Consider the following 144,179-nt stretch of genomic DNA (forward strand, 5'->3'; position numbering starts at 1 on the left):
AACGCAGCTGACTCTCTAGAAGCATGCGGTGCAACAGTGAAAGACTCAGCAGTTGAAAAAGTGAAGAACTCTCTCACCATATTCAAAATATATGCATACATGGCTGATGAATGCACCAATGCAAATAGGCATTAAGTTTTAAGTCATTGTGTATGTTATCTTGATGTCCATGGTAGGCCAGTAGATGCATTCTCGATGTTCAGGTTATAGAAGACACATCAGCTGCATCTGTGACATCTTAGAAGAATTAAATGTTTGTAAACTGAACCCTAAACAGATGGCTGCTTGTGCATTTGATGGAGCTACAAACTTCTCTGGAAGATGTAGTTGAGTACAAGTTTTGCTCAGAGAAAAGTCTAACCCTAATCTCTCCTATACACACTGTAGAGGCCATCTACTCCAGCTAGCGCTAGTACAAGCTGCAGAATCTTCAAAAGACATTGAAAAGCCTTACATTTTCAGCAAGAGTCCAAAAGGACTGAACATCTTGGAAACAAATAAAAGATACGCTGGAACTGAAGTTCAAACCTGGGAAAACCTGCTGGCTTTCTCATGAGCAATTCTTGTCTGTTGTCTTAAAATTACTGCAACCATTGTTACGGACTTTGGAAAGTATCCAAGATAGAACAGATCTAAGTAAGGAGACTTTTTTTACTAAGTTCAGAGAAGACTAACGCCATTCTCTCTAAGTCTATTGTTGAAACCACTTGGGTCATTAAACAACGTCATCCAGGCATCTGCTACAACAGTAGTAGATCTTTGTCCAGCAACAGAAGCTACCCTTGGATCAATCAGAGATATCCATTGAAAATGTACTAGAAGAAACAAAAACTTCAGTCCAGAAGTTGACTAATGAAGGTCTTAAGTGAAGAAGATAAGAAGTGTTTGTTAAACCAGCTGAAAAAGTACACAGACTTGATTCTTACAAATCTACAGTAGCTATTTCTGGATTCTACTCAACCTCTACATAGCTTTTAAAGATGCCTGTCCTATAAAACACCTACAGTTGAGTGGAGTTAGGCACTACCAGCAATAGGATCAGGACAGAATAGAAAATTTTGAACAGAGGGTGAAATATCAGATGACAAATAAATGAAAACTTAACTTCAACTTCTTTATCATCACTAATAGTTTGACCCAATTTTTGTGCTATGTTTCCTGGGATGAAAGAAGTAGAAATTCATCTCTTGCTACTCCCAGTCACAACAGCTACAGCTGAGTATTCTTGTCGCCTTCTGCCTGATCATGAGCATATCATGAAGGACTGGAAGTAGGACACACAAGAAGACACCAAAGGGTTGTGCAAAATTACACCAAGAAACCAAGAAGGAGGCAGATGTAGTGCTTCACAGTAAGCTTGAGTAGCCAACTTTAATTTTTGTGATGATTTTAAAACACGAGTTAAACCTAAAAAAGGGGTGGTGAAACATTTTTCAGTTCTTACTAAGGTGCCATACAGCCGACCTTCGCCCCCACGGTCTCAACCCTGGTCGCCCCGCCCATACTCCAACATCCTCCCTCCCCCCGTTCCAATTTCAGTTCCTGGGGGAAACACGGCGGCCGGGCCCAGGCTCGGCTGCAGCTCCGGGGCTGGATTACGTCACGTTTCCCACCTGCGGGCTGGGAGCTCCCGCTGCCTCGCCCAGCCAGCAGCTGAGGAGCAAAGGGCAGGGGGCGGCTCCCTGCCGGCGCATGCGCCCCAGGCCTGTCCAGGGTGGTGCGCTGCGCTGCGCCCTGGATAGCGGAGGCGGGAGGCGGCGGGTTACCGGCTTTGCTTTCTGCAGGCACCGCCCTCTCCCCCATGCTTGTGACGCGTGGCACCGCCCCCCGCTCCTCCTATAAGTGCCGGGCTGCGGCGCTCCCTCCTCTTCTTTCCTGCCTGCTCGGCGTCGTTGCGCGTGTCCCTGCCTGGCCGCCCGCCGCTACCACCACCCCGCTCTGCCCGGCTCGCTCCCCTCGCGTTCCCGGCCTGCCCGTCTCTCCGCGCCCGTGCCCCGCCGTCCCAGCGCTGCCCTGCGCTCCCCCTGCCGGCCGCCCCCGCAGCCTATGGCCCTGGAGGGCGCCGCTGCCGCCGCCTGTATTTCTGCTGTAGGTTCCCACATCCCTCTTTAAAAATTCCGCCTAAAAAGCGAAGACGATTTACCAAATCTTTCGGGCCGTTGTCCCACGTGAGTACCCGGGCTGGGGGCAGGGCGGAGGGAGACCCCCCACCCCCGGGGACACTGGGCGTGGGGTGGGGGCAGGCCGACCCCCTGCCCTCCGGCACTGCGTATTGCCGCGCAGGGGCCGGTGGAGGAGGCGGGGGGAGACCCCCCCAAATGCTGGCACATCCCTTTTCAGTATGGCCGGGGAGGGGGGTGGGGTGGAAAGCGAAAGCCCCAAATCCCTGGGGGCTGGGGCGAGGCAGAGACCCCCCCCCCCACGCCTCCAACGCTGGCAGCTGCGAAGCAGACGCCCTCCCAAGCCTGGGGCTTGTTGGCGGGAGGTACGGGCACAGCTGGGCTCTGCGGGCTTTTGGCCCCAGACCTCCCGGCTGGTGGAGGGCAAGTTCCTAGGGCTTGGCAGGCTCCGGCCCCCCGGAAAGAGCGGAGGATGTTTGTCCCCTTCCCCACATGACGAGGGGGCGGGGGATCCAAGCACCGCTTCCATCCTCGGGAGGGATCTGCAGACCTTCGGCCACCCCTGCCCCGAGCAGCGGCTGTGGGAGGCGTGAGCTGTAGGTCCTTGGCAGCCGTGGCGGGCTGGGGGAGCCGCGGGCAGCACCCCCCTTTCCAGCAGCGGTCGCTGGGAAGAAGAGGATGAGTCACAGATTTGCGCCCTCCCCTAGTACGCATTGCTGCGGATCTCTGCCGCTTAATGCGGGGCTGGCGTGTCCTCACTGAGCGGGGCAGAAGTGAGGTGCTGTTGCACATTTAGCAACGGAATGTGTGTGTGGAGGGTGCTCAGCAGCTGCTCCTCAAACATGGCGGACACCCGTGTGTGTGTGTGTGTGAGAGAGAGAGAGCGGGGATCTGGGGGCTGCTGTGCCGTGGCTGATGTATCCGCTCAGTGGGGGGAGGAGAGGAGACGAGCCACAGACCCAAATGTGCCTATGTAAGGGGGGGCTCAGCAGCTGCTCTAACATGGCGGATTCCCGTGGAGGGGGTTGGGTGGCTATGTGTGATGTGTCTCAGTCTGAAGTGGGTCAGTTAGCAGTAATAGCAGACTCCTCCTCCAGCTGCTTCTGCATTGCTCGATGCCCTTTTTTTGGGGCTGGGGGAGGAGAGGGGAGTCTCTTGACTTGGCTACTTAATAACAGTGAAAGGAGACTCCCCTCTCCCCCAGGAATAGTCTTTGTAGCAGGAGCTGTTTCATCATCACTTCTGAGTCAGGGCAGCTCTGACAAGGGGTAGTGTTGTTTCCCTCCCATATGGATCTTTGCTGATTCTCTTTCTCTCTAGTAAACTGACACTCAGAATGCCATTTTCGGGGGTGTAGGGAAATAGGTTTGTAACTAGATGTTTTGATCAGTAAAGAAGGCCTGACTAGACAGGGGAGGAGGGCAAGGGAGCAGAAGAGGGGTTTGTAGCATGGCAGAGACTCCTCTCGCTTCTCAGAGGCCATGTTGTGTGACTGTGACTATCCATCCGGGTTCTGTTGTGGTGTCACACACCTCTTTCCTTATCCCCACCACTTGAGCCATGTTGTGGGTGCTGGCAGGTGGTAACCCCCAATGATATCTTCATGCTCTGCCTTTGTTACTGGGGTTCGTGACAGGGGCATGTGTGAAGCTCATGTGGCAGTAGTGGGAGGTGTAGGGGTTGAGGATACTGCACAAGTGGCTTACTGTAGCCCTCTCCCAGGGGTCTTAATGTCTTGGGCACATTAACTTAATGCTGATATGCCAATGGGTAAGGAATGCTCTTCTGTACCCCCTCTATCCTGCTTAGCAATCACCCTCAACCTCAGACACAATCTCTCCTTCTCTTGTTGCCTCAAGGACGGACACACACACAAATATTCTCCCCTCCCCACCACCAGTCTGTCAGGCTAACAGTAACTGGGTTGCTGCTGCCCACCAGTTCTTTTGGAATTGTCTCAATTAAGCCCATTTTCACTGTTTTGGCTGCCTTGGGAGTCCTTTTGGTCTGATTATTTATGTCCTTCTCAGTCACAGTGGTGGCCTGTGGAAAGTGTATGAAGGAGGATTGAGTCACTACTCAGCTTCTGGTAGAATGTGTACAAAGCTGGTCTGGCTGTCAGTGTATTCTCAGAGTGGTGTCAGCTGGGTATGTTTGTGTCATGGTCCCAACACCTGCTTCATTGGAAGGGGGTGCTAGGAGAAAGAAGAGCCAGGTATATTTGGTGGGGGGGTGAGTATACAAAGGGGAGCTTGTGAGGGAACTGTAGGGCTTTTTATACATCCATATAGACGCAACAAGGTGGGGACTGTAGTATGTTTTCAAGTGTGTATGCACATGTGTATGAGGTGATAGGGTTTGGAAGACTCATGTTCTCACACTTAGCACGATGCCATCCATATAAAATATAAGCTTGGAGTCAGAACAAATGTGTAACTGCAATAAGGGTGGATCCAAATTGTGGGTATCAGAGGAAAGCAAGACTAAATCTCTTTCAGTCCTTTTTGGTATATATCTTCTTGGTTGTGCAGGATGTTGCATAGTGACAGTACACAGGAGCAAAAGTACTGTTACTGCAATTCTCTGCTTGCTGCAATTCAGACCCTGTCTACAGCAGTCTCTGGTGGCTCAGCATAGCTTGTTTGGGTAGCCCCAGTGGAATACAGCTGCATTGTGTCAGTCGCTGTGGGAAGCGGCTGTATAACAATTACAAAATGGATTAGCTCTGGCTTTCCTTTCTCTGGGCCCCTACTCAGAACTCTGAGTTGTTCTTTTACACTCATGCTTATGTGTGAGTGAGCTGAAGTGTTGCCCCAATTCTTCTTCCTCCCCGAGTTTGTGAGGGTTGCCAGCTTTAGAGATAATGCACTTGCTTGCTGTTCTTCCCTTGGTGAATGTGAAAGACAACAGCATTTCAGCCTGAATAATGGTGGTGGAAGGGGAGGAGGGGTTTGTTCCAGTCTGGACTGGTCCAGTCTGGTTCTTTCCTTCCTGTCACCATGTGAACAATGCTGCTGCCGTTGCCGTCGCGGCTGCTTGCGACACTGCATCCCCCCACCCCATGTGTCTGACTGCAGTGAGTGCAAGAGTGGATGGCCCCCTCCCTGCTCTGCCTCAAATACACTGAACAGCAATTCTCCCCAAAGCAGCTCCAGCAGGCACGCTCTTCTGCCTGCCTTCTCTCTCTATTCCCTAGCCAGGTGGCAGACAGGCAGCACTGAATTCCAAGTCTGTGGGGAGGAGGGGATTGTGGCTGCTTCTGAGGCTAGGATAGGGTTTGGTAGTAACATAGTAATGTAAATATTTCTCTCGGGGGGAGGGGTGGGGGAAATCCTTCTGTGTTAGAGAAACTGAGCTACAGTGAGCTGTACCTCTGGCTGCCCCAGCCTATGCTGTAAAATTGAAAGGGGACTGTGTACCTTGTCTAGTTTTGAGTCTCAAGTATTTTCCTTAGTGGGCTTGATGCTGATGTGAATATTCTGTGTAATAAATTGTACCATTCTTACCATAGAGGGGAATTAGGAGTCTCACCTTCGTGGTGGTGGTGGTGGGGAATTAGGGACATTTAGTCACATAAACACTTAATGAAAATAATGTAATGAGCTAATTTACATAAACCATAAGCTTCAGTTTAAAAGTAATTATAGATTTAGTGCTGGTGAAAGGGGTCAGATGGATACTCTGGCAACAGAAGCCATTGTGATCTGCAGGGCGGCAGGGAAGGCAAGCTTCCCACACATACTGTCCTACCCGCATGCCTCGACAGTGATCTTGAAGGGAGCTAGGGACCATATTGGGATAGTTCAGTTTCCATGACCCATGCACTTCATGCTGCCTCTAAGTGTGCCAACCAGTGTAAACCTGTGAGTCATGCGATTCTGGATTGTAGGCGTTTGGGCCCTGGATACTTTAGTTTAGTGCCTTGAGTTTTTCCTGTTTTGTAAAATGGTATGGACAATGAATGATTTTATAAGTGTTGTAAGGCAAAGTACAGCTACTAGGCATTTAGTTTAAAAAAAAATCCTCATCTGAAAACTTCTCTTGGTAAAGAACAATTTTTATTTCCACCTTTGAGACTTTCAGTCAAAATAGGGAAAAATCAAGCATTTCAGTCTGGACATGAGGCAATTCCTTTAAAATCTGTGCTGCCAGATGAATTAGGGACATGTGGCAACCCTGTGTGAAATGTTAGCATGTAGTACTTTACATTTTAGCACTGTCCTGTTTTGATCTGGAAACTGAACGTTTTCATTAGTTAAATTCTTTACCTCTTAGAATAAAATTCTTTCCTCAGACGTTCTTGTCAACTGCTGGAAATGACCCACCTTGATTATCACTACAAAAGGTCCGTCCGTCCCCCGTGTCGTGCCTCCCCCCCCCCCCCCCCCCCGCTGGTAATAGCTGACCTTAAGTGATTACTCTCCTTACAGTGTGTATGGTAACACCCATTGTTTCATGTTCTCTATGTATATAATTCTCCCCACTGTATTTTCCACTGAATGCATCTGATGAAGTGAGCTATAGCTCACGAAAGTTTATGCTCAAATAAATTGGTTAGTCTCTAAGGTGCCACAAGTACTCCTTTTCTTTTTTCAAAAGTCAGACTTCATTAATGCTGTTCTATCCTTTATGGATATTTGAGAGTTAAATATTCATGCATGAGACGTGAATTATACTTTCTATACATTAGTAGAGATCACTAATAAGGGGAGAGTGTGGGGGGAAATCCTGAGTTTAGGACTTAAAATGCTAAGTGTGTTTAAGTAAAATTCCAGTGCATTCCTCTAAAACACAACACAACGAAGTTATCACTAGGGAAAATTGTCAATTTTTATTCCAACTCCAAGGAAACTTGCTCGCGCGCGCTCTCTCTCTCTCCTTGCGGCATGTGGCAAAATTTATTTTGACTGTAGTGCAGATCATATTTGCTTGTAGTGTGGCCTTTTATGTACTCTAGTAAAGGTAATCTTTTCTGCTTGCAACACCTGTTTTTAAGAGACTTATCTTGCTGTAAAAGTGCTCTCAGTTTGAAAGCCGCATACAGATGTTCATTTTTTGAACAGCATCCAAAAATAGTGTAGATATTTAAACATTTTGCTTTTGTGATATTAACACTTGATTTTAAAACATATTTCTTATGCCAATATGTTATTGGCTTAGCTTTAATTTAAAGAATTCCAGTGGAAAAATTAAAGTTAACTGAACATGAAAAGTAACTTCGTCAGCTAGAAGTAAAGAATCCCAATTCATTTTTAACAAGTGTAGTTCAGTTTTAATAGTCATAACTGTATTAGTAAATGTTCTATAGTTTTGTATTGTAAAAATGACATTTTATTAATGAGATTCCACTACAGCACTGCTATTATGCCTTTGTTGGGATGGAAAGAAAGAGGATACGTTTGGAGCGCAAATTATGGAATGTGAACTAGCATAATTCTCCTGTGTTTGCTCACTTATCCTTGCCAATACATACATAAGCAACTGCTATGGCTGAAAAGATAAAGATGTGATAAAGGATCTGTAACAGACTAGTTTAGATTTTTAAGTTTAATGTAGATTTACTTTTATTAAATATTGGTGGTAGTCTGTTTTTTATACCATGGATTATCACACACTTTTTAATCTCAGCATGTCCCAGGTTTCAAGATGACCAGTTTGCTTACACTGGTTATTTCAATTATTTTAAAATGTGACAGACACGGAGTTTGTACCTGTGAAGAATTCAGTTTGTGTAAGCAGGGTTGGTTTAAACTCCACTGTGACCTATTATGGTACTTTTTGAACTCAGGTGTATAAACCTCATATTTTAACACCTAAGGGGCTGTCTACATAGGGACAGCTAAGAAAATTAGAGGTGTGAATTTGAAGTGTATTAGAAAAACTGCATTAAATTCCTGTGTGGACGCTGTTACTCAGAATGGAAGTGGCCTTAGTTTGGTTTATTTCAGTTCACTTTGGAACTAAACAGGATTAAATTAACTTCCAGAGTGAATTGAAATAAACCAAATTAAGGCCACTTTAATTCAGAATGAATGTTTTCATGTAGTGATTTAATGCAATTTAACTATGCCACTTTGAATTCACACCTTTAATTAATTTGAATTAATTTTCTTTGCTGTCCCTCTATAGACAAGACTTTAGTTTGACTTTTGCATCTGTATTTAATAGCTTGGCCCTTAAGGGCCCATTAAACTGCCAGTTTCTTGATGCACAGACTCTGGCCTCCCCATAGCTCAAGGCCCCTGACTTTTCCCCTAGAATACATTCCCAACCACTCTCTGTTAAGGGGGTGGGTGGGGAGGAAGTAGGAGCACTGTAGGAGGTCCTAGAAGATATGTACCCACTTGGGGGTGGGGGCTAATTAGAGCTGGGTAGGAATTGGGGAAATATGTTTTTGACTCTGAGGGGACTCGTGGTGCATGTAGCATCTTGACTTGGATTAATTAAATGTGGTCCTTGAGAGAGGGACTGCAGGCCCATGAACTATGGGAAGTTCTTCAAAGAGGATCTGTTCTAACAAACCTGTAGTTCATCATTGGTGGGCCATCAGAACAGTGGTGCTCTTTGCACCACTTCTGACTCTGTTAATCCCCTCAAAGATGACAATTAAATTCCATGTGTACCACCTGATGACAATTAGTCCCATACCCCCTGATGTCACTCCATACTCAAGCTTAATTCTCCTGTGTACTTCCCACTGTCTCCCTCACCCGCGGATTGTTATATTTTGTCCTTGTATCCACTGCCTGTAGTCCCATTTTCAATCGTTGCACATAGCTTTGACCTCCTGTGCTCCTATATAGGCACCTGTTAACCCCCACCCGCTGTCCTGAATTTTCATAGTTGCTACCTGAGACAATAAGGGGAGGAGGTTCTAGGAGGGCATAAATATCAAGAGGCCATAAGGTGGATAACATCTATTGATAGTTAAACATGTCACTGATGACAGTTTGTCTTGCTTATGCTCATTTGTGTGTGCACTCACCTTTGAAAAACAGGCTTTGTAAGTTGTAAATTACTATAAAAGGAGACAGCAGTCCATATTAAAAGTGCAGTTAAGAACAGAAGTTGCATATTTGAAGGTAAAGTGGTGTTTACTCCTAAGTTTTATAAATTTTATTTATCTATGTATTTTTCCTACAGGGCAAACTCTCTGATCAGGTTTACAACTATCCAGAAGGCCTAGGAGAAGTGCTTTATAGAGAACAGTTCGACTTCAACGCCGAGCCACCTTGGGAACCTAGCTGATGATAGTAGGGTTCCATCTCCTAACTTGTCCATGTAAGTCTTTTTTTTTTTTTTTATGGCTACGCAAGCAAGGAAACAACTTAAAGAAATGTGTAGGACACATCTATTCTCTTTTATAGATCCAGACATCTTGATAAATATTTATTTACTTTGTTACAAGAGTTCTTAATAGGTGGGGAAATGTGTGGAATCTTGGGCTACAAATCAGGAATGCACTTAAATTTGTGCTGAAGTCTCTCCCTATTCAGGAAGGGTGCTTAAGCATGTGTTTAAGTCCCATTGAAGTCAGATGTTGAAATGCTTTCCTGAATCACAGCTACAGGCTACAGAAATTTTTGAAATAAAATGCTATATTTATTTCTAATCTGTTTGACAATTGTAGTTCCATTATGCTAAGTTGAAGATCATGGCTATTTAGACTATTGAATCATGTTTGGCACAGCACTATATGTTTTTAATGTTTTATATCTAAATAGTTAAATCTGCTCTTGTAAACAGTCAGTATGAATACTGCTCTAGAAGGGTGAGCCTCCCCAAAAGCCTGTCTGCATTATTTGCTAATTACCTTGCTACTTCCACAAATAGTTATAGTTCAATTAGAGTAGAATCTTGAATTCTGTGCTGGACTGACATTATGTACAAATTATAAACAGACTTAAAATTACAGTGGCAGGCTACGAAAGAAAGCAACGACTTTGCTCTCTGATAACGAATATCCATACCAGATCTTCCAATACCATAACACTTGCACTTCTGATGACTTAAGTGTATTAGTGACTAAATGTTCAGGTATTAGTTATTGTAATTTTCTTAAAGTTGAAAAACCTAATTTCTTGGAAATCCAGAACTCATGCCAGTCATTTTTGAATCAATTTATTGTTGATTTTTTTTTCAATGGCCTCTTTTAACTTGCAAGATCTTGCTCTGTATTTTGCACTTGCGTAGTCTCCTTTTGTATAATATTGTAAAACAATTGCTTAAGATGGCTATCATAAGTCTTACTGTTTAAGTGTAACCCTAAAAGTTAAGATGGCTTGATATTCTATACATGGTACCTTTTTTCTCAGTTTGGCTCAAAGTAATATGCTGTGTCGGTTTATTTGCTAATTGCTGTATAATTCTTACTTTAAAACTTCGGGGTGAGATTTCCAGGAACACTCATGTGCTTTTGAAATGACCCTTCAGAGTTAAATGAGATGCCAAAGTGACTGGTATTTATAAGGTATCTAATACAGATGGAATCCTATATTAGAAAACACTTTGGTGGGAGAGGTTGGGGAACAACTTGGCTGATCATGACTTGTAGCTTCGTTTTGTTGGGGTTATTTTTCTTCAAGCTTATGAGAAAATAGTTTTGAATTAATCTAAATATGCTTGCTTTTATGCTTACCTTCTGAGAGAATGTTTCTCAAATTGAAAACTGCCTGAAAATCTCTTGCTTGCTGTTTTGCAAATAACACCTATGATTACTGTAATAGATGTTTCTTTTTCAGGTGTTTTTTTTTCCTTTTTCCCACTTTGAGTTTCACTGCACTTTTTACATGGTCAGTTCTACTTGACAGATGGGTCTTTCACAGAAATAGGGGATAAAGGAAATACATTTAAAATGATAGGAAAATGTCACTGCAGAATCAGAAGAATTGTCAGAGGCGGGTGTAGTGTACAATCGAAAACAATTTTAAATTCGTTTTGAAAACTGGCTAGATACAAATCTCTAAGTTGATTAGTTACAAAAGCTACTAGACAAAATGTTCTAATGTTAAAGCCTCCTAATTCATTTTTTTTTCCTGGTGAATTAGCAGACATGCCATAGGAAATAGTGAAAATTGGTTTATCGTAGAGCTGGATATATTGTTTGTAACGATGTCTTAAGACATTCTGGTTTTCTGTTTTGTGGTAGGAACTGTTACTCCTCAAATAGTGTGATATGAGTTTAAGGAGATTAAATCTTAATTTTCTAGTGATGTATAAAGCCACAGCACACACTGTTAATCAGCCAATATACGCACATATTGGGTGTGCTGAAGCACAGCAGTCCCTCAAACACAGCCAAGATGTGCTTAAATTAGCTGATTAATGTGCACCTAGGGAGTTTGTTCCACTTATAAAATGGTTTGAGGAAAAAGTCAATTAAGCATTTAAGCATAATTATTAATCTGTTTCATACAGACACTCATAAAAATCTGCTTATGTCTGAGGATGTGTTTATATTCCCATTAAATCTGCTTCCCTCCCATTTTTCTTCCTTCTCTTCCAGCTGATGGTGGCAAAGGAGGAACTGCTTGAGCTGTTTTCCTTTGATCTACTATGAAACTACTATGATCCCATTCTCTTGCTTAGCTCTGCCTTGCTCTTTCAAGCCCTGCTCCTGCTGATCAGCATATCTGGGCTTGCAAATGTGGTTTGATCTACTTTAGAAAATCTGCTTTGTTTGCTGCCAGATCCCACTGAATGGAGAGATGAAGGGAAGTAGTAGGCAGTGGGGAAGCCATTTAACTTTTAGCCAGACCCATCTCTGTCAGGTGAAAGAAGTAGTGGTTCAGAGCTGTCTGAATTTTACAGCTCTTGCCTTCTCTAATCCCATCATCCACTTTTTTATAAGATAATTTAAAATTAAAGATTATTCAGATGAAAATTTAAGATTTAAATTGAATAATTTTTAAAAGTGCTTGGCTATTACAGCAATCTTGTTGAAGAAACTTTGTAGTCCTGATGTGAATTCATTGGGAGAAAATTACATGTTTGAAGTCGCTTCTCCCACTCAGACTGCAGCTTTCATCCAAGCCATTTTTGTAATCTTTTAAAAAAAGCAACCTTAGAATTGCATTTTTAACCCTAGACTAAAGGCTTTCAATGGATACTACTTAGGCTAAATAACACATGTTGTAGTAATGCGTAATAACTGAGTGCACTTGGTTAAATTTAAAAGGTCTATCTCATGTACATATATATCTCATGTACCCATTACTGTAGTATCCAAGCACCTCACAATCTTCAGTAAATTTAGTGGCCAAAGAACTATGGGAGAAACTTGGGCAAAACATAAACAATTGATTTATCCTAAGCTTTGCATATTTGAAAGTCTTGGATTCTTCAGTTACTGTTCAGAAGTCCCTGTGCAGATATTGACTTTAAATCCTGATTATAGTTTTGCCTAGTGAGCCGAGCTGAAGCCGCTTAACGAGTTTATTCCTTTAAGTTCTTGCGGTCAACTTTTTTCTCATATAATGATGCCTAATGGATGTATTCACTTATGATTTATTAGGTGAGTATAAGTTTTACTATATGTACGGTCCATAAGAACTGATCAGTAGTAACATTATTTTCGGCTCCACTCCTCACATATCTAGTTGTAGAGCTACAGTTCAACTGCAAAACCAGAAAACGAGCTGAGCTAAACATAAACACATCAGCTCAGTGTTCCCACTGATTAGACTACTGACGAAAGGGCAGTCAGGGAGCAACTTTGTCAGTAGATGTTGTAAGGAGGGGTGGATCACAGACTTTCATAACTTTCCATAAACCAGTGGGACCAGTGGTTTCTATTAAGCTCTGATTTTTGATATTGGTGATATCCCAGAGTGGTGTATTCCTATAGACCAGAAGTGACCATCATGATTATCTAACCTGACCTGCACATCACAGGCCACAGAACCTCACCCATCCACTCCAGTTTGTCACATCTTGATTTAAAGACGTCAAGTTACAGAAAATCCACTATTTAATCTAGTTCAAACCAGCAAGTGACCTGTGCCCCATGCTGCAGAGGAAGGAAACCCCTCCACCCCCATCAGACACATACCCAACCCCCAGGTCTCTGCTAGTCTGACTAGGGATATGGGGGATTCCTTCCTGTCCCTGAATATGGTGATCATAAGATCCTGAGCATGTGTGTGAGACCCCCCAGCCAGATACCTAGGAAAGAATTCTCTTGTAATTCAGAGCCGTTGCCATCTAATGTCCCATCTCCGGCCAGTGGAGATATTTGCTACTAGCAGTCTTGGATGGGCCAAGTGCCATTGTGGGGCAGCTTCATCTTACCATTCCCTTCATAAACTTAGCAAGCTTAGTATTGAAATAAGTTAGGTTTTTTGCCCCCACTGCTCCTCTTGGAAAGCTGTTCTGGAACTGCAGTCCTCTGCTCATTGGAAATCTTGGTCTAATTTCAATCCTAAACTTGTTGATGGCCAATTTATATCTATCTGTTCTTGTGTCAACATTGGGCCTTAACTTAAATAACTCTTCTCCCTTGCTGATGTTTATCCCTCTGATGTATTTATAGAAAGCAATCATATCTCATCTCAGCCTTCATTTTGTTAAGGAGCATAGCTTGTTTAGCCTAAGTCTCCTATTATGAAGTAGATTCTTCATTCCCGTGGTCATCCTAGTAGTCCTTTTCTGTATCTGTTCCAGTTTGAATTAATCTTTCTTAAACATGGGAGACCAGATTTGCACACAGTATTTCAGATTAGGTCTCATCAGTGCCTTGTATAAGAACACTTTCCTGACTCCTCTGGAAATACCTCTCCTAATGCATCCTAGGAGCATATTAGTTTTTTTCACAGCTACATCACACTGGTGGCTCATAGTCATCCTGTGACTGACCGATACTGTGATTCTCCTCGTCCTCCTGTCTCTTCTGACTGATATGTACCCATCTTATAGCAAAAATTCTTGTTGTTAGCCATAAGTGCATGACTCTGCACTATTAAATATCACCCCTTTTCTATTACTCCAGTTTTCAAGATTATCCAAATCATCCTGTATGATATTCCAGTTTTCCTCTATGTTGGCAATACCTCCCAACTGTGGCATCCGCAAATTTTATTCGCGCACTCCCACTATTTGTTGCAAGGACATTAATTAAAATGTTATAGGATTAGTCCCAAAACAGTTCCTTGAGGAACTCCACTAGTAACCTCCCTCCAGCTTGACATTTCACTTTTCCGCATGATCCATTGTAGTCTCCCATTTAACCAGTTCCCTAGCCACCTTTTGATTCTTGTGTTAATCTGTCTTCTTCAATATAACTAATTTCCCAGGTGGAACTGTATCTAATCCTTTACTGAAATCTAGATAGATTAGATCTACTGCATTTCCTTTGTCTAGAAAATCTTATTTTAAAGAGAGAATTTTGTCTGGCATGATTTACCTTTTTAAACCATGTTGTATTTCATCCCAATTACTATTTGTTTCTGTCTTTAATTACTCTTTCAAAAATGTTCTAAGACCTTACGGGCCTATTACTTTAACTCCAATTGTATGCAGTTTCCCAGATCACTTTTTTCCCTTTCTTAAATGTAGGCATTGTATTTGCAGTTCTTCCAGTCATAGGGTACAAGTTTATGGATTCATTAAAAATCCTTGCTATTAGGCTTGCAATTTCATGTGCCACTTCTTCTAATAGCATTGGATGGAGATTATCTGGCCTGCCCAATTTTGTCCCATTAAACTGTTTCAGTTTGGCTTCTATCTGTGGTAATTTCTACATCTGTATCCTCATTCCCATTAACCACTCTGCCACTGTCCCCAGGTGCCTCATTATTATTCTTAAAAACAGAAGCAAAATATTTAAGTGGTTGACCATACCTACATTACTTTTGATCTCCACCCCATCCCTCAGTGCTTACTGGTCCTACTTTTTTCATTGTTTTCTTTATATGGCTAAAATAACCTTTTACTACTGGTTTTAATACTTTTTGCAAAGTCCAACTTTGCTTGACTTTTGGCAGTTCTCACTTTTTTCTCTACACTTTCTGACCTCCAAGAGGTAGCTTTCCTTGCTGATCCATCCCTTTTTCCATTCTGTAGGCTTTTTGCTTTCTCAGTAATCTGGTGCTTGTTCATCCAGTTTGGTCTGCAACCCTGCCTTATGAATTTTTCCCCTTGCTTGGGATGCAGGCTCCAGATACTATCTTCAACTTTGCTTAAGTAATTCGAAAGCTCTTCCACATTCAAATCCTTGATTTCTTCAGTTCAGTCCACTTCCCTAACTAATTGCCTTCATTGTTTTTTTTTTTGTCAAGGGCCCTAGTTGCACACCTGTTTATCCTTCCTTTTTGTTTAAACTGAATTAACTCATGAATCACTCAAACCAAGGTTGTCCTCTACAACCATCTCTTCTATGAGGTCCTTGCTGCTTACTAAATTTAAAATGGCATCACCTTTTCTTAGTTCAGTGACTATTTGGTAGAAAAAAAATGTCCACTATCACATCCAGGAATATTGGTGAAAAATACTAGGTCTCTGTCCATATCCAGATCAGATCCTGGAGTCTGTAGCAAACCTCAAGTGTTAGCGGAGTCGTCTTTCTTCCCCAAAGTGACTTGGACCTGAACAGATTGTTTTGTTTTTTATCTGTTCCATCACTTATGTATAATCCACCTCATCATTAATCCATGCCACGCCATCACCTTTACTTTTTTCTGTCTTTCCTTAACTGTACATATACTTCATACCTGTAATCCAGTCACGACTATTATTCCACCATGGTTTCCATTATCCATATAATAACTTCCTCATCAGTAGTTCTAGCTCCTCCATTTTGTTACCCAGGCTCCTTGCATTGGTGTACAGATATGTTAATTGTTTGTTTTTGGCATAACCCAGATTTCTAACCTGATTTAGTAGTAGTTTTACTGCCAGTATCGCCTACCTGCCTGTTACTGTCATTGGTACTGGCACTATCTTTTTATTTTGTTGTCCATTCTCCTATCCTCTGTTTCTTTCTCAATTGCTGTGTTTTTTACTTGATTTTCCTCACTCAGTATTTTAATCAGGTGTAGTGATTACATGACCATCTCCAATTATCTCTTCTGAATTCCTGGTTTAAAGCTCGGTTGTCAACCTCCATCCCAGAAGTCTATTTCCTGCCCTGCTCCGGTGGAGTGCTTCCCATGCGAACAGTCTTCTGTCCATGAATGCCTCTGTGGTTGAAGACCCAAAATCCCTCCTTTTAGCACCATTGCCTGAGCCACTGTTGATCTTCATAACCTTGTCTCTCCCTTTCTGACCTCCTTTAGCAACATGTAGAATCCCAATGACTATCACCTGAGCCTTTGTTTCTTTAAGCATTTTCCCCAGCCTGGCATAGTCTCCTTTGATGTGTCCCAACAAGAATCTTGCTCTATCTGTCCTTCCCATGTGAAGGACAATCAGTGGATTCTTTCCTGCTCCCACTAGCACCTCCTTCAGCCTCAGTCCACATCGCATATCTTAGCCCTTGGCAGAGAGCACACCCTTCTAGTCTCCAGATCCGCTCTGGTGACTGGAGTGTCTGTTCTTAGTAGGGAATCCCCAAACAGATCTGCCTCTTACTGGTGTTGGTGTGGTTCTCTGGACTTCCTCCATTTCTTTCCGGCTGCAAGTTGTCTTGTCCTCTGTTCTCACTTGCAATCTTCTGAGTAATCATCTGGTCTCCTGGGACGCTGAACTCTGTATCTCATTGTCTCTTCCCTACTTCTTGTAGGACTTGCTCTGCTATTCTTCCTTGCTCTCTAATCTTCTGTTACTGCCTGCCTCTCCCCTTCATTTTCCAACTCTGCAAACCTTTTCTCAGCTCTGTTTCTCCTTTGCTAGCCAGTCCCTTCCTCTTCCTTGTAGTGCTGTGCTTCCACTGGCCACCCTTCTCATCCAGCAGTCTATCCTCACAGTTCTCTGATCCAGTATGCATCTGCAAGTCTTCAGCCTCATCTCTCCTTCCTCCACTATCTGCTCAAATTCCCATAGAACCTCAACCATAGTTTCTATCTGCAGCTCCAAACCTTGGATCTTCTCTTCCATCAGATCAGTCAGGTGCTACTTCATACATACAAAGCATCTTTCAGGTATTCTCTCTGCAGCTTCCACATCCATTCATCTTTAAATCACTACCTCTGCTGCTTCTGTAGCTGTCACAGCCTTCCCTCCTAAGCTCCTATCAAGAAGAAGGAAAAAATAATCCATACACCCTCCCTCAAACTCATGTTTTCAGGTCTGTTTGCTGCCTCCTGTGACACGACTCCTGTAGCAAGATGACCTGGCAAACTTGAGGGAAGCTGAAAGGATTTTAAGTTCTTTAAAACTGAAATACCTTGTGCCTAAATGTTTACCTTTCTCTGTAAGAGGAAATCTAGCACCACCAGTCTTCATGTGGGAAAGGGTTTATTTTTGAGTTTGTCTTCTCTTCTCCCTTTCTGAACTTCCTTCATCCTCAAAAGAAACCAAGAATTATTTTCCTCTAACACTTTTTTCTTTTTAACATTTTCACAAAGTTTAGCTGCTTAATTCCCTCCAGCCTCTGCAGAGGTAACTTTTTCACTCTTTTCTCTTTGTAATTATGCTTGGAGGTGCTGTACATAGGACCTTCTCCCCCTTCACCTGCTGTAATGGCTGCTACCTGTTTAGAGGCAAAGCCCAATTTTTGTCTCAGATTCTTAATTAGTGATTCACGACGACTATGATTTGCAGGTGCTCTGCCCTGCTTCAAGGTTAATTTCTTTACCATACCTTGGAGCACATGATTCTCTCTTTCAATTTTCTCAGAGGCTTTAGCTTGGTCTGCCAGGAATCTTTCTCTTTGCATTCCTGGAGTGCCTCTTTTACTATTTTCAGCTGACTTTGGGTATTTGTAGCCAGCACCTTCCAATTGTCTGCTCCCTTTTCCGTTTGTGCCTTTTCCTCTTTACATGAAGACAAGCGGAGGTAAGAATCCTTACATGCTTCCCACAACAGCCAAATTGCTGCTGCATCTCTTTTGGCAGCACTAGAAGGTTTGTATATGAGGATATACTGAGCCAATCTATCCTCTAGGTCCGAAATAGTGCAGACATCAGCTAGGGCTTGTTTAGTCCAAGGACTGTGCCCAAATTTTTGAAGGATTTGTTTAAAAGGTAATTTTTTAAACAAAAGGTGAGGTTGGAGTTCCTTCTCACTCCATTCCTCCCTCTGGTACTGGCTTACCCAGTTTTCTTTTAAACGTCTTAACACAGGTATTTCAATCTTTGTCACTCCTGGTATTACTTAGTGAGTAACACAGCCTAGATTCTGAAATCGTAACTTATCAGATTTCCTCGTCATACCTGGCACAGGTCATCAAGTGACACAGCCTAGATTCTCTGATCCTGCTGCTCCTTGTTCCAGCGAGCAGCACTGCCTGGCCCTTAGGCCTTCTTGTTGCCCCTGATACTTCAGTGAACAATAGGAATTGGATTCTGTAATCTTAGCTTAATTTATACACTTTCCCCTGCTACCTTCCTGGAGGCCAGCAGGTCTGGTTAACCTAATAAAAATGCCTAGCTCAGTAGGGCTGGCGCTGTGCACACCAATATTTACAACAACTGAGGTTTTTTACCAATATTCCCCCTTTCGTAATTCTCCTCCAAAATGTTATACCAATAAAATAAAAACCAGCAGGATCTTATTAAAGGGGAAAAGGCAAAATACCACATTTATTGTGAATACAGAAAGAATCCTAGTAAGCAGTTATAGCTATAACATTCCATTCAATCTCATATTTATTCACATTCTCTCACACACACACATTCTGCCAGGTTATCATAGTTACCAGCCTGAGTTGCTCATGTTTGCCCACTGGCCAGGTAGCCTGGACATGAGGGAACAGGGCCTTGTCAGATGCACATCTGATGCTCCTGGAAGTTGGTTTGCAGAATCAGACCCCAAAGTTCTCACTTTCTAGAGTCCATTTTATAGGAATTTCTTCCTATGCCAGGCTATGGGAATTGCTTCATCATGCTGTTGCTGAATCAATCAGCAGATGGCACATTCCTGACAGCTCCATGCTGCCAGATGTTATCTTGTTCTTTGGTTCTCCCATTCTTGAGGCTGTTGGGTAGATTCCAGTCTGCCCTCCGGGGGTCCTCTGGTTGTTTCCACTTGACGCCTTCTTCAGCCAATGGACACTAGATTGTTAGGCTGGCACCTCAGGCTGATCATTCAGTTCAGCTGATCATTCAATTATTATCCACACCAAGCATACATCCTCTATCTCTATTTTAATCACAATTGTTAACAAAGCGAGATGAATACAACAAAAGGGCGGAGAGTCTCTGGGTGCTATTTCTGTTAGAGTATTGCTTTGAGTCTCTCTCTGTGTGAGTAGTTACAAAGAATTGCTTTGAGAACAGACTGTCTTAGAATGTACTAACGCAATTAGCAGCTTGCAAGTTTCACACAGAGGGAGAGAAACAGTACCAAAAACCAAGAGACCTCTTAATTAGTAATACCCTGGAATTTAAACTATGGGGAATCAAACTCATTTGTGATTTTAATACAGAACTTCTTTAATATGATCCAATATGGGTGCCCGATCCCCTTTGCCAAGCTGCTTTCTCTTGGTATCCTCCTTCCTCCCCCACAAACCTTCCCCTCTCAAGATGTTGGCACCCTTGGGGGTAAGACACACATTGAAAGGTAAGTATGTTTGTTGTAGTGGCAGACTGAGAGAAAATGTAGATTGGTTCACAGAGTCATCATACACTCTGAGATTTCATTAAATAAATTACCCAAACCGGTCTGCAGAGGCTGTATAGAGACTTGAAGGCTCTATAAGGCATTTGGCTTTAGAACAATTCTTGCAGAATTCTATAAATTTTGTATCTGTGCGGCTGATTTGTAAGTGCCGTAAGAACTGAAGCCAAAAATAGTACTCGTGAACATGCCAAAGTAAAGCAGATTTCTTGGGACTGCATATCGAGCTAATGTGGTGTTCCCCCCCCTTCTCTTGTACCAGTTTGGGAGTGGGAAGGTGGTGCTGTCTTGGCAATTAGCAGTTCTACATCCATTCAGAGTTTGCCCTATTGCCTTTTTGAATAAGATCCTCTGAGTAACCTCCTCCAACCGAGGACAGTCTGCATGTGCAATTACTAATCTGTCCCCTACCCACCTGAAAGCCTATAGCCTCTCATACCCATCTTACAGCCCTGCAGCCACCCCAATACCAGCTTTTGCACAGAAGGCCCTTTCTATGTAGCAATAACTTGGAAAAGTCAAAGGGCACTTCCGAGGGGGAAGAGAAGGGAATGCCATTTCCAGATTGTGGGGAAAGAAACATTTTTAGAGGTGGAGATTAGGTGTGCAATAATTACTTGTGATTTTTTGCTTTAGATTTAGAGAGAGCTCCCACCAGAGTGCCCTGAAGGCAGAGGGGTGGCTTCTGGAGGATTGTCCAAAGATCAAAATGGAGCATATAGTCCTGCAATGGGATATGATATAGAGACGAACAGCTGCTAGAGTCCTTTTTCTTAGAGAGGTCAAATATTGCACCCTAACCTTCCAGTGGTCCTGCAAAATACAGAACACCTTACTGGACCTACCCTTTCATTTACAGGACATTTGCACACTTTTCTTCCATATCAAGTGAATTAGCTACAGGAGTGTTTGAGCACACCTTAGGTTGGCTGTGCCTCAAGTCTATTCATCTTAAGTTTGTACTATAGTCTTGGTTAATTGTTTTTGGTTTCATTAAAGAAGCAATGTCGGAGTGATGGCTTTGTTAATTTAGTACCTTCATTTTGGTACAGCTTGGCTGAAAAATCTTAGTGAGGTACAGCACAGTCCATAAATGGCATAATATTCCTCCCTGTCACCTCTTAATAAAATGAAACACTCCTTGGTTTGTTTCTTGGTTACAGTGACTTATTACCCCTAACAGCTTCTGGCCTTGAAGTAGGAGCATAGTGCATGCCTCACCTTGTTTCCTTGTCCACTTGGGGCATGTTCAGCAGCACCCTTTCTGCCTGGTTCAAAAGTCTCTCCACAGCCTGCTCCCACCCATCCTCCAGGCTCTCCTTTGTTCTTACAGATGTACAAAATATAGCAGGTGCTTATGATGAGGCACTTAATGATAAACTTCCAGCCTCTTCATAAGACACCACCCACCTATCTTTCCTTCCAGACTCACACTCCATTGGCATTCTGTACCTACTCCTGCCAAAATCAAACTGCTCCTTTTTCTTAGCCAAGTGTACAGCAAAAGGCTTTGAGCCACAGAAGTAGAGGATAAGCTTGGTCTCCCGGAATGACAGGAGGAGTCATAACTCCGTGAATGTCTGTAGTGGTTGTGGAGCAAATATTACATTGCCTATTCCTGCAAGGAGGCCTGAATTTCTAAATATCCTGGCATTATGGACCTCCAACCCACTGCACATGAATATTGATGAATCTTCCATGGTGACCAACCATGTCTTGCAGCAGCATGGAGAAATGCCTCTTCCTGTTAATAGTCTTTGTTTCAGTGTGGGGGGGCAAAAAATAGGCAGGTGGATCCCATTTATAGCCCATATGCAATTCAGGAGCTCCATCCATGAAAAGTCATCAAACTCCTGTGCCTTGCCAAGATTCATTACATAGCACAGCAGCACCCTCACAGCATTGGAAACCTGATCAGAATAGCCCCAACAGTTGATCTGCCAACATCAAACTGGTTAACTACTGACCTGTTAGCAATCAGGGGTGGTGAGCTTCCAGAAGGTGATGGCCACATGCTTCTTCACAGTGAGGGGAGCTCTTAATATTGGTGTTCTGCTGCTCTCGCAGCTCTGAAGCAAGCTCTGCACAGATCTTTAGGAAAGTGGCCTTTCTCACTGTGAAGTTCTGCAGCCACTGCTGGTCATCTGAGTTCTGCACCAATATTTCATCCCACCAAGTGAGAGTTGGCTGAAACTAGAAGCAGCACTCCACCAAATAAAGCTGCTCTGTATAAATGCTGTGCAGAAGTAACTGCTTGATTTAGTCATCGTCCTCCTCTTTTAGCTGTATTTCCGCTTCATCCAAAGCTCTATGAATCTGCAGAGCTGAATCCATCTGTCTGCACAACTCCAAGTGCATGTGTTTCATCCTGTTTATATTAATGACTGTCATAGTACAGGGGTTCATCTGTTCTGCCTGACAGATTGGAAAATGGCACTGGCAAAATTAATGGATGCTGGGTAGGAGTCATGAGTCTGTTAGTTCAAACCCCAGTTCCAGAATTCTTGTAATTTTCAGTAGGCATCACACACTGCACTGCAAGAAAAATCAGAGCAGAGTGGTGGAACATTGTGCCATGAGAGATCTGCCCAGAATACTTACAAGTTAATATGGACAAGTGCAGAGAGAACTGTGTGGATGCAATGATTAACAATAGAGATGCCTTAAACCAGTGTAACAAAGCAGTGTAGATGCTTTGGTTCAGTAATTAAATTGCTGCACTTTACATGGTGATCTAGTTTATTTATGCAGACCTGGCCTAAGTGGAGTGTGACTCCCCATGTTCCCATGGCCTTGTTAATGGGGAAATTCAGTTAACTGAAGTACCAAAATCTTTTTTTGTATACGGAAGATGCACAGAATGGCAGAGTAGTGGTGGTTTGGAGTATCTTAAACAGGGATTTTTATATATAATATATTTCAATGTTTGGAGTTTCTTGTATAATCTTGTAGTCTGGGTTTTACTATGTAAAACCAGGGTCTAATGGCACTTCCTGACTCAACAGAATAGCTCCTCAGATATATTCAGTCATATATGCTGGCTTTAGTGATAATACTTTTGCTGGTTTTTACTTGTTAGCTCTGCAGAATTAACACAGCTAGTGATGTAAGATGAATTCTCTTCCTCTTTGTGCATCAACAGACTTGTTTGCTAAATTTCCAATCTGTTACCTCTGTAATTCCACTGAAGCCAATGGAGTTGAAAGTTGTTACTGAGAACCTAGCTTAACCTGCAAAGCCCCTGATACTGACTACAGCGCATCAGAAAAATTACAGCAGAATGCTTTTGTGACAAAAAATGTCCTGTTTGCCAAACTGAAATTTTCTGTGGGAAGTTTCAACTTTTCTGAAAAGTTTCAGGGTTTTCTGTCAGGAAAATCAAAATGACGGTTCCCTGGCTTTAGGCCTCAAAGGCTTTTGTCAATTTAAATTTCTGTGAGTGAAATTGATAAAAGGTTTCCAGAACAGGTGCCAAGGCTGAGCACCCTGACTTGGTCTCTCAGACTCCCCCCTCTCTCACAGCTGTGGCAGAGACTGACCTTTGCCTCTCTAGCCCTGGAGCTAGAGGGGAGGCTCTGTGCCCCGGCTCTCTGCATCTTTGGCAGCCTGGCTGTAAGCGCTTTGCAATTTCATTTGTTAGGAAGCTGAAAAATTCCAGTTTGGTTCTCCCCAAATGGATTCTTTTTCTTGAAACATCTTCCTGTGAATTTTTTTTGCATTTTTGACCATTTCGTTGTGGTTCAAGATGATCTGACACCCCCCCCCCCAAAAAAAAACCCAAACAAACAAAACCCACCAAAACCCACAAACAGACAAAAAACCAACCCCATGGGCTTGGTGGGGGGGGGGGTTTGGTGGGAAGTGATTTCTATTTTCTAGCTAGCTTTCAGGCGATATATATCAAAGAAGGAAACCCCCTTAACTTGTTTCAGAGCATAGGCTGCGTATCCAGTGCTGTCAGTTTAAATAAATAACAAATGTCTTAGTTTACAGTTTTTATGGACACTCAGATACAATAAACAGATATTTGGTTTGAATTGCTTTTCAAAGTAAAACTGAATTTTAACTTTTTTTGGCTTTCAGATATTTGTATTTTAACAGCAGTATTTAAGTATTTTACATTAAGATAAATTTTTAATGTATCAATAATTGAAAGTTTTTAATCTAGGGATCCACTCTCTTACATCCCCAGGCTCTTCATCATTTAACACCTACATCAAAGGTAGCAATTACATGGCTGTGGCTGTCTTTTTTTATAGTGCTCAGTTGATGGTAGTTGGGTCTGCCTTAAACGATATTGTCTGAAGAGTTTCAGAGTAACAGCCGTGTTAGTCTGTATTCGCAAAAAGAAAAGGAGTACTTGTGGCACCTTAGAGACTAACCAATTTATTTGAGCATAAGCTTTCGTGAGCTACAGCTCACTTCACGAAAGCTTATGCTCAAATAAATTGGTTAGTTTCTAAGGTGCCACAAGTACTCCTTTTCTTATTGTCTGAAGAGTGACACTTGTGGGGTAAAGAGGGTATTGTTACTGCCAACACATTACATTTATGTGACTTTTATGGTAATTCAACATTCCAAGCAAAACTTTCACTTCATAGGTTGGAATGGTGGTTTCTGCCCAAGTTGTTCAGAGTGAGGTGCAGAAAAAGATTAAAATTAAGAGCTGAACCCCTGTTTCCTCCTTCTGTTTGTCATTTTTGCCATCCTTCCTCCCTCCCAGCTATCTTGTCATCTTTGATTCCATCTAATTGTGTTGGCGGGGGGGAGGAGAAGGGAATTTGAAGAAATCTCTCCACTGAGCTTAGTTTGTACTACTAAACAGCGCCACCACCTTGATTAAATTTAAAAATCCCAGCCTGTATTGTCAAAGTATGAAGCAGTTAGCCTAACTCTGCTCTCCCAATGGTTGACTTCAGTGAGAGCAGAGTTGGACCAAGACTGAGAGCTTTAGAAAACACACATGAACAATAACTCTTGACAAAATCTCTGAGCTTTTTTCCCTAAAAGCTAATTAAGGGATAAATCCTAAAATGAAGAGCCAGCTTGAGTGTTGGACAGATCTGTTCTTCCGAGGCTACTGAAACCCAATAGTTGAAGCTGTGTTCTTGCTAACAGTCATCCACAGAAGGATCAGTGCAGCAGAGAATCCACTCGACTGTCTGCTGTGTAGGAGCTGCTGCAAAGCCAGATGCAAAATAAGTAGTGAGCAGCTCCTGGAAACTTGCCCCTTTTCCAAACAAATCTACATCTGTTCTGCTGCCTGGGGAGCCTCTGCACCTGTGAAGGAGGAGAGATGGATTTGCTGTTCAGTGATTTAATTTTTTCTTTAAATACACTTTAAATGCCTATTGTATATAAAATGTTAACTGTTCATTCCTCCAAGTCCCTTTATTTTTTGCCTCCTGACTTTACAGTAATTGGTTGATACACTATAACCTTCAGCATATCAGATGTTCTTAATTGAAAGAAAAAAATACATAGTGTCTTATAAAACCTGGCCTGCATTTCTTTTTTAAACTAGCCCATTTTGTAGTATTAGACAGCTAATTTAGAAAAACTATGGGTAATTTGAGCAATTAATGTACTAACCTGAGAATGAATAAAAGCCCTCTTTCTCCTATTTGTGCTCAACTTCATCAGTTGTTTAAACATGCAGCTTCTTTTTCAAGTAGTGTCCCTGTGGGTGCTCCATTATAGGTATATCTGCACCTCTTATGGGAGATTTTAGGTTACAGTGTCAGTTCAGCCCCCACATGCGCTCTCCCTCCCTCATGGTCTGCCTCAAGGTTACCTAGCACTGCCTCGATGACCCCCGCGGCCCCCCCCTTCCTTCTTGACTGTCTTTGGCCTCAGTGAACAGTTATCCCTTTCTTATCTGTGTTAGCATAAGTAGTAGTTGATTTTGTTCTTAATAGTTAGTGTTTCCTTTTTTATTCCCTTGGGATTTAAAAAAAAAAAAAGGGGGGGGGGGAAGGAAAAAGAACTTTAGTTTGTTTCCCTGCCCTGTCTGGGACTATTTCTCTCTCTACCCACCCTCCCTTTGGGTATTTAGAAGACCCTCTCTAAGTTCTTCCACTTTAAAAGGAAGGTGCGGGGAGACAACTTTCTTCTGCATTCCTCGATGTGAGAGTAGGATCGTTTCCCCTCTCCTATCCTTGGCTGCAAGAGGTGCCTCTCCTGCAAGGAGTTGATTCCTGTAACGGACACTCTCACTGTGTCTGGTGACTGGGAGAGTCCTATATCTCTCAGAAGTGCTCCCTCTGCCCTCAGCTAAAGTTGTGGTCTTGCAAGAACCAGGTGCTGAAGTTAGAACTCTTCCTTATGGAGAAGGCACTTCACCCTCCAGAGGGCTCTGGTGCTGACCACGGATCATCTCTGGAGCTTTCAACTTCAGAGGCGGTAGAATTGTGGGGGGGGGGGAAAACAGCAGATTCCCCCCAAAAGGTTTGTGGAAAAAAGGGCTGCAAATCTGTAAACTGAGTTGGCCAGCCAGCAGGGTTCCCCAGTGTGATCAACCACCCCGGTACCAGTGGCTCCAAAGCACAGTATCCAAAAACATCAGGGTGCCTCTGCTGTGAGCTCTGCCACACCACCTAGAGTCTCTGAGGCAGCGTTACCCCCCTCTAAGGACAAAAAAAAAATAAAAAATACCATACTGCCTCTAAAGGAGCAGCACTGAGAAAACCTTTGGTCTAGGGAGCGCTATGCACCTTCCAAACAATTGGTACTGACAACATACTGTGGACACTCCTCTGTGGTACTGAGTGAGCCAACGGTACCACAAGAGTTCCGGTACCCTAGAGACCTGACAGTTGGGGAGGAACAACAATCCCCATTACTTGTTACTAGTCTCTGGTACTGAGCACATCCCACTGCCTGGAATCTCCCTCAGCACTGGGCTGTGTACCACCATTACCACAGTCAGCACCATCCTTACCCAGTAAGGAGTCAGACAGTGACCAGGAGGATATAATTTCCCTGGCTTCCCATCACAATTCAAGGATCCTCTTCAATTTAATTGAGCTGACCTGTGTTCTTGGTTTGGGCCCCCTTGGGCCCTCCCACCACCTATGCCCTTTCCCCAACCCATGGCCGTATTGGGATCCTTAAGCGATGTACAGATCCCATACTCTGCAGGTGACTAGTGTCTCAGAGAGAGTCTGCCAGATGGTCTCCTACAGTGTCACTGTCCAGAACCCCTGAACCAGAGGAGGAGGAACCTTTTGAGGAACAGGAAGAAGGGCTCGAAGGGGAAGCTACTTCTCCTAGTCCTCAACAGATGAGGCTGTGATGTGCCTCCCCCCCATCATTAGCTCATGATTTCATGAACTTCCACAGACCTTACTAAGAGGGTGGCGGATGAGCTGCAGATTCCTCTACAGTAGGTGCCAGATACACATCACAAGCTGGTAGATATTCAGCACACCACCTCCTCATCCAAAATTGCCCTCCCAATTAATGAAGCAATTCTAGTTCCTGCCAAAGTCATCTGGTGGACACTAATCTCCATTGCATTAACCTACAAGAGCTGACAAAAATACTACATCCCTCCCAAAGAGGCAGAGTTTCTGTTTCAGCATCCATAACCCAGCTCCATCATAGTGGCTGCGGTTAACGCACGAGGCAAGCAACAGCATACCAAGTAGACCCCATACAGTGAGGATCAGAAAAAGCTAGATCTCTTTGGGAGGAAGGCATATTCATTGGCAACATGGCAGTTTAGAGTCGCAAACTACTGAGCTATCATGGCTAAATGTTATCGTATTAATTATGGGAAACTCAGTGTTTCTGACAGGTTTCAGAGTAGCAGCCGTGTTAGTCTGTATTCGCAGAAAGAAAAGGAGTACTAGTGGCACCTAACAAATTTATTTGAGCATAAGCTTTCGTGAGCGGTAAATAAATTTGTTAGTCTTTGTTAGTACTCCTTTTCTTTCAGTGTTTCTGGACATTTTACCAGACACACACAAGGAGCAGGCTCAGGACATTGTCAGAGATGGTCAGTTAGTAGCCAGAACAGCACTACAGATGGCGCCGGATGCAGCTGATTCAGTGGCCCACTTGGTCTCCATGGCAGTGAGACCCACCCGCTCCAACCTGGGATCGTAACCTAGTTCTCAGAGCTTTGACCAGACCTCCGTTTGAGCCCATGGCAACTTGCTCTCTCAACACCTGTACATGAAGACTGCATTTCTAATGGCCATCACCACCTCAGCTAGGTGCATAGAAAAAATAGCAGCCCTAATAGCACACTTACCACACATGGTCTTTTTTTTAAAAGACAAAGTAACTTTAAGTCCGCATCCCAAGTTTCTCCCTAAAGTTGCCTTGACTTTCCATATGAATCAACAGATCTGTCTTCCTGTTTTTTCCCTAAAACCACATTATGACAACTAGGAGGCCATTCTGAATATGCTAGATTTTAGAAGAGCACTAGCATTCTACTTTGACAGAATTAAGGACTTCAGGACGTCCTTTAAACTCTTCTTTTCGCTTGCGGAAAGATCCAAAGGCTCTGCAATACCATAAGAGCGGCCATACTGGGTCAGACCAAATGTTCATCTCGCCCGGGATCCTCTCTTCTGACAGTGGCCAATGCCAGGTGCCCCAGAGGGAATGAACAGAATAGGTAATCATCAAGTGATCCGTCCCCTGTTACCCATTCCCAGCTTCTGGGAACAGAGGCTAAGGACACTATCCCTGCCCATCCTGGCTAATAGCCATTGATGGACCTATCCTCCATGAACATATCTAGTTCTTTTTTGAACACTTTTCAGAGTAACAGCCGTGTTAGTCTGTATTCGCAAAAAGAAAAGGAGTACTTGTGGCACCTTAGAGACTAACCAATTTATTTGAGCATGAGCTTTTGTGAGCTACAGCTCACTTCAGCCGATGAAGTGAGCTGTAGCTCACGAAAGCTCATGCTCAAATAAATTGGTTAGTCTCTAAGGTGCCACAAGTACTCCTTTTCTTTTTTTGAACACTGTTATAGTCTTGGCCTGCACAACATCCTCTGGCAAGGAGTTCCACAGGTTGACTGTGAGTTGTATGAAAAAATACTTCCTTTTGTTTGTTTTAAACCTGCTGCCTATTAATTTCATTTGGTAACCCTTAGTTCTTGTGTTATGAGTAAATAACACTTCCTTATTTACTTCTCTACAGCAGTCATGATTTTATAGACTTCAATCATATTCCCCCCCCCCTTAGTTGTCTGTTTTCCAAGCTGAAAACAGTCTTAATCTCTTCTCCAGTCTTAATTTCCCAGTCTTAATCTCTCCTCCATATGGAAGCTGTTCCATACCCCTAATAATTTTTGTTGCCATTTTCTGAACCTTTTCCAATTCCAGTATACCTTTTTTAAGATGGGGGCGACCACATCTGCACGCAGTATTCAAGATATGGGCATACCATAGGAATCATGGACCTGGAAGGGACCTCGAGAGGTCGTCTACACCCTACACTCAAGGCGGGACTAAGTATTGTCTAGACCATCCCTGACAAGTGTTTGTCCAGCCTGCTCTTAAAATACCCAATGATGGAGATTCCACCACCTCCCTAGGCAATTTATTCTAGTGCTTAACCGCTCTGATAGTTAAGACGTTTTTCCTAATGTCCAACCTAAACTGCCCTTGCTGCAATTTAAGCCCATTGCTTCTTGTCCTATCCTCCGAGGTTAAGAACAACAGTTTTTCTCCCTCCACCTTATAACAACCTTTTATGTACTTGAAAACTGTTATCATGTCCCCCCTCAGTCTTCTCTTCTCCAGGCGAAACAAACCCAATTTTTTCAGTCTTCCCTCATAGGTCATGTTTTCTAGACCTTTAATCATTTTTCTTGCTCTTCTCTGGACTTTCTCCAATTTGTCCACATCTTTCCTGAAATGTGGTGCCCAGAAGTGGACACAGTGCTCCAGTCGAGGCCTAATCAGAGTGGAGTAGAGCGGAAGAATTACTTCTTGTGTTTTGTTTACAATACTCCTGCTAATATATCCCAGAATGACGTTTGGTTTTTTTGCAACAGCGTTACACTGTTGACTCATATTTAGCTTGTGATCCACTATGACCCCCAGATCCCTTTCCGCAGTATTCCTTCCTAGGCAGTCATTTCCCATTTTGTATGTGTGCAACTGATTGTTCCTTCCTAAGTGGAGTACTTTTGCATATGTCCTTATTGAATTTCATCCAAATTACTTCAGACCATTTCTCCAGTTTGTCCAGATCATTTTGAATTTTAATCCTATTCTCCAAAGCACTTGCAACCCCTCCCAGCTTGTTATCAGCCACAAGCTTCATAAGTATACTCTCTATGCCATTATCTAAATCACTGATGAAGGTATTGAACAGAACCAGACCCAGAACCAATCCCTGCGGGACCCCACTTGGTATGCCCTTCCAGCATGACTGTGAACCACTGATAACTACTCTCTGGGAACGATTTTCCAACCAGTTATGCACCCACCTTATAGTAGATCCATCTAGGTTGTATTTCTCTAGTTTGTTTATGAGAAGATCGTGCGAGACAGTATCAAAAGCCTTACTAAAGTCAAGATATACCACCTCTGCCGCTTCCCCCGTATCCACAAGGCTTGTTACCCTGTCAAAGAGAGCTATCAGATTGGTTTGACACAATTTGTTCTTGACAAATCCATGCTGACTGTTACGTATCACCTTATTATCTTCTAGGTGTTTGCAAATTGATTGCTTAATTATTTGCTCCATTATCTTTCCGGGTACAGAAGTTAAGCTGACTGGTCTGTAATTCCCCGGGTTGTCCTTATTTCCCCTTTTTATAGATGGGCACTATATTTGCCCTTTTCCAGTCTTCTGGAATGTCATCCGTCTTCCATGGTTTTTCAAAGATAATTGCTAATGGCTCAGATATCTTCTCAATCAGCTCCTTGGGTATTCTAGGATTTATGTCATCAGGCCCTGGTGATTTGAAGACCTCTAACTTGTCTAAGTAATTTTTGACTTGTTCTTTCCCTATTTTAGACTCTGATCCTACCTTATTTTCACTGGCATTCACTATTTTAGACTTCCAGTCGCTACCAACCATCTTGGATTTGTATAGAGGCAATATGATATTTTCTGTCTTATCTATCCCTTTCTTAATGATTCCCAACATTCTGTTCTCTTTTTTGACTGGCGCTGTACATTGAGTGGATGTTTTCAGAGAACTATTCACAATGACTCCGAGCTCTCTCTCTTGAGTGGTAATGTTATAGAGACAAAACTGCACAGGATCGTTTCAGGGGATAAGACAAGATGTCACGTTTATTATAATAACACAGTTTGAGTTATGATCAATAACTAATATCTAATACCTATGTACACACACACACATATCAAATGTTCTGCAGCTGCTAGATAGTTACCAGTCCTGAATGTAGCTTGAGTTTGTGGCTTGGGTTTGTAGCTTGTGGCGGCTAACTGGCCAGGAAAGCCGGGCACAAGGAAGGGCTGGGTCTCTGTTGGGCATGCACCGATGCCCTTCCATTTTGGCAGCAGAATGTTACCCTCCAAAGTCTTCCATCTCACCCATCCTTTTTGTAGGCTTCAGTTTGAATCCAGAGGCTGTAGGTCTTGCTGTGTCAGGCTGCCTCTGGGTTCAGTGTGATTGATCACCCGTCAGTTGTAGACATGACTTTCAGCCTGGGACCTGGCTTTGATGTTTCTTCAGTTGTACTTTTGTTCTTTTCTTTTTAGGGTGGACTCTTCTTGCTTTGCCAGGGCTGTTGTCTAGATTTTCAGCCGTTGGTGTTTACACTTTATTTCATCAGGACAGTCTGGGGCTGGAGGTTGATTCCCTCATCCATCCATACCTCATTCACACATCTAAACTAATAAGATTACAGCAGGGTTTTGCAAAAATGAAGTGAGCATTTTAAAATGGAGTTTGAGTTACAGTATGGACAAGTGTAAGGAATGACAAACAGTGAGCAGAAGTTACAATGTTGAAACAGTGCAAGTTTCATTGGATTGAAAATGAAACTCAATTAGTTATTGGGGTACCTGGTTTATGAATGAATGTTTCATTCATAAAACTTTGCTTATGAAGTTATATTAATAAAGTGAACAATTAAAAACTATTTCATTGATCAGTTCTACAGTAACAGCTAATTTAGATCCCATCATTTTATGTGTATAGTTTCTAATGTGCATATTGGCTCAAAGACTATCCAAATGGGTCTCGTGTTACATTAATCGCTGTTATTGGGTGCAAACTGTTGCCTCTGTCTGGAATCTTTATGCACTCCACAATTTCTACCTTGGTTGCATTCCTTAAAGATGTCCCCTATCTTGGAAATCTGCAGAGCTGGGACTTAGATCTCTGTCCACACTTTCACAGAACAGTATGCAATCACTGGAGATTTGGCCTTCAATGCCATCTTCGACTCCACAGTACTCTGTAGTAACAGACTCCACTCCAAAGTCCCAGCCATCCATGAGGGATACTGCTGTGAAGTTACTTACAGAGGGACACATCTCAAAGAACAGTCAAATACTAGTTTTGCCTTAAATTGTAGTGTTGAGAAATGGCAAAGGAAGTGATTTTAACTCCTTTTATAGCTTTTCCTCTCTCCATCAGTCCTTGAATAGATTCCAGAACTTAACCAAATTTAATAAAATGAAGATTTGAGCTAGAGTCTTCCCAGTGTTGTTTTCTTGTAACTTCTGCCTGTGGTCTGAAAATGGGTTCATGGGCTCCTGCCTAGGACACTGGCTAGCTGTCAAGACCACAATATTGCTGGGGTGTTTAAAATGCTACTGCATTGTGCATAGTAGCTATGTAAACAGTACTCTGGTGTTCCATATTGGTGTCATTGATTCCAAATCAAATGTGCTGAAGTTAAAAGTAAATTTTTAATTGCCAAACTCAACCTGATCTGATAGACATTTCTTCTATCTTTCTGGCTCACATTACCTGTAGTGAGGTTTCTACAGCTGAGAACTTAGTAAATAATTCTGTTGATGCTAATCAGGGGATCCATCTCACTCTCCTGTAGTTGTTTTGGCCCTGCAGGGCTCACAAAAGTAGAAATCTCAGATAAGCTATACGTACCAGGGCAGGTATGCCAGATAAGAAGGTACAGGTTTTTTTTTCAAGGCACTTTTCTGACCATATAGTTTTAAAATGAGTCCAAATAGAAAGCATGTAAATCAAGGCCCCATGATTTGTTTCCATACACCAGATTAAAATGCTAAGAAGTTGAACTGCATATAGAAGTTGTCCTTCTCAAAGATGGCCTGAGATACTAGCAGTGTTGTTTTCATAACCTTACTAAGCAGGATTAGCGAAATTGGTTTTACATTTCATTTCACAGTATCCTTTTTGGGGAAAGGGTGAAGGGGCTAGTACAGTGTACTCCTGATATAATTCTGTGCCCCCCCCCCCAAAAAAATTTCTGCACCCAGTATTTTAAAATTCTGCAAACTTTATTTGTCAATAAATAAATGTGATGGCTCCAACATGGTAGTAGCCTATGCTCCCCAATGCAAGCACGGAGATGGGAGATCACCCTGCAGCCCTGTCCCCTCCTCCCTGGGACATGGACTCAGTGGTGAGGCTGCACCCATCCCTGAAATGGCACAAGGGCTAGGCCTGCCCCAGAAACACCCCGGGGCCCTGCACCTCCATGCCATGTACACTAGGAATAGGAAGGAAGGCTCAGCCCAGCTGGGTGCAAGTGGGAGGGGATCCAGGTGTGGGGTGAGAGGTTCTGTATGGGGAAATCTGGGTGCAGGTGGCTTGGTGGGGGGTCTGGGTGCCAGGGGCAGTCTGGATGGAGATCTGGGGTGGAGTTTGTCAGAGTGGGGGTTTGAGAGCAGGGACAGTTTGGGTGCAGGGGTGAGGGTCCAGATGCTGGGAGGGTGGGGCTTGGGTGCAGGGGGTTCTGTGTGGGGGATCTGTATATGAGGGGAGGTCCCAGATGTGTGAGGGTTGGGCAGATGGGGGAGCAGCTCCTTATACAGTGACTCCTCACCCCCCTTGACTGAGGCGCAATGTGGGCAGGAAGCAGGGGGAGGGAAGGTTTCTGGGGATGGGTCTGACCCAGCCGTGGCTGCTCCTTGCAGGAGAAGAGGAAGGCCCAGCCCAGCCAGGATTAACAGCTGAGCCTGGCACAGGGTAGGAGCCACTGGCTGGAGCATCCCCAGCCCCGCCCTGCCCCCTCCCCCCGATTTACCTCTCAGATGGCTGCTCTGGGCACCCAAAACAACGCACCCGCGCTGCTGGGGAGTGGCACATGACGACTTTTGCAGATTCCCTTTGCTTCCCCATCAGAGAGTCATTTTTCAGCGGGGAAGCAAAGAAATCTGTGGGGAAATTAATTCTGCTCATGTGCAGTGGTGAAGAATTCCCCCAGGAATAGTACAGTGGTCTTCAAGCCATCTGAAGTCATAGTTATCTTACTAACTTTTGGAAACAGATCAACCATGTTTTGTGGTGGTTTTGGTTTTTTGGTTTTTTTTTAACCCTTTGGTAGAAATATAGCTTTTGGTGCTTTACTTAGGACCCCAAATATAGGAAAATGCTGACATTTGATACAATGGGTTCTTTTCATTTGGTTATTGCAGCTTCTGTACAATTGTTCCCAGAACCGTTATTAAAATCTACAAAGCTTTTATTTCAAAGCAAAGTAGCATATCTTTCCAGAAAGCTCTCAGCTTTTTCCTAATCAGTTTTCAGAGTAGTAGCCATGTTAGTCTGTATCCGCAAAAAGAAAAGGAGTACTTGTGGTACCTTACAGACTAACAGATTTATTTGAGCATAAGCTTTTGTGAGTTACAGCTCACTTCATCAGATGCATTCAGCGGAAAATACAGTGGGGAGATTTGTATATACAGAGAACATGAAACAAGGGGAGTTACCATACACACTGTAACGAGAGTTATCAGGTAAGGTGAGCTATTACTAGCAGGAGAGCCGGGGTGTGTGTGGGGGGGACTTTTGTAGTGATAATCAAGGTGGGCCATTTCCAGCAGTTGACAAGAACATTTGAGGAACGGGGTGGGGGGGAATAAACATGGGGAAATAGTTTTACTTTGTGTAATGACCCATCCACTCCCAGTCTTTATTCAAGCCTAAGTTAATTGTATCCAGTTTGCAAATTAATTCCAATTCAGCAGTCTCTCGTTGGAATCTGTTTTTGAAGATTTTTGTTGAAGAATTGCCACTTTTAGGTCTGTAATCGAGTGACCAAAGAGATTGAAGTGTTCTCCGACTGGTTTATGAATGTTATAATTCTTGATGTCTGATTTGTGTCCATTTGTTCTTTTACATAGAGACTGTCCAGTTTGACCAATGTACGTGGCAGAGAGGCATTGCTGGCACATGGTGGCATATATCACATTGGTAGATGTGCAGGTGAACGAGCTTCTGATAGTGTGGCTGATGTGATTAGGTCCTCTGATGGTGTCCCCTGAATAGATATGTGGACACAGTTGGCAACGGGCTTTGTTGCAAGGATAGGTTCCTGGGTTAGTGGTTCTGTTGTGTGGTTGCTGGTGAGTATTTGCTTCAGGTTGGGGGGCTGTGTGTAAGCAAGGACTGGCCTGTCTCCCAAGATCTGTGAGAGTGTTGGGTCGTCCTTCAGGATAGGTTGTATATGCTTGATGATGCATTGGAGAGGTTTTAGTTGGGGGCTGAAGCTGACGGCTAGTGGCGTTCTGTTATTTTCTTCGTTGGGCCGTTCCTGTAGTAGGTAACTTCTGGGTACTCTTCTGGCTCTGTTAGTCTGTTTCTTCACTTCAGCAGGTGGGTATTGTAGTTGTAAGAATGCTTGTAATAGCTTACCTTACCTGATCACTCTCGTTACAGTGTGTATGGTAACACCCATTGTTTCATGTTCTCTGTGTATATAAATCTCCCCACTGTATTTTCCACTAAATGCATCCGATGAAGTGAGCTGTAGCTCACAAAAGCTTATGCTCAAATAAATTGGTTAGTCTCTAAGGTGCCACAAGTACTCCCTTTCTTTTTCCTAATCAGTGTGACATTTTCAACCAGAGATTTTGGAGAATATCCACAATGTTCACATAAAAGTGGTAGCCAGACAATTTTTATAAGCTCCAGTCCGGGATCTGAAAAAATGGAAAGCTGGACAGTTAATCTTTAAAATCTCAAAGGGTTCTAACAGACTGTTTTAAGCAGGATTAAACTAGTTCAGCCTATTAAGCAAGTAAGACTGATGGGATGATCCAGTGAGCAATTGGTAGTTCTCAGCCATGTGCACATTTTTACATGAAATTGCTTGGCCTTATCTCACATACCCCCATATTAATACATTGCATATATTTAATAAAAAAATATTTTTTAGTTATTCAGGGCCCTTCTTGACCCAAATTGTCACTTTGTTAAATTGAATTGATGCACTTTGTTCAGAAAAATTTTTTAACTGTCAATACAGACTTTATTATTAAACAAAAGACAAAACGAATGCATGTTTCTTACATCAGTGATTTTATTTTGAAGTCTGTCATTATTAATAGCAACATAGCAAACACAACAAATGAGTTTTAAAACAACATGCAGTTATAGTTCTTATACAATTTCAAGGCTTCTTAAATAACTGCTTTTCACTGATCTTATTTCCATTCTATTGATATCTTTAGCTCTTCTGAAATAGAGATGTCAAAGACCGTAGATAAAGTTAGAATGGCACAAAGTCAAGTTTTTTTTCCCATCCTGGATTTAATATCCACATAAAATGGGTATGCATTTGTATTTTCTAAATTCAAAACAAAACTGTGAACGGAAAATATAGGAACAGCCTAACAAATCTCAGTGCGAGCATGTTTCCAGTAGACTCCAGGGTTCCTTGCGGATAGGGCCTCCATGAATATGGGTTGTCTACACTTAAACCACGGCAGTGGCACTGCTGTAGCACTTCAGAGAGGACACTACCTAGGCTGATGGGAGGAGTTCTTCTGTCAGCGTAGGTACTGCCCCAAGAGGCAGCTGCCAGGATTCTCCCATCGACCTAGCGTTTTCTACACGGGTGGTTAGGTCGGTTTAACTGCATTGCTCAGGAGTGTGGATTTTTCACACCCGTGAGCTATGTAGTTATACCAACATGATTTTCTCGTGTAGACCAGGCCTCAGCAAGAAGCATATTATTGAAAGCCTTGTATACACATCCGTCTCCAAACGTAAGGAATAACACAGAAGGGGTTGCAGCTGTTAAGATGATAAAGCACATCCAGTGCTGATGACACTCTGGACATTGAACTATGCTTCCACACACAAGGTGGATGAGGTAATATATTTTATTGGACCAACTTCTGTTGATGAAAGAGACATACTATCAAGCTACACACAGCTTTGTACAGATCAAAAGCTTGTCTTTTTCACCATCAGAAGTTGGCCCAATAAAAGAGATTACCTTACCCAACTTGACTCTAATATCCTGGGACCAACACTGAAAACAAGCTTCCACCCACCCATGTTTTGGTTTTACGGTTTATCTACGAGTATTTTTAATAATTTGTTTATAATCCAGAGCAGTACATTTTGAATTCCTGTCGCGAAACACAAATAAATGTGTGTCCAGCCTGAGACCCTTCCAAGAACAGGACTTTCATAGGAACTATTTCAGCCATTTGAACAGAGGTAAGAATAGTGCCTTTCGAGTAGAAAATATGAAAGCTGACTCATCTCAAAGTTTAGCATCAGTTTAAGGCAGTTTTATTTTATTTTACACAATTTTACTAATTCTCAGAGTATCTTTGTGCAGGACCCACGTTCTCTTGATCCATGGTAAGTGAAGGGAGCAGAGCAGAAAGTTTCATTTAATAAGTGTCTTATCATTTGCAGCACACCAAAAATGGAAGGTCCGTTGTAAATTTAAATAGAAGCCTTGGGGGCTGATGTGTGCTGTTTGCTATCAGCTGGTTTATTTTACCTTTTTTTTCCTTTTCTTTTTCTGTTGTGCAGTTTGTTGCATAATTTAAGGACCCGGATCTAAGGCTTGGCGGCCTGTCCCTTGTGTTTCTTGGTTTATGACTGTCGGCTTTGCGGAATACGGCTGAGATGAAAGGATTTCTTGAGGATGCAAACTATTCTATTGGCTTGCTGGATGAAGGAGCAACTCTTGGAGATGTTATTGACAACTATGTTTATGAACATACACTTGTAAGTATTTGATACCCATGCCTTCTAATTTAACTGAATTAATTTTCATGTATAATTTTCTAGTACTTAAATTTTTCAGTTCCTAGTTTCAAATTGTTTGACTAGCAAGTGTATTGTAGGCAAGATGGCAATGACACATACAGTTAAGTTTGCCTAACCTGTTTAATTATAAACCCCTTTCCAATTGCTTATAACTTTGCTGAATTTTAACCATTTGGGCTGAAATTTTCCATGTTTGCTCTCTGCCTTAGGCTGAATTTTGTTGGCAAAGTTTGAGCAAAACCTGGTCAGCCACTTCCAAGAATGAGGTTGTGGGGAAAATAGCTTTGCCAGTGTTAAATAAATAAAATTCTCCAGCTGTTCCTATGAAGAGCTTAGCTATGGGATTTGGAGCAGCGACCTGAAGTTTGGCAGTATATAGTGCTGGGGTTAGAGAAGTGACTTTTATTGCCCCCATGAAAATTTGCCCAGATTTGGCTGATTCATAAGCCTCTGAAAATAATCATTTGCACATGCTCAGAGATTGTTTGGGTCTTCCCGTTAAAATTTCTATATTCCATCTGCACTGAGCAGTCCCACAGAGCCCTTCTCCGCATATGGTAAGTGCACTGTATATGCTCCCCGTTCCCAACGAACCTCCTACATGCTAGGAACAGAGCGGATGGGGTAAGGTGGGGTAACAACAGCAGCAGCTCCTCCTTCAGCCTAGAGGAAGGTATGCTGCACTGGGAGCCAGGAGGAGACAGTGAGTTCTAGTCTTGGATCTTCTACTGACTAGTTTTGTTAATTCTGTGATGTCATAGACTTTTTTTATTGAGCAAGGTCTCACACCCCAAAGTTAAGAAGCAGGCAGACAGCATAAAGGGGTAATGGAAGTGTTGCACAAGGCCATCTGTGGCAGAGCTCAGAATAGAACCCTGTTCTTTAATATACCATACCTAAGAGTTAACCAGGTTGCACAGGTGATCTGGCATTTTCCTAACTTTTGAGTGCTTGACTTTAGAACCTTAATGTACTTTTAGTATAGATTCTTGTATAGAATTGTAATTATAATCTTGATGCCTCAGATAGATGGCGGAAAGAACCTCAAATCACGTCAAATCAACCTAATATCCTTCTCTGACAGGGTAACAAGGCTTGTGGAGGGGGGAAAGCAGTAGATGTCATATCTCGACTTTAGTAAGACTTTTGATACTGTCTCACATGATCTCTTCATAAGCAAACTAGGGAAATTTAGCCTAGAGATGAATCTGCTATAAGGTGGGTGCACAACTGGTTGGAAAATCGTACTCTGAGAGTAGCTATCAATGGTTCATAGTCAAACTGGAAAGGCATATCAAATGGGTTGCAGGAGAGATCTGTCCTGGGTTCAGTTCTAGTCAATATCTTCATAAATTTGCCTAGTGGCATAGAGAGTACACTTATAAAGTTTGCAGATGATACCAAGTTGGGAGGGGTTGCAAGCACTTTGGAGGATAGGATTAGAATTCAAAATGATCTGGACAAATTGAAGAAATGGTCTGAAAGAAATAGGATGAAATTCAGTAAGGACAAGTGCAAAGTACTACACTTGGGAAGGAATAATCAATTGCACAAATACAAAATGGGAAACAGCTGCCTAGGAAGGAGTACTGCAGAAAAAGATCTGGGGGTTATAGTGGATCACAAACTAAATATGAGTCAACACTATAATATTGTTACCAAAAAAGTGAACATCACTCTTGGACATAGCAGCAGGAGTGTTGTAAGCAGGACGTGAGAAGTAATTCTTCCACTCTGCTCAGCGCTATGGTCTCAGTTGGAGTACACTGCTCAGCACTAAATTGCTCAGCAAAGGCCTCCACAGGAAAGATATGGATAAAATGGAGAAAGTCCAGAGGAGAATGACAAAAATTATTGAAGGTCTAGAAAACTTGACCTACAAGGAAAGGTTGAAAAAATTGGGTTTAGTCAAGAGAAGACTGAGGGGGGACATAAAAGTTTTCAAGTACATAAAAGGTTGTTACAAAGAAGAGGGTGATAAATTGTTCTCCTTATCCACTGAGGACAGGACAAGAAGTAATGGGCTTAAATTGCAGCAAGGCAGACTTATATTAGACATTAGGAAAAATTTTTCAAATTTTGAGGGTAGTTAAGCACTGGAACCAATTACCTAGGAAAGTTGTGGAATCTCCACTAGATGTCTTAAAGATAAGGATAGATAAAGATCTGCCAGGGATGGTCATGATTAAGGCTACGATATAGTCACAGTTATTTTTAGTAAAAGTTATGTACAGGTCACGGGCAATAAACAAAAATTCACGGCCTGTGACCTGTCCGTGGCTTTTACTAAAAATACCTGTGACTAAATCTGGGGCAGGCGCTGCTGGGGGACATCTGGGGGGGGTGGCTGAGGCTGGGGGGTGCGGGGGGTGTGTTGCTGGTGGGGAAGCATCCAGGGGGGTGGCTGAGGCAAGGCATCCAGGGGTCAACGGACCGCAGCAGCTGGTGTGGCTGTCCTGGGGGCCACCTGAGTAGCTGTCCCCAGAGTTGGCTGCTTCAGCTGCTCTGGGGTCAGCCACACTGGCCCTTGCAGAAGTCACAGAGGTCACAGAAAGTCACTGAATCCGTGACTTCCATGACCTCCGTGACAGACACGGAGCCCTAGTCATGATAAATACTTAATCCTGCCTCAGTGCAGGGGACTGGACTAGATGACCTATCGATGTGCCTTCCAGTCCTACATTTCTGTGATGCTATGGCCCTGGCCCTGCTCAAGAAAGTTGACGACTTTTTTTTTTTTTATAAAGAAGTGCTTGTAATGGAAATATTTTGTTACCTTAAATATAGTTCTTGCAAAAGCCATAATACTAGGCATTTAAGGTAGGGCCTTTCATCCAAGGAATTTTAAAGTATTATGTAAATAATTTTAACAACTTCCTCGAAGGAGTAGGTATTGCCTTCATTTTAAATTTGGGTAAATTGTGGCACAGAAGTCAAATGAATTGTCCACGGTCATACATTAAGCAAATGGCAGAATAAAAAATATATAACCTATGATTCCCAGTCATTCTTTGACCTAATAAACATGAGATATTTGTGCGTCCTAGGATATTTTTGCTTTGACTTCAGGTCCACCATTATAGATACGTGATTTTTATTTTCCTACTGTCCTTTGTTTATAGACTGGAAAAAATGCATTTTTTGTTGGTGATCTTGGAAAGCTTCTGAAGAAACACAACCAATGGCAGAATGTGATGGCACCAGTAAAACCATTTTACACTGTAAAATGCAATTCCACTCCAGGTGTACTTGAGATTTTGGCAGCTCTTGGAATTGGGTTTGCATGTTCTAGTAAAGTGAGTGTTTGTTCTATATATCCTGTTTGCCTGTCAAATTACCCTCTCTCTATCCTGGAGTTCATTAAATTTGTCCTGTATAAAACTTCTGCTCTTGGTGTTAGTTACCATGCGGACACATTCTTTGCCTTAAACTGTAAACCCTTCATTATGATTTAGTATAGCAATTCCATTTTGTACTCTTGAAGCAGCTTATAATATACAGTTTAATTAGAAGAAAACCTTATTTGAGCTATATATCCCCACATAAATTGAAGATAAATTCGCTACTGAAACTCATTTGACTTGTGTTTAACATTTTAATACTGTCTTGTTTTTCAGTCTGAAATGGCATTGGTACAAGACTTGGGCATTGCTCCTGAAAACATTATATATACAAATCCTTGCAAGCAAGCTTCTCAGATAAAATATGCAGCGAAAGCTGGGGTAAACATCATGACTTGTGACAATGAAAGTGAATTAAAGAAAATTGCACGTAACCATCCAAGTGCTAAGTAAGTGTTGCATTGAAAAGAGAGAGAAATCTTAGTTTTTCTTTTTGTTGTGGGAATTTAACTTTGGCTGTGGTATGGTTTGTCTGTTTACCTGGAAGCAAGAGAAGCATGTGGGTTTTTTAGTGCAGTTTACTTGCATGTATTTTGTCCAACCTTGGCTCTGGTGTAGCAGTGTTTCTCTAAAGATATTTTGTTGCAGGATTTTCTCTTCTGGGTCTCAGCTTCCTAGCATAACAGGTGGAACTTCCTATGCTCAGGAGAACCTGGGGGGAACTTTGGCTTTGGGGGCCCAACTTTCACTTCAGTATTCTGGCAGTTTAATTTCAGTACGTTGGCACCTGCCTTGAGGCCTCAGCTTCTCTTCATCTACAAGTAGTCTTGCTTTGCATGGCTTCAGTGTTTTATTTCAGGATGTCATCCATTTACTTGACTCCCAACAGCTTCAATTGTCAACAAATGACCGCATACACTGAATCTTCTGCCTGGGATTTGGGTGTGCTGTGTAGTGGTGTCAGATACACCTGCAGATGTCACAAGCGAATTAAGAGTAATGGGTATTGCCTTCAGTCCCTTCTTGAGATACCCCAGCCATGGCTCAGAGTACTTCAAAAGAGAAATCACTCAATCATAAACCTGAGTCTGCTTCAGCTGCTGAGGGCTGGAGTTCCGTTAGTGCCCCCCACATTGGTACAGATGCCACTTCCCTCCAGACCCAGTGCGAGAGAGCTTCCCCTCAAAGCATCTTGCATCATTCCCATTCATAGCTTGGGGGTCGCCTATGGTCCGAGCCTCCCAAGACACTGCAAGTTAGTACTTTAAGTGAACAGTACTATGCTTCACATTGGTGAACAAGGCATTGCTTCCATGTAAATTTCAACAGGAAACACCAAGAAACAAGTTGCCCTGACATATCACTACCAAAGCACCTGACTCTGTTCAGGTTCACATCTTGGAGATGGATGTGGGGAGATTCTGTGATGGTACGCGTTTGGGATCTTGCCACATCCCTCCTGGTTCTCTCTCAGGCTGTCCCAAAGGCTACAGTGCTCCCTTCAGTGCTTATCTCCCGCCCTGCTTTGAGAGCTGGTGGCGCTTCACACAATCAGAGCACCGTCTCCACAGAGACTGCACTCACACTGAGCTGGTGCATGAAGCACTGGCTTTGACATAGGTACCTCATGCAATTGAAGGGTCTTAAGAAAAGCAGTGTAGATGACTTCTGTGGTATTGTGTATGCTCCATTAGCGTGTTAGATAGATCACTATAGTGGGAGCAGGGTGGTGATCAGGATGACATGGCTTCTATTTGGAATCAGATAAGCTGACCACCAACTAATGGCAAATACATTTCCATTGCAGAGCAGCAGCAGGTTTGCGAGACTGTGGGAGGAACTGGCTTCCTCCAGTTTCTTGAAAAACTGGCTAAGTTGGCTAGTTTGAGTTAGTGCCAGTTCAGGAATCTTCAAAGGCTATAATCAAGACTTTCACCTCCATCCAGTAGGCTTGTGGTACCATTGCACCCTCTTTGGGTCCAGCTGGTGAAGAAGTATCAGGCTGCCCAGACTGTTGTCCCTGTCAGACAGTCAAGAAGTGTATTTCAGCTAAGTTTCCCCTCTCTCTGCCCTGCCCCATCCCCACATGAGCTTGTGGTTGAGGTGACCATGGCTGGAACAAAGACTGTTCATTGTGATCCTGATCTTCAGTGCTAAGATTCTTTTGGACAAAGGTTTACTAGTGCACAGTTGGCTCCTTTAGCATGGTGAAATATCCGTTCTTCACGGTCAAAGGACAGACTGACTTTTGAAAAAAGGCCTCTGCCCTGGTTCAGTCAGTCTCTTTGGACAAAATGCCAGGACTCTTTAAGGTAAATAAATAATCTTAGTGCAGGAGGGCATGGACCTGGGCTGGCATCTGGTACAGACAGCCTTTGATGTGGGTGATGGTAGCTAGCAGGTGTATGTGAAAGCCTTTATAAGCTAAAGACCCTGTTAAAGGATCATTCAATCAAAGTGGCTTGTGCTGTCTTCCTCGTGGATGTTTCTAGCAGTGTACAAGACTGCTACATGATGCTTGCTCCATGCATGTACAAAGCAGTTGCTTAGATTCAGCTTACAGGAAGAAATCCCATTTTGGAGTATAAATCCTGTACAACTTGTGAGTCCAAATTCTCTTACTATATAGTTTTATTTCTTTCTGGATTTCACCTGAGTTGGCTAAACTTTTGAAGTCGTTGTGTTTGTCCTACAGTCTGAAGTGATAAGCCTGGTTTTCCTTTTGGGAGTTATCTTATACCTTCTTTGTGTACTTCAAAAATAATTTCATATTTTTGCATTGACTTGCCTTTGCTGCCTGTTCCAATCATGTGACTCTAGTTACTTGCATTCCTGGAGAGAATCCTGCACAGAAAATTGTACTTCTTCTCTGAAGATTTTCATCCATCTCTGTCGATGTTTGAAGAGGAACCTTTTTGAAGTGTTGGTTTCTCAGATTTTGATGCTTTTACTATTCAGCCTTCTGAAGCATTCTTTTCTTCTAATCATTTTGTTTTGTGATTGGCTAATTTTTCTTTGCGGAGCCTTCACATTTTGCTAAAATCTGGAATTGACTGAAAGAATCCAAAGGCAGTAATTAAGCTCAGGGTGTCATGTGACTTCTGGTAGGGAAAGAATGGCTCATGCTGCTACCCACTACCATTGCCTTTAAGGGCCAAAAAGCACCAAGATCTTGGATTTCCTCCAGCCTCACTTTAGCCAGCTGAGACCCAGGTGTGAGAATCCTGCAAGATATTTTGAGAAGAGCAGAATTACAAGGTAAAGTAGTTTTCTCTTTTTATCTTGTACAGTTGTTTTCGCTAGAAAATCTTTACTGATGCTTTATAATGCTGTCATGAAAACTTGTCAGTTCAGTATGGCATATGTAGTCTTGGTTAACAAATGTTTTCAGACTAACCTTGGTGCTACTTAAGCTGTAGTGTGCAAAAATAGATATATTTTTGGAGTTTTCATATGATGAATTCAAAGGATTTGATTTTTGATTAAATAACTAGGCCGAATATATAGGTTTGTCCAAATGTTATTACGGAATACTGTATAACTAAAATTGTTTAATTTTGATAAATGATTTTTAAAAAATTCCTCTGAAGTGTTTGTGTTGGTAAAAGAGAACCAGGAAATGAAACTGGCCAGTCTACTTTAATTATCCAAAATGAGTGAAATGCCAGCAGTAACAAATGGCATAAATGACGAGCAAGGATGCTGAAGGGCACACATGGAAGAAATGGAAGTTAGATGATTCCCCCTACCCCCCCCCCCCCGGCATACACCTTTAAACCTGTAAATGTTTGCAATTTGAGGGTTCCATTAAATTTTTGGCAGCCGTTAGAATATCACATCGCTGGTAGTAGCCAATAGTGTGCTTATCTTTGCTTGGCAAGGAGACTGTGATCTTTCCTTTCAGATGTAGAACTTGCCAGTTATCCATGCCTTTTTCATCTCCAGATTGGATTACTGCAGTTCACTCTGCATGGGGTGCTTGGACTTCACCAGCCAACCTTCAGCTAGTGCAAAATGCGGCTTTTTATGTTTGATGGTGTTTCTCACTTGGGATTGAAAATGGAATCATTGACCCTTTTAGCTGACGTTGAGTGAGTTTGTATTAATATAATCTTGTGTTTGTACATTCTCTGGTTTTGATAGGCATGTCTTATCAAATTACCACTCCACAGCAATTAAATCATAACAAGACTGATTAAATATCAACTAATGAGACTCAGCTCACGAAGCTACAAGAAATTAGCCACCTATGCTCTATCCAAAGACTGAGTTAATAGGTCTTCTAGCTATGATATGTGAGACCCATTGGAGGAGGAGAAATGGCACTCAGACAGCAGCCTCCTTCTCACAGGCAACCAGGAAGTAATGGGGGAGGGAATGGAACACCCCTTGCACCCAGTCCAACTGCCAGTGGAGATGGGGGGATGGGAGGGGTCTCTACATGGATCAGACTTCTACCAGACAAGGCTGATGTAAGAAGAGAAACACAGCAGGCTCCAAAGGGAATCCCAGGGCACTCTTCCTCCTGCCAGCCAGGAGGAAAGGGCTGGAGAGAAGCAATCCCATTGTCACTAAAGAGCAGCTTTTGAGCAAGCACTCCTTATGAGACGGTAACCCTTTCTTTATTACAGCACCCAACAGACTCTTGCTGCTACAACAGAGTCTTAGTTGCTGCATTTCCAAATCCCTTTTCCTTGTTGGCTCAATGTTTTAGCCCCTAATTGCTAGTTTTTTCTCTGTACAGGATTGTTTTTATTAGGTTCACTTGACTCATCCATCGATGGAGCTGGAGTACTGACAACATAATCAACATACTTCTGACAGTCTTCAGGCTTCACATGTGCTGATGATGATGTAAACCAACTGTGCCCCAATCATCTTCCCCTTCTCTTAGGCTCTTACTACGTATTGCCACAGAAGACATTAGTGGAGCTGAGGAGATGAACATGAAATTTGGCACCATGCTGAAGAGCTGTAGGCACCTCATGGAATGTGCTAAGGAGCTTGAAGTCCAAATAGTTGGTGTTAAGTGAGTAGCTTTTTCATTTTCCCTTTATGTGTAATATTAAATACTCAAACTTAGATTTAACTCAAATTATTTTTTATTGTGCCAATTTATTCTCCTTTCCTTATAGGGAACAATATAAAATCCAGTTGCATCATTTCAGAATTTTTGGTGACACTTAAGCATTCAAATCAGTATGAAACAGAAAAGTAATTGCATTTGAGCTACATAAAGTGAATTTAATGCAATCCATAGTGGGAATGTGAAATCTCTTCTGCTGTAGTCAGAAAAACTGCTAGAGCATTTCATCCACTGACTTCCCTACTCTTGCTGTTGTGCTTTCCAGTGATTAGCTTTTATCTGTCTAACTCTGCATAGAAAAATAAACAGTTGAACTGATAAAAGCCAGTAGTTAAGTGTGGGAAAATCAGTACAGATACTAGGTGAGATAATGCTGTAAGATTTAACTATGGAAAGTTTTTAGTGATGTCCATAGTAATCACTTCAAATTCAGAGTTCTAGTAATTTTAGTTTTTGACCTGTAGATGGCAGAGGATCTTCTTGAAGTGTTTTTAGTCTTCCTAAACTGAGTGACCTGTGGTTCTTAAATCTAGAGTAAGCTAGATACACAAAGATGAAAAATTCTCATATCACACTGATCAAAAATCGATGCACAAATTGTCTGTACGCTTTCAACTGCTGAAAAAACTTGTGGAACACTAATGAATGTGTTTGATAGATTAAGGAAACAGTCAAAGTAAGAGGAATATTCCTTTATCAGTCACCGGGGGTGGGTTAAAAAAATCTATTTTTTTAACCTAAACAAATTGGATTTTTTAAATTAAATACATTTTTATTATTTAATAAATTAGCCTATTTAAAATTGAAGTTAGTAATGTATGTTAGTGCCTAAACTTAAAGTATTAAAATTAAATTTAAAAAAATTCAAGCAGTATATGTTTGCTGGCAAAGTTTTAAAGAAAGTCAAAGCACTGAACTAATGGAAGTCATTGGCTAAGCACCTGGAACCAGTGTGTGTTGAAATGCTAAACCAGCTTTTGACAGCATTAGCTGCTTCTGCAAGTACAGAGAGAATATTTTCTTCATTTCAGTTTATTCAGTTAGTTCAGTTTAATGACTAATTCATTCAAATTTGAGAAACCAGTTGGGAGCTGAAAAAGCAGAGAAGCTTCTTCGACTCTTCCAATATACAAAAATGAGGTGTCTGAGGATGAGATGAACTACTTATAAATCCTGAAAGACATGACCAGAAACAATTAGTTGAGTTCACTAACTGCAGATACTTCCTTTGTTTATAAATCCGTTTTAAATGCAAAATATGTTTTGATAAACTTTATGTATTCGGCACATTTAAGGTATTTTTCACTAATTTTAAAAAGCTTTGTGCATTTTTAATTGAATTCCAGTTTCGATTGAAACGTAGTTTGACAAACATCACAAGTAAAAATATTAATCTAGAAAATCATCTAGAACTGCATCATTCAGCATTTTCTATCACATTTATTCAGATTTTTGCATTTTATTATATGTTAAGCTATAGAATGGCTTTGAAATATTGTTTATAGATAATGTATCCTCCTGGTTAGCAAAAAGAAGTACCAAATTTAACCAATCAATGCAAATCACCCTTTCTTTAGAAAAGTAACTAAAATGTACAAATGCAAAACAGGATGAAAATTGATTTAAATTGATCTGTCATGTCTGTCACAATGAAGACTTAGACTCTGGATGAGGTATCAGTAGCTTAATCTGTCTAATTTTTGTCACTTCAGTAACAGTCATGTTGTGGCTGAGCTTACTTAGCGCTAAGGATGAGAAGAGAATACAAATTGTCAGCATACAGGGTTAAATCAGTATGTCTAAAACTGTTCTAACTTAATTCTAGAAATGAAAATCAGTGGGGCCACATGGTTCACAAGGCTCCAAAAAGAGGCAGAAAATATAGCTGGTTCTGAGTTCGTGTCTGGTTTTGTCACATTCTTCATTGTCTCCTTCCCTCTTTCAGATGTTTGGCCAAATAATTTGGAAAAGAACGCTTAGTCCATCCTGGCAGTGCAGGATTGGGCTCTAAAATATGTTAAAATACTCTATCCATTGTAGTTCAAACTTACATTCTACTCTTTCTCCTTCCCATCATTTGGTTGTGCTGAGCCTTTTCTTCTAACTATGGGTCATCTGTTTTGCATTTTGTACCATTTTTTATTTATAAAACAGCTTATAGAATACTGAGTGAATACAGGTTACATATCAAAGTATGCATGTTAGAGGTTGAATGGCTCAAGGGGATTGATAATGGGATACAGAGCCTTTCCCCTCTAGATTGCTGCTTTGGTTCTTACCCAAGTTAGTAGTGATCAGAAGCGACCAATGGCTTTTGTGACCTTTACTCTATATGATGCAGAGTTAGTGTTTTTCACAAGCACTGAAGCTTTATATTATAGGGGCATGAAACATAAAAGGTATAAAATGAACTGTAGTCTTCATCTAGTTCCCTTGGACAAGAGTCACCCTCTTAATTGGCACCTTGTTGGCAGCCTGAGCAGAGTGGTCTAGTAGACTGTATAACCATGGAAGCTGAATTATCTTCTCATCTCTCCAGTGTCAATATGGATACATTTTTATAAAGGAAATTTATATCTTCACAGTTGTATTTATATTTTTATGTTCTGTACATAAATAAGACATCATCATTCTTCTGGACTGTCAGAACAACAAAGTTCATAAGTACTAGGTCTCTTTTAAAAGGCCCGGTGCTAGTGAGTGGGCACAAGGAACAATTTTTGTGAATAAACATGGTGTCACAATATTTTAAGTTTCCGTGATGAAAATGTTTATTTTTTTGTGTGTCGTCTTCTGTCATAGTAAGATAGTAATCTTAGATTTTGAGACCAGACTGCTGGCTGAAACTGTGCTCTATTCCTTTCATGTCTGTCGTTTTAGATATGAGAAAATGGCTGGTTTGTCTGATCTGTTCTTAGCCTCTCGTTTTCTAGCTAATGTTTTCTGTTCACCTGTTTTGAATTACCCCATCTCATCTGTGCAATCAATCTGTTTAGTGTCTAGTCCACAATCTGGTCTATTAGGAAAATAATCATAAAGAGGATAATTGGGAATAACTACTGTTCCCAATTGTTATAACATCTATTGTTTTACTGTGTCCCTCTGGTCATTTGTACAGTTCTATAAACCTACATTACAATAGTTTTAATTCTCCAAAGCCTAAAATTCTGTTTAAAAAAAATCAAAACTGATATGGACACTGTGGCTAGGGAGGTGCTAGGACTGTGTTTTAGAGTATTTTCGGTAACTGGTTCTCAGATGCTATCTCACTACTGAGCCTATTTTTCTTTATAAACGTATTTCAATAAACTATTTCTATGGACTTGCCATTAGGCAACTTTAATTGTCATATCTTGAGAACACTGACATTTCCTTTTTAAAAAAGATTAGAATGAAGCCATTGTTAGCCATTCTTAAATTGTGCTGTACAAATTTGTTTTGTGGGCAAAATTAATGAGCTAGAAGGAAAGCAAAGATGTTTTGAGGTCTCTTCCTATAGTCCTGTATATATTGCATACATTTCTTTTAAACAAATAAAACCTTAATCACCTATGCATGGAATATACATGCATTTCGACTACTATAAATACGTGTGTACTGTCAAAACAATACTTCCTTTGTCAAATTTCCTTGAGTGATCTGCTGTACGTCCCTATTGGTCTAGATATATCAGTGGTCTGTTGTTAATGCAGGTTGTAGGTTTGTGTATTTATTATTATATTTCATTTCTTTTAGATTTCACATTTCAAGCTCTTGCAAGGAACCTCAAGTGTACATTCATGCTATATCTGATGCTCGGTGTGTGTTTGACATGGCTGTAAGTAATTATGGTAACATATGATTTAATAGAGTCATCATCCAACTATATTCTCGCTAATGGAGATAAGAAAAATTGTTTCCTAAAATGTGTCTTGCTAGTCTGATAAGGGTAGGAAAGATAATTGCTGTAAAGACCCTTCAAATAAAGGAATTGATTACACACAACTGAGCAGTAAATTATAGACCTTACTTAGTATTTAATGTGAGACAAATAAAATCTTCCACTAAAACATCCTTTGATTGTATTTTAAAATTTTCATTAAAGGCCAACTGCTTTTTTTTTTAAAAAAGTCCCAGATCTCAACTCGAGCAGAATATATTTGTAGCTTTCTAAGTTAAGAATACATCTTAAAAGTAAACTAAAATGTTTATCTACCAAGACCAGTGAACAGGTTTTGTTTTTCTGCATGAGATGAAATCACTACCAACTGAACAATGCATGTGGCTGCCTTCCATATGTTTCCTTGTATAATTATGTCATTGGGTTTTGCGGTGGGGAGGAACAGAACTCTGAATGATCCTCTTGGCAAAGAGGAACTGACTTGTTGACACTGGTAAATTAATTTGTTGTTTTAGGCTATAAATGTATACTTCTTGTGTTAATTAAACAGATTTTTGTATTGAAAATATTTCTGTTCGCTTTAAGTGAGAAAGAAAAGCTTAAGTTTTACTTCAGAAAAATCAAAGATAATGACCTTGCTGTGATTATTGCAAAATTATTGATGTGATTAATTATACAAGGAAGACAGTTGAAGTTCCCACAGCAGTTTAACTCTTTCCGCCTTGTGCATATGCATTACAAGAGGGGCTTGAATTACATTATCATACCATGCATCCATTTATATTATACATACTGTTATGTGCATCTAATGTTATAAACATGTAATTCTTTCCCACTATACTGTAGTAAAGTATTTGCTGGACAGTGTGTTGCTCTGTCCAGTTTTGTGAGGAAAAGACACTTCTACTGCATACTCAACAAAGGCCAAATTAAGGTTGCTTTACTTTGGAATTGCTTAATTTATTCATTCTCTTTACTAATATTGCAGTAATGTTTAATGTAGAGTAATACTAGGTATAACAGGAGTGAATTGTTCACTGGAATATTCTACTGTATTTAAGATGTCACAATTTCATGTTTAAAATCATGAGCATACAATATTGAATGAGATTGGAGAGCTCTTCAATAAAAACTTTAATTTCTATTGTCTGCATACTTAAAGGCCTGTCTATACTTCCTTTTAGGAAGAATTTGGCTTTAAGATGAACATGTTGGACATTGGTGGGGGCTTCACAGGTTCAGAACTTCAGCTGGAAGAGGTATGCAACTCAGTGGAAGTTAGAACTAGCTTGCCTTTCATTTGTAGGTTTGGAGTTTTTTGACATGTCAGTTTCCAACTAATATTGATAGTTAAAACCTGGATTGACAGATTTAAAACCATGGGGATGGACTGGATTATATGCCACAATTGCACTGTGGAGTCATTAGCAGAGAATTAGTACAGGTCCATGAAGTCCTGCTAGTTTCTCAACTCTGATTCAACTAATATCACATAAATTATTCACAAAATTGTCCCTCAGGTGCTAAGGATTTACAAATGAGAGAAACAGTAACCATTCTAAATTGACAGCAAACCAAAGCCTCGGTTACCCTTGTACCCTTACCATGAAGATTTTAGCCCTTTCTTCTGGAGGCAGTTTTTTACTGTGTTCATAGTGGATGAATACTGACCTGCTGCTGCAGCTGGAATTTTCAGTATTTTGGTTTAGAACTGAAGACACAATGCATCAGCTGGACATTTGCTTTAATGAGCTTTAAGATTTTTACTTTTAGAGCAGATTGACGCTGAAAAGTTAAAGTGGCATAGCTACATTTTTTAGGGATGTCAAAAATCTATGGCCCTGAGAGACACAGTTAAGCCAATCTAACCCATAGTGTGGACAGTGCTAGGTCAACAGATAAATTCTTCCATTGACCTAGCTCCACCTCTCAGGGAGGTGGATTACCTACTAGCTATGACAGAACCCCTCCTGTTGCTTTAGTAAGTGTTTACATTGAAGCATTTTAAGTGTAGACAGAGCCTCGTTTGATCTCTGGTTTGGTGTTATGACCTGGTCACTAGTGAATAATGGAGATTTAGACTGATCACTGTATTTTGCGTACTCTTAAAGATAAACTCCCAAAGCCTGGGGTGCTGAAATGAATAGGTTCAAACAGCTAAATCATTAATAGAACTTTGAAAATTGTCTACTTAGTGTTTGCCTTATCAAGTAGTTGTGGACAAGTCATGCAAGACTATGGCATTAATACTGAAGTTAAAAATCAGATTAATGTTGGGTAAATTCAGTGAATACCATCTGTTTCTTTATTTGTCAAGATGCACAACTATTGAGGGTAGTGGACCAAATTGCTTTTTTGTTTTTAAACGCAACCCTGATGCATTTCATGGATTCATAAATAATTTTACAACATCTGTTGTATTACAACCACTATGAAATTACTTAAATGGGTGATCCAGTCATTTGGATGACTTGGGCTTTACTGGAGACTGAAGATAATGATACTTAACTTCTTTTGTAAAGCGCTTTGAGATCTACTGATGAAAAGCACTATATAAGAGCTAGCAATTATTATTAGGTGCCTAGGTATGGCATCAGTATCCCAAAAGTAACACCCATTTTATTTTTGTAAATCTTAACTGTGATGTCTGAGACTTGATTCAGCAAAGGCCCAATATGGATAGTAAAAATCAGCTTATGGCCAACTCACCAGCACTGTAAATTGTTGGCTGGGAATTTGTGACAGAGGACTTCTGTGTCTGATCTATCAATCCAGCACCTTTCACAAGAACTATAAATAAACTTCAAAATAAATCAGATGAGCAATCTAAACATTAGCTATGACTTCAATTTCCTAGGTTAATCATGTCATCAGTCCATTGTTGGATGTCTACTTTCCTGAAGAATCCGGTGTTAATGTGATTGCAGAGCCTGGATGCTATTATGTTTCATCTGCATTTACTCTAGCAGTTAACATCATTGCAAAGAAAGCTGTTGAATACGATAAATTTCTTCCCTCTGGAAGTAAGCAATATATTTGTTTTGTACATGTGTGAATCAGGACAAATAAGTCTCCATTTTTGTCAGCATAGCTCCATTTTATGTGCAGATCATGAATTATGCTTTTTAAATATTCTGTTCAATATATGGCTCATACTTGAGTCTGTCTGTTTTTTAAGGTTCTGTCCCTATGTTAATCTTAGGTTTGGCAGAATTAAGTGTTGATTTTTTAAAAAATAATTGATGATTGTTTTGAAGCATATTTTTTTCATTTTTATATATTTTAAATTTTCACCTTTGCAGGATATTATGTGGCATGGTCAGACAATACTTACTTCGTTATAGTAGATGTTGAGTTTCAAAAAGTCCAAATTTTTTATAACTGTTAAAACAAATTATCAACATCATGTCAAAATATATAAAATGAATATCATTAATCAAATTCTAATAAATTCTCAAGCAGCGTTTTTCTTTCTTTGCCTATCTGTATATTTTGTTATCATTGGTGGAAATATTTTTTCATCAGTTGGTGTGTATACAATGAAAGACATTTACCGATAAAAATCTAATCCTTCCAAGCCTGGTTAATCTGTACCTCTGTTAATTTTCTGTTTTCTGTGTGTGTTTGGCATTGCTTTTTTCCTCACTGGTTTATGGATGTGACTCATCTATGATCTTCAGGCATGCTATCAGCATATAATTACAGCTGTATTAGGGGAAGATGAAAGAACATGCAATGGAGTTACTATTGTCCCTCTTTTACTAAAATGGAATTTTTTGGATGTTTTGAGTAATGACTGAAATATTAATATACAAAATGTGTCCTTAAGCATAGCCTTTAGCGGGAGGCTTGAATGGATATTGTAGTCTCATAATTACACTCTTTCCCCAACATTCTTATCCCAGTGCATGTTTTACATACTCTGGGGGGTGGGGATTAACTGTTACATATTTTTATAACAACATTTAATTCGCAGTCCTCTGTAACCATTTTTCTTCCAGTGGAGCAAACCAGGAGTGATGATGAGCCAATCTTTATGTACTACATGAACGATGGTGTTTATGGTTCTTTTGCAAGTAAATTGTTTGAAAAATTTAATACCATCCCAGAGGTTCACAAGGTGAGTCTATATCATATTCTTACAGAATTTACAAAGGATTATTCTTTTGTGGGGAAATTCTGCAGATCCATTACAATGGATCTTATTCCTGTTTGCAGCTTCTTTGGGGCAGTAACCAGACCTGCCACTCAGGCGCAAATGGCCACACCCCTGAAGACCCAGCCACTTCTAGCTAGTTTGAACTGGCTTTTTATTTTGCCTTGGAAGGGGTGTGGGTGAGTGGAGGAGTTGTGCTCTGCAGCAGGCTTGCTGAAACACCTTCCCCCCCACCCCGTTTTGATACCAGGGTTGCTGGCTGCAGAAGTTTCCGTTTTAACCTGTCTGGACATGCCGCTCTGTTGGAACAGCTTCAAGGCAATTAGAGGAATAGAGAAGTTGGACGAAAAGGGCGCAAAAATGTCTGGCCAGCTGAACTCAGCTTGTTTTGCCAGTCAGCCATGTGCTACCTGCCTGACTAATGGGTCTCTGCTCTTTGCAGGTCAGCCATGCCCCAGACTGCTAGTCTTGGAGGGCTGAGGTAGAGAGCAGCCCAGAGGTGGAGGAACAAGCAGCAGTAAAGGGTGTCTTGGCCCACTACTTGTTTCTAATTTACTTCACCCTCTTTAACAAGGTGGGAATCATCCCTTATGGAAGCCTGCCTTGCCCACCCTAGGATTCAGTGAGACAACATGGGTGTTAACTGTTGTGTAGCACTACAGGGCCCACCAGGGGATTTAGTGAGACAAAAGGGCTGTGTCATGTGATTGTTTTCCCTGCTCCTTCCACAGGCAGGGATTTAAGGAGCTTCTATAAAATTCAAGGGCTCATCTCAAAAGAACATTATTTCTGTAGAACCACACCTGCTATGCTTTCTCCTGACCCCCTCTGTTGATATTCTATTACCACAGAATACAGAAGCTGAGAGGGACATAAAAGGCACACTATGGACTCTAATTGCAGGTGTCACTCCTCCACAGAGGAAATTTCTAAGGCTTGATTTTTTCCTAGTAAAAAGGAGGAGAAAAAGGTGCAGGGACTTCCTTCCACTTGTAGGTCACCACAATACAGGAAGAACTCAGTTTTTTTTCTTTTGAGGAGTAATCAGAAACCATTCTCAGGAGTATTTGGTGGGGACTCTGTATGCCTCCAGATAAGCCCCTGCAAAAGGAAACATGGGGATTGTGAGGGAAGGGGAATTAGTTCATCCACAAGCAGATTTGTGATAATTTGTACTCCCAATGTTGATTCAGTCCTCATGTTAAAGAAACAGATGATCTTTATTTAAAAGAATATAATTTAAAAACCAAAACAACCCCTGAGCCAGCTCAGCAGTCTTTTATGCCTCCACATATCGGACTAGAACCAGACATACATGGCCAGACTACCTCTTGCCCATTGTATCATTAAGAACCTTCAGGCCAGCAGCCTTGTTGAGAAAGATTTCCTTAGCCCTCCCTCATCAAAACAGCCTGAGATTTACAGTAAGAGCAATAAGCTCAGCTTAGTCACAGCACCAGCTCTGCCTGAGGCTGTGGAAGTCCAATCCTCAGGCCAAGTAGGTACTGGTTACTGCTGAGTAGCACAGGGGGGGCACACACTTTAGTGACTATAAACAAACCTACCTTGGAAACCTGCTTACATAAAATAATTTTAAAATATATTAATCATCTAAGGAGCTCTGATAACTCAAAAGGAGAAAGACTCTTCTATGGGTCTTGGCACTCTTTGATCCAGCTGAGACTTAGAGGAGGGTGTAACGATGCTGGTTCTGGTGGGACCCAACTGAGAATGCCAGTTCAGGATAAATTGCTTAAAGCAGGGCAGTTACAACCCAACACTGGGGTTTTTCCACCTCTAAGGCAAACCAAACCAGCCAGCCAGAGAGGACTTCGGTTTTGTCCCACTGGCTAGCCACAAGTCACACAAGCAATTCCCTTAGACACTCCAGTTTCCCAGAATCACCACCAGTGCCACTATTTGTGGGGATAAATGGTTATAAAAACCAATACCCCAGTAAAAGGAAAAGGTTCTCCCGATCCCAAAGGGCCAAGCCCCAGACCCAGGTCAATATACAAATCAGACCTTACTCACAAATCACGCTGTTGCCAGTCCTTTAGAATCTAAAGTCTAAAGATTTATTCATAAAAGGAAAAAAGATATAGATGAGAGCAAGAATTGGTTAAATGGAATCAATTACATACAGTAATGGCAAAGTTCTTAATTCAGGCTTGTAGCAGTGATGGAATAAACTGCAAGTTCAAATCAAGTCTCTGGAGTACATCCACATCTAGGATGGGTCATCAGTTCTTTGTGTAGAGCTTCCATTTGTAGCAAAGTCCCTCCAGAGGTAAGAAGCAGGATTGAAGACAAGGTGGAGGAGCTGCAGTAGCTTTTTATAGTCTCTTGCCATGTGGTCTCTGCTTTCTTTGTCCCAAAGACAAGCTGTCCATCACATGGCATGGAAAAACCTCAGAGTTCTGGTCATAGGCATGTCCCTGCATACCTTGCTGAGTTACAAGGTGTATCTGCCTTCTTTCAATGTGTCGGTTGTATAGCTGATGGTCCTTAATAGACCATCAAGCAGGCTAGGCAGAGCTGACACCAACTTGTTTGGGGTGTCACCCAGAAGCATAGCATAAGTTTGAAATACAGACAGTATAGAGCCAATATTCATAACTTCAACTCCAAAGTCACAAGATGGAGACCAAGTTCTACCACTGCACCAAATTTTCATCATTAATTGATGTGAACACCTATCTACATGTTATGCAACCGTGCTGGAGGAGATACCAGCATCATGTGCAACAGACTACATTACCCATATACCCTTTATTCTGTGGCCTACCTGCCTTGCTCAGGCTGTCCTCCAAAGTGCTAGTTAACATTGTTTCTCCACAAGCAGAAAAGGGTTCTTGTATACATGTGCTAAGATGACTTGCTCATCAGAGCACTGTTCCTGGAAAATGCCCACACAAAAGGGATACCATACAGTTCATATTCTTTCCTGGAACAACCTAGTTTGTCAATATCACAAACATCTAAATGAGATCATATTGGCACTGTTACTTCTGGGAATAGTTATAACTATCAACCTCCACTCCAAGCCAGTGGTCAGGAGGCACAGTGTCCTCTGTTCTCCAGTCACATCTGTCAGGGCTCTGTTGTCTTGGATAAGAACAGGGGTCTCTAGGAACAACATACTGTTGTAAGACTCCACATGGTTTTTCTCCATAAATTTCTTGGGCATGTAGGACTGTCTTTTTTGTGCCATTGCCAGGGGTACTTGGAAGAGAGGGTATGTTGCAATGAGAGGATTGGTGGAGATAATCTATAGCAGCTTCAAAAGCAGGAAACCTCATTCAGGGAACAAATTGCATCCAAAGTTAATGCAAGAACAGACTTCTAACACAGAATCAAGGGGATCAAAATAATTAGGCCTTAAGAGCAGTCCTGATCAGCCAAGATGTAGCAGTGATCCCTTACAACACTTCAGCAATAGCTTTAAACAAGGACAGAGGTACCAGGCCCTCAACCTGGATGAGCATCTAATCTTCGCTGTTCCTGGCTGCATATTTTGAAAAGAGCAAAAAAAAATCTTCTGTATATTCAAGCACTACATATAGAATAAATAAATATAGGAGGTGGTTAAAGTAAAGGAAAAATCCAGAAGAGCGGAGTCTACAGCCTAAGGTCTTTGAGTGCAGAGTCAGCCCTGAGTCACCTGTGTGTCAATGGACATATCTGTAGCCAGAACCCAGCAAAGATGAGTCTCTTTTCTGATGAAGAAATTAATAGGCTGAAGGCATGATTATGCACCTTTCTTCCAGGGCCAAAAGCCTGACTTTCTTTTTCTGATCACAGTATTCTCCAGGATCTCCAGGACAAACGAACAAGGCAGAAGTGAGCCATGATGGCCTCCATGCTGTCAAGGGAAATTCTAGGTCTCATGTAGAATTCAGGTGTCCACCACCACTCAGCTATGTCTCCTCTACAAAAAGAATCTGCTCCCAAGGACAAAATTCTGTACCCAAGTCCAGAAAATCAAATCTTAACTACATTATGTGAGAGGTATAATTAAAATAGGATAGTCAGATGTGTTAACACGTCTTTAGCCTTGAAAAAGTATTTTTACAAACAGGACATCTTCAGGGGCTTGGTCTGTGTGTGTCATGTTACATTATTGGCCTGCATGGAACAGGCAAAGCATGCCCCCCACCAAAAAAACTGGTGCTCATTCATTCAGAGCCACTCATCTCATTCTTCCTGTTTTCCCTTCACAGAAATGCACTGCTTTTAGACACCCTGTTGTAATGGCTCTGTGGACTTTCCCTGTGAAAAAGAATAGGGAAACCTACCATATCTTTTCTCAAAAATTTTCTTTCTTCCAGTCATAAAAGTCCGCAGATCCAACTCAGTACAAGGATTGTGGTCTGAGGAAGGCTTAAACCATCACACTAGCCTCCATTTTCTTTGGGGACACAGTATATATTTCCTTGGGGTGAAATTTGAAGTTAGGGACATAATAATATAATTGGGGTGGAATTTCAAGTTGCTCTGCAGCAGAAAATGTTTATGAATGTTGTCTGTTAACCTGTGAATTAACCTTTAAAGGACTTTGCACTACAAAACAGCTTTGGAAGTATTCTGAACTGGCTAGGTCTTTAGGGGTATGGCCTCTCCCAGACTGCCTGATTGACAAGTCTTTTCTGCCCCAAGAAGCTGCAAGCAGGCGTGAGACCCATTGTAATGGATCTGTGGACTTTTTCCCTAGAAGAAAGGAATTTTTCAGATGACTTAATATCAATGTTCTTTTTCTAATGTGTCTATAAAACTTTCTTTTGCCTTAAACTAAAGCCTGACTTGACTGGATTATTTTTGTAGAAATACAAGGAAGATGAGCCTCTGTTTGCCAGCAGCCTTTGGGGTCCATCCTGTGATGAGCTTGATCAAATTGTGGAAAACTGTCTTCTTCCTGAGTTGAGTGTCGGAGACTGGCTGATCTTTGATAATATGGGTTCTGGTACCTTGGGTCAACAGTCTGCCTTTAATGATTTTCAGAGACCACCAATTTACTACATGATGTCTTTCAATGACTGGTAAGATGATGTTTTCAATATTTGCTGTGGTAGTTGCACTCAGCCTTTTTCCCCCCGAAAACATTTAGTCATAATCTTACAGTTGGATGCATGGTGATTGATATAGGAAGATTTATTTTTTAAAAAAAATCAACTTAGACAATTAGTTCATGTTTCTTTTTTAAAATGCTACCACACTGTTTCACCTTTCAAACAGGACTACATTAACATGAACTAGGTATTCTCACCAATAGTGTCCACGCAAGACAGTTAGAGCACAATGGTTTGGAGTGCTCTGCAGTTCACAATCCCATAGTCTACCCTGTGGTGTGGTGTAGACAAGTCTTTCATTTAAGACAATGGTAGAATGCATACAATTGTAGGTATTGCTTTGCTGGCTGATGAGTCTCTGTGCAGCTGTCCAATGTGTTAAAAGGAAGTGTTGTGATAAGCACAGCCTATATAACATATATTCACCAGTAAATACTGTAATGCACGTATTACTAAGGTGGAAAAGGTTAACTTAATCTTAAGTCTGCCAAATAATTTTTTTGTTTAGACTGAATACTGAACTTAATGCTGGTTTCCAATGTTAAGCCGCCATGAGAACTTTAAAACTCTCAGGTCTATGCTTCCTGAACATACCTCTGTTATACTTTCTGCTGTAGGTATGAGATGCAAGATGCTGGAATTACTTCAGACACATTGATGAAGAACTTCTTCTTTGTGCCTTCTTGCATTCAGCTGAGCCCAGAAGACAGCTTTTCCACTGCAGCTTAAACAGGCAGTAACGCTTCATGTAGACTTGCAGTTGCAAGCCTGTAGTTTGTCTGGTCAACATTCCACTGTGGAATTAAAATGGAACAATCTTGAATTCAACTCATTCTCTTCAAAACTTGAAAATTAGTAATAGCTAATTGGGACCAGGCAAAACCAGCTACAACTACAATTCACTGGGGTGGGAGGGTTAGATAATAGTGTGCAGATTTAAACTTGCCAGTTTGTTCAACCCCTGAGCGTTTAAATAAAATATGCAACAAAATGGATGACTTAGTCGAGATGGAAACCCATCACTTGGGTTCTCAGTTAAACAGTTTACATACAAGTACACAGTTTTTATACTAAGGATTCCTGTTAGAAAGTCTTGTAAAGTTATTGTCTTTCACCCAGATATATCAAATGTCAGTGGGAGACTAGTGTGACTTCATTAGAGATGTTCAGTGTATTTAGTGTGTAAATTTGTGCTTTGAACTGTAGTTCAATAAATGTAAAATTGCATCATAGTATTTGTTGTATTTGACCCTTGACGTAACCCATGTATGATTGCAATAAAACTTTGTGTAGATTTTTTTTTTCAGGCTCTCTTTGTGAGAGGGACTAGATAGCAGTGAAATGGATATGTAGATGATTGTTTTGAAAAGATTTTTTTTTTTCTTCCAGCCTATTATTTCAGGTTTAGGTTGGCAGAACATTAAATGATGAATAATTAATTTAAGTAAATTAAGTTTGGTGAGCTCGTGTGAAGGGAAGTTCAGATGATAAGTTCCTGGCAAGCTGAAATGCAGTTTGTGGTGTTGCTTCAACATAAACTAAATTATATTAACATTTCTAACACCAAAAATATCAAACATTCAAGGCAACAGTAGTGAATAGCAGTACCTAGGAGAGAGGTAGCTGTAGCTAGAATGCATGTAGTACCCATGTAGAAATATGAATTACAGCTGTACTGAATGTTAAATAGAAATGTCAGTTCCCTTTTTTGAACTAGCTTTATAGAAAACCTTCAACTAGTCCTGTACAGCATTGTCTTTGTAATAGAAGGGCTACATGTCTTCAGAAACCTTGATGCTCTTTTGCACTGTACTTTGTGTATTTAAATAACAGCAAAGCACACCAACTATATATGCCAACTAATCTTAATAACTGAAGCTGTTCAGTGGAATTACTTGTTCTGTTATTAAAGTCTCTTGATTCTTTTCTCCAGTCCTCCACTTGCTTTTTCATTTTAACTTATTTTTCTTGCTAACCTGAAACTGTTAGGAGTCAGGATTTTTAAGTACTCATGGCTATTGTGCTAAATCCTGGATCTCTGAATCAAAAGCATTAATTAGAAAATGGAGATGATTTTTTAGCTCCTTACCTGGGGGTGTGAAATTTCCACCTTACATGTACAAATGCATTTGTACATTAGTGCCAACTGGCAGGAAACCCAAGTTTGCAGTTCAGAAAGGCTAAGAATACATAATATTGTATATCTTTAAAGGTGGAAAGAAGGTGAGTTTATCATGGAATGATCCTTTCACCTTGGACTTCCAGCACCAAGGGCTTGCCTACACACAGTTTTATACCTGTATCTACAATCACAATAGGGAATTGTACCATGTTGTTTCTCAATTGATAGAATGGTGTAGGCCAGTCCTAAGGGAAGCACTAAGGCCCAAAACCTCAGAAGTATTTAGGTATCTAAGTACCATTGAAATCAGTGGCTGTTAAGTGCTTAAATACCTTTGCACCTCTGGGCTTAACTGTCTTGTGCTTTTTGAGTTAATGAATTGTTCCTGTCTGTTGAAGGGACAGGTTGAAGATGGTCATGTTTTATAATAATTATTTATGGGGGTTAATACTTTGGGAGTTAGTTTCGTATGGAAAATCTAGCCATCAGCCCAAATTTCTCTAGGTTTGAAAGAGTCCATGTACTCTAGTCCTCCAGTGGCAGGTTTGGTTGAAATCCTAAACAAATACAAAACATCACCTAGGGTTATCTGAGATCATGTTGCAGGATTCTGCTGTGGAGCTTTAAAGAGAATTGTTTTATGTTAAACTTACAGCTCAGTTGCAAATAATTCCATTGTAAATAATATGGTGGTCAGTTCAGACATACCTATTGTATATGAAGACAGTTTGCCATAAAAAAGTTTGAACCCAGTATGTATTTCAATTTGATGCTAAAAATTGTTACCATCATTTGTTTACAATATTGTAATCTCAGTTCAGAAGTTAAAATATAAACCTGAATGATTTCTATATAGTGATTGAACTGTAATGTAGCTTTGTCATGCTGAATACACATCTACAACTTCTTGCTCAGAAAACTACTCTTGTGGACCTTGGTATGAATACAGTGGGGATTTTAAACCATTAATTTCCATGATGTTAATATCCAAGTGCTGTTTCCAGTACACTGGAATAATCATGTATATCCCAAACAGGCTCATTGTTACACCATACCTATATTCACAAAACTATTAATACTTCTTCTGAAGTACTACATCAATACATTTGACAATTTGTATATATGTTTTGGCATTTCCCAAGCGTTCATCCCCACCCTTTAATTAGGCACCACAACTTGAGGCAATGGTCCCTCTTTATTTGGTATAACCAAACTACTCAAGCTCTGTCAGTTATCTTTCAGTAGGGAAAGACACTTCGCAGCTGCTTCTGCTCTATCCAAGCAACCAGTCACATAAATGTGATTTAGTAAATCCATTGCTGCTACCCAGTCAACCTAAATATAAAATTTACCTTGAGCTGAGGATTGTCACCTAGCTAAGGTGAGTCCTGTGTCAGAGGTGGGTAAATTCCATTCCCCATCTCATTACTTTTAATGAAAACACTCCCCCACATTATAGGGAACACCAAAGAGATTTAATACTCTTAATGGGCTGTACATGAGACTTGATCCAGGCTTGAGAGAACAGGGAAAGTTATGAAAAACCATTTCATTGTATATTTAGGAAAACAAACTAGATTTAATTACTGTCCCTACTTCCCTCAGAAGATACCTGCTAAATAAATTGCTAGAATTTGATAGACTAGGGTGTGCTAGTCTAAAACTTAATCTTGCATTTTGGTTTGCTATTGATTCCCTGTAATTAGGCACAGGCCTAGGCACCAACTCCGAGAGGCATATGATGAGGTTGTGACATCTCAGCTTTCATTAAAACAAAAATATTGAAAATGTAAACTGTGCATAGTTAGAGAGAGGTCTGCCTGAGTTTGTAGAGTCAAACAGCAGTGCTGAGACATGAGGTGCCTTGGCTATAAAGACCAAGATCCACTGCTGCTTTAGTAGGCCCTACCAACAGCACCCTAGCACGGACCTCGGTGTGTGGCAGTAGGGGAATGTAAGAGGCTCCCCCTCACCAGTTCTTAAGATAAATAGTTGTAAGGCCCCAGTACTTACCCTAGAAGATATGGTCACCCCTGCAAGGGATATGGGACCCACAAGTGGTAGACCCTGACTTTTGTTTCTCAGGGAGTAGACAAGGGTACCTGCTGCCACCTCTCTGGGAAGGAAGGTAGGCCCACAGCCACTTCAGGTGCTGGGCAGGGTGGGGGGCAAGCTATGGCATGCCAGTGGCCTTTGATAGTCTTAATCCATTCCTGCCTGTGAACAACCAAGGCTTTAAGTATTCAGCCCTTCAGTTCACACAAAGAATAGCCTAAACTCATTGTTTTAGATCATCTCCTTTCCTACCTGACGCCAACTAGAATCTGCATCCTGAGAGTTTCCATGGTAAAATGCAAATAGCCATAAACACATCTTTTATTAAAACCATTCTTAAGAAGATGGGGAAGCTATAGATGGTGGTCATGCAGGCATACCCTTTACTACTGCAGTGTTGCCTCCCTCTGCCCCCAAATCTCCTGGAGAGAAGCGATATGGATCGGCTTTTTATTTTTAAGTACGTTTTTTAGACCTCATGATTGCAGAGAAAAGCATGGAAACATGAACTGGAATGCATGCTGCAGGCTCAGAATAAGAAGGCAAGTAAACCCCCCTATTTTTAAAAAAAATTTTTTTTAAATTAATCTGACTCATGATCTTTGAATGGTTGAGATTGGCAATACTGCTACCCCATAAGGGAATTCGTGTTTGGATCCTAGTACAGCTACCCTGTAGCTTCTTTGTATAATACAATAGTATTGGATCCTCCAGTGGAAGAATGGCTGGCATGACAAAATTACCTGTGGCAAAAGAGCCTCTGAAGAAGAGGAGGGTTTGACTGTTGTAAAACTAGCTGCCGTGGAAATGGTCACAGGCTGAGTAGAATATAGAACCCAATATTAAACAATACTGTAACCTTCAAGCTAAACAAAGCCACCTTTTCACATTACATTTTAATCTCCTTGCCTCTGTATAGTCTAATTTGAATTAGGTGTTTTAATAGGATTACCCAGCGAATTGCTGTAGAACAAAGCCAATTGTGCTTGACAGTATGAGCTAGCTGACAGAAGGGAAACTTGCTGTAAGACAGTAACAGCACTAACAGATTAATTTCTGTTCTGTCTCGAGTGCTCCTATTTGTCAGATTAAGACAGAGCAATGCGGTTATTACAAAAATAGTCATTTTTCTCTGAAGTCAAGTTGGTTGTTATTCCTTGGCTGCCTCTGAATGTAACAATCTCTATACTAACATTCTCTTGATTGCTATACTGCAGCCATTCCAAAGTCTGGAAATTGACACTGTCTTCTGTTTGTTTGTTTTTTTTGTTTTGTTTTGTTTTTAATTTAAAGCCTACATTGTTGAAGGGCTGAGTAGGTCCTATTTTCGTCAACCTTGAGATTTGGAATGAGAAGACATTTCCTATCCTATAAAAGTTGTACAGAAGTCCTAAGTTTACTGTACATCATCCTCCCACTGAGGTTACCTGCCCTCAAGCTGTTTGTAGCTAATCGACTCCCAACAAGGCCCTCAATTCTACTGAGGGCATGAATAGCTATGATGCAGAAAACGTGCACTGAGGTCTGAAAATGTGTGTTTCTAGCAGGATCCCACATAGATCAGTTCTTGGCCCTATGCTGTAACATTTCTGTCAGTGGCCTGGAAGAAAACAAAATCACTGAGAAAGTTGGCAGATTACACAAAAATTGGGGGAAGTGGTAAATAATGAAGAGGACTGGTCACTAATACAGAGTGATCTAGATCACTTAGTTATATTAAAATAGTAAACTGAGTGCAAGCATTATGTAAGTGTAAATGGATACCTTTAGGAACAAAATGTAAACCATACTTGCATAGGAAACAGTGACTTTGAAAAAGATTTAGGCATTGGGGTTGATCATCAGGTGAACATGAGCTCACTGTGCAATCCCGTGACCCAAAGGGCTAATGCAATCCTTGGATGCATAAACTGAAATCTTGAGTAGGAGCAGAGAGGATAGTTTACCTCTGAATTTGACATAAGTACAACCACTGCTAAAATACTGGGTTCGGTTCTGGTGTCCACAATTCAAGAACGGTTGGGGGGGTGGGGATTGACAGAGTTCAGAGAAGAGCCATGAGAATGATTAAAGGATTAGAAAACATGCTTTATAGTGACAAACTCACGGAGCTCAAACTATTTAACATTAGAAAAAGATGAAGGGGTGACTTGATTACTTCTGCAGGTACATATGAGAGGAACGAATGTAATAAGATCTTCAATCTAGCAAGAAGCTAGATAAATTCAGACTAGAAATAAGGCATATTTTTAACAGGGAGGGTAATTAATAATTGGAACAATTTACCACGTCATGATGGATTCTCAGTCACAGGCCATTTTTCAATCCAGATTATGTGTTTTTCTAAAAGATATGATCTAGGAATTATTTTGGGGAAGTTCTATGGCCTATGTTGTACAGGAGGTCAGCTCACAATGGTGCCTTCTTCCTTGGAACTTACGAATCTGTGTCTGGTCAGAAGATAAAGCCCTATCCTATTAGACTCATACATAGATAACTGGCCGTATCTGTGTGACCTGGGGGCTTTGTTATTGCAACTCATGCCTAGGAAAGAAGCCATAAACCAGGGGTCTCAAACACACGTCCCACGGGGTTCTTTTGTGTGGCCCGCCAAACTCCCTGTGCCCTCCATATCCCCCCCCACCTCTCTGCCTATCTCTAGGCCAGGGGTGGGCAAACTACAGCCCGCGGGCCAAATCCAGGCATGGGATCGCCCCCCCATGGTGCGCAGAACCATGTCCCTGCAGCCCCGGGGTGGGGGGGAGACGAGACAACACACAGATGACTCCATGCATTGCTCTCTCTCTTCCAGGCACCGCCAACTGCAGCTCCCATTGGCCGGGAACGGGTAACCGCAGCCAATAGGAGCTTCAGGGAAGGTACCTGGAAGCAAGAGCAACGCGGAGCTCCCTCCCACCCTGGCCCTGGTGCGTGCTGCTGCCACCCCTGGAGCCGCTCTAGGTAAGCGGCACCGGGCCGGAGCCTACACCCTGAACCCCTCCTGCACCCCAACTCCCTGCCCTGAGCCCCCTGCTGCATCCTGCACCCAGGGCCGGCTCCAGCGTTTTTGCCACCCCAAGCAGCAAACAAACAAAAAACCTTGCCACCAAACACGGAGGGGGAGTGACGGTGCAGCCACTGAATTGCCTCCGGTGACCAAACACGAGTCGCGTCCCCGCCACCGAGCGCGAAACGCGCTGTGATGGAGCAGCCGCCAAATTCCCGCCGCTGCCAAGGCTGCCCCAGAGCCCGACCTCCTGCCGCCTCTTTATATTTGCCACCCCAGGCACCTGCTTGGTTTGCTGGTGCCTGGAGCTGGCCCTGCCTGCACCCTAACTCCCTGTCCTGAGCCCCCACCGCATGCCGCACCTTGCACCTCTCCTGCACCCAAACCCCCTGCCCTGAGCCCCCTGCCGTACCCTGCACCATGACCCCCTGCTGCACCCCACACTCCAACTCACTGCCCTGAGCCCCCTGCTGCACCCTGACCCCCTGCTGCACCTCAAGCCCCCTGCTGCACCCCAACCCCCTGCTGCACCCCTCACCCCAACTCCCTGCCCTGAGCCCCCTGCCGTACCCTGCATACCTCCTGCACCCTTTGGGGGCAGGGAGGGAGCAGAGTTGGGGTGGGGACTTCGGGGAAGGGGTTGGAATGGGGACAGGGAAGGGGTGGGAAGAGACAGGGCCTCATGGAAGGGGTGGAGTGGGGGTGGAGCCAGGGGCAGCGATGTGGGGTGTCAGTGATGCGGCCCTCGGGCCAATGCACTCGTCCTCATGTGGTCCTCGTGGTCATTTGAGTTTGAGATCCCTGCAACCCTGAAAAGGGTCTAAATGGTACAACACACAGCAGCCTGTCTGCTTCCCAAATGTCTCCTAGAACTCCCCTCCAGTGTTCTGCCTCCACTAATAAGAGAGTCCAGTTCAGCATCTCTATCCTGATATCTAAAGCTCTTTGTGTGAATTATCTAGTTACCTGAGCCACTGCCTTTCTCTCCAGCACAGTGATCTCCCGTGACACCTTGGTTTCACTGGATCAAACTTGTGACCAATAACTGAGAGGTTTGTCCACGTGGAAGACAAAACCTCCACAAGAGGTAGACAGAAACTATGGAACTCGCTCCTGCAACAGGTAAGAGTGACCACAGCTATCAGCATTCTCAGAACTAAATGCAAAGCTCATCCCTTAGACTTGGCTTTCCTTCACTAAAGTCTTTACACCCACACAAGACCTAACCAAGGTGTTTCTTCTACACATTGAAAAAGGAGAAGGAGAGATCGTTACATTTACTTTTGAGTAGCTGGCAGGCACTCAATACAATAGTGGTGGGGATAAGCTACTTAAACCAGTCTCTGATTATTTGTAATATAATCTTGCATTGTGTTCAGGTCTGCACATACCTGTTTTGAGATGGTAATACATGTAAAGTACCTGTTTTGACCTTTCAGGAAAGGATGATAGAAATCAGTCACCATCATCCCAAACCCAGATATGAGAAAACCAGAGGCTCCATCAGAATAATGTTCTACATTAACACTTCTGAGATTTGAAAATGTACGTGATGGGTGAAAAGGGGATGTATCATTTCCTACACAGCTCAAACAGTTATGTCTATGGACTTGTTCAATACAATCTTACAGGCTTGATAAGACAGTGCATGGGCTGTCTTAATCAAATACTTCTTTAGTGAAACAGACAAACCAGGAAGGGTTGTCTGTTGGTGGTACCTCATCGCTTTTTACCAGCTCACTCCCCTCCTCCAGCATTAGCCTCCTCTTAGTGTCCTACTATCACTCTCCACTAGGGGTCACAGCTTTACTTGTATTACTCCATCTGACTGGGACTTAGTGTCCTCAAGAGCCAGCGAGTAGATTGCTTTAAATCTTGCATTAGAATGTATCTTCTGTCTCTAGTTTATGAGTGTAAAGCATTGTGTAACACTTGATGTGATGAACAGTCCGTAAAATAACCATATTGTATTTATCACAATGACTATAATGTGAACAACTCCAATCCTTGACTTCCACAGCAAGAGTTAACTTCTCAACAGAAATGGGTCTTGCCTTCTAAAGTGACTGTTACGACTTTCGCTTCTATGGGCAGGACTTTCCTTGAAAAGCTCAGACCTGAGGATGTTTCTGGGATTTGGCAGTGAAAGTGAAAGTGACAGTCAAGTCAGGTATATGAAAGTGGGATGTGTTTTGTTCTTAACCACACACATTGCACGAGCCCTGTCACTAGTCTGGCACCAGCACTCCCTTCTCCCCCCATTTGGATGAGATCTCCGGCTTTCTTGACAGTAGCTATTCCTTTTCCTAGAGTATTATCAGTGCACACTTGTGATGCATCATAGCAGTACTGACAGTTGCAGGGTGAAATACTTGGTTTGTTGCAGTAGAAAGAACCGGCACAGAATTCAGGGACCAGCCCATCTGCATGTCACAGACAGACTGTCTCCTTCTCCCAAAGAAACCTTTTTCCCCAAACTGGATTGCTGGTTTATTCAAACACAAATGTCCTTGTAGCACTAAAGGCACTGCCTGAATCACTGGCTCTTTAACTTTATGTAGGCAGACAGATTGTACGTTACAAACAAACAAAAAAAACCATCTTTGGCTTAAGTAACATTCTAGTGACAAAGATTTGTTGTTTTATTTGTAGTTAAAGTGTCATTAAACGATTATTAACAAACAACACTTAGGACTTACATGATAAATTTCCATTTGTAGATCTTAAAGTTCTTTACAACAATGGGTACCCATTGTCGTCCCCATGTGAGTTATGGGGAAACTGTAGCACAGAGATTAAGTAACTTGCCCCAGGTAACAGTGTGTCAATGGCAGAGCCAGGAACAGAAGCCAGTGCCTCAGGCTCAGTGTCCTAGTAATTTGATCATAGTACCCCTTTCTTCTCAGCAGATTGAAATAAAAAGCTAATTCCTCCCTACACACAGTTCCGAGAACATAATTTCTATACATCTGGTCAAAGCTACAGTCAAACAAAATTGATGTAATCATGTCAAGTTCGCTGCTAGAACCTTAGAGAGAAAATTCTCCCTTCCCCTCCACCCTTCCCTGCTCTTTATTTTAAACCCCTCCCTCCATCACAGTTGCTTTGTTAGGGCCTCAACCTAAGAAGTGCAGATTATCAGCACAAGTCCCTTTTAAATCACTGGGAGATGCAGGTCCTCAGCACCTCTCACAATCAGGCCACTCCGTTAGGGTAGAAATTCATTCTCCGAATCAGACACACTTTCCCTGAGACTTACTTTTGCAACAAAACCAAAATGCTAACACTTTATTTTTGGTCCTTTTCTTTCCCAGTTGAGGACATGGTCTCTAGCGTGCTTGTCTCTTAACCACAAGCCTCTCCAGGCTTATTCAGATGTATCTGAAATGGTGTCAATGCCAGTTGCAGCCTAGAGCATCTGTTTGGATGATACATTGTGAGTCCTCCTCCTCCTAAGGATCTATACCAGAGGCAAAGCCTTACTGGCTTCCAAAGATGTTCAGAAACCATGCACTGGTCTCCATTGTTGATTTTCTACAGTTTTCCAGTAAATTTGGACTAGTCTAGCTGACCATCAACATGCTGCATCAGTGCATGGTCTCCTTTCCTGCCAGTCCCTGAAAGAAGGGCTTCATTTGGAAGGCATGGTCTAGGATGGATTGAAAGTGCAGCTGAAGCCGGAGAGGAATGAGTTTTTGTCTCATCCCATTCTCCCCATCCTATGTTTCTGTCTAGACTTCACCTTTTTGTCCAGCTCCTTATTCCTATTCTTCTCCTCCTCCTTCGTCTTATCCCATTATCTGGGGTCAGGTCATTGTGCTTCTGCCATCTTCACCTGCCTGAGCTGGCACTAATGTCCACCTGCTTACCACCTTCTTTGATACAATCCATCCATTGCTTCCTCAGCTTTCCTCATGGTCTCTTTCTTACCACCCTCTCTTGCCTTGCTATCTTCACCGAGTCCTCTTCATTCATCCTTTGTACATAACCAAACCAGCAAAGCTGCGCTTCCTAGATTTGTCAGCCACATCACGGACTTTGACTTCCATCATAAAATCATAGAACTGGAAGGGACCTTGAGAGGTCATCTAGTCCAGTCCCCTGCACTCAAGGCAGGACTATATTATCTAGAGCATTCCTGACAGGTGCTTGTCTAACCTGCTCTTAAAAATCTCCAATGATGGAGATTCCACAACCTCCCTAAGCAATTTATTCCAGTGCTTAACCACCTTGACAGTTAGGAAGTTTTTCCTACTGTGCAACCTAAACCTCCCTTGCCACAATTTAAGCCCATTGCTTCTTGTCCTAGCCTCAAAGGTTAAGAAAAACAATTTTTCTTCCTCTTCCTTGTAACAACCTTTTACATACTTGAAAATTGTTATGTCCCCCACCTCAGTCTTCTCTTTTCCAGACTAAACAAACCAATTTTTTTTCCCCCCATCTTCCTTCATAGGTCATATTTTACAGATCTTTAATCATTTTTGTCACTCTTCTCTGGACTCTCTCCAGTTTGTCCACATCCTTCCTGAAATGTGGCGCCCAGAACTGGACACAATACTCCAGTCGAGGCCTAATCAGCGCAGAGTAGAGCAGAAGAATTACTTCTCGTGTCTTGCTTACAATGCTCCTGCTAATATATCCCAGAAGGATGTTTGCTTTTTTTTTTTTTTTTTTTTTGCAACAGCGTTCCACTGTTGACTCATTTAGCTTGTGGTCCACTATGACCCCCAAATTGCTTTCCGCAGTACTCCTTCCTAGGCAGTCATTTCCCATTTTGTATGTGTGCAACAGATTATTCCTTCCTAAACGGAATACTTTGCATTTGTCCTTATTGAATTTCATCCTATTTACTTCAGACCATTTCTCCAGATCATTTTGAATTTTAATCCTATCCTCCAAAGGACTTGAAACCCCTCCCAGCTTGGTATTGTCCACAAACTTTATAAGTGTACTCTCTGTGCCATTATCTAAATTACTGATGAAGATATTGAACAAAACTGGACCCTGAACTGATCCCTGTAGGACCCCACTTGTTATGCCTTTCCACCATGACTGTGAACCGCTGATAACTACTCTCTGGGAACTGTTTTCCAACCAGTTATGCACCCACCTTATAGGAGCTCCATCTCAGTTGCATTTCCCTAGTTTGTTTATGAGAAGGTCTTGTGAGATCATATCAAAAGCTTTACTATAGTCAAGATATACCACCTCTACCACTTCCACAAGGCTTGTTACCCTGTCAAAGAAAGCTATCAGGTTGGTTTGACATGGTTTTTTCTTGACAAATCCATGCTGTTACTTATCACCTTATTATCTTCTAGATGTTTGCAAATTGATTGCTCAATTATTTGCTCCATTATCTTTCCGGGTACAGAAGTTAAGCTGACTGGTCTGTAATTCCCTGGGTTGTCCTTATTTCCCTTTTTATAGATGGGCAAATACAGTGCCATTTTCCAGTCTCCTGTCTTCCATGACTTTTCAAAGATAATTGCTAATGGCTCAGATATCTCCTCAGTCAGCTCCTTGAATATTCAAGGATGCATGTCATCAGGCCCTGGTGACTTGAAGACATCTAATTTGTCCAAGTAATTTTTAACTTGTTCTTTCTCTATTTTTTAGCCTCTTCTGTTACTACCTCATTTTCACTGGCATTCACTATGTTAGACATCCAATCACCACCAACCTTTTTGGTGAAAACCAAAACAAAGTAGTCATTAAGCACTTCTGCCATTTCCACATTTTCTGTTATTATTTCCTCCCCCCACCCCTTGAGTAATGGGCCTACCCTGTCCTTGGTCTTCCTCTTGCTTCTAATATATTTGTAGAATATTTTCTTGTTACCCTTTATGTTTCTAGCTAGTTTGATCTCATTTTGTGCCTTGGCCTTTCTAATTTTGTCCCTACATGTCTGTGTTATTGGTTTATATTCATGCTTTGTAAATTGACCTAGTTTCCACTTTTTGCAGGACTCTTCTTGATTGAAGATCTCCTGGGTAAGCCAGGGTGGTCTCTTGCCATACTTCTTATCTTTCCTACACTGTGGGATAGTTTGCTCTTGTGCCCTGTCATAAATATAAAGGGAAGGGTAAACCCCTTTGAAATCCCTCCTGGCCAGGGGAAAGCTCCTCTCACCTGTAAAGGGTTAAGAAGCTAAAGGTAACCTCGCTGGCACCTGACCAAAATGACCAATGAGGAGACAAGATACTTTCAAAAGCTGGGAGGAGGGAGAGAAACAAAGGGTCTGTGTCTGTCTTATGCTGGGTCTTGGCCGGGGATAGACCAGGAATGGAGTCTTAGAACTTTTAGTAGGTAATCTAGCTAGGTATGTGTTAGATTATGATTTCTTTAAATGGCTGAGAAAAGAATTGTGCTGAATAGAATAACTATTTCTGTCTGTGTATCTTTTTTGTAACTTAAGGTTTTGCCTAGAGGAGTTCTCTATGTTTTTGAATCTAATTACCCTGTAAGATATCTACCATCCTGATTTTACAGGGGGGATTTCTTTATTTCTATTTACTTCTATTTTCTATTAAAAGTCTTCTTGTAAAAAACTGAATGCTTTTTCATTGTTCTCAGATCCAAGGGTTTGGGTCTGTGGTCACCTATGCAAATTGGTGAGGCTTTTTATCCAACATTTCCCAGGAAAGGGGGGGTGCAAGTGTTGGGAGGATTGTTCATTGTTCTTAAGATCCAAGGGTCTGGGTCTGTAGTCACCTAGGCAAATTGGTGAGGCTTTTTACCAAACCTTGTCCAGGAAGTGGGGTGCAGGGTTTTGGGAAGTATTTTTGGGGGAAAGACGTGTCCAAACAGCTCTTCCCCAGTAACCAGTATTAGTTTGGTGGTGGTAGCGGCCAGTCCAAGGACAACGGGGGGAATATTGTGTACCTTGGGGAAGTTTTGACCTAAACTGGTAAAGATAAGCTTAGGAGGTTTTTCATGCAGGTCCCCACATCTGTACCCTAGAGTTCAGAGTGGGGGAGAAACCTTGACATGCCCTTAATAATGTCTCTTTGAAAAACTGCCACCTGTCTTCTATTGTTTTTCCCCTTAGACTTGTTTCCCATGGGATCTTACCTACCAACTCCCTGAGTTTGCTAAAGTCTGCTTTCTTGAAATCCAGTGTCTTTATTTTGCTGTTCTCCCTCCTATCATTCCTTAGAATCATGAACTCTATCATTTCATGATCACTTTCACCCAAGCTGCCTTCCACTTTCAAATTTTCAACCAGTTCCTCCCTATTTGTCAAAATCAGCCTCTTCCCTAGTAGCTGTCACCACCTTCTGAAATAAAAAATTGTCTCCAATACATTCCAAGAACTTATTAGATAATCTGTACCCTGCTGTGTTATTTTCCCAACAGATGTCTGGGTAGTTGAAATCCCCCATCACCACCAAGTCCTGTGCTTTGGATGATTTTGTTAGTTGTTTAAAAAAGCCTCACGCACCTCTTCTTCCTGGTTAGGTAGTCTGTAGTAGACCCCTACCATAACATCAGCCTTGTTTTTTACTCCTTTTATCCTTGCCCAGAAACTTGCAACAAGTCTGTCTCCTATTTCCTCTCAACCTCAATCCACGTGTTATACATTTTTAAATATATAAGGCAACACCTCCTCCCTTTTTTCCCCTACCTGTCCTTCCTGAGCAAGCTATATCCTTCTATACCAATATTCCAATTATACGTATTATCCTATCAGGTCTCTGTGATGCCAGCTGTGTCATAGTTCTGTTTATTCACTAGCATTTTGAGTTCTTCCTGCTTATTCCCCATACTTATTGCATTAATATACAGACATCTAAAATACTGATTTGATCCCCCCACTCCCCTGCCAATTCTGTCTGGTCTCTCCTTTATCCCTGCTATAACAGCCTGTGCTCCCATCCAAATTCCAAACCTTCTCCCAGGTCTCCATGTTCTTGATTTACCTGTGGGCTTTGGTCACCTGCCTCCTTTGAACCTAGTTTAAAGCCCTCCTCTCTAGGTTCGCCAGTCTGTATCCAAATATGCTCTTCCCCATCCTCAATAGGTGGATCCCATCTCTGCTTAGCAGTCCTTCCTGGAACCGTAGTCTGTGGTCAAGGAAATCAAAGCACTCCTGGCGACACCATCCTCACAGCCAGGCATTCACCTCCAGGATGCATCTGTCTCTGCCTGGGCCCCTACCCTTGACCAGAAGGATCAAAGAGAACACCGCCTGCTCTCCCAACTCCCTCACCCTTACTCCCAGAGCCCTGTAGTCACTTCTGATGTGCTGAGGGTCATACCTCACAGTATCATTAGTGCCCACATGGATGAGTAACATGGGGTAGTAGTAGTCAGTAGTCAGAGAGCTGGATAATCCTCGACAATCCCTCCATAACGTCTTGCATACAGGCCCCTGGCAGGCAGCATAACTCCCGGGATGCCATGTCAGGTCGACAGAGGGGTGCCTCCATCCCCCTCAGAAGAGGGTCACCAATCACCACTACCCTACATTTCCTCCTGGATCCTCCTCCTGGATCCATCCTCCTGGAGATTGGTGATCCTCTCAGCCTTGGGGGTACATGGCTTCTCCTCTTTCTCTTGTGGGGGGGGGGGGGGAGGATTGGTCATTGCTAGGGCAGCATATCAGTTTTCCATCACCATGGTGGGTGGGTGGATTGGGAGTAGGGGTGGAGCACTGCCTGCTGCCAGTGCCCTCCCTGTGACAGACCCATATCCTTCTCCCCCAGTGGTGTGACAGCAATCCTCTGTAGCTGGATAGCTTCCTCAACCTTGGATGTCTCCATGTAAATATTCTTGAGGAACTCCTCTCGGGCAAGGATGCTCCTCAGTCTAGCCACCTCCTCCTGTAGCTCTCCCACCTGCTTCCTGAGAGATTCCACCAGCAGGCACCTTTCACACTGGATGGTCCCCCTAGCCTGGCTTTCTAAGAGTGGGAAATGCAGGCCACAGTCTCTGCAAATCCACACCAGGATCTGGGCAGAGGCATCTGTGGTGAGGTTGTCTGTGTGGATACAGGCGCAGGTGGAGGAGACAGCAGCGGCGTTGGCACTGGCGATGTGGCCCTTCCTAATCATAGCGACTGTATTACAACTCCCTCCTACAAACTCCCCTGTTCGCTAGCTCCCCATCCTAATGCTTTCATTTCAAAATCTTGTCCTGGCACAATTCTTTTTATTGCGTGAAGACTTAATCGCAAACCCCTGTAGGCACTCAACCTGCAGTCTCTTCACTGCCCATGCTTCAGAACCATTGCTCTGTACAGTGGGCCTTCAGTCTCAGGGGCATACACACCTCCTGAGAAGTTATCCCACGCTCTTCCAGCGCTCCCCAGTCTGGACTGTATTTCATGTTCAAACTCGCCATCTTCTGTAACTCGGCCACCCAGGTACTTGAACTGATCCATCTGGTTTACTCTTATTCCATTCCTGTTTTATTTCATAATTATTTATATCAGAGGCAGGGGTATAATTAAGGGAATATATCCTTCCATAACTTGACAAACCATTACTTGAAGAGCGTCCTGAATGTAATTCTCCATGAGTCCCCACTCTGTTACTCAGCCCTGAAGAAACAGCCTCCTGTCAAGCACAGCACTGAGCTGACTGGCTTAGCAAAGCAGGCATGCACTGAGCCAGTGGTAAGAGCAGCTACAGCAGAAAGAAGAGGCTGAGGTCAGTGAACCCTCAGGAGCAGGATTCAGGGCTGGGGAAAGAGATCGAAGAATAGTGGCTGAGGGAAAGCTTGTGGATAGCATTCATGGAGAACTTTGTAAGGATTTTGATACACTTTCCTAGTTTTCCCCCATCTGCTACTTCCAGGAACCCTTCTGTTCTTGCTCCTCCCTCCCTGTATTGTTACCTCTCCAAACTCTGTTCTTGGGTCTTATCCTTTTTTCCCTCTGTCATAAATATAAAGGGAAGGGTAAACACCTTTAAATCCCTCCTGGCCAGAGGAAAAACCCTTGCACCTGTAAAGGGTTAAGAAGCTAAGATAACCTCACTGGCACCTGACCAAAATGACCCATGAAGAGACAAGATACTTTCAAAGCTGGAGGGGGGGGGAAACAAAGGGTCTGTCTGTCTGCGTGATGCTCTTGCCGGGAACAGATCAGGAATGCAACTCAGAACTCCTGTAGAAAGTTAGTAAGTAATCTAGCTAGAAATGCGTTAGATTGCCTTTTGTTTAATAGCTGGTAAAATAGACTGTGCTGAATGGAATGTATATTCCTGTTTTTGTGTCTTTTTGTAACTTAAGGTTTTGCCTAGAGGGATTCTCTATGTTTTGAATCTGATTACCCTGTAAGGTATTTACCATCCTGATTTTACAGAGGTGATTCTTTTACTTTAATTGAAATTCTTCTTTTAAGAGCCTGATTATTTTTCATTGTTCTTAAGGTCCAAGGATTTGGGTCTGTGTTCACCTGTACAAATTGGTGAGGATTTTTATCAAGCTTTCTCCAGGAAAGGGGGTGTATGACTTGGGGGGATATTTTTGGGGGAAGATGTCTCCAAGTTGGCTCTTTCCCTGTTCTTTGTTTAACACACTTGGTGGTGGCAGCATAGGGTTCAAGGAAAAGGCAAAGTTTGTACCTTGAGGAAGTTTTTAACCTAAGCTGGTAAGAATAAGCTTAGAGGGTCTTTCATGCAGGTCCCCACATCTGTACCCTAGAGTTCAGAGTGGGGAAGGAACCTTGACACCCTCTATACCCTGTTACTGGGTGACCTAATCTGCTTACTCTGTTGCAGCTGCCATCTATGCCAACGACTCTGAAATCTCTCTCTCTCCACCCTAACCTTCCCCTGCAGTCCAGCCGCCCTCCTCCAACTATCCTACTACCTATGATGCTGGATGTTCAGCCTCCAGTTCAGCTTCAACATGACCTTCACTGACCTTCTCACCTCTCTTCTCCCTCCCTTCACCACCATCTTCCTGTTCATCCAGATTGCAACCTTGAGGCTAGAGCCACAAAGGGATTTAGGTGCCTACATCCAAAATGTAGATCCTCAAAACTTCTGCTCAGCTGTCACCTACCCCTGTAGGTGCCTAAATTTCTGCCAGTGGGGGAGAGAGAGACTGAGGCTGACTCTGTGCCCAGTAGTTAGGGCTCTCATGTACAATGAGGGCAAGTCAGGGTCAAGACCTTTCTCCACATCCACTGGACTCCGGGGGAAAGTCATCACTACCACCAGTTTTTGTGAGAAAGGTGCCTAAAAGTCAGGTAAGCCTAACTCAAGGAAGGGGTTCATCTCTCCGAATCCCAACTAGATACAGGCACCTTCCTCTGACTTGGTGTTAGGCACCTAAATCCCTTTCAAGAGCAGGGCTTAGGCCAGACCCCTCTCCTCAGCATGTCCTATTGTCTAGCTTAGGTAGCCCTCCACTTAGTGTGCTGGCTTTTGTGGATCCCATTTTCATTCACCTCTCTCCCGCCATCCAGTGTGTAGGGAGCCTGGGCACCTGACAAAAGGCTGAAAGTTATGCTAGGTGGCAGGGCATCTAAACATTAGGCCTTGCTACACTGAATCTAAGTCCCCTTTGTAAATCTAGCCCTTGGTGTCATGTTTCACACATCCAGGATGTCATCAAATCCTGACATTTCTTCCTCCACAACATACGGAAGTTCCAACCCTTCCTTTCTGCCCCTACAGCTAAGAAGCATCTCCATGCCTTGGTTATCTCCTGCCTTGATGCAGTCTTGAGGATCTCCCCACAATTTTCCTTTTGCTTTACAAATCAAATCATGGCCACCATTGCTCCATCTGGAGCTAGCTAGCCCAGACAGGACCCTCCCCCTTCCAAGCCTGACAATAGTAACCTTTAGTTGGCTAGTGGACTGACTGCTGACTGGCAGAGTTCCCTTGTCCCTGAACAGCTCATCTCTGTAGCATTCCCATACACTGCTGATGGACCTTGATTTTTTGTTTAAAAGCTGACATCTGACGATAACACAGCCCCAGCTGGGAAGGAGGTGTGGAGACTAAGGAGATATGGGGGTGACGGTAAAAAGAGACAGGCATCAAATAAAGTGAGGACAAGGATTAGAAGCTAATATGTCTCCTTTTCCAATTTGCCTTGAACCTGATGTTCATAAACCCTCTAAATCACCCTCATTTTCCATAGTAACTGTCATCAGCAGGGGTCGGAGCCAAAAAAAAAGCTGTCAGCTCAAGGTAAATTGTTCTGCAACTGATTCCAAGGTAATACACAAGGCCCTGTCTATTCACAGATGTTCTACTGTTTTAACAATATTGGTAGAAGCCCTAGGGTGGATACAGTTACTCTGTATAACTGCTTATACAAGCATAGCTATTCCTGTAGGGGAAGGGGAATATGTGTTACTGGTATAAAGGTGCCTTTTTACCAGTATAACTGTGCCCACACGAGAGATTATACTGGTAGAACTATGTCAGTTAAAAAGAAAAAAATGAAAACCCCAAAATAAATCATACTCTCTCAGAAATAGTTATAGCTGTACAAAAATGGGGTGTAGCTTTGACAAAGTGGGAGTTTTCTGTAATATGACTCCTAGGCATGCCTCAGTTTCTCTGGTTTCCTTTCCTTTCCCCTTCCCTGATCTGCCCAGCTTACCACACCAGTCTGCCCACAACCCTATTCCCCAGCTCGAGACGGCAGCCAGCAACAGCCTCCCTTAGCCCCCTCTCCTGCAGCTGACTCGAATAATGAAAATATTATTTTGTGCAAAATTTATTGATTTATTGAGACAGTGATTACAGGAAAAGAAGTTTGGTTAGCGTTCTCTGTTTGCATGGGTAGACATGGACATTGCATGCCAATAAAGTTACAAAGACTGCAGCCCCCAGCTGAGATATAAAAGCTCCATAACATGTTACAGTACAAAAGCTTTACTGTAGGGACAGCAAAGATCTTAGTGACTTTTCACAGGCTTACACAGAAAAAAACTGGGAACAGTGAATGTGTCCATCATTTCAGAACTCTATTTTTCTCTGAACTTTCACCATGGCTGCAGGGCAGATAAAGCAAAATCTAAGACTGAGAAATTTCTCAGGTTTTGTTCGGATATTTTGAGGAATAGCTGCATGGTATAGCTCACAACTCCCTTCCACGCCTGTAACGTTTCTGGGAGGGACCATCTTGGTGAATAACTTCAGTGTACCTCACTGGTCTATTCTTTGCCTTTTTGAATAAGGCCATTCTCTGCCTCCTGCTTTCCTGCCTCAGTGTAATGTCATCCAGAGTCAGGACAGCCTAAAGGGGACATAGAAGGGATTACTATGCAGTTTGCTCCTGGAAGTGTCCCTTCTGATAGCATACAGGCACCTCCAAGTTACACCAAAACTGCAAAGCCCAGATTGAGAACATAATTCCCGACCACCCCCAGACGGGGAACATCATTCCCAACTCAGCCTATGTCCCCACCTCCAATGCACAACAGCAAAGACAAAAATCCCAAAGCACACACCACTCAACTGGCTTCCCCAAGGATGGGAAGACTCTCAGGGAGGTAAAGTCAGCATTTTTAGCATGCATTTCTATCACAGCTTCCCTAGAATATGAACAGTAATCACTTATTAATTTTCTCCTCTCTTCTAAATAGTGACACAGCACCTGCACTGGCCAGACCTGCAAGGACAGGGCCTTTATCAGTGACTGACCAGCTGGCTAACTCACGATGAAATCTTCATGGACATCACCGCAAAGTCCAAACCAAAAAAACCCACCACCATCCAATTCCTCCTCATCCCTACCCCCCACCCCCTCCAACCCAAAAAAACCTCCGCAGTGGTGGAGGTAGTTGTTGAGGATGGAGAGGGAAACCGACAGGGAACTCTTCGGAGATTGCGGGAATGGCCAATGACATTGTGGGATTCAAAGCATTGCAGGTGCCGGAGACAGCATTGCTGTGGCCAAAGACCTCATCAAAGACAAGGGAGATGCAGAGGCAGCTCCTGAATACAAGACACAGCCAAAATGCTGCACTCTAACATATGTTGCGGTTCGGGCAGCAGGCCCTGCACTGTTGTAAACCAGGAGCCAGTCACGTTCTGCAGCTCCTGGGCAATACAGGATAGTGGGAGCACCAGCAACTCCTCCCTTCTGTACCCCACAGGAGAGCTCCCAGAGGCCATTCCCCTGGTTGGGCCAAGCTCAGGGCACTGAGAACAGTTGTACCTGCTGGCCCAGCTCTTTAGAAACCTCTATTGCCCTGGTAACTTTAAGCCTCACCATTCAACACCATAAGACCCATGAATAAGAAGAAGCAGAGGCAAGACGTAAAGCTTGCCTGTGACTTCAAACCATGCATTGTGCTGTTGCACTTTAATGTTTTGACTATTGTTTTAATTAGAGGTTGCTTTGTAGTTGTTTGACAATACATTGTTTCATTATGGTTTCATTTATAGGTTTATTTTTTGTTTATTACGTAATAGATTAATAACAAAACCACTGAGAAATTCAAAGAAACATTCATAAGGGGTCAAGGCACTTAATACTGAAATTCATTAAGTTTTATATAACTCATACCATTTTACAAGAGTACTAGGCAAAGACATGAGGTAAATAAGGACTGCCACAACATTGCACCTCCATTGCCCATAAACACCATGAAACTGCTCACAATCCATCCAGACCTCCCTGCGGGTTAACAGCTGGATGTACAGCTGCACAGGTTTAGGCTTGAGACTCAAAGTAGGAGCAATAGGCATCCCTGACAATATTGTCCTGTCTGTTTCCATTTTCTCTTGGACATCTTGCTGGCTGCTCAAACTGCTGAGCACGTGTCTGCGCCTCAGCCTCCCACTCATCACTAAGGCTCTCTCTCTTTCTCTCACAAACATTGTGCAAAGCACAACATGCTGCTATGATCTTGGGCACTTTTTTCCTGCTGCTTCCAACCTATTCCACAAACAGCACCACGTTCCTTACAAACAGCCAAATGCATGCTCCCCTGTCATTCTGAAACTACTGAGACAGTAGTTCAACAAGTGAATGGCTTCATTAGCCAGGGAAACAAGAGGACAAGCCGTGTCTCCCAGGATAATGAGCAGTGTCCACACCATGAAGGTCCATAGCATTCCTGGTGGCAAGCAGTCCTTTCACCACTAAGGTATACAGAGCGGAGTTCTGAAAGATCAGCCAGTATGTGTGACCTTAGATCTGCCCAGGGTGTTCTGTAAGCCCTTGGAGCACCATGGAGAAATGACCATCTCTGGTTATAAATTCTGATCCCTGATGGAGGAGGGAGGTTTGTGGGCAAATAATAGGTGCATGGGTCCCATCAATTATCCCAGTACAATGTTGGAAGCCCCTGTGTGCTAAGTTATCAATAACTTCCTGAACATTACTGAGCTTTATAACCCAGTTCAGCAGCACCTTTTCCATGGCATCACACACCTGTATGACAATGGCCCCTCCCCATGCTGAATTGGTTAGCTATGAACCAGAAGCATTTGGGGGTGGCTGGTTTCCAGATGGGAAGGACAACCTGACTGATCACAGGTATGGGACAGCTCATATTGGTTCGCTGCTGCTGCAGCTTAGGGGTTAGTTCAGCAAATATCTCCAAAAAGGTTGCCTTTCCCATCCTGAAATTCTCTCCCCACTGCTATTTGTTCCAGGTCTGCAGAATGTCCAGTCCACACTGGTTTCCCCAAGCCCAGAAACAGCCCTGCACAGCATGAAGCTGCCCCAGGAACCAGTTGATTAGCATCCTCCTCTTCTTCTTCATCCTTGTCCTGCTTCTTCTGCCCCTGAATTTCCTACTACTGAGGAGCTGCTGCTGCCGCCACATCACGTGCTCAGTGGGTGGTGGGTGGAGTCCAAAGCCAAATTTATCCAGCATTGAGAGCTCTAAGACAGCCCAAACAGCTTCTGCACATTCATGGTTGCCAGCATAGCAGTGCAGAGCATTGTTGGGTCTGTGCTAGCTGACAGCAATTCAGAAATGGTGCTAGGCCACCCAAAACGGAAGGACAGAGTGGAGACAGAGGAAACATAGGTGTTCTGGGGTTTGTTTGTTTTTTAAAAATTAAACACATCTGGCTTCTGCTTTGCATCCCACAATGCACAGTGAGAAATCCCAGAATGCACACTGCTCAGCAGCAAAGGACAATGCAATACCTCCAAGAATGGCATGCTCTTAGTAAGCAGCAAGCCTCCCTCATGTGTATACACACTGACAGAGAGCACACCATCCTGTGTGCACACTATTAGTGCAGCTTGCATATTGTGCATTACCTGACACACCCCACTTGTAGTCACACATGTCTGCGATTCAACAGATACACTGAGCTATATGGGCACATGGCTGCAGCTTCGATCGATCCCCACACAACCAGTCAAAACAATTCAGGGCCCAAGTATTGCATTTCATCACTGGCCTCTGTGAGGGGCAGAGCATCAGGAAGTGTTCAGGGGGCACAATCCTTCCTTGAGCACCTCAACACACCGGGGGAGCAAGTAGAACCCACTGGTTGGTATGGGTTACATGTGCCCCTCTGTGCTTGATCCACAGAGGAGATGAGTCTCTTACAGCCCCAGCTATACAGGCTGGCTCTTCAGCTCAGCTCAAGCTGTAGAAACTCATGCTGTCTGCTGTGAAGGTCTCTCTTTAGCTCCTAGTATCAGCCAAAATGTTAGCTGTCTCTGGGCCCAACTATGCTCCACCTCTTCTTTGCACTCTCAGCTCCTCCTGCCCTCCTCCCATGCAAGGCCAGGGCAAGTTCCCCTACAGCGTTGGGACTTCTGAAAGCCCTTTCAAGAAGTGAACAGTTTTGGGGTTAGCAATTTAAGATGTTAAAATTCACCTGATGTCGTTGCTGAATAATTCCAGCTTACTTGCCAAATGTGTCAGTGCAATTATGCAAGATTTAATGTCCTTAGCAGAACATCTGGCGCTCACAAGCCAGTTGTGGAAGAATGCAAACATACAGGATTGAAAAGCTCAAATCCTGATTCCTCAGCTACAGCCAAGCAGCACCCATGGCAGCTCAGAAATGGGGACAAGGTGGCCTTTCTGCTCTCTTGATTCAAAACTGACTGTGTGCCTGGCCATTTCCCCCCAGCATACCTCTGAGCCCAAAGGGCCAACACAACAGCCAGGGCTCAGGAGGACACAGGAAAGCTCCAATCATGCCCTCTGTGCCAACAGCAGGGAGCTAGGGGATGAGACAGCAGCTCCTATATCACATTCAGTGAGCCCCCTGCACTGGGTGATCCTCCCATGGTCAGTTATACCAACTTTAGGAAAAGAACCTGACTGCAATGTGATGCAAAGTGGCCATGTAGCACCCCAGGATCTGGCTCAAGTTGCCTCCAGCCCCAGGATTCAAACTCCTTGAAGCCCTTAACAGAATTAATCTAGGCAGCATGCCAGGGCATAAGCTGGTAGAGTATAACTCCCAATTGTTTGACTCACTTTCATGAGGTGTTTTGTTTTTACATGTAAAACTTCACTTTGCATCTCCTTGTTTTCTCATGACAGGGGTATTCAAGACTGCCAAAATTCTTTTAAGACATTTCCCCATAAAGTCACTGGTTCACCTGTAGAATCTCACATAGGACGCTCATCCTTCCCATGTTAAAGCAAGATGCAGAATTATCTGTGTTATTTTCTTTTTTGAACAAAATAATTGCGGACCCCAGGCTAGAGAGTTTGATTTGAGATTAAGCCCATGTGGGAAGGGTAAAGTTGAGGGTATGTGCCACTCTATATTAAGGAACTCATTTTATAATAAGCTAAGATCAAAATGACTAAAACCTCTGAAAGAAAGCAACAGAGCTTTGTCTCAAGATCTAGCACAGCAATTCTTGAAATGGGGTCAAAATGGAGTCACAAGGGCTGGTTTAAACTTGCTGGGGCCCAGGGCCAAAGTCAAAGCCCGAGGGCTACAGCACTGGGTGGCAGGGGTCGGGTTGCAGGCCCCCTGACTAGGGTCTGAAGCCCTTGGGCTTCAGCTTGGCTCCCCTGCCTAGAGTGGTGGGGCTTAGGCGGGCTCAGGCTTCAGTCCATCCTCATGGGATTGTGAAGTAATTGTCAGAAGGGGATTGCGGTTCAGTTATGTTTGAGAACTGCTATTCTTGGAATATTGGTTATTAATTCACACAAATAAAGATACCCAGCTTTATGATTTTGGATTTTGTCCATCCATTTAGCAAGCCAAAAAGAGGAAACATCAAAGTTGTAGTATTTAGCATCTGAGTAAAGGCCCCCAACTTTGAATCGGAATTGGATTAATCTTGTGTGTAGTTTTCATGCAGTCTATAAACTGTATCACAGAATGGTTAGTAAAGACAAACAAATATAAGAAATTTATTTTTACCAATGGTCACTAGGTTGTCTGCGACTGATTCCTTACATACCTTATGACATACTAACTGTTGTATAAACAGAGAGCAAGGAGCAAGAGAGTCACTGCCACCCAGTAAGAAGGGAGGAATTTGTAGGTGTCCCTGATGTCTTTCTGTAGTTGGGATCTGAAAGAATAAATCTGCATTTGTGAGCATATGTAAGAGAGCTCAGTGACACTGTCCATTTCTGTCTCTTGCTCCATCAGCAGTAGCTGAAGTAACTTATTGTGTGAATAATAAAAAGGAGTGAAAGGTGTGAAATTCTTCTCAGACAAAATGACCTAAGACTGGCACCTGCCCTGCATTTCATTAGGATCCATACAGTGATCTGCTCCTCAGAAGAGTCCTGTGATAGGATGTATGGGTTCAGTCCCAAGGATGTACATATACAAGGATGTATGGGTGCATCTCCTTTGGCTACAGGAAGGACCCTAATTACCTGTGGGTATGCAGGGATTTCTAGGGCAGGGCCAACTCTGGGGAGTTAGTTAATATCCCCCCAGCATCCTATGGGCCTGATCCTGCAACACTGAAGTCAATGGGAGGTTTGCCATTGACGACAACTGGAATTGAATTGGGTACAGTAGTAATAAGAGGGATGTGCTGTGGGGAACTGAGTGCTGAGTCTGGCAGGGAAAGTCAGGGAGGGGAAATCTATACATACAGAACTGGTACAGACAGAAGTGCCAGAGGCAGGGCTCTCCTCTGCCTGTCTAAAACTTGGCTGGCCTGAGCCATGTTAGTGCCATAAGTTAAAAAACGTGTGCCTGAAGTTAGATGTAATATGGATTTAGTCACCTCCATTACTGACCTACTTTTCAAAAGAACTGAGCACCCAAGAGCTCCCATTGTCTCCATTGGAAGCTTTTGGATGCTTGGTCCTTTTGAAAAGCAAGCAACTTATTTAGGTGTCTAAATAGGGATTTTAGAGGCCTAACTTTAGGCCCCCCTTCATGAGAAGCCTAGCCTAGCACTTTGCTTTGGACTTTGTCTGAGGGAAGCTCTGTTGTCAGGTTCTCGAATGCTGCAGTGAAGAGACCCAGAGAAGTATATACATAGATTGTTACAGATTCATTGTGTGTAAAAATTTCCTTTAACACAAACACTGTTTCCAGGGTTTATAAGAACACAAGATCTTTGCCCCCACTACACTGTAACTTTTCAGCACTCCTAGAAATAAAGTGGGCTTTTTTTTTTTTTTAAATTGTTAGGACGTTTTGGGCCTGATTCTCCTTTCATTTACACTAATGAGAGGTTCAGATCATATGTCCTCATATTACACAGACAATACCCATCCTATTCCACAAGTTGTCCTATTTGTTTCAATGGGTCTGCTCATGGAGTAAGGTACTGTGCAATGGCAGTTTGGGGGCAAAATGTGGCCCTACGTCACAGATTCATGGATTCCTAGGCCAGCAGGGACCACTGTGATCGTCTAGTCCAGGGGTGGGCAAATTACGGCCCGGGGGCCGCATCCGGCCCTTCAGCTGTTTTAATCTGGCCCTGGAGCCCGGGAGTGGGGTTGGGAGCTTGCCCTGCTCCACGTGGCTCCCGGAAGTAGCAGCACATCCCCCCTCTGGCTCCTACGTGTAGGGGCAGCCAGGGGGCTCCGCATGCTGCCCCCGCCCCAAGTGCCGCACCTGCAGTTCCCATTGGCCAGTGGGAGCTGCAGGGGTGGCACTTGCGGACGGGGCAGTGCACAGAGCTGCCTGGCCATGCCTCCGTGTAGGAGCCAGAGGGGGGACATACCACTGGTTCCGGAAGCTGCTTGAGACAATCACTGCCTGGAGCCTCCACCCCTCACCACCTCTCATGCCCCAGCCCTGATCCCCCTCCCACCTTCCGAACCCCTCCATCCCACCCTTCTGCACCCCAGAGCCCACACTCCCAGCTGGAGCCCTAACCTCCCCCCCTCACCTGCACACCGGCCCCAGCCTGGAACCCGCTCCCACACTCTGGACTCCTCATTTCTAGCCTCACCCCAGAACCCGCACCACCAGCCGGAGCCCTCACCCCCCTACCCGCACCCCAACCCCAAATTTCGTGAGCATTCATGGCCCACCATACAATTTCCATACCCAGATGTGGCCCTCGGGCCAAAAAGTTTGCCCACCCCGGTCTAGTCTGACCTCCTGTATAACACAGGCCTTGGAACTTCACCAAAATAATTCCCACAGCATATTTTTTAGAAAAAAACATCCAATCTTGATTGAAAAATTGTCAGTATGGAGAATCCACCAGAACCCTTGGTAAATTGTTCCATTGGTTAATTACCCTCACTGTTAAACATTTACACTTTATTTCCAGTCTGAATTCGTCAAGCTTCAGCTTCCAGCCATTCAATTATGTTATACCTTTCTCTGCTAGACTGAGGAACCCATTATCAAAATATTTGTTCCCCATACAGGTACTTATCGATGTATAATCAAGTTGCCCCTTCACCTTTTTATTAAACTAAGTAGATGGAGCTCCCTGACTCTATCACTATAAATGCATGCTTTCTAATCCTTTAATTTGCTTCTCTCTGAACCCTTTCCAAATGTTCAACATCCCTCTTGAATTGCAGACACCAGAACTGGACACATATTCCAGGAGTGGTTTCATCATTTAGCTGTATTAAAAACACCTATTTGCTTGCACCCAGTTTACCAAGAGATCCAGATTACTCTGTATTAATGACCTGTCCTCTTTATTATTTACAACTCCCCCAATTTTGGGGTTATCTGTAAACTTTATGTTTTCTTCCAAGTCATTAATAAAGATGTTATATAGCATAGGGCCAAGAACCAATCCTGTTGGGACCCCACTGGAAACACACCCATTTGATTATGAGGATTCTCTGTTTACAGTTACATTTTGAGACCTATCAATTAGCAAGTTTTTAGTCCATTTAACCTGTGATGTGGCATGTTAATTTTATATCATTGTAGTTCCACCCCCACAATCAAAATGTCATGTGGTACCAAGTCAAACAAACACTTTACAGAAGTCTAAGTACATTATATCAACCAAGCATGAAATCTCATTAAAAAAAGATAAATTAACTGGACAGGATTTATTTTCCATAAACCCATGCTGACTGGCATTAATTACATTTTCCTCCTTTAACTATTGAGTCCTGTAGCAGCCACTCCATTGTCTTGCCTGGGGTTGATATTAGATTGACAGGCCTATAATTATCTGGGTCATCCCAGTTACCCTTTTTAAATACCGGCACAACATTAGCTTTCTTCCAGTCTTCTGGAATTTCCTCAGTTTCCAAGATTTATTGAATAGCAATATTAATGTCCAGCAAGCTCATCAGCCAGCTCTTTTAAAACTCTTGGATGGATGTTATCGAGATCTGCTGATTTTAAGAGTCTAACTTCAGTAGCAACTGTTTAACATTCTCCTCAGATGCTAGTGAAATGGACAGATTGTTTTATGATATGGCTATATCATCTGTTTTTCCCCCTCTAATACAGAACAGAAATATTTACTGAACACTTCTACCTTTATCAGAAGTAAGTCATTGTAGTCAATGGTGTCATATCAGCGTAAGGGAGATCAGAATCAGGCCCCTTACTTTAAAATTGTTCACACTGGGCATTGCCCTGGGTATGCTAAGGTCCAAGCTAATTTCTGCCTTGAAAAAATGGAGTTTAAAATGGAAACACTGGCCAAACACAGCTACAGCATAGCAGCAACACATAGCACCAGCAGAGGGCCCATTCCTGCAAGGTGCTGAGCACCTTCAATTCCCATTCAACGGGTTGTATGCTCAGCAATCTACTTCACCATGGTGACTTCCACTTAGACCAGAATTAAAGAGAAAAGGGAAAAACCATTGGGAAAAATCCACCTTTGCATCCATTTTCCCAGAGCTGGATGGGTCCATCTCTGTGATTGTTCCTTCACTCACCCACACCAGACTGGCTGAACCATTATCCTGGGTCCTCCTCTCAGCATGTCTGGAGATAGACCTCATAGTTACAGCTATTTCATCCTTCAAACAATCCTTTATGAGACACAAGAGACTACCAAAAAAACACACTCATCAAATAATACTACAGTAAACAATGTCTTCGCTATGCTGCAATAACAAAACTGGCAATCCTACATGGTAGCATCCCAGGATGGATAATAAGTGCCAGTGTAGTAAACAGGACTCCCAGGTCCTTTCACCTACATAACTCTGTCTACATAGTTCTGCCTTGAGTTGTATTTGGCAGTGCTGTGTGGTGTTCTCATTTAGGCAAGAAGCCTGACATGTATTTGTACAGCAGAGGAATCAACAGGGGGAAAAAATGGTTTCTGGATGCTTAATCTGTATCAGTTTATAATGTGCGCAGTGTTGTTGTAGCTGTTAGTCCCAGGAGATTAGAGAGACAAGGTGGGTGACGTAATATATTTTATTGGACCGATTTCTGTTGGAGAGAGAGACAAGCTTTCGAGCTTACCAACAGAAATTGGTCCAACAACAGATATTACCTCACCCACCTTGTCAGTTTAGAATGGTACTGTCAAGGTTCCTTCCCCACTCTGAACTCTAGGGTACAGATGAGGGGACCTGCATGAAAAACCCCCTAAGCTTATTTTTACCAGCTTAGGTTAAAACTTCCCCAAGGTACAAACTATTTTACCTTTTGCCCCTGGACTTAATTGCTGCCACTACCAAGCGTCTAACAAATATATAACAGGGAAAGAGCCCGCTTGCAAACGTCTTTCCCCCCAAAATCCTCCTAAACCCTACACCCCCTTTCCTGGGGAAGGCTTGATAAAAATCCTCACCAATTTGCATAGGTGAACACAGACCCAAACCCTTGGATCTTAAGAACAATGAAAAGTAATCAGGTTCTTAAAAGAAGAATTTTAATTGAAGAAAAAGTAAAAGAATCACCTCTGTAAAATCAGGATGGTAAATACCTTACAGGGTAATCAGATTCAAAACCTAGAGAATCCCTCTAGGCAAAACCTTAAGTTACAAAAAGACACAAAAATAGAAATATTTATTCCATTCAGCACAACTTATTTTATCAGCCATTTAAACAAAACAGAATCTAACACATATCTAACTAGATTGCTTATTAACCCTTTACAGGAGTTCTGACCTGCATTCCTGCTCTGGTCCTGGCAAAAACAACACACAGACAGAGAGAACCCTTTGTTCCCCCCCTCACCCCTGCTCCATTCCAGCTTTGTCTCCTCATTGATCATTTTGTCAGGTGCCAGCGAGGTTGTCTTAGCTCCTTAACCCTTTACAGGTGAAAGGGTTTTTCCTCTGGCCAGGAGGGATTTAAAGGTGTTTATCCTTCCCTTTATATTTATGACAGGTCCATTATGATGATTTGCATGCTGACAATGGACTTGCTGCTGTATAATACGCGGAACTCAGAGAGACTCTGCCTCAAAGACCTTACCCACTAACATAGACAGGAAAGAGCAGGGCTATGGATGAACAGTTGTGGGGGGGGGGCGTTAAAATCTGTTTTAAAGCATTTTCATTCACTTTTTGTGGCAGTGCAGAAGATGGGAGTGTTTAGAGCAGTGGTTTTCAAAAAAATTTTCTGGCAACCCAGCTGAAGAAAATTGTTGATGCCCGCGACCCAACGGAGCTGGGGATGAGTAGTTTGAGGTGTGGGAGACGCTCAGGGCTGGGACAGAGGTTTGGGGTGCAGACTTCAGGATGGGAATGGGAATGAGGGGTTCAGGGTTTGGAGGGGCTCTGGGCTGGGGTTGGGAATGAGGGGTTGGGGTTGCAGGAGGGGGCTCAGGGCTGGGGCAGGGGATTGGGGCACGGGCTTACCTCAGGTGGCTCCCAGTCAGTGGCGCAGCCAGGGTTCAGAGGCAGGCTTCCCACCTGTCCTGGCACAACGGATCGTGCTGTGCCCCAGAAGTGGCCAGCAGCAGGTCTGGTTCCCAGGCGGAGGCATGCAAGTGGCTCTGCACAGCTCTCGCCCGCAGGCACCGTCCCCCCAGCTCCCATTGGCCAGGAGTGTGGAGCTGCTGCAGCAAGTGGAGCCCCGTCCCATCCCCCCGAGCCCCCGCCTAGGAGCCGGACCTACTGCTGGCCCCTTCCAGGGTGCAGCGCAGTGTCGGAACAGGTAGGGACTAGCCTGCCTTAGTCGGGCAGCACCGCTGATGGGACTTTGAACAGCCCAGTCGGAAGTACTGACCAAAGCCGCTGCTGTGACCCAGTACCTTACATTCTGCAACCCAGTACTGGGTCATGACCCACAGTTTGAAAACCACTGGTTTAGAGGGGATATTAATGAGGAGAGGGTTTTTTCCAGGTGAACTAGGCTAGCCAGAGCATTGTGGCTCAGATTTTCAAAACTGCTTAACCTATCTGGATACTCAATTAAAATGGATGGGAATTGAGCATCCAAATCTTCAAATAGCTTTGAAAACTCTACCTTCCATGTGCAGGGGTGATATAGATAAAGGCTCAGAGACAGCTGTGTGAGAAATGGTTGAACTGTTTTTCTGTCTCACACAAAAACAAATATTTACTGAAATGAATTCTGAGTATACGTTTTAAAATGAATTCTGAGTGGTCACAGTACCAGGAAGACTGTTAAACCACAGAGCCTCTCATAGGTTGTAATCCATATCAATTGTTCATTTAACATGGGTTTTTCACAATTGTGTAAAGAGTTGTCACTTTGGATGGGCTATCACCAGCAGGAGAGTGAATTTGTGTGGGGGGGTGGAGGGTGAGAAAACCTGGATTTGTGCTGGAAATGGCCTAACCTGAAGATTACTTTAGATAAGCTATTACCAGCAGGACAGTGGGGTGGGAGGAGGTATTGTTTCATATTCTCTGTGTATATATAAAGTCTGCTGCAGTTTCCACGGTATGCATCTGATGAAGTGAGCTGTAGCTCACGAAAGCTCATGCTCAAATAAATTGGTTAGTCTCTAAGGTGCCACAAGTACTCCTTTTCTTTTTGCACATTGAGTTTGTGATGGCCAGAGTCGGTGTTAAAAAAAAAAAAAAGAGGATGGTCTGCGGCAGGGAGTGAGAGTCCTCCAGCCCTGAGGCCACAGTAGGGAGCAAGAGCTCCTCCAGTCCCGGAGCCAGAGCAAGGGTCCAGGCACTGGGGCTTCCCTTACCCCATCCCATTCGCCTGGCACTGCTGCCAGGGAGTGGGTTTGGGGTATGGGAGCTTTTCCCACCTGGCACTACTGCCGGGGAGAGGAGCGGGGTCCAGGGCTTCCCCTGCCACACCCTGGTGCTTGTCTGCTGGGGGCAGGGCACTCATTTTCTGGGGGGCCCCCAATTGGCTAGGGCCCCTGGGCTTGGGCCCTGTGGGCCCATTGGCTAATCCTCCACTGCCTGCAATCCCACCCCTGTTCCACCCCTTCCCCTGCAGCCCTGCCCCCAGTTCACCCACAGTCCCACCCCATTCCACTCCTCCTCCCACACTGCAGCACCGCAACCTGTTGCCTCCTTTTGTGTCCCCCCACCACGGCCCCAAGACCAGAGAAGCTCTGTCCCCCCACCACTGCTCCGAGGCTACAGCAGGGAGTGAGAGCTCCTCCAGTCCTGGGGCCGCAGCCAGCTGCTGGGGCTTCCCCCGCCCTGCCCACCTGGCACTTCTGTAGGGACCCTGGGTCATAGAATCATAGAATCATAGAATATCAGGGTTGGAAGGGACCCCTGAAGGTCATCTAGTCCAACCCCCTGCTCGAAGCAGGACCAATTCCCAGTTAAATCATCCCAGCCAGGGCTTTGTCAAGCCTGACTTTAAAAACTTCCAAGGAAGGAGATTCCACCACCTCCCTAGGCAACGCATTCCAGTGTTTCACCACCCTCTTAGTGAAAAAGTTTTTCCTAATATCCAATCTAAACCTCCCCCACTGCAACTTGAGGCCATTACTCCTCGTTCTGTCATCTGCTACCATTGAGAACAGTCTAGAGCCATCCTCTTTGGAACCCCCTTTCAGGTAGTTGAAAGCAGCTATCAAATCCCCCCTCATTCTTCTCTTCTGCAGGCTAAACAATCCCAGCTCCCTCAGCCTCTCCTCATAAGTCATGTGTTCTAGACCCCTAATCATTTTTGTTGCCCTTCGCTGGACTCTCTCCAATTTATCCACATCCTTCTTGTAGTGTGGGGCCCAAAACTGGACACAGTACTCCAGATGAGGCCTCACCAATGTCGAATAGAGGGGGACGATCACGTCCCTCGATCTGCTCGCTATGCCCCTACTTATACATCCCAAAATGCCATTGGCCTTCTTGGCAACAAGGGCACACTGCTGACTCATATCCAGCTTCTCGTCCACTGTCACCCCTAGGTCCTTTTCCGCAGAACTGCTGCCTAGCCATTCGGTCCCTAGTCTGTAGCGGTGCATTGGATTCTTCCGTCCTAAGTGCAGGACCCTGCACTTATCCTTATTGAACCTCATCAGATTTCTTTTGGCCCAATCCTCCAATTTGTCTAGGTCCTTCTGTATCCTATCCCTCCCCTCCAGCGTATCTACCACTCCTCCCAGTTTAGTATCGTCCGCAAATTTGCTGAGAGTGCAATCCACACCATCCTCCAGATCATTTATGAAGATATTGAACAAAACCGGCCCCAGGACTGACCCCTGGGGCACTCCACTTGACACCGGCTGCCAACTAGACATGGAGCCATTGATCACTACCCGTTGAGCCCGACAATCTAGCCAGCTTTCTACCCACCCTATAGTGCATTCATCCAGCCCATACTTCCTTAACTTGCTGACAAGTTGGCCATGCAGGAGGGTCAAGGCACTGGGGCTTCCCCTGGCTATTCCGGGGCTTCTGCAATGGCTCTGGGCTTCTGCCATCCCAAGGCAGGTTTCTGCTGGGGCTCCCCAATTGGCCGGGGCCCCTGAGCATGGGCCTGTTGGATAATCTGCCACTGGGCATACCAAACACAACACAGCTCAGTTCACAAGGTTATGGGTAATCCCAGCAAATTCACTCATAAAACAGCACTCACATGGACTTCTGGAACTTCAGGGATTCCTTCGCCTGCATTTGCTGTTCCACAGAAGAGAGAAAACAGACAGAGCATGTTTGGGTGGAAAGGATTCACTAATGTTTCCTGCTCCAGAGCACTAAATGTCACCCTGCACAAAGTGCCTTCTGTTGTCACAAAACTGACCTGAGTTTGAGTCTAACCTCAAAGCTTCCTCAGGGCCATGGAGATCAAAGGTCTGAATTTCAAAGGGCTCCAACCCATCCTCCTTTTGTGCACTTGCTTGTATTTGGATGTGTAAAGTTGCATGTGCACTTTTCTAGCACTAGTACCTGCAAACACAGGTTATAAACTGAACATGCACAAAATCCATTTATCTAGAAACCATCAACCGCACACACAGGCGTTTGCACCACATGCACAAATTGACAGCACTTTCTGAAAGAAAACCAGTTCACAAAGGGACTCTAAGAACAAAGAGCTTGTGTCACAAATGTGTGGGCAGCGCATACCAGAGGCTTGGGGAGGGGAAGCCTCTCCAAAAAAAAAAAAAAAATAAAATAAAGGCTGGCCATGCAGGAGGGCAAATGCCACGGATACGCCATGGGTCACTTCCCTTTGGAGGTGCGCCAGTCTGTCACTTTCGTAGTGCAGGATGCAAAGCTCCCTAGAAGTGGGGGAACCACCAGCCTCCCTTCCCCCTCACTCTACCTCTTCCCTCAAGGCCCTCACCCTCACTCCACCTCTTCCTCCAAGGCCCTGCCTGCCCGCTGCTCACTCTCAGCCACAGGGCCCTTCCTCAAAAAAACCTCTGAGCAGAACTGCAGGATCAGGCCCTCTGCACGTACCACAAACACCATCACCAGCCCTTCCTTGTCCTGAGGTTGAAGTGAGGTGAAATGGGTTTGTACAACAATCACTTCATCCTGTCATTACTATAGAAACAGATGGTTAAATTTAGATAGCACCATTCCACTGACACAAAGAGCCATTTGAAAGAAAAACTGATATTGCTATACATTTACTTTGAACATTTATATCTTAATAAAACTAGGATTTGTTTACACAATCTAACCATTAAACAAGAAAATATAAAAATAAACTGAAATGGATACATGCAAATACTGAGAGCTAAGATAATATATCTTGTAACAATTAATTCCAGGAAGATTTAACAAAAGTAATCAAACAAGCATTCTCACCAAATGGGGTTTTGACAGCTCACAAACAAAACAGGGTGTCAATTGACTTAATAAAACATTCTTGTTATTAACTGATTTTCTCCAGTAGCTTTTGCAGTTTATACTTTAAAATTATCTCTGGAAAATTACAAGAATCACAAAACCTTTTACAAACTGACCCCAGTTTCACAATAGATTGCTGTAAAATGGATTAAGCCTTGCTATGTGTTGAGACAAAACCTTATTCAAACTGACGTATGAACGTGCCCTTCAATTAAGATAGTTGTCAGAGATAGTTAACAGGCCACACCAAAAACAAGGCCTAATAGAGTCTTCCCAGAAACTAGTACCATGTGGGCAGGAGTTCCACTGGGTATTGTGATCAGATGGGCATATGAGAGAATGCACAGAAACGAAGAAGAGAGAGAGGGTGAAAAACAAAAAGAAAGAAAGCCAAGCAGTAACCTGCAAGCTCAGTCTGACCCTGGGAAAAGCTACAGACAGACCTTTTGGGGCTGTTGGCTAAAGAGGCTTGGGGATGGAAGCTAAGAACTGCTCCTTTTGCTTTTGATTCCTCTTGTGTTTGTTAAAGCAAGACTTTGTACATTCCTTGTAAATAAACAAGATAGCATCAAAGAAAATACCACACACCATCAATTTCTATTTCTAATTGACACAACCCCAGGACCCCAAAATTTGACTAGCCCCTCAGGTCAAAAAGGGGCAACAGAATCCACAGAAGCAGACACTGGTGCCTGACAGTTAAGTCAGCAGGGCTTTACATAGGCGCAGGGGTTCACATATGGTGATACTACTGCAAGATCAGGGCTTATATACACACAATGCCACTGATATGCAACCCTCTCTGGGGTGGAGGCCTGCAGTCTGCTGCACATCAAGGCAGAGAGGTGAAAATCAAGGACACTGGAGTAAAGAGGGAAGACAGGACCTTTATTTTAAGGCCTCAAAAGACACATACACACAGAGTAGCTAGATAGTATTCTATTTATCTTCCTTAAAAGGATGAAAGGCTGAATAGTCCCTGCTAGGATTTGAATCCATATCAATATGCCAATCGTGACGTTTAGATCACTAAACAATCCCACTTCCTACAGCCTGAGTTTATCACATCAAAGGAGCTCTGTCAAGAATAGCAGTAATTAGGTCACCTATATCACAAATAAATTGTGGTTTTGATGTTAAAAACACAGAGTTGCATCTAGCATTTTGTCAAGAAATTTGCTTATTTTTCATAGTACAGACAGATGGTGTTGTGCTCAGTGAAAGCCCATCATTCTGTCATGCTTAAAGGTTGTTGTATTTCAACCAAGGTGGCTGACAGCTCAGCTATTAGTGTTGGCAAGATCAAGCCCTAATTCACATTGATCAAGTGGGCTTTACATATGGCAAACCAACAAATCATTATAGCAGGAGACCTTTGAATGTCCTACACCATTCCCAAAGATACAACACACAGGCTTCTTTTATCCTTCCATGAAAAAAAAAATTCTGATTGTGTATTATGGGTAGTGTTCCTTCTAATTTTTTCCATCCATGTGCAAAACGAATTTTGTTATGTGCACCATATCGAGGTAATGTGTGGATGTGTGCACCACCAGTAGAAACCAAAAACCTATAATATATATATTTTTAAGAGTTACCATAGGGATAATTACTCCATCCAGGACAGGTTAGGCATTTGAGAACTCACTACTCAAAAAATTAAATTTAAGCATAAGAGAGAAATAAAAATTATGAAATGCATAGAGCAGTCAAAAAACTAAAACAACACACTTTGAAAGAAGTATCAAGAAGTAACAACAACAACATGTTTGTGTTGGGAGGTGAGTGTGAAAGACGGTGTGTGTTTGTGTGTGTGTGAGACAGAGATAGAGATGCGTGTTGCCCCTTTAAGTATGCTGACCCCACTTTAAGTATGCTCCCCGTTTAAGTAAATCAGCAAGTTCAAACACAGCAGCAGCTGCCAGCAAGCTCCCGGGATCCTGAGCCCTGTCATATTCCCGCTCTGTGGAGATGGGGTACAGGGGTGGGGGGAGAGGGGCACCCTGTCATCAGCACTCCTCTCCCCCTTACTCTGCACAGCAAGCAGGAGGCGCCTGGGAGCAGCTCTAAGGCAGAAGCAACACATGGCAGTGGGGGGAGGGACACCTGAACTGTGTGGCACTTGATAGCTTGCTGGGCAGCCGCCCAACTGCACAGCTTACAGGGAACTTAGGTTATGAGATTTTTCAAGTACTGCAAAAGGTAATTTAACTTCATCCAATAATTTATGAAATCTATCGAATGCTTCTGTAACTATCCAAAGGCATTCTTAAATGGGATACATTTAGAACTTGTTGAATTATGACGTGGAACGTGACAAGACTGTGCATTGTCCCTACCCTTATTTGTCTTATTTATAGACCCACTAGCAGTTTATACTCAGTGAAGATACACAAGGCACTGATATAAATTAATATTACTGCTGTGGGAATTCTGTGCCACTGCACATGTGCAGAATCATGTCCCCCCCCCCCAACTTTTTTTTCCTCCACAGAATATAGATTCTGCTGGAGAGTTGCTGCAGTTACACCTTTCACCCACCAGAGGCTGCTTTGGTACCAGAAGAGAGGGCAGCCAGCCCGAGAGGATTTGTTCCTCACAATGGGGCTAGGTGAGGAGACATGGGATGGGCAGAGCAGGGTACAAGGAGCTGCTGGGGGGGCGTGTCACAGACTGGGGTTCAGAAGGGCTAGTGGCGGGGACAGACTGGAGCATGGGCTCAGGAGCTAGTGAGGTGACAGCATTGAGCCAGGGGTTGAATGGGAGAAGGGCTGCAGGGCCACATGAAGACAGGAGGTGCAGGGTCACACAGGGACAGGGGGCAGATGTGCTTGACTGAATGGGAGAGGCTAGGGGTCAACCAGGGTCTGCACAGGGGAGGCTCCCCAACTCCCTAAAAATCCCTTCCTTCCCACCCTGCTCCCTCAAAACAACAGTTCCATACTTCTCCCACCCACACCCAACAACCCTCCAGGTTCATTCCCAGGTTCCTTCTCTCTTCCTCCACTCCTCTGTTACCCCTGATTCCTCCAAGCCTTCGCAATGCTTCTGAGGGCACACAGGATTTCTGTATTGTAGTTTAAATGAATTACTCAACATTCTGTATTAATATGCCTAGTAAGGAATCTATTTGTCAAAAAAAAAAAATTCCTGATTTTTTTTTAATCTGTATTGCTACAGACATATTTGCTGATAAGTATTTTGAAATAAATTACCAAAATAATTGAAACTGGCATTATTATAGTGTTATTTTGCAAAATTTTAAAATATTATGCACAGAATTTTTAGTTTTTTGGCACAGAATTCCCCCAGGACTAGAATATGAACACAAGTTCAGACTACTTCTGTGTGATATTTTGGTATCCCTAACTCAAACTGGCAACTCTATTCAATGTAGCTCTAGAAGAACAGTGCCATATTCAGTTTCTATGTAAACATGGCGAAATTTGAAACACTGCCTATACAGAATGAATCAGCAAATCAATCCATAATTAACTTCTAATGTGATTGAACCCTAAAGGCCACAAATATGTGGGAGTGCAAGTGTTTATCTAAACAGATAATATTTGAAGAAGGGAGAGTAGATGAAATGTTTAGATTAGACCTTCAAAGGTTGCAAAGTCTTCCTTTACCTCTAGTTGGCTGCATTAATTTAGTGAAGACAAACATTCCTTGCTCTTACCAGGAGTTTTTGCAGGGTGGTACAGGAAAGAGTTGACCCATATATGTGCTTCATTTCCCTGGCAAGGCAATACCCCAGAATGAGAGTTCAAAGCAATGAGGCAGAGAGAGATTCAGCTTCCTATCTGCAAGTTTTACTCGAAGATTGTAACTTTGTTGCTTCTGTAGACTGAGCACCTTGCACATATCAGGAGCTCCTCACATCCCTTCTTTCCTCCCACAAACTCCTTCCTTGTGTGCCACCCTCCCATCTCCCTCCATTTCAGAGACTCCCTGCATCTTCTCCCACCACCTCCTTCATGCCAGGAGCGCTGTGTACCCCTGCATCCCCCCACCCGTACCAGGGTCCCCAATTCTTCCCCCACCTGGGGCTCTGTGTACTCCCCATTTCCCCCTCCCCATGGCAGGGGCTCTGTAGGTGACCCCCTCCCTCCCTCTCCCATACAAGGGGCTGTTCCTCCCCCCATTATCCCCTCCCTTAATCTTCCCCCCCATACCAGGGATTCTGTACACCCTTCACCTTCATACCAGGGTCCCCTATTCTGCTCCTGCCAAGGGTTCTGTGTCCTCCTGCCCATTCTCCACATGCCATATACCCTCATCTCTCTCCTGGGCTGGTTAGACCCAAAAGGCTGTCTAAACAAGAGTGTATATCTTATCCATAAGAACACTTCCAAGACTATACTCCAAATTGTGAACCCTGGGCTTAAGAACCAAAAACTACTGTGGAAGATAGAGGGTATACATTTTGTAGTACCCATTTGAAACAGCAATTCTTACAAACAGATGTAGTGCTTGTATTATATACAGGCACTCCTACTCATCTTTAACCCCAAACAGAATGGAACCAACATAAGGAGCTATTTCCCATAAGTGTGGGCAGAAGTCTGCTTCACTAAAACATTGCATCTGAAGCTGGCCCCTAATGCAGCTATTTTGGGCAGCAGCCAATTGGTTTAAGAAAACCAGGGCAACTATCATCTCAGATCAAGACTCAAGGTTTTGCATTTATGGGGTAGATGCAAATTATCATCATCCTATAAAGAGCTTAAGCTCAAGAATACAGCATCATTGATTTGGGCGGCAGTGAGGAGGAAAAGCTAATTCTGAATCCGTGTGCACTACTTGCAGTTCTTAATGTGAAGGAGTTAGGACTACAAACAAACTAAAGCAGCACACACTAACCCAATGTCTCCAATAACACTGTAGGAAAGTTATAGGCTGTGTGGGGCCAGTACACAGCAGCCCTTGGTTTTGCCTGCGATCTTCTTATTCTAGGCACATGGGCTACTTTAATCATGATAGTCAACATGTAAATGTTGGTATTTTGTCGTCCCAATGCTTTACAAACCAGCATTCACAGGTTTCCACCTGACTGCTATATTGCATAACTTCAAAAATAGGACCTACCAAATTCATGTCCATTAAAAATGTGTCACACACCGTGAAATCTGGTCTCACCCAAGAAATCTGGCTAGTGTAGGGGAGGGGCAGGGCTGGGGCCTCTTACTATGCGCTGGTCTCCAGATGCTAGTTCCAGCTGGACTGAGGAGGGACGGGACTTCCTCTTCCCCTGCAGTGGCTGCTCCCAGGGCTGGGTCAGACCCATCTCTAGGAACCTCCCCCAGTTGCAGGCAGCTCCGCAGCTGCTAGCTGGGAGCCCAGCTCTGAAGGCAGCGCTGTCGCCTGCAGCGGTGCAGAAGTAAGGGGGGGCAATACTGCAACCCACCTACAATAGCCTTGTGATCCTCCCCTTCTGCCCCAGGACACCCCCCCCATGGTTACAACACTATGAAATTTCATATTTAAATCCTGAAATCGTGAATTTTATGATTTTTAAAATCCTATGCATGTGAAATTGATCAAAATGGACCGTGAATTTGGTAGGACCCTATTCATAAATTATAATATAGCTTGTTTGTGAATGTAATAATTAAGACTGGCAGCAGTTTTGGTTTGGATCTCATAAAAACAGCCATATTGGGGCAGAACAATGGTCTGTCTAGCCCAGTATCTGGTCTTCCAACAGTGGCTGGTGCCAGATGCTTCAGTAGGAATGATCAGAACAGGGCAATTCATCAAGTGATCCACCTTTGTCATTCAGTCACATTTTCGGCTGTCAGAGGTTTAGGCATGGGGTTGCGCCCCGGACCACCTGGGCTAGTAGCCACTGATGTACCTATTCTTCATTAACTTATTTTATTCTTTTTTTACCCCAGTTATACTTTTGGCATTCACAATAGCCCCTGGCAAAGAGTTCTATAGATTGACTGTGTGTTGTGTGAAGTACTTCCTTGTGCTTGTTTTGAACCTGCTGCCTAGTAATTCCTTTGGGTGACCCCTGGTTCTTGTGAAGGTGTAAATAAATGTCTTTTGTATAGGATTTTCAACTTTTGGCAAAAGTATGTTTCTGTCTAAAATGCTGCAGTACTGCATACATAAACTGTCAACCAGGCAGAAACTTTTCCTATGAAGTGTGAGGGAAATTCATTGAGTAATTTTTAGAACTCCATTTTAAGTACTGGATCTACTGGAATTAGCATAGATAGTTGTCATAAATATAAAGGGAAGGGTAAACACCTTTAAGTCCCTCCTGGCCAGAGGAAAAACCCTTTCACCTGTAAAGGGTTAAGAAGCTAAGATAACCTCGCTGGCACCTGACCAAAATAACCAATGAGGAGACAAGATACTTTCAAAGCTGGAGGGGGAGAAACAAAGGTTCTCTCTGTCTGCGTGATGCTTTTGCTGGGACCAGAGCAGGAATGCAGGTCAGAACTCCTGTAAAGGGTTAATAAGCAATCTAGTTAGATATGCATTACATTCTGTTTTGTTTAAATGGCTGATAAAATAAGTTGTGCTGAATGGAATATATATTCCTGTTTTTGTGTCTTTTTGTAACTTAAGGTTTTGCCTAGAGGGATTCTCTAGGTTTTGAATCTAATTACCCTGTAAGGTATTTACCATCCTGATTTTACAGAGGTGATTCTTTTACTTTTTCTTCAATTAAAATTCTTCTTTTAAGAACCTGATTGCTTTTCATTGTTCTTAAGATCCAAGGGTTTGGGTCTGTGTTCACCTATGCAAATTGGTGAGGATTTTTATCAAGCCTTCCCCAGGAAAGGGGATGTAGTGCTTGGGGGGATATTTTTTGGGGGGAGACGTTTCCAAATGGACACTTCCTCTGTTATTTTTGTTAGACACTTTGGTGGTGGCAGCATAAAGGACAAAAGGTAAAACAGTTTGTAACTTGGGGAAGCTTTTAACCTAAGCTGGTAAGAATAAGCTTAGGGGGTCTTTCACGCAGGTCCCCACATCTGTACCCTAGAGTTCAGAGTGGGGAAGGAACCTTGACAATAGTACTAGAGTGTTCTGAGAGCAGTAAAGGGCAAATTGTGCTCACACACTCATGTGGGGGCTAACTAAGGCGGTGGTAGAGAATACAAGGAGACTTCCCCTGTCCCGGCTCCATCCCCACTCAGATACCAGCTGCACAGTAGCTAGAAAGTGCAGCCACTGCACTAGGTTAGTACTGTGGCTAGCCTGCAAAAAGGGGAGGAAGGGGGAGGACAAGGAAGGGCCTGTCAGCACACCAAATGAACACAAGGAGGTGCACATACCGATACCGCACACTGCAAAAGGATGTGAACTTTTGCAACAGCACACACACCTGCAGAACCCCAGAAGGAACTATGGCTGACATAGGGTCTGATTCAACACCTGAAGCTAATGGAAAGCCTCTCACTTTAGGCACTGGATGAGGTATTTATTGAGCTAGAATTCCTCTTGCTCTAATTGCAGGCCCTTCTCATAGACTAAGCTCAGGACCATCATGATTAAGGTTAAGATTTTGTCAGTTATTGTTAGTAAAAGCCACAGACAGGTAATGAGCAATAAACAAAAATTCATGGAAGCCCGTGATCTGTCCCTGACTTCTACTAAAAGTAACTGAGAAAATGGGGCTGATCGGGGGGTTGGGGAGGGACTGAGAACCCCCACTGCAGAAGGGGTTCAGCATCCACCACCTACACCACCCGCTTGTTACAGGTGCCCACTGCCCACAAGGAGCAGGGGCCCACCGCCAGCTGACAGCTCCGGCCTACCATGCCGGGGCTGGAAAATGTCATGGAGGTCTCTGAAAGTCATGGAATCCGTGACCTCCATGACATAATCTTATCCTTAATCATGATCATCTAGTCTGACCTCCTGCACATTGCAGGCTACAGAAACTCACCCATCCACTCCTGCAATAGACCCATAACCTCTAGCTGAGTTACTGAATCCTCTAATCATGGGTTAAAAAGACTTCAGGTTACAGAGAATCCACTATTCACACTAGTTTAAACCTACAAGTGACCCCTGCCCCATGCTGCAGACGAAGGCAAATCTCCCCCAGCCCTGGGTCTCTGCCAATCTGACCCAGGGGAAAATTCCTTCCCAACCCCAAATATGGCGATCAGTTAGACCCTGAGCATGTGGGCAAGACCCACTAGCCAGACACCCACTTGTACATACCTGTGTCTAAAAGATACCAGTGCACTATAAGAATCAGAAGTATTTAAAATGGTTCAGGTTCAGTTGAATGGCTAAAAGTGCTGTGATTTGCCATTGTGGGGCTGGGCAGAAAGTGCCTTCCCTCCCTTCTCCCCTTCTGCCAGGAGAACTAGATCAATGCTGGGCATCAAGACTGGCTAATTACAGCTTCTCCATGCAATTCCGATCTGACCGGAGCAACATCAATGCTGATGCCCTATCAAGGCTCCGACAACACTGGAACCAGAGCACCAGATGACCACAAGGATTTAGAGATGTTACCATTTGTGACCATCTCTGCTGAAGCAGTCCAGGCTTGCATGAACCACCCCGCAAGAGTCTGAAAAGGGCAAAGACCTCTGGGTCCAGATCCAAGACCGTAACGCTATTATTCAGAGAGTATTAGAGATTATCCAGAGAAGCATTGGACTTTCTGCCATGGACTGGAGTGCTCTGACCCCAGAAGTGACCAGCAGGCCTATCTATGTGAGGGTAGAGGGCAGACTGGTACACAAGACCCGAGACCCAGGGACTAATGAAGAAATCATCCAGACAGTGCTGCCCCAGATAGCACCTGAGACAGTGCTCCAAGCCTATCATGATGCTATGGACCATTCTGGCCCCAAAAAGTCTGAGAAAAACACCCTTAGGATGTTCTACCTGTAGGATAGCCCAAGCCATGCAGGAGTATTGTGACAACTGCTCGGTCTGCACCAGCAGAAGAAACCCAGGAATGGAGAAACCCTCCAGCCAACAGAGACCAGCACACTCTTGGAGTCAGTGGCATTGGACCCCTTGAAGATGGAAATAAATCAGAGCAGTGCATCCTACATCCTGACCATGGTAGATCATTATACCAAATTCCTGGTCACCACGCCCCTCAGGGAGATCACATCCAGAGCAACCACAGAAGCCTTCCGGCACTACTTTGACCAGCCCTATGGCTGTCCTACCAAGGTGCTCACAGACAAAGGCACACCCTACAAGTCTCAGATGTTCAAAGAGCTGTACTGTGCTCTCTATATGGCAGCCACAAGCTAAGGATGACATCCTATCATCTGCAAACAATCCAGCCAGACACTGCTAGCAGGGCTGAGGCCCCTGTCAGAAATGCAGCAGACACACTGGCTTTCCTACCTGCTAGAACTGACCTACATGTGTAATAATGCAGTGCACTCTGCCCCAAAATACATCTGCTAATTCCTGGTTTTCAGCAGGCATGGCCAGCAGCCTACAGGCATGACCCTGGGCAGCCACCTAGGGGAACCAGGGTCCAGGGGCCCCAGAATTGGTCCATGAGCATCACCAATGCCTCTGGGAGGCAGGCCAGATTGTGGCCACTAACATAGGCCATGACCGAGACAGGCAGAAAGAGCGTTATGACAGACTGGTGCCAGGCCACTGGAACTGGGGGATCTGGTCCTACTTAAGCAGCAGAGGTGCTCCAAACTGGATCCAGCCTGGAGCCCCAAGTCATGCATTGTCTGTGGGATCCCATACCCCAGACAGCCAGGATACAAGATCTGAGCAGAGTCTGCGGATAGACTGGAGGACCTGGGCCACCACAACATGCTCCGGCCTTACTACTTGGAGCCTGAGTCACAAAAGAGGGTGTGGGGGAAGAGATCCAAGCCCTAGTACCTCGGAGAAAGGGCCAGAAGGAGTCAATGTGCTCCCACTTGTGGGGTGGATCACATTGGGAGGGATCCCCACCAGAAGCCCCAGACCCTGGTCCCGGCCTTCAGGCAGGGCAAGAGCAGAACAGGGAGGAGGCACCCAAGCCTGACACGGGGACAGGGGAGGAAACAGAGCAATGAGGCAGAGGACCCTGCTGTTCTCAAAGGCCAAACCGGGGGTAGGCGTGGGGTCCCCGTACCCGACTGCTATAGCAGTCATGAGGGTGACCAAGCTACAGGGTGTGCCTACTACCTGGTGACATTTGTGTTACATGGTGGCAGGTCTGGGGCTAACCAGAAAGCTCCTCCCTTCCTTCCTCTCCTCCCCTTCCTGATAGTCTGCAGAAACCTGATTGTGGGGGGTGGGGTGGTTTCCAAACCAAGGACACAGAACTAACTCTGAACTCAGCCAGGGTTTGAGTGAATGCACGAACAGGGACGAGCCTGGGAAAATTCAGAGAGGAAACAAAGGAAGAAGCAAGCACAGGAAGCAGAAACCCTCAGCTACAGCAGGGAGGGAGTTGCTTGGAGGAGAGCCAGCTGTTTGCAAAAGGGGATTCTTGTAAATGCCTAGCCTGGAGCTGACAGAACAGCTGAGACCACACAACAGGACACACCATTCTGAGCTCACATCACATGCCAGCATCAGAGTGCACAGACAGGTTGTACTGACCCAAGGACAGGGGTGGGGAGGGGGAGATTTCATTGGTGTGGAGCAGAGATCTTGTGTGTGTCTAGCCAGGCATTTGGGGGGTGGGGGGAGAGGGAGAAGGGGTGCTGTTTTTCTGTATGCTGTGTCAGAGACAAGGGAGTCTGTGTAAGTCCTGCTAGAGATCCTCACATGGGTCTATTCCTGGCTTTGCCTGGGATAGATAGAACTGTTGTTCAATGGTTAAGTAAGGTGCTTGTTCCTCAGGTTAACTCTGACCCACCTAGAAGGGAGTGTTGATGTTTGTGCAGAGGTGCATGGCTGGGACCTGGGATCCCCCTCCCAATCCTGGGGACTCCCCACCAGAAACCCAACATGCTGCCAATTATTCTCTCAGTTTATCGTCACAATTCCATGGTAATTCAGTTTTCTGCATCAACAGAATAGGACCTGCAGGCTGGACTTCCTGGCTGCAGGCTTTCTGGAAAATTCAGCATAAAAGATATACAATCCAGTGCAACAGGCATATACAAATAGATAACCCCGGCACAAGTGCTAAACAGGTCATACTTGTAAACTCTTCACAAATTTTCTCTTAGAAACATGAATGTAGTTAACATGTTTGGGAAAGTGAATGAGAAGCATAACTAAGTTTGAGCTTATTGTGATCGCTCAAATGCTTCCAATGACTATACTGGGGCGGGGGGGGGGGAAACAGATTTATTGAAAACAGTTTATTTGATAGCACAAACAGTTTCTCTTGCTCTCCTTAGGCTTCAGGAAGGATCATCATTGGTGTCCGAGTCACTGCCCTTCCTGGCAGCCTTGGTCTCCTACCAGCAGGAGTGAGAACGTCATGGTTATGAACCTCTTCTGATCCCTCCCCTTGAAAGGCACCAATCAGGAGAGGCAAAACTAGAGCAGTGATGACTCAGGACCAGGCACAAGTGCTTTTAGACAGGAGGCCCTAAGCCATGAGGAGTATTCTGTGAAATGCACATACAAAGTAGCTACATTTAATGACTATAGATTATGTGATGTAGCATGGGGAAGAAACAACAACAACAAAAAATAGTCAGCCAAACAGTGCTTAGTTAGCTTGGGAGGCAGGCTGCTAGAAGAAACTACAGGGAGCTGCCTGTCTCCAGAGCCTTAACAAAGAATCCCCTTTATATTCATTTCAATTAAGCTATGTCTTTTCTCTGACAGACAAAAACTAAACTACTTCTATAACCAGGACACTGCAAACATTTGCTAGGGCCTGTATCATCTCTGATCATGGCCTTGTATTGCTACATGTGCACATTGTTGCCTTTCCCCACTTTACCTCCCTCCCTCAGGTCCATTCACACTATCCACTTTCTCATCCTCACACATGCTGTCACCTCCCTTGACTCCACCCCCATGGTAGAGGTGCAAATTGTAAGTTCCACCTCTACCACACAGTTACAACATCCACACATCATTACACTGTCCTTCCTTTGCACCACTCATCACCTGCCCCTGCCAACAAAAGACTTCTGAAATGAATGCTGCTTCAATTCATTTTTCCCTCAAGTCAGACTAGAGGCAGGGGAAAAATATATCTATCCCTTCAACTGCCACATACTGGCCCGCTTTGACCTCCCCTTTGTCTCCTCCCTTCCCTTCCCCCTCCTCACTTTCTAATTTGTTCCCTTTCCTCCCACTTCTCTCCTCTCCTGTTCCCTGACTGCTCAACACTCTTCTGCTGCTTCAGCACTGTGCTTCCCTTCCCACCCCCTCAAACTTCTCTGCCTCCGACACCCACTGCCCTGATCTAGGTGTGAAAATGAAGCTGTCATATTTTCCTCTCTCGGAAGCATGGATGGTATTTCTGAGCAGCACTCTGATCTGAACTGAGAGCTCTGTGCAGCTTGCAAGCTTCTCTCTCTCACCAACAGAAGTCGGTCCAATAAAAGATACTACCTCACCCACCTCCTCTCTTTAATACCCTGGGAAAAACATGCAGAGTAGGGGGAAATGACAGTACAACATACACCAGCCCACTCCCACTACCCTGCAGCAGTTTAGACCAGTTGGAAGTTCTGAGTACACAGAAAGGACCAGAGTCTCTTGAGACGCAGCTTTCCTTAGGATAATGGCAGTGGTGTCACCGAGCTGGTTACAGCTCCCTCATTCTGACGGCTGATCTACACCAATCCCAGCCCTGACATGTCTATGTCACTGGCATAGGGTCCTTAAGGGAGTCTCTGTCAGTGGAGGATAGGTGTAGCAAAATTCTACTCCACCATACTTCTTCCCCTCCCTACCTCCTTTCCCCTTGATGTAACCCCACTGCAGGATTCAGGAGCAGCTGGCATAGCACTCAGGTGTCAGCTTTATGCCAGCATGGAGTTCCTCTACACCAGGGAAATTCCCTGCTGGCCACTGCAGCTAGAACTCAGCCCCTTTGTGCTGCTGGCCAGATCTCATTTGAAATCTAGCCCAAAGGATCCAAGAAGAATTGTAACAGGATTCTGACAGGGAGATATTCTATTCTGTATTGATGTTCAGGCAGCATGCACAGTGTTTTGGATGCTGTCCCTTGAACAAGAGATGGAATGGCATGCTGGACTCTGAAGGTGCCATGGCAGCTGGAAATAGACAACTGGGAGGGAACAGACAAGACTGACAGTTGGGAGGGGGTAAGTGAGAATGATAGTTGTGAAGGGTCATGGTGGGTATGACAGTTGGGAGGGGCAGTTGAGAATACCAGCTGGGAAAGCTTCATTTGGGAATTAGAGTGCAACAGGCAGGTTAGGTCACGCAAGTGTGAATGGCAGGTGGGAAGTTGTCAGATGGGAATTACAGTTGCAAGGGGTAGGTTTAAAATGGCAGTTGGGAGGTGCAGGATGGGAAACACCATTGAAGAGAGCAGCTTGAAATGACTGTTGTCAAGGGACAGGTTGGGAGAATTTAACTGAAAAGGGCAGTGGGGAGGCGGTGGGTTGACATCGACCGTTGTTACAGGGCAGGTTGGAAGGGGGCATGTTGGGAATGTCAGTTGGGAGGGGGTTGTGTGGGACACCGTGCACTGGGAGAAGGCAGTCTGGAAATGATGGATGGGAAGGAGCATCTGGGAACAGGTGCAAATTAAGGCAGGGCCAGATGAAAATGGCAGTTGGGGGGGCCAGGTTAGGAGGGGTTAATTGGGGGTGGCAGTTGGAAAGCAGTGGGTGAGTAGTGGATATCTGAAGATGGTATAGCAACAGCAGAAGGTCACCCTTTGAGGAGGCAACAAAAAAAGGTGTGAGTCAGAAAGAAAGCGTTAAGAGGAAGCCAAAATAAACGTGTGAAAATAACGAAGTGCAGTGAAGAAAGAAAAGGGGAAGGGAGCAAAAGAGGAAGAAAGAGCAGAAAAGGAAAAACTGACTGAGAAGGGCCACCTGAGAATGTGAGTGATTTAATATTTATACTACAGCAGTGCCCAGAGACTCCAAGCCATCATGTTTGGTGCTGTACAAACACAAAGACACAGTCCTTGCCCCAAAGTGCATACAGTTTAAGGGTCTAATCCAATGCCCACTGAAATCAATGAAAGTCCGTACATTGACTTCAGTAAGCACTGAATCAAGTCTCAATATAGATAAACTAAAGAAATACTCTGTTTTTGACCTATGTATGAACATAACGATGGAATTTCTTTGAGTAGTTTCTTTCCCCTCCCCCCCACTAGGAGAGTACTGTATAACATTAGCTTTCACTGATGACTGAGGGTCTCTTTATACTGCTACCAGGTAGACATTCACACTAGCTCTGCTTAAGCTAGCAGCTCGGGCTCTGAAGCCAAGGGGGGTCAGGTGGACTTGAGAGCCTGAGCTGCTGCCAGCCACAATGTCCATGCTGCTGTTTGTAATGTGCTAGCTCAATCCGCGCTGGCTCCCAGCTGCAGTGTAGACCTAACAGCAACTTTCTGTAATTGCAGTGGGCCTTAGAGGGTAAGTCAACAAACTCTTTAAAAAAAAAAAAAAAAAAGTGGAAGTAGTATTTCATACAATGTACTCATTTCATTTACACAGACAATTGTTATTTGTTGTCATTATTCTGGATTAATCTCTAGCATACTAGTAAATGAAATATTTCATCGATTTTAAGGCCAGAAGGAACTATTACAATCATCTAGTCTGACCTCCTGCATAAGAAAGGCCATAAAATTTCACTGAGTGACTCCTACCTCAATCTCACAGCAGTTATTTATGTAACTGGGAGTGGGGGCTAGGAGAATCTGTGCTTATGAGGATGCCTAAGGGATTTTTTTGAGCCTTTTGATGAAGTACAGTACATTAAGGGCTTGATCTATTCCCACTAAAGACTCCCACTGACTTCAGCAGGAGAAAGATCAAACCCTAAGAGTAACAGTTAATACAGTTTCTCCTGCTGAAGCATAACTTGAGTTGTGGGAACCAGAGGATTAGTTTATAAATAACCGTTCGCTGCTGTTAGGGAGTGAGGCTCAGAGTATACTAAATCTCTTTCAAGAAATCTAGAAAAGGGCTTTTCAGCCGATTGGGCTCCTTACAATTAGATTAGAGGTCTTAAAGAACCAGCCAAAGAGTAGCAGATCCTCAATATTGCTACAAGCTACATAATGTAACCAAAAGGCAAAATATGTAGGCTCTCCCATTTCAGAGAGATAATGGGTCTCTCAGATACCATGGTGATGAAAGCAGTATAAATAACCTGAATAGAACAGAACAGAGGAAAGACAGAAGGGCACCATTGGTGTGTGGCATGGAGTACCCCAGTAGGAAGGAAATGAGTATGAGCAGTTGTGTTGAGAGGAACCCCCATGCACAGAATTTTAGTGGCAACTGCAGAATCAAGGTAACACCTCAGAATGTGTCTTCTCAGCTAAAAAAATAAATAATTTAAGAATTTGTTAAAATTATTCTTGTCCAATGAATTTGTGCATTCAGCTTTCACTTTGTATCCTTCAGACTGAAATATCCCAGAGTGTTTTGTGCACTATTATTATGGCACTTCTCACCTTCAGATATGCAAAGTATTATGTAATGCTTACAAGCAAACAGCAGGATATAACCAACTTGCTGTCAGCTCCCATCTGCAGGTGGTGATCTGCTATTGGAGGAGCAGAACAGGAGTGAGGGGAGTGGCCCAATGCAGGAGAGATGAGATGGTGCACTGAACCACCGAAGTAACAGCCTTGCAGGAGGTGATACTTTTTCAGATGCTGCCAAACTCAACCACCTTCTCATCCTCATAACTTGTATGGAGTGCATGACACAAAAGAAGAGCACATTTTTTGCCGTGATAATGAGAAGCCACAATAAAAAAAAAAAAAAAAAGCAGCAAGAGAAGAGAGCACCAGGGCCTGAGGGCTTCAGAGAAGCTCTCCCAATACATCCTGGTATTATCATTTCCATTAAAGAGATGGTTAAAAAGAACAGACAGAGGAAGACCATGCCACAGAGAGAATGGGGCCTCTATCTAAAACACAAGTTAGGTATCGCTTGTCCTGACGACAACATATCACTTTGAAATGGCTTAGCTGAATGCAGGACCCCGTGTCAACCAATAACAGAAAGCACTGTATTAAGCGCTGAGTTCAGACCTGACAACACTCATTCCAAGCAGTGCTGTGTCCAGCTACACTGCTTCAATGCAGCACAACGTGCACAGGAGGATGGGACACACAGAGAGGAAAGACACAGACAGCCAAGGAGGAAAAGAGGCATTCATTTCTCAACAGTAACCTCTCTAGAAGATATTAGGACTTAAGGGTGACTGTAAAAGGAGTCCATGTCCAGTCCATGTTGGTTGGAAGGATGGTTGCTGAAACCTGATCCGTAATACTCCAACATAGGAAGAAAGATAATCATTAAATAATTTATTCTTATTTTGGTGGGAAACATAAAACTTGTGTTTCAAACTCTGTTCTCAGGTACGCTGGTGTAAATCTGGATGGATTACTCCATCAACTTCCGTGGAGTGACTCCACGTTTACTTTAATGTAAATGAATGCTGAATTTGGCACTGCTCTGTGTGCATTTCCTAGAGCCCAAATGATTAACCAATGTGTTTCTGTCTAAGGAAAATAAGCACAAAAGACTTGATTCTCCTCTCACACTAGTTTTACACTGACATCATTCCATTTATTTTATGTTACTTCTGATTTACAATGGTGCAACTAAGTGGAGAATCAGGTTCTTGGAGTTAATTAAAAGGACACTGTGAATATTTTAACCCATTATTTGGTATGCGTTTAAAATCATTACATATATTATGGGGGCACCCTCTGGATTCTAAATACATATCTGTACTATCTAAAAATGCACTGCAATTCTTCATCCTCCCAAAGACAACAAAAGAAGTTGCTTGTGTTAGAGCCTTTAGGATGCGTCCTGCCTGTTGTGTGTGAAAGTTAAAGATCCCATAGCACTTTTCATAAGAAGGAGGTTCTGCTCCAGGGTCCTGTGAAAGTAGAATGAATTATATTTAAATTATAATTCATTAAAGAAATGCTGCTTGAAAGGTTTGTTGAAATATAGTTGTCAGGAAGAGAAACATTAAGGAGTGTGAGACAATGGGTCCTCAAACTAATTAACTTAGAGCTCCTACTGAGCTAGGAGATTGGGAAACGTTAGTATGCAAATAAGATATGTATGTATATTTGTCAGTTTCTCTTCCTTTTGTCTCTTATGTTAAATTGGCTTTGGCTTATCTGTATAAGTAAGTTAGCTTGAGCTTTTGCAGGGGGATCACATATCTGGGTGCATTGGCAAAGCGCTTCGCTAATAAACAGAGTGGTCTGACAAATTCTGTGAGCCTTGAATCTGACTTTGACAATTTGGAGGTCCCACTGAGATGGCAACCGTCTTCACTGGGGCTGTGTGACTCCTGACCGTTCTTAGGACAGCCGTGGCAAGCTGGCACCTGGGCACTTGGCCCGAACGGTCCTCCGCCAGAACGGAAGGGTGCATGACCACAGTGAAGTCTACGCCATTGAACCTGTTGGTTCCCACTCTGTTCTGGTAGGGATCCCGGGATCTGACATCAGGAATCTGGTCAGGTAATTATTTTTGTGCTTTGTCCGGACTGAGGACTGTCTTGTCTCTGTGTCTATCCGTCCTCCCTGTGGTGTGTTTGAGTCTGGTCGCCGTCTCCGTCCGGGGATCGGCTGACCAAAGGGTTCCTGTCCCCACGGTCTGAGTGAGTGAAATCTGCACAATCGCAGCCGCACCGCACCTTGGGTAAAACCCTTGGTTTGAAAGCAAGGGCGACTGAGGCAGTAGCCTGTGGGCTCCTTTTGTGTGTTGCACCGGGCATCGCTCTGACGAACCCGACTTTCCTTCTTGTGTGATTGGTGTGTAAAGTCCTCCTGTATGGGTAACCAGACGTCTAAGTCGGGACAGTTCCCTAAAGGAATGCTGGCTCATTTTATGTATTTTAGGAAGGGTCTGGACTCCTGTAAATTTCTGGAAAAATGGTCTAGGCTAACTCAGGAGAATCCCAAAATTCAGTGGCCATTGTTAGGATCTTGGGACAAAGACCGAGTAGACATCTTAAAAGATAAACTCGGCCAACCTAAAACTAAATTGGCAAAAGGAGAGGTTGATTGTTTCATGCAGTGGTGGGAAGAGGCAAATCATAGGTGGACAGAATCAAAACTTGCCTCTCTCAAAGATTCTGGCTTCTGTCCCACCAGATGCAACTCATTTTACTGTTGTTGATTTGTGCTCTGCTTTCTTTTCTGTCCCGGTTCACCCTGACTCCCAGTTCTTGTTTGCCTTTTCTTACAAGGGGCAACAGTGCACATGGACCACTCTGCCCCAGGGGTATACTGAAAGCCCGTCATATTTTTCCCAAGCATTAGCCCGAGACCTTGCTGACGTTGTTTTCCCATCCAGGTCCACACTAGTCCAATATGTAGATGATCTACTCCTCTGTTCCCCTTCATTGTCTGCCTCTGAAACTGACTCTTTAGTGCTCCTTACTGCCCTAGCAAATAAGGGTCACAAAACTTTTCGCTCTAAACTACAACTCTGTCAAGCCTTCTGTCACATACCTTGGCTTTCTCCTCTCCCAGGGTTCCCGTGCACTTTCTCCCACACAAGCTATCCTTAGCTTTCCCCGACCCCGCTCCCCACGCCAGGTCTGGAAGTTTTTAGGCATGGCTGGATTTTGCAGACAATGGATTCCCCAATATGCCTCCCTTGCAAAATCTCTCCAGGAACTCACTCGATTCTCTGTGCCTGACCCCATGCCGTGGCCCCCTAAGGCCAATTCTGCCTTTGTTTCCCTCAAACAGGGTTTGGCTTCTGCCCCTGCCTTAGGGCTGCCTGACTATTCTAAGCCTTTTACCCTTTTCTGCCACGAACAATCTGGGTGTGCACTTGGAGTTCTCACTCAGATGCACGGAGAAAAGAACCGCCCAGTGGCTTATTTCGCTGCCACTTTAGACGCTGTTGCCCAAGGCTTACCCCCCTGCCTGCGTGCTGTGGCTGCTGCAGCGCGCCTAGTCGAAATATCTGATTCCCTTGTTCTCCGCTCTCCTCTTACTCTCCTGGTCCCTCACTCTGTAGAAACTCTCCTGCTACAAAATAACACAGGCCACCTCTCCTCTGCCCGCCTTACCAGGTATGAACTTTTACTACTGTCAGCTTCATATATCACCATAAAGCCTTGTTCTCAGTTAAACCCTGCCACTCTCCTTCCTTTGTCTAATGACTAATCCCCACGACTGCCTTGCAACTGTCTCTGCTGTCACCGTCCCGCGCTCTGACCTTTCTGATGTCCCTCTCCCTAACTCTGACCTTGTTTTATTTACTGATGGTTCCTGTTTTTGAGATGACCAAGGTCATCTCCTTGCAGGATACGCTGTAGTTTCACTCTCTGAAACCCTGGAAGCTGCGCCTTTACCTTCTGTAACCTCAGCACAAGTCGCTGAATTAGTTGCCCTCACCTGTGCCTGCTTTTTGGCGGAGGGACACTCCGCCACCATTTACACTGACTCCCGCTACGCTTTTGGGATTGTACATGACTTTGGTACCCTCTGGCAAACTCGGGGTTTCCTTACCTCTGCCGGTACCCCTATTAAAAATGGGCCCTACATTGCTGCCTTCCTGTATGCAGTTTTACTTCTGTCTGCCCTAGCTCTTGTTAAGTGCCCTGGCCACTCAATGGCGGATACTGATGTTGCTAAGTGTAACACATTTGCTGACGCCTCTGCTAAACATGCTGCTGCCATAGTACCTTCCCCAGATGCATTTCTAGGTTCCCTTTCTGTTTCTATACCGCCGCCGTCCCTCACTGACCTCACCCTGCTCCAAGACTCTGCCCCAGAAACCGAGAAAGAATCCTGGGTTGCCCAAGGTTGCTCTCTACATCCCGATTCTCTTTGGCGCTCGCCTACTGGCACCTTGTAACCCCCTTTTCACTCTACCCGTCTCTGGCCGCCCTGCTACACGGTGTTTCGCATGTCGGAAAGGAGGGGATGGTCTCTGCTGTAACTAAGACAGGATGGTGGGCCCCCCATTTTTGCTCTTTTGCAGCCCGCCACTGTGCAGCCTATACCATTTGCAAAAGCCATAATATTGGTAAACCTGTAAAAATGGCCCAGGGGTTCCGGGGCCTGCCTCAAGCACCGTTCTTGCATTGGCAACTTGATTTTGTACAAATGCCTAAGTGTCAACAATATGAATTTATATTGGTTATGGTATGTTTATTCTCGGGTTGGATTAAAGCCTTTCCTTGTTGCAAGGCTGACTCACTGTCTGTTGCCAAATGTTTGTTAAATCATATTATGCCTGCCAAGGGAATTCCTGCTACTCTGTCCAGTGATCGGGGTACACATTTTACTGGACAACTTGTTCAACACCTGGACCGTATATTGCATATCAAACACCTGTTGCACTATCCCTACCACCCACAGAGTACAGGTGCAGCTGAAAGACGAAATGGTGTACTTAAGAATAAGCTTGCTAAAATTTGTGACTCTACAGGATTAAGCTGGCCAGTAGCCTTACCATTAGTCCTTATGGACATGAGATCCACTCCATCCCAAAGGCATAAATTAAGTCCCTTTGAAACTGTTATGGGACACCCTATGCGAGCTATGACTACCATTACTCCCGTTCCAGATTTGAACTTGACCCACAGCGCGCTCCTTCAGTATTGCAAGGGACTAATGCAAGCTGTAAGTCACTTCCATTCACAGGTTCGAACCACCTGGCCCACGGAACCCACCGCTGACACTTGTCACAACCTTGAGCCAGGTGATTGGGTCTATGTAAGGCGCCATCATCGAAAGCACGCCTTGGAGCCCCGGTGGAAGGGTCCTTATCAGGTACTGCTTACTACACAGACGGCTGTTAAACTATCTGGCATCGCAGCGTGGATACATGCTTCACAGTGTAAGAAGGCACCATCCCCAGAGAACCAATCATCACCTCAGGACAACGCAGAGTCAATTTTGACTCCAGAAGAAGACATAGAGGAACAGTCTGCAAAACCTTACAACCTACGCTCTCGTAAGGGTTGCCAGAAGCAGATGACGAACAAAAAAAAAAAAAAAAGCAGTAGCGAGCCTAGTACCTACTGTCTGGTGGGCATAAAACCATGACTGCGGTTCCCTCAGTTGAGGTTGTCAGAACCAGAAGAGCCTTGCCTCCAACATGCGCCTCTGCCTGTTCCTCGGCTGCTGGTATCTTACGGTCTGGGGAGACCACGATGACAATTCTTTTATCTAGCAGCAGGTGTGGACAGCTCAGACCCTTAATATTTCTAACTGCAGCCACATCCCAGCCCACTCTCAAACTGGTGTTCCTGTCCTGGCTATCCCACTCAAGTCCCCAGACCTCACTGGAGGGCCTCATCCGTTTAACAAAATATGGAACAGCAATGACACTTGGGAAGTGGTGGGAATAAATGCATCTAAATGGATAAGTGTGGTGGAGGGAAAAGGTCATTGGTGTTGGGTGTGTAATGGGACAGTGCTGGATTTGGGGAAAAGCCATTGCCTTCAGCATATTGTGGCCAGTGGTGTAGGGGATTATTCAAACAAAACTAAAAAGTGGCGGGCTGGGTATGGAGATATGAATTTTTTCTCAACCTGGGATCAAACAGAGAAATCAATCTCATGTTCCCCCCTTAGTGAAAACAATACAATCTTTCAATGTCATGCAAATAACATCACTCCTTGTAAGGAGAATTACCCTGTACCCTTTGTGGGATACTACTCCTTCTTTGCAAACACCTATATGACAAATGGGTGCAACCAACCCTTCCTGGCCTTAATAGGCCATCACTGGGTGTGTGGGACCAGAGCTTATACTGCACTACCAGCTAATTGGTCAGGAATCTGTTTATCCGCCCGACTCTTCCCACAATTCCAAGTGCTAGGAACCTTCCCTCGAGAACGCCTCCGCAATTTCAGGCGAAAAAGAAGGGGCTTAACAGATGCCCAATGGTATGTAAATAACATAAACCCGTTAATCTGGGAAGAGGCCATTGGCGGTTCCTTAATACCATTAGGGGGAGTAATACACCATGCAAAAAGGCTCCTAAGGTTACAAGCAGTAGCTGAAATAATGGCAAATGAAACCGGAGAAAGTTTAAGAGCCCTGGCCAAAGAAACAGGGGCAATCCGACAGATGGCCCTCCAAAACCGTCAGGCATTGGACATAGTGCTGGCAGCAAAAGGAGGGACTTGTGCTCTTATTGCAAAAGACTGCTGTGTGTATATACCAGACAACACCAATGAGGTAATAGATCGTGCTAGCCACTTAGAACAAATCACATATCTTCCCCACAAAGAGCCAAGTTCTTTATGGAAGTGGCTAAGTAACCTTTTCAATTTCTCTGGCATAGAAAACTGGTTGTTTCAGGGAGCCCTAACTCTCCTGTTTGGAATCCTAATCATTTTTGTATGTTTTCAGTTACTTTCCTGTTGTATCCAAAATTGTGTCAGGCATGCTACACAGATAACTGCCCCAAACCAGAGTGCTAATTTGATGATTTTAAATATCACTGATGAACAAAGAGATAAAGAACGATTGATATGTGGAACCCAGTAATTGTTGGTCATTGCGTAGCTTGACCAAAAGGAGGGATTGTGAAAGTAGAATGAATTATATTTAAATTATAATTCATTAAAGAAATGCTGCTTGAAAGGTTTTTTGAAATATAGTTGTCAGGAAGAGAAACATTAAGGAGTGTGAGACAATGGGTCCTCAAACTAATTAACTTAGAGCTCCTACTGAGCTAGGAGATTGGGAAACGTTAGTATGCAAATAAGATATGTATGTATATTTGTCAGTTTCTCTTCCTTTTGTCTCTTATGTTAAATTGGCTTTGGCTTATCTGTATAAGTAAGTTAGCTTGAGCTTTTGCAGGGGGATCACATATCTGGGTGCATTGGCAAAGCACTTCGCTAATAAACAGAGTGGTCTAACAAATTTTCTGAGCCTTGAATCTGACTTTGACAGTCCTTAGCGAAAATTCCCACACCCCTTGTTACTATGCAATGTGTCAGCTGACTGCCAGTTTCCACCCAAGACAGGCTTGCATTTCATTGGTGTTAGATGTATATAGTTAACCAAGTATTTTAGAACCCTTTAGAATGAAAGAAATTAGAGAGATTTAAAGTATTATAATGTCTGAAATAAAGTTTAACATTCAAGGAACAGTAACAATTTTTATGAAATGCAGAAAAAAGTTTGTACTCTCCTGTTTGCTATTTAGCATCTAAACTGCCACTGATCCCAATCCAACTCCCAATGAATTTAATGGAAGTTGGGTCAGACCCATATGTACTTTCTACAGCATCATTATTAAAGATGTTTTGGACAAAGATGCTGTAGAACACTAATTTTAAAACTGTGCTATTAAAAGAGCTGCAGTCAGCACTAAGAAAGGAATGAAGTTTTACAAATGTAAAATTTAAAAGTTTAGATGTTTTCACTCTTCACGTTTCTAACCAACTCCATAGGAAAACAGAGTGTAAAAATTTTTTAACTACTAAGCCCTTTTATTTTATTTTTTTTCTAACAACAGTTACAGTAAAGCAGAGTAATCACTGAGAGATATAGGGACCAATACATTGGTCCTTATATCAAACACAGCCCACTGACTGCAACAGTATGACCCTCATTCATCTACATCTTTGATTCATAACGATAGTCTGTGGGGACAATGGGTCCTAGCCCGAGAGATACTCCAACTTGATCCAAGCAAGAGTTGTTCTCTCAGATCAAGGCAGAGCAGCACATGCTGTGGTTAAGGTGTTAGACTGTGACTCTAGTTTCAGTTCACAGTTCTGCCACAGACCTCCTGTACCATCTTGGCAAAGTCACTTAATCTCTTTGTGTGTCCATCTGTAAAAGACTAATAATACTTTCCTAAATAACAGGTGTTATGAGAATACATTAATATATGCAAGGCACTCAGATATCACAGTTTTGGTAACAATATAAGAACCTGTAAAATAGGTACTAACTGCCACATAAGCTGCACCACTCCGATTAAGATGAGGCTGGCCTTACAGTTATTGTCCCAACTTCCCAGTAGGAGAAATCAAGCCATGAGTTGCCTCTTCTCAAGGCCTGCTCCCAATAAGCATGTGTGAAAAACACTGAGTTATCATCTTCCCCTTTGAGTCTCAATAATAGTAAGGGAGCTAGGACAAGTAGAGCTTGCCTTGGATGCGGGTTTATTAAGGGCCAAGCCACTAGGAAGACAGCTGAATGAACCTAATTACATCAAGGCTATCCTCTGACACAGTTGCCATCTGTAGTATAGAGTGTTCCAGTAGCAGGCTAAAGCCTAGGATAGGACTGAGATTTTAGCTGGGTTCTACAGATGATTAAAGTCACTCACATTTAATAATTTTATTAAGATGACATTGAAGTAAAAAGCAAATGGTACAGAGTTTAAGCATAGAATTTTCTGGTTATCAGGGAATAAGGTACAGATTATCAAGGGGTGCGAAATTCAGTTTAGAAACAGGTGGTGTAAGGAAGACATAATCTGCAATCTCCCCGACTGGGGGTAAAAGTTTAACAGATCAAAGTACAGACATTGAGATATGGGGTTATGTTGTTCATATAATGGCTATGTTCAGGTGTGAAGTATGAGTGGATACGATGATGAGGATGGATTTACCCTCATTTGGTGGGATTTAATGTTCAGTGAGTTTATGGTTCCAGTTCATATGGTCCAATGGAAAAAGTCTCGCAGTCCCTTTCCCATAGTTGATGCACAATGTTGTACCGGCTCACACCTCCTGGTACTGTCGGTGGCTGGTGATGTGTTCGACGTAGATGTCCCTGGTTCTACACTATGAACTGCAAATTCATTGTCCCTGGGACTCAAACCTAGGCTGGATTTAGAGTGGTGACACACAGGTAGGAGCCTGAGCAGCTGTTTCCTTTGATATCATTGAAGGCCCCAGAGGAGCAACAAATATTGGAACTTGTAGCCTCCATGGATCACACTGACCAACCCACTCAAATGGTAAGAGTATCAGATGGTCCTGTTAAGGCTGGGTATGAGATCTCTTTCAGGCTCTGCCACACTCACTCCCGGGGTCACAAATCTTTCCGTGCCTCAGTCCCCTATCTGTAACATGAAGATAATAATACTTGCATACCTCACAGTGGAGTTGCAGTGAAAAGCTGGTTAATATTTGCTCAAATGGAGACCATAAATAAAATAATAAATAGCAGCTATTACTGGTGACTATAAACTGCTCCATTTGATATCACTTGGGTACAGCCATTTGGACTCCCACAGGAGATCCCCCCTCGAAAAAAATCTGGACAAAGTACCCCCTACCCAACCTGAGACCTCGGGAGCGGTGCAAGGACAAGCCCCGGCTAGTCGGATGAGAAGGTAGATGCGGAGACATGATCTATGCCCTCCCCTCCCCCAGCGGTATGATCTCATTTGACAGGAAGTATCTTGCTGCCCCCTCCCCCGCTCGGGCGCGCCTCTCCCACATGGATCCGGAGAGGGAGACAGAGGAGACGTGACACTGACTCAGCCCTCGTCGGGACTTACCCAAGGGCTGCGTCGGGAACACGCTGCCGGGGCTAGTGCACACGCAGAGCTGACACGCTCTCCATGCCGCTGGGCAGCCGCTGATCACGCGTGCCCCCGCTCGCCATTGGCCGCCGCCTCACACACCTTTGCAGCGGATTGGCCGCGGCCAGCTCCGGTCTCCCCCTACGCCGGGCTGGTGGAACCAGCAGCCGAATGGGCAGCTGCGAACAAAAAGAGGAAAATCAAGGCAGTGGCCAGAGAGCGCCTGGGGTGAAGGCTCTTGTCAGCAGCTGCAGCATCAGCATCAGAGCAGCTCCCAGCCACGGCGCCTCCCAGCAGGGCCATGCTGAATTTTGCAGCTTCCCTCTACCAGCCAGCTGTAAGTGCGTCTCTTCCCGCTCCCTAGTCCTGGGGGGTTGGTGCCCAGCGAGCCCTCCCCGCATCAGCTGCACCTGGGGAGAGGTGGATACGCGCCATGAGGCGGGGCACGAGGAGAAGGGGCTCGGCCCGGGGAGGATGGAGGGGGAGAGATGTTGTCTGGGGTACGATGCCCCAAGGGATTCCCTTTGGGGAGCTGCGGGGAGGAGTTGCTGGGAATCCTGTGGTGGCAGAGGAGGAATCGAGCTGGGGCTGAGGTTACTGGGAGCTTGTGGGATCTGGAGAGGGAATCGGGGTCTTGCGGGGAGGTTATTGGTGGGGCTGCAGAGAGGGGATGGCTGAGAGGGGGGTATACTGGGGAGCCTGATTTGCAGGGGGATGGCAGAGAGGGAGGCAGTGGGTGGGGGGAGCTGGGGTAGGTTATTGGGGAGACTGATCTGCAGAGAGGCGGGAGGGATTAGGGGACGGTTATTGGGGAACCTGCGGTGATCGGAGAGGGGATGGCAGAGAGAGAGGCAGTCGGAGGTGGGTTATTGGGGAACCTGTGGTGATCTGCGGAGAGCGGATGGCAGAGAGGGAGGCAGTCGGGGGAAGTTTATTGGGGAACCTGTGGTGATCTACGGAGAGGGGATGGCAGAGGGGGAGGCAGTGGGTGGGGGGAGCTGGGGTAGGTTACTGGGGAGCCTGATCTGCAGAGAGGGGGGAGGGATTAGGGGAGGGTTATTGGGGAACCTGTGGTGATCTGCGGAGAGGCGATGGCAGAGAGGGAGGCAGTCGGGGGGGGCCGTTTGGGGTAGGTTACTGGGGAGCCTGATCTGCAGAGAGGGGGGAGGGATTAGGGGAGCGTTATTGGGGAACCTGTGGTGATCTGCGGAGAGGGGATGGCAGAGAGGGAGGCAGTCGGGGGGGGGCTGTTTGGGGGAGGTTACTGGGGAACTGGATGTCAGGGCATCGGTCTGCGGACGCTGGCGGGGAGAGGTTGCTGGGGGGCCTGTGGCGAGTGGAGGGGGCACGTGGTGTGTACCGGGAGCTTTGGGCTCACGCCGCTAGGATGAGGGTAGTTGGGGAGCCCTGCCTGGCGGGCGGGGAGGTGGGTGCATGTGACAGAGCGAGGGGTGGGTGGGGAGGGTTTGGTCGGGGGCGGACTGCACTGGGGTGACGGTAAAAGACTGAGAGGGCCTGTGAGGGAAAGGGGCGGTGAGTGGGGGCTGGGCGCCGGAGACGCTGCGGGATTCCCTCGCGGGTGAGGAAGGCGGTGGGCGAGGCTCAGGGAGGGGGATCGGGACGGGGAGGGATGAGGCTGGGACAAGCCGGTGGGCGAGGCTGCGGGGGCTGGAGGTCAGCCGGGGGTGGGTGAGATGAGACGAGACAGGCTGAAGGCGGCGGGCGGGGCGAGGGAGTCCGTGGCCAGCTCCCGCCACGCAAGAGTCCCCGGGCACGTCGGGCGGGCTCAGGCTCCGGACAGGGCTTGTGCCTGTTGGGCGAATGGTTCTTGTGCAGCCTGGGAACAGGGAGCGCCCTGTCTCCGTTCCCTTGAGAGCCCCCCCGGAGCAGCCGTGGCCCCTCCTAGGGCTCCCTGTGGTAACCCGAGCTGCGGCGCGGGAAAGCGTCGGGTGTGGTGGTGCTGAACCTCTCGGCCCCAGCCCTTGGAGAGGAGGGGCTGTCTCCGCCTTGTTCTCCTGGGAGCCGCGGGGGTGGACTGAGGCCGCCCCCCTCCCTTCTGTGCGGCTCTGGCCTGGCGGGAGCTGCGAGGAAGCACGCGGCGGGCTGGCTGTCAGCCTTGCTCACTGCTGCAGCAGGCGGGCTCCCTTCCTGCCTGGCGGCGGGCCCTGGCTCAGCCTCCACCCTCTGGGGAGGGAGGCGGGGGAAGAGAGAGACCGCACAAGTAGGGGAAAGGTCGCCGAGCGGCAGTCCCCAGTTCACCACGTTTCGCGAGTGCCTGGGACCAGCCGCTGATCATGCTTTGTTCACATGCCTCCGCCCCAACCTCGCCTCGGCCCTGTGCCAGCCATTCGGCTTCTGTGGTGCCTGACCGTGGCGACCAATGGGCGAGAGGCGGGGGCGGTACTGCGTGGTTTGAGTGCAGGCATGGAGAGAGTGAGTCACAGAGGTTCACCGAGGTGAGCGTGGTTCAAACACAGGATCCGTCTGCCAGCGAGGATCTCCCTGAGCCTCTGCTGCCTCCCTTGTGAGCCAAAGGCAGTTTTTTCCTCTGCTGCTTTTGCTCATTGGTCATGGCTCTCTTAATATAGGCCAGTTCCTTATAGAATCCAATGAGGACAACCTTTCCCTAGCCCACTCAGGGTCCATCTTCTGAGTATTACATGTTCCATCTTTTCTTTATTTATAAAATGCAAAATCTGCAAAACATAGGCCTTTAGAAAAGCATCTATAAAACCTTACCTGTCCTGCCCCTAAGAATGATCCAGAGGCTGGTTAAAAGCTTGATCAAACAGCTCCATCTTAATGCATGCTGAAGCTCCACTAGTTTGGGCCCTGGCAAGAGCACGTTAGCCACAGCTTCCTGAAGTGTGAATTGTCCACTGAGGACACCCACCAATGAGCTCAGGCACACAAATATCTGTTTGTGCATCAGCACTCTAAAATCAACTGCTTCAGCAATGGCGGCTGCTATATGATCCTGTAGAGTCCAAAACATTCCCCACCCACCACCCTCCAGCTACACAAAATAGTGTTTACCTGTTTTTAATATTCAAATGATATGAGTAAAACAACAAGAATGAAACAACAGAAACATTTTCCATATTGTCTGACAAACTTTATCAGGTCACAATTCAAGTCAGTCAACTTTTGTGTCTCAGCCTCAGTATTGTCCCTTTTCAGTTTATTCAAACAAAAAAATTAAGATTGTACCCTAATTAAAATCCTTACAGGATGGAATAAAGGAACAGCAAGTATAAAATAACTAAAGGACAGTTTAAGGAACAAGCTTTCTTTCAGTCATTCAAAACTTGCAGTAAGGGAGTAACTTACTGTTGCTTTTCAAAAACTGTTTTGTATTTTGTTCCAAATAATTTCACTAGACAGCTGTGCAGACACAATATTCATCAGATAGTCTGATTCCCTCTTTCATATTAACCTTTTAATGAAAGTTATATACTGTATTAGGAGAGGAAACAGGAATGTAGAGTGTCTTTAAAAATATTGAATAGGTTCTATGAAGTATGATATGTTTTACAGGTTGCATTTAATTTTTGTAATTTTTCTTTAAAGAAGGAACTGATAAATAGTTAAATTAACTGTAAACTGAAAAATATTCCTTTTTTCCTTTTAGGAGGAAGGAATAGAGATGATTACTGAAAAGCAAAACAATAATAGACGTTCCTGGAACAATACCGCTGAAAAGAGTGATTTTGAAGCCGTAGAAGCCCTTATGTCCATGAGCTGCAACTGGAAATCAGACTTCAAAAAATATGCCGAACTGAGACCTATAACACCAGCATCTGATATGTCAGAAGAAACTGATGATAACTTGCTACCTGGTGCAGCTGACTTTCATGCAATACCAGCATTTGTAAGCTTTATTCTATTATTGTACATGCCTTATTAAAGTTTTTTAGATCACATTAACTGTGAGAAATAATCGTGCTGAATAGATGTCTCATTACTTGCATCTTTTTTCCCCTTTTAGTGCTTGACTCCACCCTACAGCCCTTCTGATTTTGAGATGTCTCAAGTAATTCATCTGCCAGCAGCAGCAGCGCCATCTGCTGTACAATGTAGATTATTGTCTGATATTTCAAAGCCTGTTCCTTCAGCAACTTTTAAAGAGACTGAAATGTCTCCAGCACCAAGACCAATGAAAGCTCAAGCAACAAGTGTTATTCGCCATACAGCTGATGTTCAGCTTTGTAATCAAAGAACATGTCCAGTGAGAGCAGCTAGTGTGTTGAAGTATCAGAACAATACTTCAAGGGAAATAAATATACAGAATAATGGAACTGCAAAACAAAATCCACCTTGTGCAATTGTGTCACCAAACAGAGCAACTTACAAAAGTGACAAACTTCCAGTTTTAGAAGAAAAAACAAGTACAGCACTAGCTGTCAGTCCATTGTCCCTGATCCAGACTTCAACCAGTAGACCTCAGCCTGTTCCTGGATCAGTACAGCAGTCATCGATGATAGCATCTTCTCCTGCTGTGCAAGCGAGTGGTGTCTCATCTGTACCAGTAATTTGCCAGATGGTTCCTCTGTCTACTAACAACTCTGTTGTGACAGCAATAGTGCCCAGCACTCCTAGCCAACAATCAACCCTTTGCCAGCCTATGATGTTCATGGGAACTCAAGTTCCTAAAGGTGCCGTTATGTTTGTTGTGCCCCAGCCGGTTGTGCAGAACACAAAGGCTCCAAACATTAGTCCAAATGGCACTAGACTCTCTCCTATTGCTCCTGCTCCAGGTTTTACACCTTCTGCAGCAAAAATCACTCCACCAATTGACTCATCAAGAATAAGAAGCCACATTTGCAACTATCCAGGATGTGGAAAGACTTATTTCAAGAGCTCTCATTTGAAGGCCCATGTGAGAACACACACGGGTAAGTCATTAAGCAGTGGATAGTAGGAATTTCAAAGAAAGCTTTTCATGTATATTTGTGCTAATATTTATCAGTGTTCTAGTGAGTTGTGATTTTGTTCATGTTTGCTGCTTTCCAGAGGTGAAAGGTTAGTGCACTAATCCTTTGTACAGCTGGCTTCCTGATAATGGTGACCTTTTTAGTTCCTTCAGTTAAAGCTATCTTAACATTGTACATCTAAAGATTTTTTTTTTTGTCTTGACTGAACATAATCTAGCATTGTGGGGTAGTCCCAGAGTGCTATTGCTTGCTTTTGCCAGTAGGTGTTAATACATGGCATAATCTTTGGTAGGATGCCTCAAAAAGGAGAGGTGACTAGCATTCTCACCTTCAACATTAACACCCCAGAGAGTCATTCCTTCAGGTGTCCGGCAGTTCTTTAAAAAAACCTGGTAGTGAATCTAATCACACTAGTAAAGGATAAGGGGCTATGTATGTTTACACAGCTCTACTAGCGCACTTCAGCCTTGTCATGTAACATCCCTCTTGTTTTTAGTATAGACGTCATTTTCAGCAGTGGGTGCTGGTCACGCAAAGCTGTCATGGTTTCGTAATGTATATAAATGAAGATAAGGATGAGAATATAACTGTTTTGAAACATAAAGCACAAGCTGAACTCTGCTTTCCAGTGATGAAACGCTAGTGTACTGACCCTTTGTACAACTGGCTACCTAATGATGGTGACTCTTCGAGTTAGCACAGTCAAAACCATCTTAATATTATATGTCTCTGGGTTTCCTGGTTGGTTATTTGTGTCTTGATTGTCACAGTAGAAATCGGTTATAAAAAAGTCAAACATATTATCAGTCAAAAGCAAAATTGTTGCTAAATAAATGCTCATGTTTCTATTTTGTTTTAGGAGAAAAGCCTTTTAGCTGTAGTTGGAAAGGCTGTGACAGGAGATTTGCACGATCTGATGAACTGTCTCGGCATCGCAGAACGCATACTGGTGAGAAGAAGTTTGCTTGCCCGATGTGTGATCGGCGGTTCATGAGGAGTGACCATTTAACAAAGCATGCACGGCGGCATCTGTCAGCTAAGAAGCTACCAAACTGGCAAATGGAAGTGAGCAAGCTAAATGACATTGTTGTGCCACCTGCATCCACACCTGCCCAGTGAAAGAACTCCTGAAAAGTTACCAGAACTAACTGTTGTCACGATGGTATACCACCAGTGATGTATAAAAGCTCCTACTCCAGGTCTGTAGTTCTTCAGTGCCAGCTGTTGATGGCATTGCAGCAGAGAGGCAAAGGCAGTCTGTGCTTGGTCACAGGAAATGCTACTGAGAGAACCAGTGACTAATAATGGAATGTCAGGTTTCTTTTCGACTTGGTGAAAAGAGAAAGAGGTTGAAGGTTGGAGAGCAGAGCAGCACAGGTAGCGAAGGGTTTTGAATTTATGCAGATTATTTGTATGTACTATAGAGTGGTCAGACATAAGTCATGCAGAGCTGTTGGCTGATAATTCTTGAAACCAACTAAAATTACAGCTTTCAAAGACGTAATGAGTTTTCAGTAGAGCACAGACTAGAGAGAAATATCAATGTATAGTACAGATTTGTAGATCAGAAATGCATCTGTACGAAATAGTATAAAACAGTTATCCTACTGCTGTCACCTTTCCTTGATAGGATATTTATACTTTTTTTTTTTCTATTTACATTGCAGCCCAATCATGAGAGATGGGCATTGAGGCTCAGCACCTCTTGATACATTAAATACTGTATCAAGTATGTCAGTCATGCCAGTTTTACATTACTGTCCAAATATGGAATAGATTGAGTGGCTAGAGAGAGCCAAAAGTACCTAAATCCCCATTAATTTATTATAATATAGAACGCTAATACTATTTTTGCTATTCCTCTTGAAAGCTCATGATTATTACAATTGGTTATATTTAGGCATCCTATGATGCTTCTGCTTTCAAGTTGCTTGTGGTTTCCTTTATACCTTTCAAAATTCCATACCACCGCATTTTTCATAAACACTGAGATGGTATGTTTAAAAAAATAAAAATGTAACCATAAGAATAATAAATTACGTGGGTTTATTAAGAAGGCAAGAACAAGTATGTTATGCTAGGCTACTTGATGTGGAGGTCACTTTTGAAGATGATTTCTATTAGAGAGAAATGGTCTTTATATAATGAGGATATAATCTATACTGTATTAAATTAGAAAGTTAGGAGTTATTTGTAAAGTAAAAATAAGGCAGTAAACACACCAGCCTTGAATTAATACTGTAGATTTTTGTGACAAATAATGCATCAACTTTTACTAACCATCTTTCTATTGTATCTTATTATGTTGAGTACACAAATACAGACAACTAAACAGTTGGATAATAGTGTACTAGGTAATCTTTTATGACTACTTTAAAATTTTGCACAATACTTCTTATGTCGTACTTTATACCTTGTTTACAATAAAGAACAATTTTAATACAGACCTCCGTGTGATGCATGTTGATTGGGTTATTTGCTTACAAAACACAGCCAGTGCAACAATGCCTATCAGCGTTAGTCTTGATTAGTGATAGACTAGTTGCCCTCTTATTTATAAACCTTGTAAAACTAACTTGAATTTAATGTACAGTTAAGCGTACACTACTTCTAGAATACTTCTTTTGTGCGCTCTTTTTCCAAGACACTCTTATTGCAGAATAAGTGTCTATGTAGGGAGTTATACCGGTATGACTATAGCAGTAAAATTGTATTTTTGTTTGTAAATTTCCCCACGTAGACCAGCTCTGAGAGTGCATCAACCAAAATCTGGCTCACATAAGTCAGGTACAAAGGACTGGATGCACAAAAGGAGGTAGGTGCCTAAGTCCCTGTTTCAGTTTCTGGGCCACTGCGATGCACAAAACTCCCTCTGAACCCTGTAAGTATCTAAATTCACTCAGTGCCTAAGTTTTTGCAGTATACATTCCCTAGGCACTTATGTTTCTGTCTCTCAATGTGTGTACTGCTTTCACCCTCGAGGCCTCCAGATACCTATCTCTTACTTAAGCCCCAGAACTATTCACAAACTGGGGTAAGATAGGCATTTGGCCCCCTAAGTCATGTGCGGAGCCCAATCTAGTAGGATCCAGTTCCCCAGCTCCGATGACTTTTTATCCACAGTTGCACAGTGCAACAGCTTTAAGAGGAGAGAGTGAGGGAGCTCTATATCAGAATATCCCATAGCCCAGTGGTTAGAGTGCTCATGTGACAGGTCCAAGTTCAAAACCCTTCTCCCTGTCAAGGAGAGAGGGACTTGAACTGGGGTTCTCCCACATCCCAGCTGAATACCTAACCACTGGGCTAAAAGTTGAGAGGTCCTTCCCTGCCCCTGGCTTTTTGCTAAAAGAGCATAGGCGCCTGGCTCCAGGAGAGGGTTCACAGTTGAAAAATTGCTGACAGAGATAGGCGCCAGCCTGGACTTAAGCAACTATGACTATAGAGGGGCAGGGTTTAGCACACAGCCCTCTGGTCAGCATCTCCTGGATAGTTTAGGTGGCTTTCTGCCTAGCATGTCTTTTGTGAATTGCAGTCAAAAGTGACTATGTGCTTAACTCAGGCTTTGTGAATCAGTGTTTTCTTACATGCCTGAAAGTTAGGCACAATGATGTTCAGCATCTCAGCACTTAACTCTTTTGTGCACACAGCCAACAGTTGTTTGCTTTAAGACAAACTAAAGTCTTAACTGGCAATTTTACAGAAATAGAGAAAATTAAACACACACCAAGGTGAATGCCACAGAAAGCAACTCTGGACCAGCAAGCAGTGTAAAGGTACTGAATGTGTGGTGGGAGTTACAGTTGCTAAGTGGCTATAAGTCTCTAAGGGTCGCGGGTTGATGGTAATCTGAATGGTAAGAGTGGTGGGGGAGGAGAAGGTCTTGCATCAATTTAGCCTTTCCTGTGAATTTTGGCCCTCACTAGCTCCTATTACCCTTTTATGTGGAGATAAAAACATAAAAACAGCCATTCTGGGTCAGACCTTTGGTCCATCTAGCCCAGTATCTGTCTTCTGACAGTGGCCCATGCTAGGTGCCCCAGAGGGAATGAACAGAATAGGTAATCAACAAGTGATCCATCCTGTTGCCCATTCCAGCTTCTGGCAAACAAGCTAGGGCCACTTCAGAGCATGGTTTTGCATCCCTACCCATCCTGGCTAATAGCCATTGATGGACTATCCTCCATGAACTTACCTAGTTCTTTTTTGAACACAGTTATAGTCTTGGCCTTCACAACATTCTCTGGTAAAGAGTTCCACAGGTTGACTGTGCGCTGTGTGAAGAAATACTTCCTTTTGTTTGTTTGAAACTTGCTGCCTATTAATTTCATTTGATAACCCCTAGTTCTTGTGTCATGAGAAGCAGTAAATAACGCTTCTTTATTTACTTTCTCCACACCTGTCATGATTTTATAGACCTCTACCAGATTCCCCCCCTCAGTTGTCCTTTTCCAAGCTGAAAAGTCCCAGTCTTAATCTCTCCTCCAAATGGAAGTTGTTTCATACCCCTAATCCTCTTTGTTGCCATTTTCTGTACCTTTTCCAATTCCAGTATATTTTGCCATCATAGAAAACTGCTACTTTCTTGGTCAGTCAAAGAACAATGTCTCTATGTCTTGAAAATTATGGGCTATAGATGATATAGATGGACAACATTGCATCATGGGAAGTTGACCCCTTGCTCCCAGTCACCCCTTTGTGACTCATTTCCACCCCACCATGCATTGTCAAAACTACCCAAAAGACTGAACAGTGACGGGCTGCACTGTGGGATACCTACCCATGGTGCACCAACATAAGCACTTCTGGAGAGTATGTGCAATGCTGATGCAAGGAGCCAAGTATGCACACACAAAAGCGATATGCTAACAATGGTGGGTGTATGCCAACATAACTTGCTTCAGCAAAACTTTGTAGTGTAGACATGGCCTAAGAAATTCTTGCTAAAATTTCCTGCTAAAACTTCTATCAATGGTGGAGCAGCAACAGTGATAGCAAGAGTAAGTGAGCTAGTGTGAATAAGGTGCCAGAAGCCTCTAATATTTCAAGTACTATGTTGTGTAACCTTGCTTTGAACAGGATTAGAAGACATGATACAGGAAAAGTATAAGTGGCCATTTGGAGCATTGTGTATGACAATTGTAGTGTTGCTGTTGGTGGGGCTGAACTGATGGGTAGCAATGGGAAACTTCTGCCCAAAATCCAATTTATATACAGTCTTTGTGTCACTGACACTCATGGCCTTTCGTGTGGATTAATAAATCTAGATTCTAGACAATTTCCTCCAACACATACATACCCTTTAGCTGTTAATACCTGCAAAGATATTGAGCGGGGCTTCTATCTGACAGTTTGGGTTGACATCTTACTCCAACTGTGTAAAGTTTTTCTTTTTCAGATAAATACATTAGGCCAAATCCTCAGTTGATATAAGTCCATTGAAGTAAATGAAACTATGCTGATTAACAGCAGCTCAGTGGATCTACATTGACTTACACTAGCTGAGTTTTTGGCTCACCAAGTAGTACTAAAAATTGGACAGCAGACTTCTACAGAGTATGGCAAGGTGGAAGCATTCTGACAAATTTCTCCAAAATCCAAGGTTTCTTTCTGTACTAATGTAACAATGCTGCCTTTGGCGGGACACAACTGGGATTGTCAATTCAAGACAAATTGCTTAGAGCAGGGTAGTCACAGCCCCAGGTTGGTGGTTCTCCACCTCTAAGGCACATCAAACCAGCCAAACAGAGAGGACTTCAGTCTCACTGCACAAGCTAACCATAAGTCATACAAGCAATTCCCTTAGACACTCCAGTTTCCCAGTATCACCACCAGAGCCACTTGTTTTGGGTTTGAATGGTTATGAAAACCAATGCCTCAGTAAAAGAAAAAAGGCTCTCCTGATCCCAAAGGGCAAAGCCCCAAGCCCCGGTCAATATACAAGTCAGATCTTACCCACAAATCACGCTGCTGCCAATCCTTTAGAATCCAAAACCTAAAGGTTTATTCATAAAAGAAAAAAATATAGATGGGAGCTAGAATTGGTTAAATGGAATCAATTACATACAGTAATAGCAAAGTTCTTGGTTCAGGCTTGTAGCAGTGATGGAATAAACTGCAGGCTCAAATCAAGTCTCTGGAGTACATCCACATCTGGGATGGGTCATTCAGTCCTTTGTTCAGAGCTTCAGTTTGCAGCAAGGTTCCTCCAGAGATTAGAAGCAGGACTGAAAACAAAATGGAGGGGTTTCCAGGGCCTTTTATATTCTTTCTCTTGTGGGCAGAAACCCCTTGGTTCTTCTGTGCAAAAGCACAGCAACAAGATGGAGTTTGGAGTCACATGGGCAAGTCATATGTTCGTGCATTACTCAGTTCTTTACAGACTGATGCCATTGTTTTCATGTTAGTTTGAACGTTCCCAGGAAAGCTCAGATGTGGATTGGCGTCACCCAAAGTTCATTGTCAGTTAAGTGTTTCTTGATTGGGCACTTACTGAGAATAGTCCTTTCTCAAGAAGCTGACTAAATGCTTCACTGCGACTACTTAGGATCAAAACACATTGAGATACAAGTACATAGCCAATATTCATAACTTCAACTACAAAAATGATACACATATACAGATAGCATAATCATAACCAGAAAATCATAACCTTTCCATAGACACCTTACTGGACCTCCTTTGTACAAGATTTGGTGCAACTATAGGACCTTGATTGCAACAATGATCTATACGGTCACAGTTTATGTCAATAACGTCACAACTAAACAGTCATTTCTTGCTATAAATGCAGCCTTTTAAATATAAACACATGCACTGGTGATTTTTTGCATGTGCAGACAGAGAACTATGATCTATGAATTTAACACACACATCTCCACACATGTAATTTTTAAGCTTAATTATGGAAGCCAAACTTGGAAATGAGGCCAATTATTTAAGTGCCTTTCTCTAGACACCCAAAATAGGAAACATTTGGCTGAAATCCTGGACAATAAATATCCACTATTTCATTGTTGAATGACACATGACTTAGGATGTTCATTTATTTTGCAACCAAAATCTGTTGCTTGGTGGGAAACCTTAGATTTTTTCCTCTCAAGATTTTTATCATTTTTCTATTGATTTCTGGCTGGAGTGACACAGAGCAGCAAGGGAAAACTAAAGAGAAAACCATTTATCATTTTCCTCGTGTCTTAGCCTTTAAGGAAGAGACCAAGTAGAACCGAAATATTTAAAAAAAAAAAAAATCCTCAGCAAAAATACATTTTTTTTGATAAAAACATCCACATCCAAACCATCCAATACGGTAAAGAGGCTATCTCTGTCTGTGAAAGCAGGGCAGTGCCCATCTTCATTGAGCTCTGCTGGGACCACCAAAAGAGTGCCAGTTTCAATGGTGACTTGTTATGTAGATGCCTCTCTTACTAGATACAGAACTGATACCATCCCTTTTTTCTCACATGGGTCACTGCAGAGCTGTTAGATGGAAATAATAGCTTCTGGATCCCAGATGCCTTCAATGCCCACAGAAGACAGTAGGAGTTGAGGGTGCTCAACAGTGTTCAAGATTGGCCTCGTCTAATTAATGTTCACAATTCCTGATGAGATAAATATTTTATGTGTTTGTGATTATTTATATTGCAGTTGCATCTAGAAGCCCCAGCCTAGGCTCTGTTCACTGTAGGAGCCATCTAGGAATTAATTATGTTTTAATTAAAAGTACCTTTGTTCTCGGGGTGGGAGGAGCTGTGTTGCAGTTTTGAGAGAGAAACCAGTTTGGTGTACTTTCTGTGGATTTTATTAAGAGAATAAGCAAGCAAATATAAAACTAAACAATCATATCCCTAATTACTATCATTTCTCTATATTAATTAATAGAACAATGCAATGATCAAAGTTACAGGTGAAATAAAAATCATTTGATCTATGGCTCAGTCTATCAATTTCTCCAGTTAATACAAGTAATCCAATCAAATTATGGGGCTGACATCAGAAAGAATTATTTTGTTAACCAGAGTTAAGGAGCAGCAGGTTTCTCTCTGATCTGAGACCCCAACCAAATGAGACTGCTCAGAGCAGACAATGTTCCTGCCTTGGATTATTTTAAGGAAGTAAAACTCTAAGTCCCGGTCTACATTACAGATTAGGTCAATGTGAGGCAGTTTACGTAGACCTAACTCTAAGCGCCTACATTAAGTTATTGCTCCCGCCAGTGTAACTTGCTCACTACACGACTTAGTAACTCCACCTCCATGGGAGACACAGAGTCAATGTTGATGTAGTTAGGTCGACGTAGTATCAGTGTAGACCAGTGGTGGGCACCCTGCGGCCCATCAGGGTAATCTGCTGGTGGGCCGCGAGACAGTTTGTTTACATTGACCATCCGCAGGCATGGCCGCCCGCAGCTCCCAGTGGCCGCGGTTTGCTGGTCCCGGCCAATGGGAGCTGCAGGAAGCAGCGCGGGTCGGCCATGCCTGCGGACAGTCGATGTAAACAAACTGTCTTGCAGCCCACCAGAGGATTACCCTGATGGGCCCCGTGCAGGCCACAGGTTGCCCACCGTTGGTGTAGACACTGTGTTGCTTACATCAACTTTCAGAAGCCTTTGTGAAGCCATCTCACAAAGCCCCACACTGACAGTTAAGTCAGTGCAAGCATTCCTGGTGAAGGTGCACACTGCCAACACAAGGAGCAAAATGTAGACACACAAACGTGATTTAACCACTGCGGTGGCTGTATGCTGATGTAAGTTAGGTCAACTTAATTTTGTACTGTAGACAAGCCCTTAGAATGATTTCCTTGTAATTCACCACTTGAACCCTTAGTCCTTTAGTCTCATTGTAGTTACAAACAATTGTTCCACTTTTCTTACTTCTCTCCCTCTCCCCCCCACCCTTTCACACAATAGCACAGCATCTTTTTAACAGGTTTTACACAGTGATGGTGTTAAACCACGCACACTAGGAGCTTCAGACTAAACACCCCCTTTTAATCCAGGAAAATCTCTGACTAATTAGCTAACAGACAGTTTAATATTCAATTCTGGGGAGCTATTAAAAGAGAGCTGTTTTCCTACAAACACACACACACTGATGTAGTGCTGGGGATTTGAGGAGTCCCTCGTGCCATATTAGAGTTCTCATTTCTTCTTTGTTTCTTGGTGTCTTTAACTCGTGTGATTGTTGTTAACTGGAAGCAGGTGATAGAACAGCTGTCAGAACTCATAAGATACCTTCAGGCACATGGTGTGTGTGTATGTGGGGAGTCTCATTTGGTTGTAGACTGGTCAGGGTGGCATGGCCAAAGGCATAGGTCTTTTACCTCATCTTCTCTGGATGGCTTGGGCAAGGGGCATGGAGAAAGGAAGACAGGCGCATGTAGCATCTGGTGTTGCTAATGTCTTGAGAGAGGCACATTTAATTTTCATGGTTTTAATTTTTATAGGGGTCAGTATCCCATTCACTTCACCTCAGGGGCCACCATTGTATCTTCAAAGGCCAGTTAGATGGTCCCTGCATGCTAGATATGATTGATGTGGCCCCAAGGCTTTGGCTGTCTCTAGGTCTTCAGTCATAACGAAAAATTTCAGTCTTCCAAGATCCACTGTGGTGACTAAAGACTGGGGCTCTTCCAAGAATACGTGTGGGGCTCCTGCTGGAAGGACTGGCAACAGGCTTCTACTCCGAGTGATGGACTTGGAGCGCACACTTCATTTATTTAAAAATAATTAGCAACTTGTCAGCCATTCTCACACATATTAACTCATGATTGTTACTAGGCAAGAAATTAAGGAAATGTCTCTGAGAGCCCCATCTCGATGCAAGTCCATAGCTTACCTCAGCACCCTCTAACGTAAAGACACAAAACTGCTTTAACATTTCTATCAAACTTAATTTTATTTAGCGTTGAACAGTTAAGTAATCCCAGACCCACTTCAGTATGGGCCCACATACTTTACAACATACACACTGTGTCCCTCCCCTAAAGACATCAGTCTATTTAGACAAAACAAAGAGTAGGAGAAAGGAGTATTATTTTTCCATTTTATAGATGACTCACTGGTAATTTTTGAGACTGGAGAGCTATTCGCTGGAACAATAGGTGCTATACAAATAAATTAAAATCCCTTTATTTCATATGAGGAGACAGTGGGGATAAGAATTTGTCCCAAGCCACACAGCTAAGATTAGAACACAGCACTTCCTGTCTCACAGTCGAGACCACTGGACCCTGATCCTCTTGAGGTTGTTGCTGCTGGAGTTTACAGTTAAACCGTGTTATTTCAAACCTCCCTTAACCAACCAGATCTAACGTCTTGGCAAAAACTAGCATTCCTTCTGGCTGCCAGGCCGGATGCCACAGTGCAGACGTGGCATCAGCCTGTAGAGCCGATTGGAGGATTTGGTCTTAGATATATACAAAATATGAAGAAACATCGGGTTCCTCTCTTACCTTGCCATTTGTGCTGTAAATAAGCTACATACTGGCTGCTTTGCCAGGAAATTTGCATCGCTTAGCAGTCTCACAAGTCCTCAGAAAAGTGAAAACAGTTACATAAGGCAGGATAAACGATGAATGCAGAAATCAATTAAAAGCCCACCATTCCTGCTATTCTCCACCGCAACCCTGAGTTTACCTGAGGGGGAAGTGAGAGCATGAGTGTGTGGCCAGGGTCAAATGAGGTCAGACAGCTGGTACTCAAATGCCACAAACCATTTTGCTGAAAAATGTCTTGCTCTTTAATAGACTCTATGATTTTTTTTTCTAGAAGATATTTTGATCCGTAATTTTATTTTGTTTTCATTAAAGGAAATCTTAAAATGTTTAAGCCGCGAATTGTCAGGACAGCAAGAATGTAGCCCACCTTCATACCTCCCATTTTCTCTATTTGCATATACATACGGTAATGATTGGTGCCCTACCTATAAAGAGGTTAGATTTGCTAGAAAACCTGATATTTCATGAAATGGCACTGGTAATAAAAGTATCAAAGTAAAAGTCCAGAAGCCTGTTTTGATGTTGTGTCTAGCTTTACTTGTGTGTTGCTGTGAAAGACATGCTAATTTCCTTGCGGAAAGAATTCTGGTGCGTTTACTTTTTTCATCCATTAAGCCTCTGAGCGTGCCCAATGTCAGCTAAATAGTCACAGAAGCCTAAGCAAACTCAAACTGAACTGAAAGTTAGTGCACTTTTAAATAAAGCTTCGGTCTAACCAACCTGACTCCTGAGTGCTTTTGAAACATTACAAGTAGAACCAAATATATATCAAGTCTGTTTTTTTAAAAAACCTTTCACAAACTGATTTCATTAATCCTGGCTGGGCTGCATTCCACCTAGTTGTCATTATTTATTTAATGTGATATTCAAAATTGATTGCTAAGTGACTGGCAACTACTGGGTATTTGTTCTGTGCAGGAATTTCAGATATTTTAAGAAACAAGAAACCGGCAAGAGAAAAATAGCTTTTTAATGCCTTGTCTACACTGCCACTTTATAGCGCTTCAACTTTCTCACTCAGGGGTGTGAAAAAACACCCCCCTGAGCGCTGCAAGTTTCAGTGCTGTCAAGTGGCAGTGGAAACAGTGCCCCAGCGCTGGGAGCTACTCCCCTCGTGGAGGTGGTTTTTTTACAGTGCTGGGAGCGCTCTCTCCCAGCGCTGGTGCTGCGACTACACAGCCACATCAAAGCGCTGCCATGGTAGTGCTTTAACGTTGCCAGTGCGGCCATGCCCTGACACAGAGCTCTTCTTCAGGTCTGGGGAATGTACTCAGAGTGTCACAGCTAAATACAAGGTTTGAACAGATTGTTTGGCATCAGTAATTAACATATATTTCAAGTTTCAGAGTAGGAGCCGTGTTAGTCTGTATTCGCAAAAAGAAAAGGAGTACTTGTGGCACCTTAGAGACTAATCAATTTATTTGAGCATGAGCTTTCCTGAGCTACAGCTCACTTCATCGGATATATTTCAAGGGACCATTCAAAGTGAAGTGGCCCAGTAATACCTCTCCAGTCCTATGGAGGAAAGGAAGGGGGCAGGAAGCAGCTGGGGATGGGGGGAGAGTGGGACTGTGATAGGGCTAGTCCTCACTGGCCACGTTAAAGCACTGCTGTGGCAGGACTTTAACGTGGCTTGTTTAGTCATGGCACAGCGCTGGGAGAGCTCTAAAAACCCACCTCCATGAGGGGAGTAATCGCAGCACTCAGGGGGTGTTTTTTCACATCCCTGAGCGAGAAAGTTGCAGCGCTGTAAAGAGCCCGTGTAGACAAGCCCTTAGTGGTTTAGCAATTGTTGTAAGAAGCTGTAACGATGCTGGTTCTGGTGGGACCCAACTGAGAGTGCCAATTCAGGACAAATTGCTTCAAGCAGGGCAGTTACAGCCCAAGGCTGGGGTTTCTATGCACACCAAGGCAAACCAAACCAGCCAGACAGAGAAGACTTTGGTTTTACCCCACTGGCTAACCACAAGTCACACAAGCAATTCCCTTAGACACTCCAGTTTCCCAGTATCACCACCAGTGCCACTCGTTATGGGGACAGATGGTTATGAAAACCAATACCCCAGTAAAAGAAAAAAGGGTCTCTTGATCCCAAAGGACCAAGCCCCAGACCCAGGTCAGTATACAAATCAGATTTTACCCACAAATCATACTGTTGCCAATCATTTAGAATCTAAAATCTAAAGGTTTATTCATAAAAGGAAAAAGATATAGATGAGAGCTAGAATTGGTTAAATGGAATCAATTACTATAGTAATGGCAAAGTTCTTGGTTCAGGCTTGCAGCAGTGATGGAATAGACTGCAGATTCAAATCAAGTCTCTGGAGTACTTCCACAGCTGGGATGGGTCTTTCAGTCCTTGGTTCAAAACTTCCGTGTAGCAAAGTTCCTCCAGAGGTAAGAAGCAGGATTGAAGACCAGATGGAGGAGCTGCAGCAGCTTTTTATATTCTCTTGCCATGTGGTCTCTGCTCTCTTTGTCCCAAGGACAAGCTGTCCATCACATGGCCTGGAAACACCCCAGAGTTCTGTCCATAGGCATGTCCCTGCATATCTTGCTGAGTCACAAGGCGTGTCTGCCTTCTCTCAATGGGTCAGTTGTATAGCTGATGGTCCTTAATGGGCCATCAAGCAGGCGAGGCAGAGCTGACACCAACTTGTCTGGGGTGTCACACAGAAGCATAGCATAAGTTTGAACTACAGACAGTATAAAGCCAATATTCATAACTTCAACTATAAAAATGATACACGTACACAGATAGCATAATCATAACCAGCAAACCATAACCTTATCTTAGACACCTCATTTGACCCCCTTTTTATAAGATTTGGTGCCACTAAAGGACTTTGGTTGCAGCAATGATCTATATGGTCCCAGTTCAAGTCAATAATGTCACAGAAGCCATAAATCCAGTGTTGCTATTCAGTCCCTGATCTTTAGTGTCTAGCCAAGTTATTAATTTAAGCGCCAAGGCACATCTTTTGAAAGTGTTGAGCAGGTTGCCTTTTTTTAGGATGAGGACAGAAAGGTCAGCGATAGAGTGATTGGACTGGTTCTGTGGATGAAGGGAAAGCAGTGGATGTATTGTTTCTTGACTTTAGCAAAGCTTTTGACACGGTCTCTCATGGTATTCTTGTCAGCAAGTTAAAGAAGTATGGGCTGGATGAATGCACTATAAGGTGGGTAGAAAGTTGGCTAGATTGTCGGGCTCAACGGGTAGTGATCAATGGCTCCATGTCTAGTTGGCAGCCGGTGTCAAGTGGAGTGCCCCAGGGGTCGGTCCTGGGGCCGGTTTTGTTCAATATCTTCATAAATGATCTGGTGGATGGTGTGGATTGCACTCTTAGCAAATTTGCGGATGATACTAAACTAGGAGGAGTGGTAGATACGCTGGAGGGCAGGGATAGGATACAGAGGGACCTAGACAAATTGGAGGATTGGTCCAAAAGAAATCTGATGAGGTTCAATAAGGATAAGTGCAGGGTCCTGCACTTAGGACGGAAGAACCCAATGCACCGCTACAGACTAGGGACCGAATGGCTAGGCAGCAGTTCTGCGGAAAAGGACCCAGGGGTGACAGTGGACGAGAAGCTGGATATGAGACAGCAGTGTGCCCTTGTTGCCAAGAAGGCCAATGGCATTTTGGGATGTATAAGTAGGGGCATAGCGAGCAGATCGAGGGACGTGATCATCCCCCTCTATTCGGCATTGGTGAGGCCTCATCTGGAGTACTGTGTCCAGTTTTGGGCCCCACGCTACAAGAAGGATGTGGATAAATTGGAGAGAGTCCAGCGAAGGGCAACAAAAATGATTAGGGGTCTGGAACACATGACTTATGAAGAGAGGCTGAGGGAACTGGGATTGTTTAGTCTGCAGAAGAGAAGAATGAGGGGGGATTTGATAGCTGCTTTCAACTACCTGAGAGGTGGTTCCAGAGAGGATGGTTCTAGACTATTCTCAGTGGTAGAAGAGGACAGGAGAAGGAGTAATGGTCTCAAGTTGCAGTGGGGGAGGTTTAGGTTGGATATTAGGAAAAACTTTTTCACTAGGAGGGTGTGAAACACTGGAATGCGTTACCTAGGGAGGTGGTAGAATCTTCTTCCTTAGAAGTTTTTAAGGTCAGGCTTGACAAAGCCCTGGCTGGGATGATTTAATGGGGGATTGGTCCTGCTTTGAGCAGGGGGTTGGACTAGATGACCTCCTGAGGTCCCTTCCAACCCTGATATTCTATGATTCTATGATTCTATGTTCTATGATTCTATGATTGCTTTGTGAAAAGTGTTCACCCCCAGGTGATATGGTGTTTTTGTCTTTTATCATTTTCCTACATGAGTTCTTTCAAGAGCGTAGTGCTTGTCTGGTTTCACCCACACAGTTGCTATTGGGGCATTTAGTGCACTGGATGAGGTACATCACATGTTGTGATATCAATGGGTTCTACACATGCCTTTTAAAAGGTGTGTTGTGGGGGGTATTGATCATTGTACCAGTGAAGATTTGTCAGCCAGTTTTGCATCTGTTGTTCTGAAAGGGTCTGGTGCCGCTTTGAGTTGGTGACTGTGTCTTGGTTTGTGGGGAACTTGCTTCTGATGATGAAGGTAATTTGAAAGCCAGAAGATGGGGGTTCAGGAAAGGATAGTCTAACTAAGAAAAGAAATGAGAGAGTTATTACAAGGTTAAAGCAAGCAAACTGATTCACAGAAATGAGCTATCATCTAAATCCTAAGAGACAGAGTTGTAGGGATCTGTCAAGTCTTTCAGGGCGGATATACAGGGCAGTCCCTGGGGATCTCTGGCTTCAGGTTAGTGTGTCTAGCCCTGTCAGGGTTCAACCAGCCAAAAAGATGGAAAATTTTCCTGTGACTTTCTTTTATTTCCTTCACTCAGCTTCTAAGTCCACAGGACAAGCTTCCTGGCACATAGTATTTCCCAGGTGTGATAGGGCCATTAACCAATCCTTTGTATTTTGATGGCCCATCTGATTATGATAATCCTTCTGAATGGGAAGGGAGAGATGATTTTTGTGCCTGGGTTCACAAGTTCAGAGCAAACATTTTCAAAGTTATAAAGCAAAATTTATATATTTTCTTATAGCCTGGAATACAGACATTACAAGTGAAATTAATGTATGCAGCAACTTACAAGCACTTCATAGAGTCTAAATAGGTTCTTATGAGACTAATTCCTATTTGAGCAAAACTAACATATAGGTGAACTGGCCTGATCTCCAGCTATGAGCTTGTCAGTTCTTAGCTAACGCCTGCAATCTTGGCAAGAGCTGGCACCTGGTTTGCCAGCGTCACAAACATATCATCCCCATGCTCCATGCTCTGTATTGACTCCTCACTGAATACAGAATCCAGTTCAAAGTCTCTGTCCAAATAAACAACCTTCTCCTTGGGACTAGCCCTAGCTACCTGAAAGATTGTCTCTTCCAGTGCCAACTAGAGCTACCAGGACAACTATGTTCCACTGGTACAATGGAACTGTCAATCAGTATGGGGAAACTTGTGAGCATGGGAGAGAGAACATTCATTGGAGCTAGAAAACAGAACTTGTAACTAGATGAAATAAAATTAATTCACAATTTTTAGAGCTAGATGGAAAATTCATTCCATGGGTTTCACTTCCCTGAAACAAGCTCTTCGTACTTAAAACAAAACAAAAATACCCATCAATAAATTAAGCTATTTCTCCTACAGATTGGGAAGAAAAAAGAGAGGTGGTTGGAACTTATGGTGATTGGGACCATATAGGTACCTATGATAGATTAGATAACAGTGTTGCATGACTGCATAGAATGCATAATTAATTTTAACAATATACTTTAAAATGATGGGATGGCAGGAATTATTTTAGATCTTTCTGTACAGGAGAACATCACATATAGTTGGTTGCTGATCTGCTGCTGGTGAATTTTCTCATTGATGTAACAGTCTCTAAGTTCCAGGTTTAATAAAGGTGACAAGTCTGATGATTCTACTATGAATCATCAGGAAAAAAAGCTGCAGGACAACTGGCCGTCTTCTTTTTTTTTTTTTTTAATAAAAAAGTATTTTTTTAGATGCAGGGGATCTAGTAGGTGAATCAAACCTATTTTGCTGAGTTGTGTATTCTCATACCCTGGAATGAGAGAGTAAAACTCCCCGAGAGGAAAGGAGGGACAGTTGGCCATGTGTGTTGTGAGATTGAAGATATTAATTTCAATTTTTTTAAATGGCAGCTGAGATAGGACCTCTGGGCGATTTGGATGAGAATATGGACTTCCTACAGAATATTAAAAATGTCCAGTGCAGCTGCAAATGCTATTTCTGTGAATCCAACTATACCCACTCTCCTGAGTGTGGGGCAAACCTTCCACTTTATAGCATTATGTAGTCTGATGGTAGCGAACAGATCAGAACATACAGAAATTGTACTGCAGAGGGATTCTGGTTTCATAAGAGAAACCAAGGCCTGGTCTACACTGTGGTGGTGGTGGGGGCAGGAATCGATCTAAGTTATGCAACTTCAGCTACGTGAATAACGTAGCTGAAGTCGACGTACTTAGATCTACTTACCGCGGTGTCTTCACTGTGGTAAGTCGACTGCTGATGCTCCCCCATTGACTCTGCTTCCGCTTCTCGCTCTGGTGGAGTATCGGAGTTGATGGGAGAGCGCTCGGGGGTCGATTTATCATGTTTAGACTAGATGCGATAAATCGACCCCCACTGGATCGATCGCTGCTCTTCGATCCAGCGGGTAATGTAGACAAGCCCCAAGAAGAAGAAGAGGGAAAAAAGTTTAATGTTTTGTGATAGTCTGAAAATGTTGGCTTAATGCTGAATTTGTGTGTTAAATTACACCTTTTTGATGAAGAAGAGAATTTCTGTGCAGCTCAAAACCTCACCAACAGAAGTTGGTCCAATAAAAGATACTACCTCATTCACCTTTTCACCTTTTATGACAGGTTGGTGTATGGTCTCAGTGGTGAAGCAATACAGAAGCATCTATTGTTGTAGCCTGGTTTTGCACAGCAGAAGGCCGGGAAATTACAGTTTCTCTAAAAATTGCTTGAAATTACCTTTAAAAGTGCATATGATAACAGTAGCGTTTTCAAGCATGTTAGCACGGCAGTCCTGGCCCTGAAACACCAGACAGTTACCATGAACCCTTACTGGATTTTGACATTTCAAGCTCTCAGTAAGTTTAACCTTCCATTATCACATCTGTATGAAAAAAGGTTGCTGAGAATGCAAATGGCATGCCTGAGGTGTTGAAAAGTCTAACAGCAAAACATTTGTATCCATCTAAATGAGGATTAAAGCATGTCAGTATCTGCTGCTTTAATTTTAATGAGGTCTCAGTTTTGGCTATTCAAGCTGCCTGCCATGGCTTTGCACTGCCTTTCTTGGCCTATACCACATAATCTTTGTTTTTGCAGCTAAGGGTATGTCTACACTGGTAGAGTTACAGCACCGGCAGTCACAGCTCCGCTCAGAGAGCGCTGAAGGAAAACCGCTGTTGTGTGTTCACACTGTCAGCTGCCTGCGCAATAGTGTGTTCACATTTGCTGCACTTGCAGCGGTATTAGGAGTGGTGCACTCTGGGCAGCTATCCCACAGAACATCTCTTCCTCTTCTGCTGCTAAGAGTTGTGGGAAGGCGGAGGGGGTCACAAGGCATTCTGCATCCTGTCCCAATGTCCCATGATGCATTGCTTCGCAACCCAGCAATCCACGTGCTTCCGTCCGCATTTGGCACCATCTTTCAATGGTTTGTGTGCTACGCACTCTGCCTCTTGGGGCTGCAGGAATAGATTCTGAACTGCTGACCTGTATGTTGCTCGCTGTCACTAACATGTCACGAGTGGCAGTGGAGTTATTCCTTAAATTACAGCGGCAAGAGGAATTTGACATAGATCTTGCCACGCATAGTAGCTACAACATGAGATTGCTTGTG

General features: G+C 43.6%; 2 protein-coding genes and 1 long non-coding RNA gene across 6 annotated transcripts; all 3 read left to right on the forward strand.

Moving 5' to 3' along the window:
* Positions 1–1,869: 1,869 nt before the first annotated feature.
* On the forward strand, positions 1,870–61,470 carry AZIN1 (antizyme inhibitor 1). Of its 4 annotated transcripts, none has more exons than XM_077809895.1 (12): positions 1,870–2,168; positions 9,264–9,401; positions 37,771–37,968; positions 41,133–41,306; positions 41,628–41,800; positions 46,246–46,380; positions 50,173–50,254; positions 51,502–51,576; positions 53,175–53,340; positions 54,319–54,437; positions 59,298–59,512; positions 60,160–61,470. In XM_077809895.1, exons 3-12 carry the CDS (start codon positions 37,867–37,869, stop codon positions 60,269–60,271), a joined length of 1,353 nt encoding a protein of 450 aa, XP_077666021.1. In that variant the 5' UTR covers positions 1,870–2,168; positions 9,264–9,401; positions 37,771–37,866; the 3' UTR covers positions 60,272–61,470. The 4 variants fall into 4 exon arrangements, with proteins under 4 accessions (XP_077666021.1, XP_077666023.1, XP_077666024.1 ...); XM_077809897.1 differs by having other exon boundaries at positions 1,870–2,088; XM_077809898.1 differs by lacking the exons at positions 1,870–2,168; positions 9,264–9,401; positions 37,771–37,968; positions 41,133–41,306 and adding an exon at positions 45,297–45,442 and having other exon boundaries at positions 41,689–41,800.
* A 6,259-nt stretch (positions 61,471–67,729) lies between these two features.
* Positions 67,730–81,033, forward strand: LOC144260307 (uncharacterized). Its single transcript, XR_013345010.1, has 3 exons — positions 67,730–67,848; positions 68,747–68,896; positions 80,285–81,033. It is a non-coding gene; the product is annotated as an uncharacterized LOC144260307 (long non-coding RNA).
* Positions 81,034–121,010: 39,977 nt separating this feature from the next.
* Positions 121,011–128,121, forward strand: KLF10 (KLF transcription factor 10). Its single transcript, XM_077808909.1, has 4 exons — positions 121,011–121,145; positions 124,440–124,679; positions 124,797–125,703; positions 126,602–128,121. Exons 1-4 carry the CDS (start codon positions 121,110–121,112, stop codon positions 126,859–126,861), a joined length of 1,443 nt encoding a protein of 480 aa, XP_077665035.1. The 5' UTR covers positions 121,011–121,109; the 3' UTR covers positions 126,862–128,121.
* The last annotated feature ends 16,058 nt before the right edge of the window (positions 128,122–144,179 follow it).

The sequence above is a fragment of the Eretmochelys imbricata genome, chromosome 2 (genome assembly GCF_965152235.1).
Source record: "Eretmochelys imbricata isolate rEreImb1 chromosome 2, rEreImb1.hap1, whole genome shotgun sequence".
Classification (NCBI taxonomy): Eukaryota; Metazoa; Chordata; order Testudines; family Cheloniidae; genus Eretmochelys; species Eretmochelys imbricata.

Bases quoted from the DNA above. Each gene is read 5' to 3' on its own strand.
- AZIN1 (XM_077809895.1), top strand. From the start codon at position 37,867: ATGAAAGGATTTCTTGAGGATGCAAACTATTCTATTGGCTTGCTGGAT. The intron at 41,307-41,627 runs GTGAGTGTTTGT...CTTGTTTTTCAG, and splicing joins GGTTTGCATGTTCTAGTAAA to TCTGAAATGGCATTGGTACA. The intron at 59,513-60,159 runs GTAAGATGATGT...TTTCTGCTGTAG, and splicing joins ATGATGTCTTTCAATGACTG to GTATGAGATGCAAGATGCTG.
- KLF10 (XM_077808909.1), top strand. From the start codon at position 121,110: ATGCTGAATTTTGCAGCTTCCCTCTACCAGCCAGCT. The intron at 121,146-124,439 runs GTAAGTGCGTCT...TTTTCCTTTTAG, and splicing joins CTTCCCTCTACCAGCCAGCT to GAGGAAGGAATAGAGATGAT. The intron at 125,704-126,601 runs GTAAGTCATTAA...ATTTTGTTTTAG, and splicing joins CCATGTGAGAACACACACGG to GAGAAAAGCCTTTTAGCTGT.